Source organism: Lepidochelys olivacea (genome assembly GCF_965140295.1).
Source record: "Lepidochelys olivacea isolate rLepOli2 genome assembly, chromosome: 12".
Lineage (NCBI taxonomy): Eukaryota > Metazoa > Chordata > Testudines > Cheloniidae > Lepidochelys > Lepidochelys olivacea.
In genome coordinates this window covers 11,083,950-11,217,987 of record NC_140422.1, presented here as the reverse complement: position 1 = coordinate 11,217,987, position 134,038 = coordinate 11,083,950, and the positions used below count along the sequence as shown (strand labels likewise).

At 41.2% G+C, this 134,038-nt stretch overlaps 1 protein-coding gene across 1 annotated transcript; it reads left to right on the top strand.

The window, feature by feature from the left end:
• The first annotated feature begins 14,983 nt into the window (after positions 1-14,983).
• SLC6A2 (solute carrier family 6 member 2) lies at positions 14,984-122,606 on the top strand. The gene is made up of 14 exons (XM_084644267.1): positions 14,984-15,351; positions 42,163-42,294; positions 47,206-47,443; positions 62,621-62,759; positions 64,142-64,276; positions 68,593-68,696; positions 74,459-74,583; positions 76,681-76,793; positions 81,640-81,768; positions 91,295-91,394; positions 103,819-103,919; positions 113,160-113,327; positions 119,607-119,678; positions 121,287-122,606. Exons 1-14 carry the CDS (start codon positions 15,045-15,047, stop codon positions 121,308-121,310), a joined length of 1,887 nt encoding a protein of 628 aa, XP_084500393.1. The 5' UTR covers positions 14,984-15,044; the 3' UTR covers positions 121,311-122,606.
• Positions 122,607-134,038: the final 11,432 nt, after the last annotated feature.

Below are 134,038 nucleotides of genomic sequence, written 5' to 3'. Positions count from 1 at the left end.
ATTTAAGCAAAAGTGACTTCTGATTGCATGACACTTGGGAATTGTTGGATGTAAATGCCAAATATCCCAAACATCAATACTTCGATTAACGAAGTGATGAATCACTAGTACGGGGTTAATGGCAGTTTTCTGAGCATTCTGGGCAAATATGGTCCTTGCTCTGAAAACAAATAACCAATATTTGAAAAGATAGGGCCCCAAATTTAACAATATAACAAACATGGGGGTGAGCTCAGCTCTCCACTGGAAGCCAGGAGAGAATATCTTCCTGGGACTGCAAACTAAATTGATTAAGTAACCAGTTCCAGAGGAACTTTGAATGTATTCAGTGCAACAATGTTTTAAGAAGGAAGTTGATTTGTTTGAATCACATTGAGTTTTACTCCCTGATAGTTTTTCTCCAACAGGAGCTCTAGGATTAAACAAGAGAGAAGAAATCCTCCATCAGTTGCAGCAAGGTATCTTAAAGTTAATATCAGCACTGACATTATAAGCCTCTCCTTCTAGGCCTTTATTTGGCATTTTTAAAACAGTCCAGAGCTGCCAAGTTCAGATCTGGATCCAAAGTCCTCTAAAGATTTGGATTTTGGTTCAATCCCCATCACTTGTTATCTCTGGTTACTTAGATTGTAACCTCTTTGGGGCATAGCCTCTTTTCCTCTTACATGCCTATCACAATAGGACCTCAATCCCTGATTTGGACCTCTAGTCTCCACTGCAATACAAATAAATAAATAATCTACCATGGATAGAAATTTGACCCTTTAATTCCCAGCCTCTTGAAATTAAGTTATCAAGTATATTTGCTGAGAAATAAGAGAGAATGTGCTCTGGTTGGAAACAGATGATAATTACATTGTATGGAAATCAACTGAGGAAGCTTTAACATGAGGGAGAATGGTGCCTAATGGTTAGAAATCTGCATTCCTGTGATGTTAAGGTTGAGCTTTTATAACACCAGAGGAACACAGAATTGGGTTTCCATACCAACCACAACTCTACTGCTGTCTTCATATGCATTACAATAAATTCTTTCACTGTGAATACTGACCCTAGGTACCCTAGGCACTTGCCCCAAACTTCTTTGTGTGTGTGTCTGCAGCACTTATTAGAAGGAGCTGGAGCAACTAGACGTTGACTGAGACACATTGAAAAAGGAAAAGATTTGGAAGGAAAGGAAAAGAAGAGGGAAAGAAGCAAAAAAGGGGGAAGGAGGTGATATTTGTATGTATGTATTAATCAGTATTTGTGTGTATGTAATATGTATAAACAATTCACAAGATAGAGGAATAGTGCTTTGCTGTTACATTATGAAGTGCCTTTTATGTAAGTTTGGAAGCATGATATTTTTATTGTAAATGTCAGTAAACATCGATTTCACCGTACACACACCGATCAATGAAAAAATATTTCCATCGATGATCATCAAAATTTACAGACAGAAAGAAAGAAGAATGCTTCGTGAGAACTTATTAGAGTTTGATTTAAGGCTTATTACTTTGTATACTTTAATGTGATGTTGACAATTAGTGTTTTATGGTTATAAAACTCTAACTTTTTGAATCTCAGTGTCAATGGTCATTAAATAATTGTTAGACCCCTCCTGTATAATTTCTCACAATTGTGAAATTTTAAGTTGACAAAAATTGGGGAAAAAAGCCTAAAACTCATAATTTTGCACCGGTGAAAATGTAAATAGATACAAATGCTTAACAAACACACACTGATATCATCAGCTGATATTACAAAAAATAAAAATCAAATTCTTATATCATTTTTATCAGTGCCTATGAAGGCATTGACTAGCAGCAGTGGATGCTGCAAGGCCTGCTATCTACATGTTCAGAGGCTGAATGAGAATACAGCAATTTTACAGCTAGAAGTTACAGGTCAAGCATTAATTTTGCCTAGACTTGAGATTTTCACAGCAAAATGTAGAGAGTTTTCATGTAATAGCTCCCTCTCCATTATAAGTTGTAAACAGCACTGATCTGGTTCTCCTCATATTTTACTCTTCTAGACTTGTTGAATGAAAATCACGTATGTTGATGTGGGTCAGGATGCAACATTCCTTTTGGGTGATTTGCCATTCAGAAATAGTTTTGGCATGAATGTGTCAGAGCCAGGGAACGAGGAGCTGCAGAAAGTCGGCTCGCAGGAGGTCCAGGTTAAGCAAACATATCTGCTTCCTCTACAAAAAAGCTTCACTATAATTTCAAGTTTAATTATAGGGCTCTTGTTAAAGCAAAAGGACAGAAACCAGCAAAGTCTCTACCCACATTGGCTCAAGCAACTTACCAGTGTAAACTCCAAACAAATAGCATCAGCCCCAAACAGAAAAAACATGCCAGTTCTTTGGAAGCCAGGACTAGGAGTGCTGGCAACCTATCAGAAAATCCCTCTCTCCCTCACCCTCTCATGAAAGGGCAGTCCAGCCCCTCTTAAGGGGTGGAGCCTAACTCACCACACCCTGGCACCTCACTAGGAGAGAAACTTGCTCCCAGGAACTGCAGTAGGTGTGGTCATTGTTGAAGAGCTCGGAATCTGAATTACTGCTGGGAGAGACTGCTGTGCGCTGGCAGGTTCTGTAGGAAGGCCCATATGAAAACATACAGCCAATTATTCCCAGCTTCTTGCAGTTGGAGATGAAACCCACCTACCTTCCCTATTTGCAGATGTCTACTTAAGGCTTAGCTATCCATATAAACACTTACAGTATGTCTAACTGAGGTGCAGGTTCTTGCCAATAGAGAAGTCACTCAGAGCAGCATTCGCTTACGTTTCCTGCACTAACACACTGTAATCTTCCATGATAGCATGTGGCACATAGTGCTTTGCCTTGGCCTGACACCCCCCACCTGTTTTTCTCCCCCCATTCTGCTTTTTTGGTAGGGGGCATCCATACAATCCTGTGTGAGACCATTTTTTGTTGTAAGTTTGTTTGGCTGCATGACCAAGGAGGGCTTTTTAGCTTCTGTAACAAGTGCTTGATCACACCCCTTACTCCACTTCCACCCCCCTCACAACGGTGAAACCGACAGGAAGAAAAGTGTCTCTAAAAGGGCCCCCTTATGGCATTTCTTTCTGAACATTTTGTGGTTGGTGAGGGTTTGCTCATCCTCAAAAATATTCAAAAACAATCCCATCAGTTCTAAGCAATTCTAAGGCAAGGAGTTTAGCTAATGACAGCTCAGGAAAAAAAGACAGACTGGTACGCTGGAGAGACAGCGTAGTCTGGTGGATAGGGTGCTGGCCTGGGACTCAGAGGACCGGGGTCCTAGTGCCGGCGCTGCCACTGAGCTGCTGCGTGAGTTTAAGCAAGTCACTGCACCTTTGTTTCCCCTCCTACTTTTGTCTGACCTATCTGCTTACATTGTCAAGTCTTCCAGGCTGGCCCTCCATGTGTGTACAGTGCCTAGCCCAGTGGAACCCTGCTCATAGTAGGAGCTCCTGTAATCCAAACAATGATATCCCCTCCCAAAAGATACTGAAATCCTTAGCGATGGTACATGTCGTCACTACAGTCTATTTCCTCATGGAACACTCTCAACAGCAGTTCATTTTTGACCCCTGCCTTGAAGAACAATACACCTAAGGATCACCAAACGAGTGAGATCAATGGATAATCCGAGGGGCCCATTGCGCAACTTGCAAACCTTCATGGAGCTAGAAAAAATTATGTTTAATGTTGGGGATGCTTGATTCTGCCTTGCTTTGTCATATACATTCATAGAGTATCCAAATTATGTATGGTTTCTGTTATTAAATGCCCTGGCTTCACTTCAGAGTTTAATCCTTCAAAAGGAATTTGTTGCCTCGACTAACCCTCTGCCATTATCATTATCCCATAAATAAATAAAACAGAATCAGTTTATGTTTTGATGATACAGTGTCATCAGTCTCCCTGTTCTATTAAGTAATTTGGTATTTAAAACCTATAGGCTACTACAGTTACTACGTTCTAAATGATGCAGCAACCAAAAAATCTCTCCCCTAGTTAAGCAACAAGAGGGTGATTTTTCATGGCTTACCGGCAGTGTTTACATGTTTATATTTTACTGGGATGCAATCACTACACCCTGAATAGAATTATCTATGAAAAGTTAACAGTCAGAGCAGGAAGGGAGTGGGGGCAATATTTCTCTACTGACTGAGTCTTAACTGATTCATTTGAAATGAACAAAGGCATAGTCAATTTTTTTAAAATCCAAATTGTGTTTAAAACCTACTGGGGTTTTTTTCACTCCCATTTCCTTGATATCACATGCTGTTTGTTTGCTCATGGCAGAGCGGGGTCAGACAGAGTTTGGTGCTAGTTTTAGAAAATCGTGTGTTTTATTTTCCCCAGCAGTCAATAAACCAATTATTCCATTTGAAGGCTGAGAGGTCAGTTCTGTCTCAAAATGGGTTCCTTAAGCGTACTTCTAGGAAATAGGCACTGAACAGGTGAACTTAAAGTACAAGCATTTCCAGGCTATGAAGCCTTATAGATCCGCAGTTTGGATCTACTTCACATTAGGAATGGCCCTAAAAGATGTCACCAATTAGGGTTGGACCAAGGAGGCCAGTTTTTGGTTCTGAATTTGCAAAGTCAACCTTGTCATTTTCCATTTTTTTTTTAAATGAAACTAGAAGTGATTTGGGTTGGGTTCCATTTTAGTAGTGTCACCACAATGGAAAGGGAGGTCAAATGGGTGAGGGATTGGGTTCCTCTCTCATACTACTAGGTCATACAAGTCTCCGAAGAAGTCCTGTGAGCTGGAGAACAGCAATGCAGGTTGGGTTCTGCATGGGCCATTGGCATCAGAGAACAGCTAGAGAACAGTGCACTCAGTCCACACTCCCTCCCTCTGACTTTGAGATGCCCCTATGGTAGGAGATAAAGGAGAAGTGGTGTAGAATCATTGCCATGAGCCAGGCAAGGAATGCCCATGTGTCGGGGGTATCAGGCATGCTCTATCAATGGCATAAAGGGATCAGAAAACCTCCGGAAGGTGACTCATTCTGAATGATCACATCATGGGAGATGGCCGGCAGTACTGAGCGTGCACAGAACTAGAGCTCTGAATGAGAGGAGTTCTAGCCTCAGCTCTTATACTGATGTGTGTCAATCAGTCGGTGCGTGCTTTTCAATTGGACAAGCCCTCATAGCCCTATCTTTAGCCACACCCCTGGTGCATTTTGATGCCTTTAATTCCATGATCACATTCTATTTGTTTCACAGGGCCACTGCCGCATTCAGTGGATGGGTCAGACTGTGAATGAGGCAGAGGGTTCCAACAAGAAAAAAGGACATTCTCTTATATTTAAGGCAGGGATCTAGGAGAGTCAGATTCTATTTCCAGGCTCTGACACAGAGTTCCGACATGATGCTGGGCAAGACGATTAGAACGCCCAATGGGGCAGAACGAAGGGTGCATGGGCAGCCTTAAATATGGTATTTTCTAACGTTTGAATGCTTGACTTTTCAACCTTAATATTCTTTTAAAACAATTTCTAAATTATTTAACTCTATGGTTTAAATAATTAACTTTTTTAGTATTGTTATGGCTGATTGTGCCTACAGGGCCTCCAAGCAGGTGGTTTCAAGTTCTATAGAAAATCACCAAGCCTCTTGGATGACTGCAGACCAGAAAATTTTATAAGAGAGCAGGACACAGGAACAGACACACAGGTAGCAGGTTCCCCTTCGGGACCATCAAGCAGGGCCCTTGGTCAGTTCTTCTTCATATTGTTATCTTCACACTACAACCTTCCCTCTTCATCCCTCAAACTGAACTGAACTGTAACCAGCAGGGGGAGCTTTAGGGCAACCCAAAAAGAGTTTTGCAAATCCTTGCACAGCATCAACCTGAAAGTTACATTTACTGTGTATCCGCTTCCAGGCATTCAAGACAATGCTTCTGCCAGAAAAAGCAGGCCAATTCAGAACACTGCAGCTGAAGAACTGCAATTATTACATCTCCAGACACTTAATTGATACACACGATCTAGATAAATGCCACACTTTCTGGCAGCCCATTTCATCTTCCCCATTAGATACATAGCTAGAGGACTATGTTTGTCAGGAGAATTCTGAACAAAGGGACACTGTGCCTCTAGGGGTTTGTTGTGTTGTTCCCCTTCTTCTCCCACGCCCTCCCAGACTTTGATACAGTCTGAAGTTAAGCACATATAACCCTCAACTTGATAGATCTACACCCATCACTGTCTCTATAACACCACCACCAACATGGGCTTGATGCATTTTTGGTTCCTAGCGAAATAAGGAAACAGCCCACAAAAATATTTGTGCCACCTTTGGAAAAGTGAATCTAGAATTACTGTTTAAAGTGAGAACTAATGGTCAGACACCACCCTCATCTACACCTGTTTAATTCTAGGGGGGTCAAATATGTCTGCATGCATTATCTGAAGTTGGTATTTCTGAGTAAAGTTTTGGTCCTGTTTATTTTTAAATGAACAGAAATCATTAAAAAAATATTTCTTGCCTTGACCCAGTTCTTTAGGTTCCCACTCTGACGCTGTTCTATATGTCAGTATTCATTATCTATTCTATTTGTGTGTGTCTGAAGGATGGAGTTTAATATATTCTAGTACTATTTGCCAGCAATTGTTTTAGACATTAATATTTTGGGTTCACTTGCCTTGAATAATAACAACAATAATTAACAAAGGAGTATATAGGAAATGGACTGTCAGAGTGGACAAGATGTTCCAGTGTGACTAATGATTCTAACTGCCCAACTTGACACACCTTCAGGGGGACTGACTTTCACAAAGTGCAGAGCCACCTACTCTCTGAAAATCTGGCCCCTCTGGAGGGGTATCAAGTTGGGCACCCAAAAAATAAGGCACCCAGCACCTCTTGTTGCTTTTTGGATGTGAAAGTGTACAGCACCCAATGCATTTAGGATCTAAAAGTAAACTCGTTTTACCCAGACTTTCCATTTTCTTTTTTCAATTCAGCTCCTTGTTTCCAACCTTTCAGCTTATCAGCATTACTTTATTTAATATAAAGTAGTGAGTTTACCTTGGATCAATTATACCTTTTCCTGTGTAATTTCCAAAGCTTAATATATCTGTTACTGCTCAGCCGCAGGGACAACTTGTCCAGCTGGATCCTAAATTATTTCAACCCTTAATTCAATTGTATTTTTGCCACAGACCAGCCAATGAGCATAATTCTTTTATGCCTAAGAAGCCTCTTTAGAAATAATCCAATAGCCCACATTAAAATATAGGTCACTGCGAGAGCTGCCAAGTGGCTGACTTGTCATAACTTTGAAGATAGGCTCTGAGTCTCCTTGGGTGCTGCTGATGCTTCCAGTGCTTGCAGGCTTAATTTTAAAACAATCAGCTCAACAAAAACAATTTACTTACAACTGTCCAAACTACTCAATGTTAGCTCGGAAGCTAATTCACTAATTCGCTACTTGGTGCTGTGGTTGGGTAAATGCTGCACTCAGAGCAACTGGAGATTTCCTAGTACCAAGTAATTTTATAAATCTAAGTACCTTTATAAACCAATTGCTGTAGGATCAGAGAGAATTTGGGCCCAAGGAACTGAGTCAATACACACATGAAGTAAACATGTATATTAAAAAAAAAAAAAAGCAAAGCAACCTTCATATGCTGAGAAGTGAAATATTTTCTGGTAGGATGCTTTACCCCAGCTCTCTGCTAATACTGCAAATTATAAATATTAATGTCCGTTAAAATAAATACAAAGATTACCTGCATTTTCACCTTAGTTTAAAAAGGCGTCTTACTCAGTGGGTTAACATCTTGGGAAAATCTTCAAATATTAACTGGCTTTTCTTCCTCTTTCCTCTTTAGGAAACAAAGCTTAATTCAAAGGTCAATGAGGTCAATCAGGCCCTTGTAGCATATATTGGCCTACAGATTTAAAAAAAAAATATATATATATATATCCACTGAAGACACCTTTTTCCCCACTACTGAATGGATCTGAATGTGCCATACAGAAACTGAAAGATCATCATCTGTAGATGTCCAAAATGAACCTAATTTTTACAACTGTTTGTATGGTGCCTGTGTATGTACAGCACCTAACACTTAAGTCCCTGACCTGGATAGCTGTTAAGTGCTACCACAATAGAAATATTAGGTAATAGCATGAACCATAGATTTTGTGCATTCTTCACTGGGGAGGTAGCTTGTTTATTTAATACAAATTACTTATTCCTGGGTTTCCTTTGCAAAGCCAAAGATGACAGGTAGGATTTAGACAAATGGAGTTTCTGTTCATTCCCTCTCTTCAAATATGGGCATGTAATTCCCACTGGCCATAAAGGGAGCTTTGTATTTGCATCAGAGGACATAATTTGACCCCAAAGATTAATAGTAGTACAAATAGCAATCTCCCCCTGTGAATAATTCAGATGTTTTCATTGTTTGCTTTGGATTTAGTGAAATTAATGAGTCAGTTGCTGTTTTCCAGTTGAGAAGAGAGTACGTTTGTGGTCCATTTGTGCCTTTGGATGTTAAGCATGAGTCTCGTTAAAGTCAATGGGAGTTGTGTCTCTACGGGTAAAGCTGACCTCGAGTATGTTTAATATTCAGTGTTGTACACAATACACTTAGGGCCTCATTATTTTCTCACTCTTTACACAAAAAATCAAAGGAACCACATTTTACACTTCCTCCACCTGCCATCTTATCATAAGTATCAAAGAGAGACTTGCTTTATGTTGTTGCTTAAAGTCTCTTCAACTGGAGCTGGAACAGCCACTAAATTCCTAATATTTTAGAGTCACATTTACCAGCCAACGCCCTCTAAAGGCAGTCTAATGATGAAAAGCTTCCTCTAAACCTCAAGCTCATCCAAATTTCAAAGTGTCTTCGTATTTATTAGACTGTAAGATCTGTGGGGCGCTCTCTGTGTGTTTAGGGTCCCATTTTGCTTGACACCGTACAATCTTGGTTGGGGCCTATAGACACTACTGTAAACTACTACTACTAATGAAGTATCTTGTGACTACCTTGATTTGGAGACGCACATAATTCCATGAGACCAACGTTTCCCCACAATTCTTACATGAAATAAGTTAAAACGCTCTTTGAGAATTCCTCCAACAGGCACATCACAAGAGAGCAGTGCCACTATAAGAAAAGGGGAGAGGGACGAAAAAGAAGGGGCATACAGCTACTCTATAACTCCTGGCTTAGGTATGTCCACAGCAATTCTGAGCACCTTCTGTCCCTTGGCCTTACCAACTACCTCAATGCAATGAAGGGTATGTTTACACAACAAAGAAAAACCTGTGGCCAGCTGACTCAGGCTCCGGGGGCTCAGGCTGTGGGGTTGTTCCATTGCTGTGTAGACATTTGGGCTCGTACAGGAACTTGACCTTTGGGAACCTCCTGTCTCGCAGGGTCCTAAAGCCTGCGCTCCAGCCCAAACCCGAGCCCAGAAGTCTACACAGCAAAGAAACAGCCCCGCAGCCTGAACCCCGTGAGCCCAAGTCACCTGGCATGGGCCAGCCCTGGGTGTCTAATTGCTGTGTAGACATCCCGAAATGAGAACTAAGACTAAATATTTTCAACCAGATTTCAATAGACCAAAATGAGGGTAGGCTTAGTTATCCTTCGAGAAGAGAAAAATCAGAGAACACTCAATTCCTGTAGGAATTGATGATAACGTAGGCATTAGTCTTCATACTGAATCCGAAGTGACACTGCAACCCAGTGACAGGGACACTGTAATACTAGGGACATCAGCTTTCTAGTGAAGCATGTAATGGACAACTTGATTCCTGCTGTTCATTAAAAGGTGGTATTTGCTACAAGTAATGTTAATCCCAGTGTCTTGGCCAGTTCAGGAGTGGGTTTGCTTAGTAGCTCATTTACAAAACCATAGGTAAAAGTAATCTCTTCATGGTTTGTAGTGTTGTATGGTTTCTAAACTGTTGTCATAGTATCCTTTCTTTAGAGAGTCAGTGCAAGATGTCTTTTTTTGGCTAGTGATTCAATGTATGTAGGGCCAACCCTAGTCCCCACCGTCACAGTTCTATAAAACAATTATTCTTGCTCATCATCTCCTTACTGAGAAATACTACAACAGCCCTCCAAGACAGACTGATGGTCAACCCATACAATGAGGCCTAGATCTAGCAGAAGACAAGGCTTCATCTTAGTCTGTATTACTCATCTCCCTTATTTCCCAGTTGCATGAGCTCTCCACAGCAGAAAACCATTGAGATTGTGCTCAACCTCCCAAGCAATGGATTTTTGTCTGGCTAGTGAGAAAGAGAGGGATTTTGCTCCTATAATGGGGTCCCCTACAACAGATGGGAAGGAGGGAGCAGTTGGGGCCCAGTCAGGAGATCACTGCACTGCCCTTCCTGGTGACCAGAAGAGAATGGGCGGTATTTATAACTCATGCAGCCCTGGAGAGGCCCCCTTTCATTGGGACCAGACAGCAGCCACCCATGAACTGGGTAAAAGGGCTGGACTGCCTTGACCCACTATGAGCATTATGCTAGTTGCCTTTTTCCTTGGGGGGAGGGGGCAGGAAGGAATTGTTCCCTCCCCACCACACTGGCAGAGGTGGGGTGGGGGGTTGTTGTTGTTTTTTTGCCTTTCCCACAGCAGTTCCAGGACCTGGTAGGATGGAGTAGATGGCTTAGATTATAATGTCACAAGACAAGATGCAAAAATTGTGGTGGATGTCCAGTGCAGGAACTTGGTATGGAAGGGATACGGTTATCGAATAAAATGGATTGGAAATGGAAGTAAAAAGAAAGCATCCCATAAGGGATCTGAGTAAGAAAGGGACTAAAATTCCTATGTCTCATGCAGCAGGGAGCCAATCCTCTGCCTGCTTTTTTAACTCCTTAAACCTCTTAAAAGGGGAGGGCGATGGGGTCTCACCAGCAGGATGACTGGCACCAGTTTGGAGATTCTGTGGAAAGGATTAGGAAAATGGTGGCCTGCATGGTACAATTTATTGCCAAGTATTACCAGATATTTTAAGTGCATAAAGTTGGCCTAATGAAACTACAGCTATTGCCCCTGACTTTCTTGCAGCATGGCCAGACAATGAATGATTCAGCGCTGGAATACATTGGACCCCAGCACCTAAATGTCTCTTTGGTCAGGGAATTGAGTGACACAAAACATCCCAAAGCCCCTGCTTCATTTTTGAGGTGAGGAAGGGCTGAACTACAGCTCCCACAGGCAATTAGTGCTAGCTAAGAAGGGCTTAGAGTGGTCAGGACATCTACTGATGCAGCAACTCTTGGGGACCCTCCATTAGGTCCTAAGTTAAAACTGTCTTCCCTGAGCAGAACCCTCAAGGAAAACACTGGTTTTGCCCTTCAAGACTTCAACCTCCTCACACCCACCCCTGTTCAATCTCAACCCAGCTTGCTATCTGTACTGATCTTTCCTCAGCCATTCGTTCTGTTCTGGAACACTAAACACTATTCTGTATTAGTAATTAAGTTTCAACTTTTGCAATATTCTTCTTCCTTCCTGTCCTAAATTTGGTGGCTAGGGTTGCTATGTGCAACTTAAACAGCTGCCGCCTTCCATCCCAGAGGTGTCTCCATTTATCGTCTGTATAAGATCAAACTTGTAAAGGAATTTAATATCTTTGGGGATGAAAGGCAATGTATACATAAGGTATTCTTATTTCTCTTGTTCCTTCACATTAACTGCTTTTTATCTATAAAAGTTTTGGTTCTAGAGTGCAGGAGACAAGCTTCATCACCATTACAATTTTAGTTGCAGTTAGCCTTGTGATATTACCCGTTGACTACTTGCAAAGTCATGATCATTTGGGAGGTATCCAGTTTAGTTACCTAAAATGTTAGGTGGCAAGTATGTTGCATTTACACAGTGTTTGTCATGTTCTTTTTGAGCAGCTGGGCCACATGAGGGATAACAGCCTAGTACTGCCTCTAGCTAATGTAGTTAGTTCTTTAACTCCAGTGGGAGACGTCTGTGCTATGTTGATAGGCCATGGATTCAGACCCTGCTGACAACCCACATTGTGGGGCTTCACACAAGCAGATAGCCCAGCTGCCTCAGTGGAAATTTGGAAGCATAATGCTAAATCTAGACTACTTTTATGCCAACACAAGAGGGTTTTCTCCAAACATTAGAGATCTCAGGGCATCTCTAACTTTGAACAATTAAGGCCAACTTGAAAGCAACCAATGGCATTCAACCATCTGATGCAAACAAAACCCATCCCAAGATATGCCCTAGCTCAGAGTAACATGCAACTAACTGCCTGCCATCTTGCTCTGCCCCACTGAGGTTTCTTACCACACTTAGTATTCCCTTTTCCTGCCTGTAACTCAAACAGCTGTCAGGCCCCATTAGGCATAACAGGATCCAGACAGATTCAAGATTAAGCAAGTTTTTAAAAATCCAATTGAGACTTTCTTACCTTGAGGGTGCAGCAGATATTACATTAGCCAGATTGCCCACACTTTCCATGTAAGAGCAATTATCACATATATTGAAAATAAGTGGGGGCTTCCTGGATTCCCCTCCCACCCCCCACAATCTCATTAGAACCAAGATCACCCCCCACCCTTCCAATTCCCCTTTGTGGGAAAAAAGGTGTTCCCATCTGCTCCTAGCAAGATTTTATCTTGTTTGTCCGGAAGGGACTAGCCAGAGGGACAGTAATTCAATCACGTGGAGAGAGGGGAGCCGGGGTTTAAAAGCTCCTTGGTGGATCACCTGCAGCTTCTGCTCCAGAAGACATTTCCAGTCCCAAAGAAAAGAAGGACTAGTGTGGTAGACCTCAGGGAGAGCGATCCCTCCTTCATTACTTCCCCCAGCCCCCTGACTGCCAGGACATAGGACAGAGACCTTCTCAGGGCCATCTGGTGAGTTTGCCCGCATGTTTGCTTCAGGGCACTGCAAGGTGGGGTTAGGAGTGCAGTTTCTTTATGTCTAGATTTGTGTTTATCCCAAGGTGCAGGATTTGTGTTTGTCCCAAGGTGCAGATGCTCCTAATTGAGGGGGAGGGGGCTGTGCACGTGCTGATGGTTTTTGGAGAATGTGTGTGTGTCTAGAGGAGGTGATTGTTTCTAAGGCAGCAGGTGTTGATAGGTTCTAGCTGTGGTGTGAAGTGTGTGTATGAAGGGCAGGGTGGTGGTTCCCAGGAATTTGTGTCTGGTGTGTGCACACGGGATGGAGCGTTCACGGGGTGCGGGCTATGGGGAGGTGCGTGGGGCTAGGCTGTACTGGCATGGAGTCAGTGTGCCCTATCTGTATAGCTAGTGTGTGTGCGTAGAGGGCAGTGTTAGCGTATGTAGGCTCTATAAAGGCTAGTTGTGTGTGTGCGCGAGCGAGCGCATATGATGGAGTCTTTACAGAGGAAGCCTGTGCAGTAAAGTACGACATGGGGCAGCGTGCAGATCGGAAGCATGAGCATATGTCTGGGGGGTTGTGTCAGGAGGGGGGAAGGAGTTGTGTGTGTGTGATTTATTCAGCCATGCTGAAGGCAGGAAATATGAATACCTGGGTGCCATGTGTCCACAGTGTGCTCTAACTCTAGAGAGTTTCCACAAGCATAGAGTTGTTTTACCTAGATCGGGGGTCGGAGCCAAGGCACAGCTAAGGCTCAGGAAGGCTGCCAGTTGTGTGATCTGGGATGAGGGATTTCCATTCCCGAACATTACCCCTCTCCTAACTGTGTTCCTTTCTCACCTTCTGAGCTCAAGGAGGCACCTGAAATGCCTTGTCAGGTCATGCTGGCGGATGGCACTGGTGGATTATAAATCAATTCCAAATGCAGGCGCAAGCCCCCCCTCACAAAGGCTAGAATAGTACTGGGGGCAGCATGCATGAAAGCAAGTGGGCCTGCGACCTGACCTGAAGTTAGGCTGGGGCGGTGGCTGCTTAGTAGGATCACTGGGGAAAAGGCAAAAAAGTTGGACCCTACCAGTGTTTGGCCGCTACCCCCAAATTCCACTGCCTAAAGGGAGACCAAGTCTAGCCACTGCTCTGGGGGGAAGGAATCATACACACCCCCAGATCCTGATGACAACAGATCAGCTCTGGAGACCCCCCTACCCCCTGGATTCAGACAATTCTAGGCCCCTAGTTCTGTCCCCTAATTCTACTCTTCTTACACCAAAGCAGCAGGGCTGGAAATACCCTGATCCGGGGGTGCTGCGAGCCACTGAACCAAACTGCAACCCTGGTGTACCCTGGGAACCGCTTGAAGCCAGCATCCCTGGCCCCAGCACCTGTGCCCCGACCCCAGCCAGCCAGTGCCGGGCCCGCACATTCTGCTGGCGAAACGGGGACCAAGTCTGCCGACCCCTGCTCCGGGGCGGGGGACCCGGCCGCCCAGGCACCCTGGCGCTACCGCCCCCCTCCAGCGCCGGCTCCCCCCGCGGCCCCCAATTGCCCTGCTCAACCCCGCGCCGCCAGAGCAGCGGAACCTGCCTCTGCGGCGGGCTCCGGCAGCCGAAAGTTGGCGGGCTCCAGCCGGGCAGCGGCCCGAGGCGGCGGTGGGGGGCGGCCGGGGCTGCGCCGGCGGAGGCGGAGACGCGGCGCTGCCTGCCTGCCCCTGGTGCGGGGCCGGGCTCTGCCCGGGCGGTAGGACCGGGCGCGGGGCGGCGCGGGCGTAGGGAGGTTTGACATTTTCAGGTGCAAGGGGAGTGGCTGGGGCTGTTCCCTATTTAGCCAGCGGGACGTGGGGAGCGGGGCAAGGAGCCGGCAGCGCCCCACGCCAGGGACCCCTCGGCGGAGGTGGGTGGCCTGGGCGCTGGTCCCGCGCCTCACCCAGGGGCTCGCCGCCAGCCTGGCCGCAGGTGCCGCTCCTGGGCCCCGAGTTTGTGACTTGGGCTCCCCCCAGCACCCCGGAGCCGAGGCTCCGTCCCGTGCAGCCGCTCGGGATCCCCCCCTCTCCCGGCCCATGTGCCTGCCTTATTACGGCTCCCCCAGCACCGCCGGGCGGGTGCGCCCAGAGTCGCCTCCCGTGGAAAGGGCACTTCCGTTCTCCCCTTCTCCCCCCCGCCCAGCTCTCCTTCGGGGTGCTCAAGGCGAGGATGAACAAACCGATCCAGCCCGAGCGCAGAGTGTCGGCGGTGGCCCCCGTGCAGGACGGCTCCGGCCAGCCGCCGCCGCCGCCCAAGAAGGACGTGGAGCTGCTGCTGGTGAAGGAGCAGAACGGGGTGCAATACACCAGCAGCAGCCTCCTGCCGGCCGCCTCCAGCCTTCAGTACAGCGCCGAGGGGCAGCCGGAGCGGGAGACCTGGGGCAAGAAGATCGATTTCCTTCTCTCGGTCATTGGATTCGCTGTGGACCTGGCCAATGTCTGGAGATTTCCCTACCTCTGCTACAAAAATGGAGGGGGTAAGAGCACAATTTTACTGGGTCTTTCCCATCCCCAGGGCTAGAGCTTTTGCAGACCGCAGTGCTGTATTCACTTCCCAGAGTTTCCAAAGCTTTGCTTTTTCTTTTTTTTTTCTTTTGTACTGCAGACTGACTGAAATCATAGCTGCGCTGTGGTTCTCTAGCCTCTCCTTAATGATCCGCAGTCACTGTCACTGGTTAATAGCGACAGGGCACGAGGGCAGGGAGCACACCCTCATCCCCCTAGAAAGTCTGTTCCCTTCCTCGTAGCCTGCAGAGCATCAGCCCACAAGGTTCAGCGCTCCCTTGCAGTGTATTCCGCTGAAATCGATCAGTTCGGAATTACAGCCCCCACCTCCCGCAGAGTAAAAGTTTTGAACTGATGCTACGACTTTCGGCTGCCACTTTAGTCCTTTAGAGCTGGTTTTACGTCAGGCTGCTTGTTTTTGCAAAAGATGTGAGTGGAGTGTAAGGGAGGGGGGGGGGGATACCTACGAACAGTAAAAGAGCATCTGGAAAAGTGGTAGCTTGGCCAGTGAGAAAGTTTCTGAGGGAGACACCGCTTTTGTTTTGGATTTGATTTCCACGATCCAGTATGCAGTTGGAGCCGGTTTTTGTTTTGTTTTTGTTTTGTCTCCAGCGGGCAGAAGACTTGTGCAGAAGGGGTTTTCTATTTTTTGACATCACTGGCAAAAACAAACCAAAAAACCCCACCTTAATTATATTCAATTCAAACAGTCTAGCACATCTATAGCAAGACCTTAAACACAATGAGGCCTCTTTCATCCCTGTGAAATTTAAGGTGCTGCTAGTGGTGATGCCCCCCCGCTTCCCCTCCCCACACACACTATGCAATGGAGTAACACTATCTGTGGGTGCCTACAAATCACACCTAGAACAGACCCCATCTACCAGATGGAAGACTGTTTGCCTGAGCGTTCAATGCTCTGGGTAGAAGGATGGCTGGATGGAAAGCATGTACTGTGACACACAGCTATTTATGTCTTGGTGATGTGGTTGCTTGGTGATAAAGACTAACGGTTTCACATTCGTAGCATAAAAAGTCTTTCTTTCCTATGAGAAAATACATGGTGCGGGAAAATCCCACTCAGTGTAGATAGCTGAAACTGAGTTGTATGGTGGGTTATTGCACCTTCACTGTCTCTTCCTTAAAACTTAAGCTGATACCAGTAAAGGCTGGTACTTAAAAACTTAGCCTGCTTTAATACTACCCAATATTTGGAGGGGGATCAGGTAAACCATACTCCTGCTACCCATACAGATGTGTGCCAGCTGTACAGGAACTGAAAAAAATTGCCCCCAAATATACTTTGATTCAATCCAAGATAGCTCAGACACTCCACGATACTGTTGTGCCAGGCACTGCCCCTTTGTAAGGAAACAGGCAGGTGACCCTTGAGGTCTATTGCAGGTGTATCAACTATCACTATCCATGCCATTCTACCTGTATGCACCATTCGGAGAGCTTTTGTTTACTTGACATTCAGTGAACAGATTGTAGTTTATTTTCAGGGAGAGAGAGGCATAGTCCCTCTATTTTGCTGTAGAGTAACAGAAAGAAGTAAATTCTACAATGGTCAAACTCACTGCATTTACCCCATGATTCTGAGTCACTTCCACTCAGATTCTTCCCCGTTCCCTGAGTAGCCTGCTACTAGTTCAGGCATTTGGCGGGGTGGGGTTGGGGGGGGGCAGGATTCTGCATCTTCCTGTGTGTTCATTCTAACTTCAGCCAGGGCAATTTAGACACCGCTAGCACGATTTTCTGGAAAAAAGTGGGAGATGGCAGCTGGTATGTGCCTAGCTTTTTAGTGGATTCTGTCTCTTGGACCAAAAACTCTCACATGACCCTCTGATTTAGTCTTTGGGTTATATAATGTTAAGAAGTCAACCTCACTGTTGAACTCTCTGGAAATATGCATGGATGACAGATAGAGCTAATGTAAGAGCACCCTGCAATCAGCCACTCGGAAGCTTTCACTCTTCCCACCAGCAGGAAAGTGAAATTAGGGTTATTGCTGAGAGGTCCCCCAGTGCTAACAGATTCTTTAGAAACTCAGAGCAGCGCTGCTCATTGGTCTGGAGACTGTAAATACTATTTTGCTGTCTCTGCTCCTCTACCTTCCTCCCTCACAGTCAGCCTTCCCTTTCCCCTTAACACATTCTAAGCAGGACAGCTCCTTCTGGCCCTGGAGCAGGTTTGTTTTTGTTGAGGAGGAAAGGATGGGTTGTCATTAATGCTCAGGAGTGTCAGCTTCTGAGAGGAGGGCAGTCACTTAGCCAGGGCTTTTCTTTAAGAGCTGTTCTCAGCATGGAAGATAACCAGGGAAGGGCTGCCTCAGAGCCTTGGTTAAACTGCAGGGCATAATCACAACTAGATATTGAACGTGGCTTGTCCGGATCTTAGCCCAGGGTCAGCAGTGTGTCAGCTAATTGTGTTCAGACATGGCACCTTTTCCTAGTATAGCTCAGGCCTGAGGAGTGGGAAACAGAACAACAGAGTGGTCTTGGCTACTACCTTCTATCAAGTCTCACTCGACCACAGTTATCTTTCTGGTATCTGAATGCTTTTCCATCCACCACCACCATGTTTGATATAGGCATTGGGCTTGCTTGGTTAGGAAGTAGAAGTCTCTGCCTCAGTGAGCTGGGCAGAGGAGACTAAGGGTGGGTGAACCTGCTTTAGGTAGTTTCAAGCCAGCTCAATACTTCGCCGGGGTGAAGTTTGGCTACACATTTGGACATAGAAGGGTTCTTGTTCTACAGGTGTTTTCCCTGCAGTAGCAGAGGTGCAACTCAATGCAGAGAAGAGGAATGCCTTCTGGGTTTCACTCCCTTCTCGCCATCCCAGAGAACCACAGGTGTTCTCAAAGGTTCGATTTGCAAATACAGCAGCGCCTGTGAAAGTTGCTATTGTAGGAGCAAAACGATGGCAACACTGCTTTTCTCTCACTGCTGCGGAGGAGAATGCCACCAGCATTTAGTGAGTTTTGCTGACTCAAATTTAGTGAAGAGTTTGAGCAAGGAGCATATAACTGCTGGCTTACACATCCATTCGGGAGATGTCACAGGCAGAGACACAAAAAATGTGATTTGAAAAGCAACAAAAATAGGAAGTGATACAGCGATCAAAGTAGCTTTTGGTTTGGCTGCTCAGTTAGCCAGAGGTGCAGTATCCACTTGGATTCCTGGTGTTGGCGAACACACCCATTGAATAAATGTCCAGAAACTTAAAAAAGGAATTAAAAAAAACCCCATTAATGGTTTCTGTTCTCCTTTTGGTGTTTATAAGGGTCTTCTTAAAGGATCTGACTGCACAAGAGAAAGAGGGAAACTTTCAATCTACAGCGTGCTGAGATCTATGAAGTAAACAAACGAAGAGTTAGAGGACATTCTAGCGCTTGTAGACAAATGTGACTAAGGCTGATGTTCCTATAGTCGATTGCTGCGAGGGAGTGGCCTGCAACAAGTTCTCTCAAATGCTAAGACCGAACTAACCGCTCTGTTTTCCTTCTTACGGCTATCTGTGATTTTTGAATTCAGAGTACCATGTGATAGATTGGTGAACAGAATTATATTCCCATTCCAAAATCTATAATCAATAAGGCAATATTAGGGGCTCACTGCAAACAGGAACATCCAAGCACACGAAAGATCCTTCCTGAAAGCGTTATGTGGAAGAAAATCCCCCTATTACAATAGGAAGGGGGGATGCTGTGTGAGTGCTGTCTGGGTTCCTGTGCTACTCTGAATAGGTTAGACATTGTCAATGAAAACACAGCGCACTAGAGTCTTTCCAGGCTTGTAAAGATTAAGTTGTTCATGATGTCAAAGTGAGAGCACTTGTAGGAAGCAACTTGCTTTTTACAGGAGGGAAGTCGGAATACACACTGGACTCACCTCATTCAAAGCTGAATGTTAACAAGGATGTGTACGTATATACATACCCAGCTCTTATTAGTCAAATCCTTGAGTTCCTTTGTCAGGCAAACTTCAGGGGCTTTCCTGTGTAAGAACTGGAGATATGGCCCTTTGGGGATGGAACCTAAAGTTCCACACAAAGGCAATTTCCATTAGCTTGAATGGGAGTAGCACACATGCAAGGAGTGCGGGGTCGTACCATTGGTTACTAGTTTGTCACAATGTGCAAGTTCATAAACTGCATCACCGCTGTTAAAAATAAATTAAAAAATCTTTCTGTTTTTACCAGCTCCCAATAAAATAACAACAAAGAGTAAGAAGGACCCAGTAGCATTAGACTGTTAAACAAACAGCTAGAAATATCTGTTTTTGGCATATCTTGTGGAATTACTCCAATGGGATTTCTGCACATAGAGGATAGAATGTAACCCTGCCTGAGCAACTGTAGCTCTCAAAAATATCCTTCAACAACTCATTAAAAAGCAAAGCAAAACAACAACAACAACAAAAACTTTAGCGAGATTTAAAAAGTTTGAGTGTTCATTTTTATTTTGCTTATCTTGCAGGTAAAGTCAGCATTCAATGTCTGCCAGAGTTTCAGTTTGAAACAGGTCAAAGATTTATTTAAGAGGAAACTTTTAGTTCAAATACACTGGTCCTGATCCAGTTCTCAGTCCTGCACTCAGTGAAATCAATAAGGCCACTGTATCTTCTAAACTAATTTACTCTGTGACAGCAAAAACTACATACAGATACTGCAGCTTCTGGCAGACAGACAAAATGATACTCTAGAGCTGGGAGGTCCTTGAATGTTTCCACAATAGTTTGGGCTATCAGCTGTTATTGTGAATTATTTGTACTTCAGTAGTCTTCACAACACAAAAGAAAACTACAGCTTCCAGTAGGTAAATTGTGAAATGCCTTGCTATCAAGTATGCCAGTTTTCACTGATTTTCATACTCTCATAAATTCTTAAGCCTTATTAGAACTAACTTCTCATATAAACCTCTGGCAAGAGGTTTTTTTAAAGCAGTTCCTGGCTTTATTTGTGTATCTATGGGTCTGATCACCCCTTCCTTGATCAGGCAATATCACCGTACTTACATCAAGTCTGATGCCTGACCTCTTCTTCTACATTTCTCGTGAGCTTGCATTCAATGAGCGGTTTTCCCTGAGTGAGGATTGCCAAATAGAGCCCTGAAGAGTTTTCCAGCACAGCTAGTAGCTTTAGAATTAGATTCTCAGAAACTTGGAATAGGATTTATATTGGTAGTTTAGAATGTATCTAATATCCCACACTGATGCCAAATGAAGTTGAGCAACTACATGCTGAGTAATGCCTGGTATGATTAATTGGTGTACTCCTTGTGGATGTAAGGTGATACTTTGCATTAAATTAACGGAGCAATAACATATTATTTTAATATTCATTCATTTTTAAAGTTTTCTTGCGGTTTGTAAACAAAATGAAATGTGACCCACCATCTAGAATATTTTGAATTCAGATTTATAGAAGAAAAGACTTGTTACACTATCCTGCACTTTTCTTTGTGATCCGAACTACTTGGTAAGACTGACCATGTTCAAACTTTTTATTAGGAAGCATGTAATTGTCAGATTAGTCACCAGATCCTTATTATACCATAAGACTCAAATTAAGCTTTTTATACATTCACAAAAAAGCCACAGGAACATATTTTAACAGTTCCTTGGGTATCATAATAGATATATTTTAATCTCCTCAGAGACACTTTTCCTCCTCAGTGTTTTAGACTAACAGATTTCCAGGACTGTACCTGTCTATGTTTGGTTCAAAGCACAATTCACCAACAATCAATACATTTTAGCAGAGAAATGCAGCATACCATAAAAAACCTGATTATCCTACTTTCTGTGTCACATGACAGTAACCTATGGAGTATTGTCTTTTTGTGTTCCCTTGAAATTATATAATCAACATCTCAAGTAATTTCAGTCAATTTCACTGAAAGCTCTACCCTGGAGTGGGCCTCATTGAGCAATAAAAAGTTTGGATTCAAATGTAGTGGTTAAGTTTGGTTTCCTAATACAGAGTATCCAAGTTTTATTAGCAAAGCTGTGTCAAGCCAGTGAACTCCCATGGATCCTTCAAAACGTTATGCCTGGCCCTCTCTGCAATGTGTTCATAAGCAAAAGCCTTTGGTCCCAATGTATCGTGGAAATGGCAGATTGGAAAAAGATCAGATTAAGGGATTGCAGTGTCCCCACCACATGACAACATCCCCTTCTTTTCAGGGCCACTTCTTCATTCCTCAGCCGCCGAGCTAACCAGCTGTGCACCTAATAGAATACTGGTCACATGCTTCTCACAAACTCCCTGCTGCTTCTCCTCCACTTGACCATCAGTATTGCTACCTCACCAGAATGGTGCCCCAGAATTGCTGTGTCCCAGGCCCAGGTCTCGTGGGGTTACAGGTCCGTGTGGCCCTGCTTACTTGATTTACATCAGATACTTAATAAATGTTACCAATATATGAGAAGGAATAACTAATTCTTCCTGTCTCAAGAGATCAAATCCCTACCTATTCTAAATTGAGTTTCTGACTTTTGAGTTCAGGGTACTATGAAATCTCATAAATGACAAGATACTAGTAATACAGTCTTACTGACCCCAAATGTTCAAAAATCTTGAGTCAGGCTCCCAAAAAAATCATGAGATTGGCTTTAAAATCATGAGATTATGTAAAAGTAATAGATTTGCCTTCTGCTTTTTTGAGTCTTTAGGGTGCACGGGGGGATGGGGTGTCACATTTTGAAGCTTTCTCCACAGTCACGAAGGCTAGAAGTTTACTTTTCCTTTAAGAATGAAATTATCACATATCCACTTGACTCCAGGAGCTGGGGCCTTAAGGAAAAACAATCATGAGACTCATGACAAATTCATGAGAGTTAGCAACACTGGTAATACAAACTTCCAGCTAAATCACCTCTGAATTGAAAATGTGCATCTTTCTGAACAGCTTCCAGCAGGCTGCAGTTTGATGTTCAACAGCAGGTTAATGGTAGTGAAATGTCTTAGGGCTATATATATCCTATTCAGGATTATCCTGAGGTCAGTGAGAGTGAGTAAGGCAGACCAGATTTGCCACTAATAAATCCTTTTTTGTGATCTGTTTGGATAGAAGCCCCAATCCACACTCCCACAGAAAAAGAAAATGGTTTTCTAGGAACTACAGAAGGTGCTTAACACCCTTCCTTAATGCAGTGCTTGCCATATAATAAACAAGGTTAGTGTTACTGTTGGCAGATTAATCAGTTGTGCTGACAGAATGCAGATGTCCCTTTTTAACAGTGCTGAATGGGACTGAAGGAACAGATAGTGCACAATTAAGGATTAGAAATCCATTGATACAATTTCAGTAGCATCTACGGCAAAGATGGGCAAAACAGTACCACATCACAATTAAAGGTGGGTGTCCTTTTGAAAGGTTTGATTCATGTTTTTATTTTCATCCTCTTGTGCTTCTGCTGAAACGGAAGTGCTGAAGTATCACCAGAAAGCCTGTTCTCACCATATTTCTAGTTTATCTGAAGAGGGAAGTTCTAAAAGTGACATTAGAAAGCCTTCTCTTGTAAGTATAGCAGCCTAATGAAGCAGACCCAGGAGTTCAGTGTAGTTTGGTTAAGAATCCTAATTTTTGGATACTTATCCAAGCTGAAATGCCAGACCCATTCTCTCACTGATCTCTGTTTAAACTCTTATTGAATTCAGTGGGAACTATAGAGGCAATGGAAAGCAGAAAAGACCCTTAAAGAGAATAATCAACAAACCCTTTTCACTGCACCTGCTGAAACATTTGTAAGAGACAGCTGAGGGAGGGAATTCATGCTGGTCTACACACAGTTTTTGACCAGTTTAATTATTTCAGTAAAAAATAAGTCACACCCCTAAGAGAAATAGTTATATCAATATAATGTGTAGTGTGGATGAAACTATATCCATATAAAGATGGTTATAGCATTATAGACTATTCTGCTCTCCATACAGTATATCCATATAAAGCACCATTGTACTTATATAATTGTTGGAACTCTGCACGAATACAAAATGTGTGTCCTCATCTGATCTGCAAAAATGATCCATGGATATCCACAGATTTGCAGGGTTTTAGGTATAAAATTTGGATCCGCATCCATCTACGATCTGCAAAAAATGGTCCACGGATGCGGATATCTGCGGATATAAAGTGAATATCTGGATCTGCAGGGCTCTAATAAATTGTTTACACACAAAGGGGTGGGGGAGTGAGGCTTGAGAGGGTTGTACTATTTTAACTTGTGTTTAGATAAACCCTGATAGAAACTATGATTAGAATCAGTCTGTCATACACTGGTCCACTTGCTGCAAATTTTAATGCAGGCAAATGTTTCAGAGCATCGCAAATAGTTTTAAGAAGCATGTCTTCATCCTTCCACTGCCTAGTGCTTCTGCACTGTTCCCTAAGTTAGAATAGATGTTCCATATTAAAGGCATCAGGCCAACATTTCCCAATCTTGGCTGCTTAAGAAAATCAGGCACCTGAATCCTTATTTTAGGCACAAAATCTTATTTGTAGAGGTTAGGGTGACCAGATGTCCCAATTTTATAGGGACAGTCCCGATTTTGGGGCCTTTTTCTTATATAGACTCCTATCAGCCCCCCCACCACCCACCGGTCTCAATGTTTCACACTTGCTGTCTAGTCACCCTAGTAGAGGTGTTGAACATTCACTGCTCCCACTTAAATCATTGGAGAGACTATGATGACTGAGCTTCAATTGCTCAGCACCTTCAGGCCACTTATGTGCCTGGATATAGGATCTGTCTGCCTAGCTTTAGCACTTTAAGCTTTAGCACTTAAGCACTAGGACCAGAAACACAGAAGGGAGCATTGCCTGCATTTGGATATGTTGTTCTTTTGTTATTTATTTATATCTTACGTTGGGAAGGTCATAGATGAGAACTTCTCAACTAATGTACCTTATCAGCACTATTCACTATTTGATTTTGTACTTATCTTTCCCCCCCTATTTTGTAATTAAATATGCCTTGCAGTGTCTCTCCTGAAGTATGACAGAGGGGACAGCACATTACTCTGAGATTTAGGGACTACAGTTCTAAGGCTGAACCTGTCTGCCAGAGGACTGATTAAATACTTCTGTCTTACTTATTTTCATCCAAAAAGACATTTCAAAGTTTCAAGTGGATGAAATTCCATGAAACAAAGTGACATAAAATTCAGAAGTCAGGTAGAAATGGACAGTTAATTATCTTTTGCCACTCCTTAAGCAGTTCTTTATGATCAAAGCTCTCTGATAGTTGGGGAAGCGGTGCAGAAAGCTGCCTCCATTGTCGACATGCCTTTCGCAAGAGGATGCTAATTTCCAGTGCTCCCAATCTTTGTCTAAATAGTCATGAACACAATCATTTGCTTGCAAAAATGTGGACAATTGCTGATGCTGTTCTCTTGACATGTATTAACTGGTTTGTTATTGTTTAGTTATTACTACTGTTTGAGTTCATATTCTACCCTTTAAGCATGTGTAAAATAGGAATCCATCACTATCAGACTATTATTAGAATTATATATGTATATAAGACTTGCAGCCCACTCTGTTATAAAGTCTTTCCTTAGAACAAGCTTGTCACATCAGCATAACAAAGAAACCTTGGAGCACAAGAGCTGCCTATCAGTTTGATTCTGCCCCACTGAAGTCAATGGGAATATAGATTTCAGTGCTAGAAGGATCGAGGTCTCACTCCCTTATAATTTTTTTTATCAGCACTTTTGGGTTGGTGTGGGGAGGTGGCAGGAATAGCCCTGGATTTCCACACATTGAAATTAGGAGCAGAGTGATTAAAGAACCACATCTTACGACAGCATCCTTAGGTTGACTAACAGTTTTGTGTGTCATTGATGTGCTGGGAGTACAGCTGGTAGAAAACTGCATAGGATTCTTCTTCATGTGAGCCTGCAGAATTGTTTGAACCCAACAGCTGGCCTTCTGGCCCATCAAGGGCATGGAAAAATGTCTGCTATTTAAGTGGTCAATGAACCAATGAAATAAGCTTTTATCCTGAGTTGATCACACCTAAAGAAAACAATAATCAGAGGTTTGCTTAGGACATTTTTTAGAATGGGTCCAGTGTGGTACTACTGAAGGGGAAAATGTCATTTTAAATGCAGGGGAAAAGGAAGGACTGGCATTTTTCTCTGATAGTCTCGTATTCTATAGAGCAATGTAACAGACCAAAACTTTTTTCAGACCACAAGGTGGAGCAATAAAACCTTACAAACGGATAATTAATGTAAAGTCAATGTACTGTATTTAAATAGCCAGATGATTAGGAGCTCAGACAACTGTATAATAATGAAAATGGTCTTTCACAACTGGCTCTTTTTCTTGGATCTTCTGACTCACTTAATATATTAGGATATTCTAGGAATGGCACCTTTCAATGCTGCCTAATTGCACCTATGAGCTGGCTTTTGCAGTAATGGTGATGGGAACACTTTGCAAAAATGAACAGTGTGTCGCTCAAATTAACCTGCCATTGGTCCATTTGAAACAAGGCTAACATAAAAGTGGAGGCATGTCCCTTTATTGGAAGGAAGGAAAAGGGCAGGGATTATTTCTCAGAAGGGTTTAAATCTTCGAGGGCCTACCTGTGCAAACTTACAGAACTGTTTTAAATATGGACAGTGAATAATCCACATTTCCATATTACATTCACTACTGCAATCCTAGAACACAGAACCATAGCCTGTATTTTTTACAACATTAAAACTTGCGTCCCCCTCTCACCAGGTCTCAAAGTCTGATCCTACTTGTGCATGACAATCTTTCAAACAGCTGGGGATACAAGTTAAATGTTTGCTTTGATGAGAGAGAACCGTTAAATAAGTTGGAGTAATTACAATATTAGAAATTTTCACACAAGTGTTATAGAAACACAAGGATCATGAGTCACTAGCTGAATCAGAACTACATTTGTTACCTGACTTTCATCAGAACACGGGACTGCAACTCTCCATGGATGTTCAAAGAGATTGATCCCTTAGGAGGCTGAAAAGCTTTTGTGCCTTGCTGTTAAGAGATTAGTAATGATACCATGGATGAAATTGCTTCATAGGCATATTTTATTTTAAGATTAATGACAAAATCAAGGAATTTCATGTGCTAAGGGATGCATTTGTCTCTTATCTAAAGAGAAGTGAAAGGGTCCAGTACATGAGATCACTGGGGAGGTTGCTGAGGAGAACGCGGCCCTTCAGGATTTTATTTTTGGGAATAATTTGATAGTTTGTAGCTTCTCTGTAATTTGTTACTTGTACATACATAGCTTCATATTATTAGTTTAAAATCCATAGATCCATGTTCTTGTTCTTATTTGTAAAACACAAAGGAGAAACCTTATCCCCAAGGAATTCACTGCAAGCTTTTCATCGGGGCCAGGATTTCACCCCAGGTAGCTGACTTGGATATCTGAAGGACTTTTGAGTAGGCAGACTTCCAGAGGAGAAACTGAGGAAGACAATAGAAAAAAGTCTCAGTACTAAGCTGATGTAGAAGATTTTCACTTTGTAAGAGCAAGTCTTCACTCAATACTACGCCCTGTAAATAATGTTAGATTTGTATAAATTGTGGTTCTCGTTAAAGGAACTAGATTTAAACGGACTCCATAAAGGTCACATTATGGTCTATGCACCCCTGCAGGAGCATAAGGCACTCCTTTCCTGCACTGCACAGGGCTTCCTTATCGCAGATCACAGCACCCCAGGGAGAGCAGCCTCCATGGGGCTACTATTCACCGACCCAGGCAGATGGGTGGGGAGTGGATGGAGTTTTGACTCTCCCCCTGGTCTCCACATGCCAGCCAGCACAGCGGAGCCAGTGCAGGGTGAAGTAACTTGTGCAAAGTATTCAGGGCTTTAAATGACCACCATTTTATCATGAGAATTATGTTGCATTAGGGATTTTACCTAGAGTCCCAGCTCACCGAGACAAGTGACTGGGGGAGACTCTCAGCTTTCATTCCAAACTACAAACTCATGATTGTAGAGGAAAGTCTGAAAATGTGAACCAAGTGCACCCGAAAGGCTCAGAAGTCAAATAAAAATAACCCAATTTTTTTTAAAAAAAATCTTGCGGTGTTAAGCAAAACTCTTGATTTTTCCAGGACCCGATTCATACCTTTTTGAATGTTGGTAACACTGGGTATGTGGCTGGTGCAGATTACTTCTCCCCTGAAGCAAGTAGGGGAAGTCCGGGATCAGACTCTCTGATTTGCAATTTGGTCCCTCCTGATTTAGTCGTGGAGTCACAATTATGCATTGCCCCTTACAAAAGGGCTGGTGACAAAGAATCTCTAACCCTAAATTAACAGATCTGGACATCTTAGAGTTCACTTAAATGTGTTGGGTTTTTTGTGTGTGTGTGTGTGTGTGTGTGTTTTTTGCCCTACAATAATGAGGTATAAAGAGACTAGCAGTAATAACGATCAATGAGAGGTTTCCTTTTTTTGCTGCACAACACAGTCCAAAAACTACCCAGGCAACATGGATTTACTGTAGAGTACTGTGCAGTCATAGCATAAAACTTGCCTTCTGTTTTCTATGTAAAACCTTAGTTTGGAAATACCTTGCTTTCAAATGTTATTGGATCTTCATTTCATCTTAGCAGTGAGTTATTATGGACCCTGAGGTCATTTTCACATTCTTAGATGGAATTTCTAGCTAAGAGGCCGTGGACACAGTGGCAATGACAGAGTGAGTACTGGCAAATTTGGACGGAGGGGGAACTAGGCTTCTTTGTTTGTTGCTCATGGACTAAAAAGAAAATCTATTAAATAAAACTGGAAAAAAAAAAACCTTTGCTTCGAGCCTAGATAAAAGCCGGTGTGCCTGCTTTCTCCCCTCAGAAAACAAGTGGGCAGAGAAAAGATGAAGTTTAGTACCTAGCTATTCTATTGCAACAGCCAGAATGGTTCAGCCAATGCAGGGATTATTGTAGCTTGCTGTGGTTTAGGCCAGAACCAAATTACTACCATTAATCCCTTTGGATGTGGGGATGGGACAGTGGCAAGAGAACTGGGCAATAGGGTTTCAGTGATCTAGTCTTCCTGTGGCAACTATTGGGGTGGTACGATTTACACAAGACTTTTTGCTGAGAACCTTGCCATAAGGTGTAATTTAAGAATCTTTGGGATAGCTCTTCAAGGCAGGGGCATCATTTTATACATGCTTTGCATCTAGCATGTTGCCAGTGCTACCCTATCATACATAATAAATGGGGCTCCTTGAAGCTTTCCAATTGTGAGTGCTTTCAATAAAAATTAGCCATATTCTTGTGGAATTTTCTAGTTTCCCAAACAGCTCTACTTGAAGGGTAGTCGGATAAAGAATCCACAGCTGGAAGCTACTCTGATTCAGTAATTTTAAAATCATATATAGTGATCTGAGCTGATAGTGCCTGAAATCTTTTAAAATAAATGAGAGAACGTTTTTGTATTTTCCAAGGCAGTTTGGGCAACAGCAGCTGTTACTGCAGTGGTAAATTGGGTGCCAGAATAATCCCTTATGTAAATCACTGCAGCCAGAGAGAGTTTACAAACAAATTAATTAAAATATTGTACCCTGTCCTAGTTAGCCTCACTTTAGTAAGGTATTGATTACAGTTAGCGAGCATACTTTTTACTTAAATCCAGTTGTACGAGGTACATAACTGTACCTTTTATGGGTTCTTAGCTCTATAACAAAAAATTATAATTAAACGGCAGATGTTTTTAATGGCAAAAAAATATGGACAATATTTGTTCAAGAGTGTGTTTCATCAGTTGCCCATACTGGCATCCGCAAAACCATTGGTACTGAAGACTCTACTTAAAATGACAGAGCAAAACAGCACTTTGATTTACTGGGATTCTTACAGGTAGGAAATTATAACTATCATTCACTACTGAGACAGAATATATTCTGTTATATATTGGCTGATAGCAGAAATTTGCAGGATTCTGCAGTGCAAGGAGTGCAAGATAATATTTTCTGTACTAAGATATTACAAATAGACCTCGAGTAAAACCTGGAAGGACAGGGGGTGTTTTGGTTTGGTCATTCAGTCCAAAAATTGAACTTAAGATAGGATTAATCACTGAACAGTAGGACAAGTTTTAAGTGTACCTCATGATGTTTATACTTGCTCTAAAACTCTGCTAGAGAAGAATCATTTACCTCCCATTGGTTTGTACATTAATCATCTTGAAAGCTGCCTGACACTTGTCTAGAGCTGATTTAAGATGTGTTGAGCACTTTGCTTCACTTTGGTACAGTTATGAATCTCATGCTGCCTAAAAATGGGTACTGCATGCTCCCCAGAGAGTGCTTGCATTTGGGGTAGTTTTTTGTTTTGTCAAATAACTAAAGAAAACCTGGCAGGGGGAGAAGTAGTCTTTAAATGTGGCTGCCTCCATGTGAAGTTGCCCTGAGAAAAAGAAACTACATTACTCCTTTAAGCTTGCAGAATGGCACAGTATTAAAAATACAGTCTCTCAGAATACAGACAGAATCTGAGTGCCTGGCACAGGAGCATCAAGCTCATGTGCAAACAGGGCCCAAGATTTTTATCAATCATGTGGAAATATATCAAAACTCACTGCTGATATATTTTGCGGCTGACACACCGATTGGCGGAGAAGTAAATAATGATTCAGAGAGAGCAGGAGTACAGAGCAATCTGGATCACTTGGGAAGCTAGGCCCATTCCAACAAAATGCCTTTTGAAATCCAGAGTTTCACACCTAGGAACAAGGAATGCAGACCATTTGGAACACAGTGACTCTGAAAAAGATTTAGGGATTGTAGTGACAAGCAACAACATGCGCTCCCAGTGTGATGCTGTGGCAAAACGGGCTAATATCCTTTGTTGTATAAACAGAGGAGTAGTGAGAAGAAGCAGGGAGGTGATTTTTCCTCTGTGTACAGTTTTGTGTTCAGTTCTGATCACATTTTTTAAAGGATGTTTTAAAACTGAAGAGTGTGCAGCAAAATAACCAGAAAAATGATTTATGGGCTTAAAAAAAAAAAGGGAAAAGTCTTATAGTGACAGACTTAAATAGCTCAATTTGTTTAGCTTATCAAAAGGAGGCAGAGGTGACTTGATTACAGTGTATCATGGGGAGAAAATACCAGGTACTGAAGGGCTCTTGATCTTGCAGAGAAAGGCATAAGAACCAGTGGCTGGAAGCTGAAGCCAGACAAATTCAAATTAGAAATAAGACACGTTTTTAACAGCAAGGGTGATTAACCATGGAATAAACTATCAAGGGAAGAAGCAGATTCTCCATCTCTTGATGTCTTCAAATCAAGACTGGATGCCTTACTGAATGGGAAGCTTTAGCCAAACACAAGTTAAGGGGGCTCAATACAGAGGTAACTGAAATTTAATGGTCTGTGGTACATAGGCTGTCAATCCCTGCTCCATCCTAGTGCCCTCATGGATGCTAACCGTGTTCTAAAGGGCTGAGCAGGGGTGGAAACCCCCAAAGCAGCTCCCAGAGCTGGCTAGATGCAAGCTGAACTACACAGGAGCCCCCTCAACACCAGCTCTCACTAACTCTGGCAGAATTCACCCCGCAGGCATCCAGCTGCATTGTGGCTCTTCCCCACTCTCACAGCACCCTCGGGTTTGCAGTATCTTGCCCTATGCATCCAGGAACCATGTTTAAGTTTGCATGTTCCAGCAGAAGCCATCCCAGAAATGCAACGTTGACACTCCATTCTGGCCAAACAAATGACATTTGAAGCATCAGTTTAATCTTTCCCCACAAGAGAGAGGCAATAGAGGGCAGAAGCTCATTCCATTTGTACTACTTGTAATTTACCTGTCACGTTGATTTTTCATAGGGAACCAAAAGATTTTCAAAAGTATCCAATGCTGGTCTAACTTGACTCCCATTGACGTCAAGGGTTAACCTCCTAGCTACCTCAACAAGAGCAGATAGTTTTTTCAAAAACGCTCATCCTTGACCTAATGGCAAATGTATTCTCTGTACAACATTGTTCTAAACACTAAAACCATCGTGCTCTCTCTGGTGTGTGTATAGCATGATGCTTTGGTTTTCCGGAAATATTTGTGTAATATTCTGACCAAAAGTCACACTTCTTAAAAAGCTAAAACACTACTTAGGGCAGTCAAGCAGCATTGACTACTGCACTTCGGGCACCTCCTACCAAATTTTCAGATGCTTGCAGAGTCTTCCCCATGGCAACTGTGCAGCTCCTAAAATGGCCCACGAGTCACAGCCACATCCTTCCTCATTATGCCCTCTGAAATTAGTACACAAAGCCCACTGAGTAAATAGAGCATTTCAGTAGAGAAGAGGAAAGCTGACAGTCTACAGTACAGTAGCTTAGTTTGCTCAATCTTCTATAGCTTATGAAAAAGAATATTGAGAGGTGACTAGATTAGTGTAAAAGTACATTCATAAGGAGAGAATAGCAGGTACTAAAAGGCTCTTACATTTAGCAGAAAAAGGCAGAAAAACAAGAACCAAATGCTGGAAGTTATAGCCAGACAAATTCAAAATAGAAATAAGGCACACACTTCTGACAGTGAGGGTGAGTAACCATTGGAACAAACTATCAAGGGACTTTGTGGATTTGCCATTGCTTGATGTCTTCTAGATGCCTTTCTGTAAGATATTCTTTAGCCAAACACAAGTTATTGGCCTCAGTACATGTGTAACTGGGTGAAATTCTATGGTCTATGATATATAGGAATATATATACTACATGATCTAATGGTCCCTTCGAGCCTATGAATCTGAATGGTGAAAACATTGTCTTGATTACTCTGGATTGAGACGAACAAATACAGTCCCTCTGAGAGCAAATGAGAGAACTGTGACTAATATTCTGCATATGAATGGAAACAAAATGGCCGTTTCCTTAGCTCCCCCTTGCAGCAAGCAGGGACTCCTCTGCATCTCCTGTCATGTACATAGCTTCCTAAGGAACACCACAGAAAATGACTGCTCAGTCCATCATCTTTCAATGGAAACCTAGTATACTAATATATAAGATTTTGATTTCTAATTTTTACACCCAGTTACATGGGTCCATGGACTGAAAAAACAGCTCTTTTCTGTTCTAATCACCCACAAATGTTTCTTATCCACTCGGGGCGGGGGGAAGCCTTGAATTTGTTGTCCTTGACGCAGATTTCCTAATGTACAGGTTGACAAGTGTTTGCCTGCTGACTTTCCAAGATGATCCTGCAGCTTGTGTCTGGGGCTTCATTGGCTTCATTCATTTACAGATGAACTTCTCTCTTAGATACTTTGCTGTACCTCAGGTGATTGCAAGGATACGCATCATGTTCCCTTTATAGGGGCACCTATGCTAATGCAGTAAGGTGATAGAATGGGGAAAACTGTACTAATAACTCTCTTAAGCATGTTCATTGGTAACTAGATGTTTTCAGAAGCCTAGCAGTCACACTCTGAGCTGAGTTTTTAGTGCTGTGAACTTCCTTCAGCCTCCCCACCTCGAGTGCTAATTGAACATGAGTGATGGAAGAGAGATTTCCCTAAGGGATAGAGCTAAATGTTCCGCAGGCAGCCTTTGCTACACTTGACCTTTTTGGTATTTGTGACCTGGCTAAACTGGCCAGGTCACTTGCAAAGAGTCACAGTGCCAATGGAAAAATGTGGGCACAAATGGTGGCAGCTCGACTTTCAAGTCAATAAAGACTATGGGCTAATTTCATTCTTGAATGTAATTGTTAGAATTGACATCAACCCACAATCTAGGTGACTATAACTAAGGGGGTTATGTTATTGTGACAGTGATGCAGCTATGAGCTGGTATAATATGATCTCTGCAGCCCTGACAAACAATATTTTGGCCTTGTACAATCAAGTATAGATCTGAGGAGGGGAAAGGCCTTAAACACCTGGCCATGCCCCTAAACAAGTAGCAGGGGCAGAGAGTCGAACAGGACTCTTTCTATACAGAAGTGCTACAACTGAGGTTTTCTTCTAGTGTGTGCCTTACAAATTAGAGAAATCACCATACTGAAACAGAGCAATGCTCCATTGGGGCAAGTGCCATGGAGCTGGTAGTGGCCTACACCTGATGTTCAAGAGGAAGGTGGGTAGGGCACTAGCAGGATGTGACAGATGTGTCATCGTATGACACAATGCACTACTGGAAGGTGCTAATATACTATATGGTAATGAGTATAGTATAAGAATCTGCACAGAATAGAATACCAGACAAGCTAGACAATTGGTCTGTTCAAGTATGGGAATTGCTGTATGTTGTGAGGAAGGTGGCTGTACCAGGCACTATTTTTCATGTTGGCATGCTATGGAAAACAGAATTTGTACAATGCTGTTAGTCAACAACTATGCTCAGTCATTTAAAGAGAATAGTTTTATGAGTTACTTTCACTTCCTAGCATTATGAAGTCTAAGCTGTCCTCCAAGATCTTCCATAAATATAAGTTAGATACCAGTGAAGCCTCTCCCCTCTTTCCCTCCTAGACTCATCTATATATTTTATCTGGAGCTAGTTCCTCATTTTAAGGCTCTTCCATCTTTCCACAAACCATCTCCATGGTGATCTAATTACTACATTGAGCCCTCCTCTACCTGAGAGAATTTCCCATTTCTGGACAGCTCTCCATTTTCCTCCAATGGAAAGACAGAGGAGGTAACCAAGATATTGCTGCCTGTCTTCTGACACTGATGTTATTTGTGCTTTTATGACACCCCTCCCTCCCCAACTGAGATCACTGGTGTATAACATACATGCAGTTATACTTGAAGATCCCTCTGAAGCTTCAGCTACCAGCACTGCTCCCATTACCACACTGTCATCTCCACTGGCTCTTGATCCTCTTCCTGGAATGCCTATGTTTTCTCAAACTCATGCTTTCTGCTTTGATTGCTCTTTAAAATTCTTGCTGAACCAAATGGGCCTTTGCTGCCCTTTTGGCTGTTCCTGTGATTATCTTTAAATTATACACCATTGTAAAAGGTGATCTTTTCATTAATTTATGTAAATAGGACCTTACTCAATGACTTAGCTATTACTTATGAATGAATCATGCTGCTCTGAGTGGCTGGATATATTTAACTCTCTTTAATATGTTCAAAATAGCTTCTAATGGGTCTCTTTAGCTCATTACTCTTACAACAGAAAGCAGAGGAGATAACTGAGTTTGTCTGGCGGAGATGTGGTAACCCTTTCTGTTACTACGCAGTGATCAGTGTTTAAAAATACACAGCCATAAGTAACATGGCAGTGGAAGATTAGCAACAGTGTATTTAGACTTTGAAGGAGGTCAGCCAGTGAATTGCACTAAAACACTTCAGCCTGTTTATTCCCCCCCCTTTCATTTGGGTGAAAGGAGCCCAACGATATCAGAAGTGTTGACCCAAAACTGAAAATGAGGGCATAAATTGACTCACTGATAAAATCAAGCAGGATTAGAGGGGGTTGTAGTAAGAGGGCTTCGTAAGAGATGCTATACATTACTCATTACCATATAATTTCATTCTTCGTAGAGTAAAAGAATAAGCTTCTGAGAAAAACCTACTAGCATTCTTGGAAGGTGTTATGGTATGAAATATTACAAAGGAGTTGCTGAAATTTGCAAGGTATAACACTGATTTTTTGTTAGATGTGGACAAACTATTTACAATACAGTGTTAGTCTTCAGTACTGTAACCTACTTTATCTGTGCTTCACATCATCACCACCATTCAAAAAGCTGTTAAAGCATCTTCTTGGCTTGTGACTTAGATTAAGCCTCCTCCTCTTTATATTTGTCTCCCTGTAATAGGGTCACTACCTCCAGAACACCCCTTCAGGGCATGGGGTGTCCTTGCAACACCCCTGCCTCAGTCTTCCTCTCTACAGGGCTCCTCACTGACATCACAAAGGCTTTCTCATAGCCAATAACACCCTTACTTGCTCTGGCTTACTATCAAACAGTTCCAAAATCAGGTCCTGAGGGTACAAATCAGAAGTTCATGTTCTTTAAGGCTTACATATCATCCTTCCCCACTCTTCCTTAAGACACTCCCAGGCCTTCCTGACTGGAGCCTTCTTTGGCTTAGCAGGTCACTCCCAAGCCTATGTAGGTACAATATTTACTTCCCCTGGTGCCTCAGGATCTGCCCCCAGGGCCTACTAACTTACTACAGTTTTCTCTCCCCAATTATCTCACAGGCTCCTAGAAAGGCCAATAAATCCTTGTACCTCTTTCTTCCCTAGTATCTCATAAGCTCCTGTAGGGCCCTTTCTAACTCTTTACAGAAATTTCCCCACACTATCTATCCAGGCCTCTCCCTTATCTATTCCAGACACCTGCTGAGGTCACATGACTCTTCATTTTCTGCACCTGGAGAGCTGACTGTTACAGGTGGGGCTGAGACCCACCTCCCTCTCAAGGACTAGCCAGATTGGAGCACTCCCTTTTCCAGGCACAAGCACCTTCACGATATAGCTCCACTTGCTCCACACATCAAATGCTGCCTTTGCTCTATCAATATTCCCAATCTTCCCCACCTACGAGTCAGCTACTCCTTCCAACACCTTTATGCTGTCTCCCATAATGTCCCGTGGTCACGAAAACTCTGACAAAATCCAGCTAGGCACAAGCTTATCCACTTTCAGATTCTCTCTCTAGGGCTATGCACACCAGCTGATCGTAGTTAGTCAGGTGGTGAGCCAGAACTTGTTTGCTGTGCTAGGACATTCTTGTATTACTGTTGACCCTGTTTTCTCTGTCTGTGGTTGTCTTTTTCTAACCTAGATATCAAGCTCCTTAGGATTGCCTTTGAAAATTGTGTTTGTACGGTGCCTGGTACAACAGGGCCCCAGGAGCTAAGTCAGGCTCTTGGACAACAGCTTAAGAAAGATAACACAATAAAAAGCTATTTGCTAATTGCATCTGACCCTCTTCAATTCACAACTGTCTGAACAGATTACATGGCCACACATTTTCTTAATTGTCCAAGCATATATATTTCATTCTCTTATTGCTTATGACCTATTGATACTACTTTCCGTATTCTTTAACAGTTTGAAAAAAACCAAGCAATTTTGATTGGGCACAGAGATGAGTTTGTTTTTCAGTTTCCTGCCTGAAACACCATCATTTTTAGAATCAAGTTTCTAGCTGAATACTTGAAACACTCTTCACTGCAAATGCCCGACAATGATTGTTCACAGTTTGCTGCCCGTAAACTTGTTCACTGGACTATTCATGGAAAGCAAATTCAAAAGAGTCACGAATGCACCAAGGCAAATTGTTTTAGGTAAGTTTGCCCAGCCTGTCTGTTATATCTATTAATACATTCATTCAAAATAGGTGGCACCTTGTTTTGATCCTCATCAACTTAGAATTTTCCTTCTCTGATCTCTAAAATGGAGATAAATCTTTCTTTTAGGCCTGATTGAAAGATATTTGTTGCAATTCTCTTCTCTACGCTCCAAAAAAGGCCATTTCAAAAATATTTTGAATATTGAAGCAAAATGGATATTGTTGAAAACTCTTTTGGTAGATTTCACTACTATAAACGTTGTTGTAACAAGATGTTTTTGTCACTGGGCTCAGGGATTCTAACTGTGATTGTAAACTCTGGGCCATATTCTGACCAGCCTACAGGAAACCTATGACTGGTTAGGAAACCATTTATGTGAGGTTTCAGCTTGTAGGTTCCTTCAGATGGTTCTGGTGTGGGTGGAAAGAGGTGCAAGGTTTGATCTCATGTAGAGCGAGTTGTGGCAGCATGGTTTTCTTTCATCCTCAGATACTCTGAGATCTAAAGGGAAATGTCATATGGAGATGAGATGAGGCATTTATGCAGTGGTCCAGGTCTTCTGCACTAGTCTCTGTGTCCCCAGGAACCATGCACTCATAAGGTTTTTGCAGTTAGCCACCCAACTCCCTTCCAATATGGTGATAAAATCTGAAGAGGGGGAATCTCAGCTCTACTCTCCCTTCCCAACCACAGCTCCTACCCATGTTACACTGCTCTGTGGTGGAGCTTTTCCTGGCCTGTGTCACGGAGCCACAACATACACACCTTTCACAAGCAATTTTGTCCACTGCCTTCTCCCATCAGTAGCTCCTAGTCAAGGGGGTAGAGGGCAAGGGCAATAAAATTTATGCTCAGTGAGACTGGCTTTTGCCACAGTCAGGCTGACGCAGCATGGATACAATCATATTCTCTTTTGAAGAGTCCATGAAATGAATATAGGGTCCAGTTTAAAACTAGGAAGCAGTCCTGTTGAATATATTAGGGACGACATACAAAACCTTCTCCATAAACTCAAACCATACCTGAAGCAAGCTTTTTGGAGATCAAACAGAGCTTGGTTAATTTCTTTTCCCCTTGCATAATGACAGGTTTCAAAGTAGCAGCCGTGTTAGTCTGTATCCGCAAAAAGAAATGGAGGACTTGTGGCACCTTAAAGACTAACCAAATTTATTTGAGCATAAGCTTCGTGAGCTACAGCTCTGAATGCATCCGATGAAGTGAGCTGTAGCTCACGAAAGCTTATGCTCAAATAAATTGGTTAGTCTCTAAGGTGCCACAAGTACTCCTGTTCTTTTTCCCCTGTTATTTTTCATTATTTGTGCACCTGCGTGCTTCTGGGCTTTGGCTAGGAGTGGAAGAAGAAATGTCAGAAAAATGCCAGAAAGGTCAAACTTTTGCTGTTTTCTGAAGCTGGCTGCACCAGAAGTCTCCTGAGATTTCCAGATCATTTTTGGAGACAGATACCTTTCAAATAAGGATCAGCATTTGGTTGTTGATCCAGACTTTGAAAATTTCACCTACCACCATTATAAATATATTTACATGAAAGGGAACTCTCTGGTGTGAGATACTTCTATATCACGTAACAGCCTCTTGTTGAAAATGACACAAATGGCCCACCTTGATTATCAAACACGTTGTAAGGAGAGTGATCACTTTACATAAGCTATTACCAGCAGGCGAGTGGGGTGGGGGGAAGAGAGAACCTTTTGTAGTGATAAACACCCATTTTTTCATGATTTGTGTGTATAAAAACAAACATCTTCTGTATTTTCCGCAGTATGCATCCGACGAACTGAGCTGTAGCTCACGAAAGCTCATGCTCAAATAAATTGGTTAGTCTCTAAGGTGCCACAAGTACTCCTTTTCTTTTTGCGAATACAGACTAACACGGCTGCTACTCTGAAACATAACAAATAGTGAATCTTTCCAGAAGAACCTCATTAAACCTGGGTTCACTTGCAGCCTAATGTGCTTGTTTGTTTAAGTATCATTTAAGTACGAAACACTTCAGAGTTCAATCAACATATTAGTCACACTTGGAAAACACATATTTTTAACTATGATTTAATATTTATGTGCATTACACAGCCTTTTTATTAATTGCTTCAAACAAAAACATCCCTGCTCAATATGTAGTGTTGTGTTTTCTACTGTCTCTTGACATTAAAGTTAATCAAGTAGCTCTTTGTGCAAACTCCTACAAGAAGTGCCTCTCTGCAACATGCTAGGTTTGTGAGTCAGTTTTACTCATTGTAATACTGCCCAAGACAGACAAGATCTCTGAAAGTATAACACCTAATGTAATTAGTTAGATATTGGCCATCATGAGAACAATGTATCCTATACTTGACTGTGTTTCAACACCTATTGCAGTTCGAGTTATTAGAAATCAGTGGGAGTTGGGCGCTTAAATATATTTAAGAATGCCTCCCCAAATTCTTATTAAAATGTAACAGCTCACAATAGCATCACTACTAAAAAAGTACATATGATCAGTACTGAATTATTATATTATCTTTCTTACGGTGACATGTAGGACCTCAGTCATTGAACAGGACCCCATTGTGCTAGGCACTGTACAAACACAGAACAAAAACATGATGAGAGATGTAATGTATATCTGCTCTTCCCTATTCATGATTTGTCTGCAAAGTATGTTTAAATTTATTTATTCTGTGAATATTTCTTGGTCTCTAGGTGTTTCATTGCAAGATTTCAGTTTTCAAACACTGTCCTCTTGATTGCATAGCAGATTTCCTTTCCTTGATTGGATGAGCTGCATAATCCTTTGAATTTGATGTCTGCTGTGACTAAACAATTTGTTTGCTTTTCCATTCATGTTCTTCAGTATTCACTTGAAATTCATTTTCTGAACACTCCTGCTAGTTATTTTGTTAAAATATTTGTGGAAAACAAACACCAAAGGTAGGGTTAGAACACAGCCGTGCAGGCTTTTTCTCTATGATGGAGTATTTGCAGGGTTTTTTTGTTTCGTTTTTGTTTTTTTTTAAGTATTCAATCAGTTCTACTTATTTTCATGTTTTGGACAGTTGCTCCAACACTTTAAGCTACATTATAGGGATAGATTAAACACATCTGAGTCTAGGTTTTTATTTTTAGAAACAAAGTGGAGATTTAACATTTTGCCTTCAAGGGAACAGAGTTTTCAAATGCACAAACCAGTACAGCAGAGCATGATGCACAGAACCAGGTTTACACCTTCCTTTTATTCCCAAATTTTTTTTCCCCCTGTATTGCCTAAACCGCCACAAATGTAATTTGGACAGTTTATTTATTCTTTGATTATATGGGTCATTTAAACAGGTATCTCCCTAATTACAATTGTAACCCTAATTAAACTTAGGTGTATAAATTAGCCTCATACTGATTGGAGAACATTTGTTTTCTTAGGGAGAGAAGTCATTCTGGATATGTATTTACTCTGTCTGCAACCTAGTTAGTACAACAATCCTGCTATATTTTATTTTCACAAATTATAAAAGAATTAAAGTTTTCTGGACCTAGTTATGCAATAAAAATGAAAACCACATTTTGATAACCTGGCAAGTCCATGGTCTGCGGAACACCAGGACGGAATGCATTATTAAACATGACACATGCTATAAGTGCTTTATGGCGTCACGTGAGGATGTCCATTCCTCTGGCAGTCTTTTTAGCTTCTGTGGTTTAGATATCATGGTGTGATCTAGCTAAGAAATGTTCAGATCAATTCTATATTAAATTATTTACGTTTTTCTTGGCAAAAACCCCCCATCTTTTAACATTCAAGTGGCTTAAGACCATTTTTATGAGAGAGCGCTGACGCAGCAGGATTTGCCATTTCTTAAGGATCTGTGTGTGCTGAAAAGTTGTGGACCACTGTCCAAAATCAAGTCCGGTTAGGCACCCCATGAAGATGCAACATGGGGCGTGCCCTACAGTTTGTCATGTTACAATGTAATGGAGTGATAGTCTGCTTACAAATTAAAGCGAGACAATTATGGCCTACAGACATCGTGCATAGTGACAAAGCATCAACAAGCAGTTAGGAGACTCTGACCACCACCGCAGAGGAGCCATTTCTTAAAAGGAGGATGTTTATTATGCCAGCAGCCACAATAATTCACACACTCCTTATACTGTTACTTTTTTCAAGCAAGACAGCTTCTCTAGTCCCCTACCTGTATGACCTCCCAAGGATATTCTTATAGGATCCTTTATATAGCACCTAGTAACCTATTGCTGACCTATAACACACCTACCAAGAGGTGCAAAAACCTACATTATAAAGGGAACCAAATTCTGCCCTTTGCCAGCATGCTCAGGTAAAGAGAGCCTGACAGAAAGGCTTCCCTTTTCTTTTATTGGTGAAAGTTGGCTTTGCACCATGCCTGAGTTTGTTATCCCATTAAGGATAAATTTCGCAGGGCCTGCTCACTGGCTTTTTAACCTCTGAAACCAGACTACTGGAGTTTTGTAATACTAGAGGAATATATATTCCATGCTAAATGCTTTTCTCAGGGGTCTGGTCTTTGGGACCCAAACAAACAAATGAAGTGAGCAAGCAAACTTGTTAGAAAGCATGATCTTGTCCTTCCTGATTCCCAGAGACAGTTTGCTCTGTCACTGCAAAGGTAAAAGAACTAGAAACACTTTAATGGTAGAGAGGAAAGCAAAATGCAGGGACCAAAGGACATTCAATCAAAACTGTCGAATGGTCTGTGCTGACGGGCTGTTTATGCCAACCCTCCCTCCTCATAATAAATCACTTCAGTTCAACTTCACTCTTCACCTGATCATCTTCTCCTCCCCCTCCACCCATTCCTTTCACTTCCCTTTTCATTCCATTTAGCGGACCCCCTCCTAACTAAATCTACCCCAAAGACAGACAGACAAACTATACCCTTAGTTCCACAATTAGCTACACGGCAAAAATACCTACAGCAGCGAGTCTGAGACTCTGCTGACTTGGGCTCATGCTACAGAGCTAAAATTACAGAGCAGCGTAGACATTCCCACTCAGGCTGGAGCCCAGGCTCTGTGTCTTTTTCCCCCTTGCCGAGTCTCTGAGTCCAAGCTCCCGTCTGAGCCTGAATGGCTATACTGCTATTTTCAGCTCTGCAGCATGAACCTCACAAGCCCAAGTCAGTTGACCTGGGCTCTGAAAGATGCAGTTGGGTGGCTTGTTTGGTTGTTTTTTTTTGCGCTGTACAGACATTCCTGAACATGACACTTGCTGCTATCACATTTTTCACTCTGCTTGTGTGGCCTACCCCTTCTCCCACCCTGTGTTTGTTTTGCTGATATAGACGCTTTTATATTTAGATTATAAACTCTTTGGGGCAGGGATTGTCTTTCTGTTCTGTGTTTGTACAGCCCCTAGCACAAGGGGTCCTGGGCCATGACTAGGGCTCCTAGGCTCTATGGAAATACCCAGAATAAAAGTAATATAGTAATAATACATCATCACAAAAGCCTAGATTTCAATGGCTGCTTGTAATTCTGTTTTTCCAGGTGCCTTTCTTATCCCCTACATCCTCTTCCTAATCATTGCTGGAATGCCCTTGTTCTACATGGAGTTAGCACTGGGACAGTACAACCGGGAAGGGGCTGCTACGGTGTGGAAAATCTGTCCAGTTTTCAAAGGTATGTGCCAGTTCTCCACTTGGTTTGAGGAGAATGTGAGGGTTTTAAACAAGTCTGATAACAAAAATAGAAAGGGTCTACTTTCTTTCTTAGATAGCAAGAAAGTTGATGGCCTATTTGATAAGCCTGTAATCTAAGGTCCTCTTGTGATCACAGAACAAGCCCAACACGGGAAAAAGCAGGGGAATCTTTTAAGGGGCGGGGGAGGAGAGTCTAGTTCAGACTCCTTGTTCATTGCAGTTTTTGGTCTCTTTGTCGAAACTCCATCAAGGGTGCCAATTAAAGCCATTTGTTGTGGTTGTTGTTTCTTGTGATGTAAACCTCACATGTTAAACTCTTTGGAATCACAGATTCAAATCCCAGAAGGGTCCAGTGAGCCTGTCACAATTCTTACATAGATAAATTAGGTTTTCCATTCAGTTTATTCTCTAGGGTTTTCTTTTTGAGGCATTGAAAGCCAAAATGTTACTTGTTTTGCTGGGGGATTAAAACTCCAAGGGCACTGACTATGGCCCAGATCCTCAAAGGTATCTAGGTCCCTAACTCCCATTGGTGTTAGGTGCCTAAATAGCTTTGAGGGTCTGGGCCTAAAGGTCTCTAATCCCCCTACTGTTGCATTGCACGCTGAGTACTAGGTGCTTACATTTTCTCCATCGAACAGGTGGCTGCGTTCCCAGTGGTATCTTGTGTGGGTGTGTAGATATTTGTGTGGGTATTGAGATATAGAGCTCAGTGCTTGTGATATCCTTCAGGATGTAAGATATGATATGCTTTGTGTAAAATATTAATACTTTATGAGGCCCCATCAAGAAAGTGCCAACTAGCAATGATTTTGGATTGCTACCATCCTGTACCCGATTGGGTCCATGTAGCCTTCGAGGTGAAAGATTCTGCAATTCAGAATTGTGTGAAATGACTGAAAACTAACCCAAACCCACAACATGTGTGCTCACCAGGCTTCTTGGTTTTCTTAGGAGCATGAAGTCCAGACAATGTAAAACTATCGGTGAACGGTAATGAGCTTCACAGTGGCAATCTCCTCTTGGCTGAACTGGAGCTTGACCATGGGCTATCTTCAGATAATTTTAGGCTTTTATTGTTGTGTTGAACTCTTGTAGCGTTTTCCTTTTTGTGGGGGTTAGAACTCAAAACCAAGAGAAAAGTGCAGTTTTACTGCATTCTGCTTTGAGATCATGCTCTCAATCGCACCCAAAACTCATAGTGAAGTTCGAGATGAATAGACAAGCATAGATGGACACCTAATTAAAAGTAGGCATGAAACCTTTCAAAATATAACTGCTTAGTTTTGCCCATTTCTGTTGTTATCCTGTTACTAAACCCATGAGCGATATTCCTCCCACCCCCAGAATCATGACATCCCTAGTCAAAAAATATTCTCACTAATAGGTTTCAGAGTAGCTGCCGTGTTAGTCTGTATCTGCAGAAAGAACAGGAGGACTTGTGGCACCTTAGAGACTAACAAATTTATTTGAGCATAAACTTTCATGGGCTACAGCCCACTTCATTGGATGCATAGAATGGAACATATAGTAAGATATATATATATATACACACACACACAGATAAGTTGGAAGTTACCATACAAACTGTGAGAAGCTAATTAGTTAAGATGAGCTGTTATCATGTACATTGGCCAAACTGAACAGTCTCTACGCAAAAGAATAAATGGACACAAATCTAACATCAGGAATCATAACATTCAAAAACCGGTAGGAGAACACTTCAACCTCTCTGGCCACTCAGTAACAGATTTAAGGGTGGCAATTTTGCAACAGAAAAGCTTCAAAAACAGACTCCAACGAGAAATTGCTGAGCTTGAATTAATATGCAAACTAGATACCATTAACTTGGGTTTGAATAGAGATTGGGAGTGGCTGGGTCATTACACATATTGAATCTATTTCCTTAAGTTAAGTATCCTCACACCTTCTTGTCAACTATCTAAATGGGCCATCTTGATTATCACTACAAAAGTTTTTTTTCTCCTGCGATAATAGCTCATCTTAACTAATTAGCCTCTCCCAGTTTGTATGTATATATATTTCTTCTTACTATATGTTCCGTTCTGTGCATCTGATGAAGTGGGCTGGTAGCCCACGAAAGCTTATGCTCTAATAAATTTGTTAGTCTCTAAGGTGCTACAAGTACTCCTGTTCTTTTATTCTGACTGATGTTAGCTAATTTTTTTTAATGGCAATGGGAATTTTACTTGTCAGGACTGTAACATTTGGCTTGGAGGATCTCACAAAGTCTGATCCATAAACCATTCAAGTCAATGAGAGTCTTTCCATTGACTTCAGGCATGACAAGAAGATGAGAAAGGAAACTCAAGGTTTATTTCATGTTTAGGATTTCATGTAGAGGCTTGTTAACAATCCAGCTGTTTTTTAAGCTGAGACTGTCAAATCTGCCTAAGTGTGCATTAGAGTCCATTGCTAAATGTTTGTATTTCTGAATAGTATAATACAAGGCACATAGAATATTGGATTCCAAAAGAATAAGAAATATGGTTATATTTTAAATCCCAGCAAAGGGATACTGTTAGTAAAGTTTCAATCACAGCTTCTAATAAGATGCATAAATATATTTCAGTACTTTGTTAAATACACCAGTTCTTTGGATATATCTCTGGGTTAACTCAAATCTGTTACTGAAATGAAATGTGCATGGTCTACCCTCAAATTTATAATAGTTTATCTAAATGAAAAAGCACTATAGTGCTAATTTTAGCTATGAAACCTAAGACTCTAATCTTAATGAAGCACTCCCATAAGGCAAGGGATCAAAAATGTATCTTGTAACCTTTACAGCACAGCCCATTTGCATCACAAGACTTTATAGGGTTTATATGAGCAGTCTGGGTGGGACAAAGTTAAATAAATAAAAGGCTAGATCCAGAAACAATGGAGCAAATTCATACCTGGAGTTATCCTATTGTTGTCAGTGGAGTGACCCCGGGGATAGGTTTGGTCTAGTTCCTTTGAATTTTCACATTAAATTGCAACCATTTTCTCTCTAGAATTGAGGAAACAGCATATATGTGTGAGGTGGTTTTAAAAACAAAATCCCCCCCCATTTCTATGCAGTATACAGTCTTTGAGGTGGGTATGTACATTCTAACATACATCATCTAGGGTGGTTTCCACTGCTTTCTTTACTATCATTTTTCAATACAGTTTCACTGCCAACATGCAGAAGCCATCCAAACCCCATGATTTTTAAGACAGTTTCAAGTTTGTTTTTACCACCTTTTGCTAGAAGTCAGAGATAAACAAACTCCTATGTAAACATGATTCCTATGTAAAACATTAGTTAACTTTCTCCTGACAAACACAGACCATGCTTGACACAATTTACTCTTTAGACTGTTGGCTCCTAGGGATTTGGCAGCTACTCCTTACATGAACTGAAAACCTCTTTCGATTACGTAATGGAACATTATTATTATAGCAGTTTCACAGACCATTTCCCCAAGTCTCTGGTACTCTATCTACAGCAATCTGTGTCTTCCTTGATTTGTCAAGGTGCATAAAAACCTGGTGGCATGTGATTATCAGCAAGACTCTCATGCCATTATTAGTATCCTGTTTCTGGACTGATTAAAACTATAAATGAAGGCTTACACTTAGGTATTGAGAGACCACAGTGATGCTGCCTGTAGAAGACTGGATAGTCTTTGTCTCTTTAGAGATAATCCAAATGGCTTAAATGTAGCATTCGGCAAACACTGCTGCCCATATAAGAAAGAAACTGATGGCACTGGCTGAAGCATAGCAAGCTTCTTGTCACAATTCTGAGAACGAACCTCCACTCTGACCTGTTGTTAGTACCAGAGTACCCCCTCAGAATATGTGACAGTGACTAATTGCTTACAAGGGTCTGTTTTCATGGTGAGAACAAATGCTCACTGAAGAAAGCCTACACTGAAACTCCAGACACACCTCACGATATTCCAAAGAAACTCAGATCTAGAAGGACCAATAGGGAATGTGCAGGGTTGAGTTCACCCCAGGCTGGAGGGTCCGTACAAGGCCCTGCATACTATTTAAGGATTTAGGGTTAAGTTCTGCCCTTAGTTACGCTCTGCAGATCCATTGAGGTAATACAGTATGGGGTTGAAAGTCAGGGTAAAATTTGGCCCAAAGGTTGAAATTCACCGTGGTTTGAAGGGTCAGCCAAATGCCCGGGACCCACTTAAATCCCTCATTGGGGGTTCCACAGTCTCCACACACCTTGCATAATCCGGAATGAGTTTTCATGTTAGATTCATGTAAACCAGCGCAGAGAATGGCAATGGGAATACGCCAGGAGAGGAAATCAGACTGTAGTCACAAGGCTGTTTGCAGGTTGGGATGGGCAGCAGCCACTATTGAAGCCCACAGATGGGAACAGCAGCTGTAGGGGTACTTCACTGCAGCCCCATGCTCTGGCCTTAACTTTACGGGGAGGGAGGTGGATTACCCTGAACCTGAACTTTACTCAGGTGAAGCGAATGGCCCTATTAACACAGGGCTTATGGCCCTCTGCACTGGGTGAGTTTTCCCCTATGAATACAGAACACGGACTCTAGCAGCGCTGGATCAGAGCAGAGTCGTGTCCTTTAATAGCAAAATTTCCAGTTTCCAGCAAACACAACAAGCTTTATTAAACACCAGGTCTGTTTCATGGAATTATTATTTTAAATGGTCAGTTTTTGTGACCAGCCACTATATTTATAACCCTTTGCTAAGTTCTTACAAAATACTAGGCAAAAACAAGCTTGTGTTTAGGAGCTGCCCTTATCTAATTTAAAAAAAAAAAAAAAGCATGGTTCTGCTTTCAGACAATACGGTTGGAGTATATTGTTGTATGTGAAATGCAATGTATAATCTAGTTTTCCTTTGTCTTTAGGTGTAGGCTATGCCGTGATACTCATAGCTCTTTACGTGGGTTTCTACTACAACGTTATCATAGCTTGGTCTCTGTATTATCTGTTTTCATCATTCACATTTGAGCTTCCCTGGACAAACTGCGGCAACAGCTGGAATAGCCTAAACTGTACAGATCCCAAACTCTTCAACGCCTCGGTGCTTGGCAATGGCACCAAGTACTCCAAGTACAAACTCACTCCTGCTGCTGAATTTTATGAGTAAGTGTCGAGTCGCCTTTGCTGTTGCTTCAAATTTCCAGTTTAGTTGAGGTGTTTGTTCACATGTCTCTAAAAGCCTCTCTCCGGTGAGGAGCATGGCCTAGGGGACAGGTCCTTAGACTAGGAGTCAGGAGACCTGAGTTATACACCTGGTAGTACCACTGACCTGCTGTGTGACTTTAAGCAAGTCACACATTCCTTCTGTGCCTCAGTTTCCCCAGTTCAGCTAAGTGATGCCACTAAGTGCTGTGGAGTCAGAGACAAAGCACAAAATCTCTGCCCTGCCCCCCCACCCACATGCAGCTTTTTTTCATTCTACACCAAGATGACACTTGTGTTAGGCAAAGGAATAATACATACAGAATAAAGCTGTCTGAATAGTTTGAAACTAATCATTTACCCAACAAATTTAGCTTCTCTGCTTGCCAAATATCTCTGAGGAGATCTCCTTTTCCTTTTCTGCTTCACCAGCTCGGTGAAATGGGATGAAGCACAGTGCAGGGAGGAGAGGGTAGCAGTTGCAAAACACAAGGCTTGATCCTATTCCCATTTAAGTGAGACTGAGTTCTGCTGTTGATGGTAACAGGGGCAGAATCAGTCACATAGGCTTTGAGACACTTCAAACTAAAAGTCCTCTTCGGGTGCGTAGTGGTAACAGGACCCATTGCAATTGGGAATACAATTGAATGATGAAGATACACTCTATTGTCTCAGACATTCTTGTTTTGTAAGTCTTACTATGACTGATTGGGTTCTGGACCCTTCTCCTCTTCCAGGGAAAGATGTGATTGGGTTAGTGAAAGGGGAGCACTGGCTGGACACCAGACTAATCTCATCCACTACTAAATTGATTCAGATTATTAATTAGTATTTCTGTTTTGTAATTGTAACCATGGCAATGTATATTTATCTAGTGAGCACTGACCATGTTCTCAACACTGGGAACAGTCATCATTCCCCCCACAAGCAGCCTAACCTGTTCAGCGTGGCATACATGGCTGGGCTACAGTTGGGATCTTGTGGGTCCATGGTTACTGCACTGACACATTAATGACTCGTTTTTCCTCTTTAATGTTTGTAAATTTGAAAAGTTGGGCGTGGCATACAGTACAACCATTGGGAGAAGATACAGGTTTGCTAAACTCTGTGCTTTGCAAGGGTCTACTGAGTGGCTGTGATGGTATAGGAACTTGATACAATGCTGAGTAATGTCAGCCAGGAAATTGGCCTCTTCCCGACAGAAAAAAACCACTTCTCTTAGTATCGGGGTTAATTACAGCAAAAAGATGCAGTAAATTCTACACTGGAGACTATGCTATTGGGGTGAAAGAAGAAGAGATCTGAACAATCTGGGAACACTTCCAAGTGGTAATTACACAACTTCAAATTTTAATGTTAATGTCATTTTAGAAAAGTTTTCTCTTAAAACTTGTGTGTATTCTTGGAGTCAGATTTTTAAAAGGTATTTAGGTGCCTAACTGATTTCCATGGGAGCTGGGCATTTAATTAGCTTTAAAAATCTGGCCCTCAGATTTGTTACAACAATCATCATAGTCATAGATTCATAGAATATCAGGGTTGGAAGGGACCCCAGAAGGTCATCTAGTCCAACCCCCTGCTCAAAGCAGGACCAATTCCCAGTTAAATCATCCCAGCCAGGGCTTTGTCAAGCCTGACCTTAAAAACCTCTAAGGAAGGAGATTCTACCACCTCCCTAGGTAACGCATTTCAGTGTTTCACCACCCTCTTAGTGAAAAAGTTTTTCCTAATATCCAATCTAAACCTCCCCCACTGCAACTTGAGACCATTACTCCTCGTTCTGTCATCTGCTACCATTGAGAACAGTCTAGAGCCATCCTCTTTGGAACCCCCTTTCAGGTAGTTGAAAGCAGCTATCAAATCCCCCCTCATTCTTCTCTTCTGCAGGCTAAACAATCCCAGCTCCCATGTCATCTTACTTGTTCTGTCTATTTCTATATTGCTCACCAATTGTCTAGTAACCTTTGGGTTATATCCATTTTGCCATCACATCTTACTTAGAGTTAGGAATTGTTGTGGTTCTCTCTGAATAAGACACTCACCATTCTTCTAGGTGGTGTGATATCTGACACCTTTAAGCCTGAGTAAACTTTTACTGCTCTGTGAAACACAACTCAACTTGTGACTCTGCTAAAACACAAGACTAAAAGTCAAGAGATCTGTATTCTCAGCTCTGCCAAGTAACATACATCTCTGGTGGGATTTTAAAAAAGCCTAAGTGAATTAGGAACATAAATGGCATTTGGCTTGCCCTGGGATTCATAGTCCTAAAACTTGGGCATTTTTGAAATCCCAACACCTGTATTTACTAAGAAATAGATTATATGGCAAAAATGGGAAGAGTAACAAGGCTAATAACTTAACCTGTCTATGACCTCTGATTGCCCATCTGTAAAATGTGGGAGAAGAATCACAAAGTGTATGATGTGCTCAGATCCAGGGTTTTGGTTAGCTTATAAAGCTCAGTTTGGGATCTGAGGTTACTCAAAGTTTAGAGGTGTTCAGATCCAAGCTCCAGAATTGGATTCAACCTTTTAATAAAGGTGTCTCTTTCAGTGGTTCTAACTCACACCCATGAAGTGTTTACAGAATGGAGAACCAAATCCATAGTGTGTCAGTTCCATGTTACATGTGACATGGTCAGCAAATGGGTGTAAGTGATAAAGTAATGTTAATTGACACTGCTATGGCTTTTGGTGGGTTTCCAAAAAATGTGTGTAACTGACATTGAGGGACCTGAAAGTAAGAGTGTAGCAGGAAATCACATTAAGAAGGAGGTTCTGGTTAAAATAAGACCTGTTTTCTTTTCCTGACATAAACCTCTTCTGCCCCTTAGTATGTCACTTACACTAATCTTGCACATGTATTGCATGGCTGATTAGTGAATTTATATTAATTTTTTAACCATCTTGCCCCACTGCTTGAATCACTACTGAATTTGAGATTTGTACAGGAATTTCACCCACTTATTCCTGGAGGATTGTCTTCATTACTCTTTCCTAAACAAATCTTTGCTGCAGGACAACTGCACTTCCTAATGAGATAGATTGTTGCTTTTCACACAGTTACTCTATTGCTTTGCGTTAGAAATATTATTTTCTTGGGTTGGCTAACTGGTTTCTGATGGGTGGAGTCAGGGTAGAGCATGTCTGTTTAATCTGTGGAATTGCAAAGGTTTCTAACCACTTTTATTGGTTTAAGGTTTGTTGTGTTGGCCACTGTATGATATGCATAATGGTAAGAACAGTTATTTAGGGCAATAGTTTTGCTGTGGGAGGTTTCAACTTCTCTTTTGTGTTTTGGCTTGTCATCTGGAGAAACATTGAGCTCTCACTGGGGAAAATAGAAAAGAAGGAAAAAATCCACTCTGTGATCAGAGCATAAGCGAACAAAGCTACAGCTCCTATCCAGCCTCCATATTTTTGAAGTGGGCTCTAATGAGGCTGCTGTGGTGGCACATACATAGGGACAAATCTGGATGTGAGCTCTACCCTCCTTTGTGCCACTGCTCCTTAGAATCATAGAAGTGTAGGACTGGAAGGGACCTCAGTAGGTCGTCCAGTCCAGTCCCCTACACTCATGGCAGGGCTACATAGTAACTAAACCATGCCTGACAGGTGTTTGGCTAATCTGCTCTTGAAAACCTCCAGTGATGGAGATTCCACAAACTCCCTAAGCAATTTGTTCCAGTGCTTATCTATCCTGACAGTTAGGAATTTTTTCCTAATGTCCAACCTAAACCTCCCTTGCTGCAATTTAAGCCCATTGCTTCTAGTCCTATCCTCGGAGGTTAAGAGCAACAATTTTTCACCCTCCTCCTTGTAAAAACCTTTTATGTACTTGAAAACTATCATTTGCCCCCCTCAGTCTTCTCCTCTCCAGACTAAACAAACTCAATTCTTTCAATCTTTCCTCATAGGTCCTATTTTCCAGACATTTAATAAAGTTTGTTGTTCTTCTCTGGACTTTCTGCAATTTTTCCACATCTTTCCTGAAAAGTGGCACCCAGAAGTGGACACAATATTTCAGTTGAGGCCTTATCAGCGCAGAGTAGAGTGGAAGAATTACTTCTTATGTGGTGCTTACAACACTCCTGCTAATACATCCCAGAATGATGTTCGCTTTTTTTTTTTTTCAGCAGTGTTACACTGTTGACTCATATTTAGCTTGTGATCCACTATGACCCCAAATCCCTTTCCGCAGTATGTCTTCCTAGGTAGTCATTTCCCATTTTGTATGTGTGCAGTAGATTGTTTCTTCCTAAGTAGAATGCTTCACATTTGTCCTTACTGAATTTCATTCTATTTACTTCAGGCCATTTCTCCAGATCATTTTGAATTTTAATCCTACCCTCCAAAGCACTTGCAACCCTTCTCAGCTTTATAAGTATACTCTCTATGCCATTATCTAAATGATTGATGATGATATTGAACAGAACCAGACCCAGGACTGATCTCTGCAGGACCCCACTAGATATGCCTTTCCAGCTTGACCCTGAACCATTGATAACTACTCTCTGGGAACGGTTTTCCAAGCAGATATGCATTCATCTTATGGTAGCTCCATCTAGGTTACATTTCCCTAGTTTGTTGATGAGGAGGTCATGCAAGACAGTATCAAAAGCCTTATTAAAGTCAAGATATACCACATCTACCCTTTTCCCCCATCCACAAGGCTTGTTACCTTGACAAAGAAAGCTATTAGGTTGGTTTAACATGATTTGTTCTTGACAAATCCATGTTGACCACTACTTATCATTTTCTAGGTGTTTGCAAATTGATTGCTTGATTATTAGCTCCATTATCTTTGTGGGTAACAAAGTTAAACTGAGTAGTATGTAATTCCCCAGGTTGTCCTTATCCCCCTTTTTATAGATTGGCACTATATTTGCCTTCTTCCTGTCCTCTGGAATCTCTCCTGTCTTCCAGGAGTGTTTTAAGATAATGACTAATGGCTCAAATATCTCCCCAGTCAGCTTGTTGAGTATTCTAGGATGCATTTTATCAGGCCCTAGTGACAAAGATATCTAACTTGTCAAATCTTTAATTTGTTCTTTCCCTATTTTAGCCTCAGATCCTACCTCATTTTCACTGTGTCGGACACGGATTGCTACTAAATTTTTTGGTATAACAAAAAAATGCATTTAGCAGTTCCACCATTTCAACATTTTCTGTTATTGTCTTTCCCCCTTCATTGAGTAATGGGCTGACCCTGGGCTTGGTCTTCCTCTTGCTTCTAATGTATTTGTAAAATGTTTTCTTGTTACCTTTTCTGCCTCTAGTTAGTTTAATCTTTCCTTGGCCTTTCTAATTTTGCCCCTACATGCTTGTGTTGCATGTATGCTTAGCAACAAAACTGGCTTAAACAACTAGCTGGAGATCTGGAGTAGGGGAATCCCTGCAGTCATACGACTGGCAGAGCTCTTCTGCTCTTGGCTCCTCCCAGCATAGGGGCGTTCCAGGAGCTGAGGTCAGAGAGCTGTACTCCAGCACCCCTGAGATTGTAGAATGGCTCAAGAGGAAGAGGGGCGGTCCTATTTTAACTGGGGCAAGTTTCAGAGCCGTGAGGCACCATTGACTTAACTGGAGCTGATCTGCATCTCCTGAGAATCTAGTTTAGTGGGGGGAAGCTCACACAGTTAATTGGTTTGCACAGAAACATAAGCTGTCATTTCCCAGCAATACAAGTTAGTAGATAATTTTGGTTGAACTCTCCATTTATGTCTGCTTAATACCATGTTTCATTAGATAAATTCTAGTTCCAATCCTCCAGCCTCCAAACGGGCAAAATTCCCATTGACGTCAATGGGAACTTTGCCTGAACACGGACCATGGGAATGGGTCTTCTGTAGTACCTCATTAGAGATGGTCGAAATAAATCATAAATTTATTTATACATTTAAAATCAGGCAAGATAAATGTTATGTAATCTGCTTCTTTTATTCTTCCTATGACATGCCAATAGTGGAGTGGTAGGGCTCACAGCTTATGCTCTTTTGCTGGGAATAATAAGTCAAGAAAAATCCAGCTAGAAATAAAACATCAGCTCCACATTACTTTGGAGACCATGTATTACTTTAATTATTTCCTTTTCCTCTGGTTTAGAATTCACCCTGGAGAATGCAAACTGCCTTCCATCTGCTTTAACTTTGTTAAAATAAGTCATAAGTAGCAACTTTAAGAAAATGCCTCACTTGAAAAAAAAAATTGTTCCCAAACCTATCTTACTTATTCAAACATTTTATCTGAATATAGACATACTGTATCTTTGTTCTCTCCCTTCTTGCTCCTTGGAAGGTTTTGTTACCAAACTGTCAGCAATGCAATGAGTTACAGCTATTTTCTCAGGACTGTAATCCTTTTCTCTTGTGTAATAATAACACATGTTTTACAAGCAAATTTTCATGCCCTATTCAGTGGAAGAAATTCACAGAAGTTTTGCTACTAAATGTATGCAAGGCTGGCCAGATATGAGTAATGAATTGTAAAAAGGCTATGCAAGCAACCACATGGAAGTTCAAACAAGCTTGAATCAACGGAGTCCACATTTATTATACTTACGAACGTAAATTTATGATGCGTGAAGTAACAGTTTTCTGCAGCACATTAACTCTGCATGTGAGAATGTAATCACAAAATCAAAATTGAAGTGACTTAACTTTATTTGGCCAACTGCGCGGTTACTGGTTTGGACAGTAGTTCCTAATAGGAAATACCATAAGAGATCAGACCAGTGGGCCACATAGTCCAGTATCCTGTCTCTTGCCAGAGGCCAGAGGAAGGTGCTTCAGAGAAAGCTGTAGCAAACCCCAGTGTAGACAGTTATGGAATAAACTCTCTATAGGAGAGAATTTTTTCCTACCCACCATAAATCAGTAATTTAGGTAATCCCCTTAAGTATGAGGGTTTATCCCTTAATTTTTGTATCCTCTTAAGTACCTGCAGGGATTGTGTGTGTGTGTGTATATACACACACACACACTTACTTTTATAATGTCTAACCCTTTTTTTAATCCTGCTGAATTCTTGCCCTCAATTTCTTGCCAGTGAGTTCCCCTTCTTGAGCATACACTGTTTTAAAGTGTGTTGGCTTACTTTGTTGAATGCTGACTAACACAATCCTGTTAATAGCCTTCCATTCAGTATAACAGAACAGACTTAAGTATCTGTTTAAAATTGTTTCAGGAGCAAGTGTCAGCAATTCTGGTCACAAATAACATGACATCAGAGGCCAAAATCCAGGGCTTAATTTGTGCCATAGCTGATGCCCGGCGCCTCTGGGCCAGGCAGGTCAGAGCCCCGGTGCCTCTGGGCTTGCCGCATCAATTATGAAATTAAAAAATGGCTTGAGTCCTAGCACCTCTTTAAGCATTGCCAAAAATGAATGGAAAGGGACAGTCTGATATTCTGTTGGTTATGTTCCATAAGAAGAAAAATCCTAGCTCATGCTAGGCTGAAAAGGGTCAGGAGTTGTCAGCAACTTTCAATTATATTCGAGTTTAGCAGGCAACAAGATCTAGTTCATAAGTGTGTACAGCATTGTTCAGCTTTGAGCCTCTCAGAGTTTTCTCCTGAGCTCACGCTGCAGCCAGATCCAAAATACAAATCTGAAGGTTTGATTAGGAAAGCAAGACGTCCATAATAATTTTTCTGGATCCCTAACTTAATCACCTCTTTGGAATGGTCATTGAAAAGGAGGGATTTCCAGATGTTTCTGACAAAGGTTAGGGCTGGGTAAAACTGGGGAGTTTCTCTTCAGAAGGACTCATGCAAATACTGAGCTTGGTTCTAGCTTTGTGTGTCTGTCCCATAGACCTGTTCCAAATCCACTGAAGGCAATGAAAAGACTCCCATTGACTTCAGTGGGTTTTGGATCAGGCCCCATATTGAATAATTTATCCAGTGAATCTTGCTGTCTTCTGCCACTGGAAGAGCCATAAGCAAATTACCTCAGGTTTATTAGCTATTCAGAAGCATTCAAGAAATATTTTAGCAAATTGTTTATAACCCCATGAACTGATGGTTAACAGTTCTCTGAGAATATTGTATATTTTCTATTTTAACATGTTAGACATTTTGAGACAGTCAAATAAGTCAAAGTCCCATGCTATTGATTCTTTTCTCTGATTGGATGAGTGTGAAAGCCTTTCTGGTACAAATACTTGTGTGCAAATTTAAAATCACGTTCCCACAAATACTCTCATGTACAGCTGGGATATTTGTTTCCCACAAGAATTCACATCAGTAAAATTTGTTTGAGGCCTACTCATAGAAAGGGGAACACAAATGAAATGTGAGTACAAAGCAAACGAGATCATTTAAATGTGCTTGCATATTCTTAGGAAATTGTCATACTTGACCAGCTCTATTTGAGGGGTTCATAAACCTTAGCAAACCTGATCTGAATTTAGATTTTATAGCAAAACCTGAAACTAGGGGACTTAGTAACATCTATGCTAGTTTAAGTTTCCAGAGGGACTCCAAGCAATGGTATATTGCAGAGTCAACATCAATAGATTACACCTGTCCTGCATGCAATACACTCATTTTCCATTAACTTCTAGGAGCAATTCAAAGTGTTACTTTTCATGAATAAAGCCGTGTGGTTTGGTGAGAGTATCCAGCTATCTGAGCAACTGCCTCTTGCCCTATAAAGGATTACAAGAGCTGAAGTCAGCTCCTGTTGAGTTTCCCTAGATTTGAAATCTTGACAACCTGAGGCAGAGCCTCTCTATGTGGACTTTCCACAGCTTAGTATTATAGTAAACTTTAGCCATGAAAAGAGGATGTGTGTGTTCATGTCCTTATCATGCAGCAGTCAAGGGCACTTGGACCCTGCTCCTGCAATGAGCTCCATACTGCCAAACCCTTGTACTTGCATGCTGCCCCATTGAAATCAGAGTGTCTCCATGCAAGCATAGGTGCAAGTATTTAGTGAGCTCATTGCAGAATTGGGACTTTGGTTAACAGACCTGCATGGTAAGAGTTTACAAAACTGTTAGTCAAGGAATACTCCATTGGCAACCACAAATGATACATACTTCAGAGGACATGAATTTTCTTGAAATGCCCTTGTTGCTTTGCTTCTTACTTAGGCTAATATGTCTCACTTTGTGTTTCTGCTATTCATTAGAGCATCCAAGGGGTTAAACCAAAGTGTTCTATTTTTATTTGCAAACCTCAAGAGAGTTGGTGCAAAAATCAGCTTTAACAAGCAGCTGCTTCAAAGTGCAGTGTAAACTTTAATGTGCCTAAGCCTTGTACACATAACAAGGGAGGCCAGTATTAATAATTAAATGGCAACATTAAGTAGAGCAAAGACTTCAGTGGGTTGGGATTAATATTCTCTCTCTGTGAAGAGTTAAATCCCAAAGCGGCCATTTATCAGCTCAGGATTAACATTCATCAAAATCTAATACCATTTCTTTTAGATCAACCAGCAGTTCATAATATACCAGCCAGAGCCACTGATAAATTGCCTGTCTCTTTGTACGTACTTTGTAGTATACACTGTACATTACACATTTAAGGAAACCAGCACCAATAATTATTTAAAATTATGACCACAACTTGATGGATACACGTATGTGATTCTTCCAATTGCAGGAATGAGCACAATGAACACATTTCAAATTGCATTATAAATGTAATTAGCAGAGAGCAGTAATTTTAGTTTCTGTAGTTTACACACAGCAGTCACTCTCATCCTGCAGCCTTGGGCCACCTCAGCTCAATCAGCACACATGTGCAGCCCATGTGACATCCTGAGGGCCATACAAGTAGTACATCTATTGCGTGGATGTGGCCCACATAACACACACAGAGCTTCATATGTGGCCCACAATGGTAAATAGGTTGAGAACCACTGACATACAGTATATAGTGTAAGTCCCTCTAGCATCTTCTGACCAGGATGGCTGTCTAAACTTAAAAATTAAAGTGATAATTAGTCTAGATCAGAGTAGGGACTAGATCTCAGAACTCTTGGTTTAGGTTCTGTCTCTCTATAGGCGTTTCTATTGCTCTGTGATCCTGGGAAAGTAAATTAAGCCCAAATTTTCAAAAGCGGCCTCTAATTTTAAGTGCCACAAATTTTGGGAGGCTAACTTGATAAATCTTTAATGTCTGAATTTTGGAGGAACTGGGCACTTGCAACTCCAATAGACATCTCTATAGGTGCCTATACCATAACCCACATACCCTAAAATTACTTGTCCTCAGAAGATTTAGATGTCAAAAGTTTTCTCCTGTAAGATTTAAGATAAAAAAAAAACAAAAAAACCAACATTGAGGCTTTTGACAACAAATGCATTTGTCAAAAACATCACTACATCAGTTAATATCCAGAAGTTTATATGTTCTAACATAAGGACAAGAAACATACTTCTGTTTTTAATACAAGCGTGTCAAAATGAATGACTGTCAGATTGTATGATGTATTTGCCAAAATATCAATTCATCAACAAATCCCTCTGAGGGCAGATATACTTTGCCATTGAAACCTGCCTTTCTGTATATTGTGTATGTGAAATTCCTTCTATTGGTCCAACACGAATGTAAACCAATACCTCTTTCAACTAAAAAATTGAGGATGGCTGTAGCTTGTTTTGCTCAGAGACTGGCAGGCCATGGCTCAACAGTCCTTCCACCCCCAAAGTCCTTAGATTAATTTGCCTGGTGGTCAGCGGGTCTAGTGGTCAAGCTGTGTGTGATCTTCATTGCCCAGTGCTCCAAGGTTCTCCTGGTTGGATGGAAGAGGGGGGTGTGAAGTTAGGGGGACCTGGGCCCTACCTCTCCCTCCTGTTACAGACCAGGGCCCAAAGGGGAGAGGTGTGGAATGTCTCAGTCACCTCTTCCTGGTGCACCTTATCAGCATCCCCTGGGCTGTTCCCTACTTCCCCCTCTCTATCTGCAGTTTGGTGTGTGGCTGCTGCCCTCTCCTGCTCCAGCAGGGAGTTCCCAATCAGTGTCAGCAGCTCAGCTGGTCAAATAAGCATTCCCCAGATCTCTTCCCCATGTTCATTTAGTCTCTCTCAGCAGGGAGTGGGGGAGGGAAAAGGCTCAGGCCTTTACCCTCCCAATTGAGATCTTACCCACAGTCCAGACCCTTCTCCTGTAGATTGTTCTGTTCCCAGGGCTGTAAACTGGCTTCCTCCCTTCAGCCATTCTCTCCCCCTGCTTCAGAGGCCCCTTCTGACCAGCTCATCTATTTGGAACATGTTCCACAGCTGTTGAAGGGTGGGGCCCTTTTGGCCCAGTACAGCTCCTTCACTCCCTTAGTCTCTGTGTGGGGTCTGTAAACTGCATCACAATGGCAAAACAAGCCTTTTAATTGAACTTGGAATTATCATTGGACATGGACTGGAACCACAGCCTCTATTTTAATATACTCAAGTCCACCTGCTTGTGCAATAATCTCTGATACTTGCAATGTACAGTGCTGTGAATCTCTCAGTAAGAATTAGTCACACAAATAAGCTACTGAGGAGTTTCTCCATAGGATTTGGTTGTACAAAGGGCAATACCATTCTGAAAGCTATTGTTTTTGTTTTTTTCCCAGGCTATGGCTTAAAAATATTTAAATGGACAATATAGTGTTCTTTCTATTGAGTTAGGTTTCCTTGTTATGCTTTAATACTTCAATGGTTCTAAAAGAACACTTTTCAAAATAGCTCACAAAGGGGATATGATGGGCTCAGGTCAGAGATGACCTAATAAAAATACCTAACTATTATATTGCACTTTTCATCCATTGATCTCAAAGCACTTCACAACAGCGATAATATCACTATCCCTTTACAGATGGGGAAAATGACACACAGGGAGCAGCAACTTGTTCAGGGTTACCCCATAGCAGAGCTAGGAATAGAATACACATCTCTTGAGTCCCAGTCCAGTGTTCTATCTCTAAGGCTACCCTGCCTCTTCAGTTTAATGAAAGCTCTGATTGTAAATGCAGGACCTTATCTTGGCTCCTTGGTATCCAGAATCAATCAGAGAGGACTTTGATGTATTATGGAGGCAGAACAGAAGGCAAGGGTGTAATAAATAGCTCACTACTGATGGCCAGTTGTCTTCTGGTTTCAGTTGAGATGAACTGCCTCACATGGGTGGAAATTCAAGGATACAGGTGAGGAAGGGGAAACAGTAGTCCATCCAGGAGGAAACAGGGGAGTGAAATCTGTCCAGGAAGAGCAGGCTGAAGGGAGCAGGGCAGGTAGGAGGAGTCTGCCCGTGGGGAGAACTGCTTTCCAGACACAAAGAGCCAAACACGTACTGCTTCCAAAATAACAATAAAAGGGCAAACATAAAATCTCCCTGAGAGAGACAGCAAAGTCCCTGACAGTAATATCCTCTAGTCTGAAACCCCACACAGCCCTGCCTCTCCCACCTCCACAGATAGGCAGGAAGACTCTTCGGGCCTGGTTATATGGTAGTTTACAGCCCTGACAATGCAAAGGGCCTCAAAGGTGGTGCAGTTGTAATTCATGGCCACTTTAAGTCCCCTTTACATTGCCAGAGTCATGTAAAGTAGCCTTCATGTAAATTACAAGAATTAGGCCTTTTGCATTTACACCCACCCTTGACAAGAAACTGGACGAGATGCACCACTACAGCAATTCTTGTTTTCCTATCTCTCTGGAGGTTCCTCAGCATTGTTTCAATGCTGTTCCAGCTGAATGCCACCGGCCCTGTGTTCTGGGGTCAGGCTGCAATATTACAAAGCCTAAAAGTCGTACTAAACGATTTATCAACACTTCTTGTGTCTTGCTCAGCCTAATGTAATGAGTCCCTTATCTACTTTCTAATTGTTCTTCTCTCCCCCCAACCCCACCCCACAGGTAAAAATAATATGGTAATGTTTTTCCGCACTTCCGTTTTTCATCTTTCATCACTTTTTCTTAATATTTTGTTTACTGATTTTCCTTACGATCACTGATTATTTTACTACATCTTCTGACTTTCGCCTTCCTTTGCTGTCTTTCTCTGTGGCTGTCACTAACCTGACAATTTCCTTGTTTTGTTAATGGAGTTAGAGAACCTTATTATAAAACGGAAGTAGTACCTCTGTCAGCAAGTTTCACTCTCCATCCTCCATTGGGTACTTTTAGATTTAGATCTGCTTAAAGAGGTTGGTGGCAAAAAAGCAAAAACAAATAAATAGGTTGATTCCATTAATACTGTGTTTTGACAGGTTTCTGGACTAGTTGTGAATCAACTAAGGATTTGAGAAGAGAGACAGGTGATGACAGGTCTGACTTGAAAATAAATATTCCAGTTTATGTCCACTCAAGCTGATGATATTTTAAATAGGTCCGTAGGGCTTATGTTACCTCAGAACACATTAAATGACAGGCTTAAAAGCACTTCTTCACAATGTTGGAGGAGATATGGAATTGTTCTTCAGTTGGTGGAGAAGGTGGTCCCAGTCTAGGAATGGACTCTGGTCATTTTGCATTACTCTGCCAATGCCAAGTGGCCCTCCACCCAGATGCTTCGACCCTGGAGAATCTCATGTGTTAGGGAATCCTCAAAGCTGTTGTGAAGCCACCGTCCTCATCCCTGCAGCTGGTACAGGGATAATGGTTAGGGGGACTCCCTCAGTCCAGCTGGTCCCCAGCTGCCTTAGCATTAAATTGCTGAGGTTTAAGAAACAAACAAACAAAAACTTCCCCCATGTTATGATTCTTTTTCCAGATGAAAGGAACAGATCTCTTGGAATCAAGCTTCCAGTGCAACTACTTACAAACCCACATTTGAAATTGATCTTTTGGCAAATGTTTCTAACAGTGAGATCATTTGTGAGATCTTTCATGGAAAACGATCACCACTGAAGCATACTCATTTAAAAATTCAAAAGAATATTTGGGGGAAATGAATGTTCAGTGAGTTCAACAAGGCATGCAGAATCAGGTTTAACTTTTCTGAATATTAAGATTTGAGGTGGGTTCCATTCACATTTTGAGAAAAGGTTTAAATGAGACTTTGTGGGTTTATTCTAAAGAAGCCCAACCTATTTATGTCCATAAATTTGGTTGAAGAATTTTTTTTTGTTAAGCATCATAAGGAGTCTATCTGTATATTTTTGTTAATGTTTCTGCAGGTCTTAGCACTCATTGTTCTTAAAATATAAACTAAAGCTCACCTTTTAATTTCTAAAAAAGAGAAGACTCTTCAATGGGCATCACATACACACTGATCCATGTACTTTCATTCCTTACCTGTTATTGGCCCTACGATGTAATAAAAACAGAGCAGCTACTTACTGTGGCATGATATTTTTAAATGCATTTTTCATCCAATTAAGACAGAAATTGAAGATCCAGCCAAAAGATTATGGCAACTCATCTTTATTAGATGTGATGAGCTAGCAAAGCAAAACAGTTATATTATTTAACCTCCCATTTCCTGATGCTGTGGTGACCCAGATTTCTAGTTGACATTGGCCTAAGTAAAATCTAGAACTGGTCAAAAATGAGGGAAGAGTATTGGTGCATATACCATATACACATACATATGAAAATTGATATTTTTTCATCATTTTCAAAATCTGAAATATTTCAAACAGCTGTACTGCTGGAGAATAAGGGGGTGTCCACACATTCATTTTATTTTCTGTGGTTTAATCAAAATAGAAAAAATATTAACTTTTTTGTCCATTGAAATATGCAAAATGTTGACCAGCTCTATTAAAAACTATATCAAGCATATGCCCATATGCTCAGGGTTTAGCTGACCGCCATATTTGGGGTCATGAAGGAATTTTCCTCCAGGGCACATTGGAAGTGGCCCTGGTGGATTTTCGCCTTCCTCTGTAGCATGGGGCATGGGTCACTTGCTGGAGGATTCTCTGCACCTTGAAGTCTGTAAACCACGATTTGAGGACTTCGATAGCTCAGACATAGGTGAGAGGTTTATCGCAGGAGTGGGTGGGTGAGATTCTGTGGCCTGCGTTGTGCAGGAGGTCAGACTAGATGATCATAATGGTCCCTTCTGACCTTAGTACCTATGAATCTAAGCAGAGAAGCCACTGATATATTGTCATTAAGCTTTCATGTCTACTTGCAGCCCACAGGATGAGAAGTGACCTGATGGTTTTTTTGTTTTGTTTTTGTCTCTCTTCCCCTCTTATGTCTAGACGAGGTGTACTGCATCTGCATGAAAGCAGTGGAATCCATGACCTTGGCTCGCCCCGATGGCAGCTCTCTCTATGCCTCTTGGTGGTAGTAATAATTCTTTTCTTTAGTCTGTGGAAAGGAGTGAAGACTTCAGGAAAGGTAGAGCTAATATTGCTCTTGTATCTCAATATTGTTCTTTGTCCTTTTTAGAAAGTGACTTTGGGGCGGGGGGAAGGGGAATAGGGCCTGTAAATCATTGTACCCAAGAGTGTCACTAGGACCAAAGCTTTAGATCTTTGTCTATCTGTTCTACAAAGTGGAGTGGACATTTCAAATACAGCTCCTGTTTTATCTGAGTCAACAATTACATCATCTTTGCTCCAGTGGTGTCCAGCATTGCAAAATTCTGTTAGCTTTTTAACTTTAAGTTCAGTATTAGAGGCTTGATATAAAGCCCATTAAAGTCAATGGGTGAGTCTTCCCTTTGACTTCTGTTGGAGTTGGATAAAGGTTAAAGATTGTCTCTTGTTCTCTGCAAAACTTGCTTAAAGCTTTCATTGTATTGTTTAAGGGCCCTTGCTTTTATTAAATAAACATGCGTTCTAACTTAAACACTTTATCACTTCCAAAGGTTTCGGCAACTATTCTTTGAAGTACCTCAAGAGCTGAAATAAAACCACCTGGATATTTACTGACACATCATTTGGATATTTTAGAATTAAGACATTAGACCTTGATGCAACTTTATTAACTTGCTGAAAAGGAGTTTTTAGCTTCCAAACCTCAGAATATTTTTGATTTTGATAAATTAGCTACCACCTCAACAGTTTTAATCAGTTAATGTTCACATACCGTGGTTTAATTTCAATCATGTGGTCGAATGCCCAGCCTTTCGTTAGTCTTTCAATGCACAGCCTTTCTTTATTTGGCTTTTCAATTACAACAGTATAATTGTACAAACAGTTCAATTATAACCCTCCATTTATGCCATATATTTTCCGTAAATGTCAGCATTTCCTCATTTTCATGTTGATATTTTACTTAGTTGATTAGAAAAAATGGAACATTTCTTGGCAATGTATGGTGAATGAATCAATCTCAATCAGAAGTCCTAGCCGTGGAAGACATCTGAGAATTCTTGCTGTCTGAGTTGCTTTGTATATTTCTATGGTTTTTACAGCAAATATCTGCTCATGTCTACTTATGCTTCTGGAAATAATTCATACTGAACTTGCTCAGAAGTTTAATACAACCATTAATAATATAGTCATTCCACTACTGACATATAATCTCACTTGCCAAACCCATCTCATACTTTAACATACTACCTATCTTTACTTGTGGCAATTTTCCTAGTCTGTGTGACTGGTAACTAACAGTTCTTTTTTGCTAGGACAGTGCCCCTTATGATAAACAATCAAGACATCCTCCAGAGAACAGATGCAACAAAGGGACAACTGGATTCTCCAACATGTTTATAAAACTTCCAGTTTGTGTAACAGTAGGTTATTTAACATTTGGTGTCTGTTTGTCCCCTGCAGGTTGTGTGGATAACAGCCACTTTGCCTTACGTTGTATTATTTGTATTGTTAATCCATGGAATCACATTGCCTGGTGCATACAATGGAATAAATGCTTACCTTCACATAGATTTCAGAAGGTTAAAAGAAGCTACGGTAAGTTCTCTCTTCCATCTTCGCTTCCTATAATGAAATAATAGCCCTCGCAGACCCTCCTATCTATTGTCCGAGTTAATAGAAATGGAAGCTGTTATTAAATTGTTAGTGTTAGTTTCTCAAATGATGTATTTATGTTTGTTGGCACATGAACGTTCCTCTAGTTTCTGTACTGTGCAGAGTTTCTGACTCTCTGATAGTGAGGAAAGCATCAGGGAGCCGTATCAGGATGAATCTGCACAATTCTGGGCACTGGTACTAGTAGAATAGCCTAGGGGCTGCTTCATCTTATTCCTCCTTCCTGTCCCTAAGAAACTGTACATGTTTTGACCACAAACCTTACCTATGATGACGCGCTTCCTGTGTGGCCACAGGGTACTGCAAAGGCAGGCTGCATCAGCTCTGTGCCAGCGGAGAGCTCCTGCATGCTGGGGAAATAGTTGGTAAGATCTGGTTATTTTCTGGCCCTTTATGTTCAGCAGTTGCTAGTAGAGAATAATGAGCAGAGCGGATTGACATTTTTCCATTGAAAACTAATGACTACAGAAAATAGCTTTTAATTGAAAATGAAGATTTTCTTGGAGAAAAAATCATTTTGGATTATGTTTCCCAGTTTGAATAGGCACTTGAAATTTTGGTTGAGTATCTGATTTTGGTAATGAATACCTGACTTGTCAGGGCCATTCCAGTGCAAGCCATTTTATTGTACTTTATAATGACTGAGACTTTCAGTAGTAAGGAATTAGAAACTTAAAGTACATATGTCGATAGCTTTGCCTGACATTGTAAGTCAGCCAAAGCAAATGTGGCCACATACTTTCAGTTTGTAGCCAATATAGCCCTATAGGCCTTAGCGCCCTGAGAACATTCAACCTACTGTATATTAGAATAACTTCTGCCCTCAGCCTATTGTATTAAAAAGATCTGCAAGTCAACTCACTCAAATTCGTTATGAAATTACCAGCCTTTCCAAAGCCCCAGAGGGAAGTAATTTAGTGATCACAAACAGATTTTATCCCAGGGCTGGGTTTTTTTTTATTTGTTTGTTTTTACTTAGGGAGAAAAAAGAACGAGTCCTTAAGCAATGGCATCCCCTTGGTACAGACCAGCTTGAAAATGTTAAGTGCTTTTCAAATAGATACAAAATAGAAAACTGGAAAAACGCAAGAAGAAACAAACTGGCATGAAAACACCTAAAGAGAGGCCCATCAGAGTTAGAAAAACTAGACAAAGTTAATACGAAGCTTGAGTACCAAAATCCAGGACTACTTCATGTGTTGTAATCAAAACAGTCCCTTCCCTCCCTTTTTATTTATTTTTTTTTTTGTAATGTTAATTTTATCCGCTGTATGCAACAGCCAATGTTCAGGTCTCTTCATTGACAGTAGGTTGCAGTATAGCACAGCACATCTTCAAATCTGAACCCACTCACTTTGGGGTGCTTCAAATCCAGATCAAATATTACAGCTTGAGTCATGTCTGTCACCAAAGCAATGTCACTCCCATCATACCAGAAATGTGTAATATGCAGTAACGGGGGTGTGTCTGTGTAGCTCAATACAGGGGAAGGGACATGAGTTATTTCATTTTCCTTAGTATTTTAAAGTGATGTTTGGAAAACAATAAATATTCAGAGCCAGATCCTCAGCTGGAAGTAAATGGGGCTATGCTGACTTCACACCAGCTCAGGATCTGGTCCTCAAATTGTGTTCTGCATTTGTAGAATATATTTGCGTATTGCTCTTTTGGGCTTTAAGTTTACACAGCTGCTACCTGGCTAGCCACAAAGATATTTGTTTGACACCAAGTTTTCCAGATTACTTATATAAGAGAGAGAGAGAGAGAGAGAGAGAGACCGACAGAGAATGCCTGCAGGATGATGAAAGATGGAAGACCACTTACAAGAAAGAGGAAAGCCAAGTTGCCTGTTGAGTTATTCTTTCTGCAACCCCCTGTCGAGGAAGCTGGGGCCCCTGCTGGCTCTATTGACGTGTTTTTGTGCTTAATCCTTGTTATTGGGCCTTTGGGAGATTTGACAGCTGCCTGAGTACCAGTTCAGTGTGTTTCGGCAAGAGCCTTTGATTTATGAATATTTTTTCCCCAGTGAAGAACAGCAGCAAATAAAAGTCACAGATAAATTGCATTGTTCTACAATCTGCTCTGCTCTAGGATCAAAAGTCCTAATGTAAAAGGCATAAGGTCCCCTCATGCCAAGAGTTTATAGGGCTCACTGCTGCAAGGTGTTCAGCAACTCATGAGAGGCTTCCATTGCCAGTAAAACAAGCACTGTGCCAGATCAGACCCATGAAGAATACAGATAGAAATGTTGTTTTGAAGAGATCTGAAGGGAACAGGGCCTACATACATTCCTTGCTGACAAGTCCAGCAGCACAAAGCTTGATACTGTTGGCTCCACGGCACAAAAATCAAGTGATTAATTTAAAAATCTTTGTAAATGGCAGCAGTACTTCTGTTCCACAAAAGGAACAGCAGTGAGTGATTAATAAAACCAGAGTCATCAGGAATTCTAGGCCAGGAAGGAGGTATTTGCTCCTTTGGACATCATAAGAAGTTTCCTGAAAATTACATCATGTCTGGGGATTCACTTAGTATTTCCCCTTCCTCTCTGTATTGTGCAGTAATATTGCAAGTCCATACATGGAAGAAGTAGTGTAGGAACAAAAGTTATAGTAATATAAACAGGAAGGAAGCTTGGAGTGAAAGACTGACTACAACCTCCCAGAATTTTTTGTAATGGTACATACAAATTCAAATACTATAGGATACAGTTAAACTGGATCACGGCGTGAGTCAGAAGTAACTCTATTGAAATTAGTAGAATAACATCAGCGTAAATTGTAGAAGAGCCCAGCCCCATTGTCTCTGTGTTGCATCCTGTTTGTTATTACAAGGAATATTTTGCATGGAACCTTGACTTTTTAATGACTTCTGTCTTCTGCTGCTTACTCCTTATCTCGATCTGCACAGCAGCTAATTGGGTTAACACAGAGGATTATTTCAATCCAAGGTTCAGATTTAGCAAGGCACAGAAGCACGTGCTTAACTCTAAGCCCATGCTTAAATCCATCCCTATACAGCATGTGCTAAAGTCATCTTAAAGCCAGTGAGACTTAAGTGCTTTTGAATTGGGCCAAAAATACAGAACTAGCATAAGCAGCTACAAATCCAGTGGCAGGACACAAAGTGGCAAAGAGCCAGTGACCTATCAAAAAGCAATACAAGTACCTTGTGGTGTCAGTATGGCATTCCCAAGTATAGTTTATTTTAAAAAATTCCTTGTGTTGAGACTTTGCGCAACTTTTCCAACAAGTGGGATGTGGAGTGTTAGCAGCACCAGCAGCTGATAGCAATACATCCTAGAGTTCTTTTGCTCAACACACACCCACAGGTGTTTTAGCCTCGGGCTATATTTGGCAGATTTGGCTAAATCCAAACATTCTGAGTCTGTGAGGTGCTGAGGACTCTCAGCTCCTCTTAGCTTCAGAACCTCTTGGGATCAAGCCGTGAGCTTTTGACTTCTCAATGTGATACTTGAGGGAAGAGACATTTGAAAACCTTCATAAAACAGTTCATCTGACCTCCTCTGCCTGTATTTTCAGGATCCTAGTTTAAAATCCAGGCATTGGCTCTGGAATGGGCTCTATACAGTCTGAGCAGATGAAGTGGTGGAACTTAATGACTATCATAGCAATAGTTCTTGGCCCTTTAAATGAGTGAGACTTGAGAAGGAATATCTCTTAGACGTCCTATTCAAAGCATGTCAATCAGACTTCGACCTCTGATGGAAGAAAGCATCACATAAACTGTAATAATGGTCCCATGCAATAAACTCTCCTGTGGGAAAGGAAAACATTCCATAACTCCTAACCTGTTGACTATTTTTATTTCTGACTGTGCAATCCAAATTAACCCAGCGCTAGTGGGAAGTGTATTGCCACAACGCAGCAAAAAAATCAATTAATCATTTCTGTACCCTGTGGAAGTTCAATAAGCTACCAGCACTCCTATAATACCACTCTGCACACACTTAGGTTTTGCTATTGCTTTAGAGTTTGCCTCTTTGTTGAAATAGTCCAGTCCTTGACTTAGTCCAGTCCAGTCCCAATAGTCCAGTCCCATGCCTTGGTTCTTGACAGGCTGGGAAATATTTATGGTTCTGTAGTCATGGAGTATGATGAGATATTATTTCAATAGATATCCAAAGCTAGTTCTAACCATACAGTTCTGTCATGTCACTCAACTTTTCTCTTTTAAACTAAGCTAACACATCTAATAATTTTCATCTCTTTATGCAGGTATGGATTGACGCAGCCACTCAGATATTTTACTCTTTAGGAGCTGGGTTTGGAGTTTTAATTGCATTTGCTAGTTATAATAAGTTTGACAACAACTGTTATAGGTAAGAGAGTCTATTTCTCATTACTACCTGATAATGACAATTGACTTTAAAAAGCTCTGATTTCAGACTCACTTTACTTGCACTCTGATACCAAGGTTCCAATAAAATATCTGAGAAATTTGGAATGTAATCTAATTTTTTATGTATTTATTTCTTGATACGTATTTCACAATTCAAGAACTCTATTTTCATGTTAGCTTTGGAGTTTTTTTACTTCTGATTATATATATAATGGTATCCTATATAATATACCTATAATATAATAAAATATATCTGTTTTATATAATAGTACGTTATACAGGTAACAGGTATGTTCTATTATTTATTGTTATTTATTTAGCCAGTGGAACTGATAATTACAACCTAATATGCACTAGTGTACTTCATTCATTTAATTGTGATTTTATTATTGACTGGCATTCTGATTTGGACATGAGAACCAACCCAAAACGTGACCCAAACACACCCAAAGTACTTCTTTGCTGAAAGTTCAGCAATAAGAACCTGCAAAGTTATTGGCTCTCCTGTCCAACAGTATAGGATTAATTTTAGAAAGCTGTGTAAACTGCAATTATATTTGTCTTTCACAAGTAGCACTAGAGACAAGAGAGAATATTCATTGAAATCTGATTGGTCCACAACCCCAGAGAAGCAGGAGGATGTTTCCTCGTTTGTTCAAGTTTAACAGAAACGAGGAGTTTAGAGTCAAATCCTAAAGGGATTTTATGTTTCCAGATTACCTATTTGTGATTTTTTTTTCAGTAGGCCTTGATTCAGCAAAACACATAGTTCAAGTTCAACATGTACATACGTGCTTTGCTGAATCAGGGCCATTGTGCATAGGGGTCCCAACCAGGGCTGGAGGTCCCATTGTGGGAGGCACTGTACAGAGAAATAGTAAGAGACAGACACTGTTACTTTACATTTTAATGTCAATCATTTGAATGTGTGTTTTAATTGTTCTGTGTGTGTCTACTATGCTGCTTTATCAAAAAGACCTAAAGAATGGAACTAGCTGAAAAACTTTGAATTTTGAAGGGTTTTTTTACCGATCAAAGGGATACTTTTTTTGTACAAATTTTAATTAAAGTGTTTCCCCAAGGTCTCCATTATTGTGGCTAGTTTGGCTTTAAAGGACTCACATTCTGGGGCATTTCATTTGCCTAGTGTTTGTGTGTGTGGGTCAGCATTTGTGGGCCAGACTGACTAGTCTCTTTGAAATGCCCAACCTAAGAGAAGTGCAAAAAGCACAAAGAATGACAAGTAAACCACAAAATGTCTTTCGGGTTTAATAATGCATTGCTTGTAAATCCAGTTTAGGATTTTATTCAAAAATATGGATTTTAATCCAGAATATTTGTAATGCAAAAAGACAACAAAAATGGAGTTCCTGTAAGATAGCCTCACCAGAGGAATAAACTGGAGTGCCTGAACATACCCATAATAGAAAGCATCAGAGAACATCGCTGCATGTTAGATAGTCCTGGGCTGGGTGCTAACAGTTACCTACAGTAGCTCCTTTTGAAAACATCTGTGAGTAAAAGCTAGGAAGCAAAGGGCTTGGTGGTGACTGTAGAAACAGCCCTGAGTGGTGCATAAGCTGCACCATCCCAGAAGTAGTTGCAGGAGTTTGAGACAGACCTCTCAATCACAGTGCCACGCCACTCCTCCCTGCTCTAGGCGTGTAGTAGCATGAAGCCCATGAAGGGGTATAAGGGCGCCCTTATTCCCTGCCTGGGCCAGTAGCCTAGTCACGGGTCTCACCAAAAGGACTTGCACAGACACACTGTGACACTTGAATGGTAAGCCTAGTTTAGCAATATATCGTTTTCCTAAAATTTGCTGGAATATAGTAGTACTGGATATATTACCATAAAGAGGAAAATGGGCACCTACCATGCCTTTAACAAACACGCCTATAGCAGTCCATAAAAAGCACAAAAGACTATAGAGATTTTAGTTTGCTGGAACGGTCTGTTAAATTTGTTCAATTCTCTGAACACAGGGCTTGATCCAAAGTCCTTTGAAGTCCACGGAGAGATTCCAATTGATTTCAGTGAGCTTTGGACCAAGCCCACTGTAACTTTAGATTCACAAGTGGGTTTTCATGTTAGGTGACATTAATGTGGGTAATGCTGTAGTAAAAATGACACCTCTAATAATAGCTATTCTCCAAAGTGGCAATCATTGCATTCTACAATTAGGTTAACATTAATCTTACAGATTTCTAGGAAGCCTGGCTTTAAGATGTTTCCTACATAATTGTTTTATTCTGTACCCTGAGTAAATTTGCCATGAAATACACTCTGGAACTTAAAATAAATGCCTTGAGGCAATACCTCAAATTACATTAAACTGTGCTGAGCTTATTACACTTGTCTTATGTAGTTTACCAGAATCACTCTGGCTGTATTGTAGAGCGATCTGCAGTGTTTCTAAAATATTATGTTTTATCTTTAATCCTATAAACCAGCTTCCATTCAAAGACAATTGACACTTAAATGAATCCATTCTTTGGTAAAATACTGTGGAGTATGTCAGTGACATCTTTATTACATTGGCAACGCTTTACTGAAGTGGAACAAAACACATTTAAATTAGCATTGTATTTCCAAATAAAGGGCATGATTCACCACTATATTACTCCAGTTGTTTTACGCCAGTGGAACTCCATTGAAATCAATAGTTACGCAGGTGTAAAACTGGGGCAACACAGTGGCAAATCAGAGCCAGAGAGTCTGAAGTGCTGAAGCATTGCAACACAACATTTTGTCAACTTCTATATTTTGCACGTAAATCTGTCAGCTTAAAAATGGGGTAAAGTATGTGGTTGATGATGCAAATGGAAAAAGCTACTTACATGTGAATGTTCTGGAATTGAGGGAAATGGTAATGATGACCTTGGCCATAATATTTCACAGATATTCAGAGGTGAAGGTAAGCCGGTCCGGTCCGGCATACTGGTAAGAGCCGATACACAGCCAACCATACTGGCAGGGGGCAGGTTCCCCAGGCCGAAAAATTAAAAGGGCCCGGGGCTTCCGGCTGCCACTACCACAGCCAGAGTCCCGGGCCCTTTAAATCACCACCAGAGCCCCGGGATAGTGGTAGTGGCCAGGAGCCCTCAGGCTCCGGCAGTGATTTAAAGGGCCCGGGGATTTAAAGGCCCCACCCCTTCCACCCAAGGCCCTGCCCCTTCCGCCCGAGTGACCCCCAACCCCCTGCACACATACACACACCTTGCTCAAGATCCCGGCCCTGTGTACCGGTAAGTCTCTTAAGTTACTTTCACCCCTGCAGATACTTGGCAAATTTTCTCCTGAAGGAGTCCAAAGAAAATTTTACAAGTATATAGGCCTGAGTTAGTCCTTCCTCTTATGTACACACTGCTCTACAGAAATACAGTCAAATCTGGGTGCAGTGAGGTAATTAAATGTGACAGATGTGGAAACTCTGGCTAAGGCAAACTCTATCATTAACAAAAGCACTATGGTGTATGACTGGTGTCCACACACTGGAGACAGGACCTCAATTTTAAAGGTCTTCTCCAACAGCAGACTGTATGGAACTCATTATATCTACTTGTAAAACAGATCTATTTTGACAATCCTGTTGTGGTTCATTTGATTTTAACTAGGGGCCTGTGAAGCCTGGGTATTGCATACTTAAGGCTGAAAGTATTGAACAATCCTCTGTGGAATGGAGTTCATGACATGACTAAAGCCAATTAATCATATTACTTACATTTTGCATAAGGCTTGTCTTTATGCCACTTGTCAGGATCATGAACAGGATGTGGGTGGTTGGGCCTAACAGTCGGAGTCATAGGGGTTGCCTGGTCTGGGGCTTAGCACAGAGTCAAGGATCAATGCCAAAGGACAACCATGGGTGTAGACGGGAGCAAAGCTGAGGGTCAGACACAGGGATCAGAAGACGGATGCCAGAGCCAATGGGCTAGCTGGAGACACGGTCGGGGAGCTGAGCTGGGGGTCAGAGCCAAAGGCGTCAAGGATGGGGAAGGCTAGGAACTGAAGTGGGCACAAGAGGAGGCTGGACATGGGCAGGCATAGGCTGGATGGGAGAAAGAAAAGGCACAGGAAGCAGGGTTCAGCACAGCTGCAGTGTGCAATGCGGTGAGCAGCCGGCAAGCTCTGGCCACTACTGGGTCAAGGTGTAGCTTAGCTCCGCCATCCCCACCTGTCAGGAAGTACAGTCAATGAGGCAAAGCAGCTCCTGCTAGGGTCAGCTATGCCCAGTGTGTTGCTAGGAGACTGATCCTGCTGCAGCTGGCTCCCCGATGCCACTAAACATCAAACATTCATAGTTCTGGGGAATTATCATGCTGAGGTGGAACTTTCTCCTGTGCTCTGGGGGAATGTATTACCATAAGTTTACATGGAAGAGCTGGCTAAACTTTAAAAAAAAATGTATGAAGGACAGATTTGCTAGAGAAAATTTGAACAGAGCAGTTTACAGCGAACAGCCCGTGAGGTATATTTGCAGGTGTCATTATGAAGATGACAGCCTTGCAAAAGACAATGAGGTTTATAAAATCTTGCTGTTACTGATCTTTAACAATGGGGAGGAAAGGGGGAAACATTCTCAGCCTCTGACTCATTAAATACCTAACAAATTATGATCACTTTCTTTGCATTAATGTACGCCCCACAAATAAATGCTAGAGCTAGTGCAAAATGGAGGGTGGGGAGGAGCAATGTCCTCTTTTTGTAAACATTTGGAATTTCAACAAAAAATGTTCAATTAAAAGTTGAAGTTCAGAACCAGGTGACCAGTTGTAATACGTGTATTAGGATGGGGCTGACATTCCAAATTAATGTTGACAACTGTGGCCAGATTTAATTTTGACATAAATGTACATAACACTGGAATGCGTTACCTAGGGAGGTGGTGAAATCTTCTTCCTTAGAAGTTTTTAAGGTTGGGCTTGACAAAGCCCTGGCTGGGATGATTTAGTTGGTGTTCGTTCTGCTTTGAGCAGGGGGTTGGACTAGATGACCTCCTGGGATCTCTTCCAACCCTGATAGTCTATGATTCTGTGATAACTCCCAGGGCTGAATCTGGATTTTCCTTTGTGGGTCCTGTCATTGATCTAAAACAATAGCAGATTAATAATAAAGTTATCAGCATTTTTGTCAGATTCATGACTAAACTGATGGTTACCTCTTTATATTATACAATGATGATGGTTGGGTCAGATTCCAATCTCATTGATGTTCATGGGAGTTTTGCTATTGATTTCAATGGGAGCCGGATGAGGTCTTTCCATGCACCTTATCTGAAATGCCTGCTTAACCGGAAGGATTGATGAACAGATTCTACGCAATACCTTGAAAATGGCATCAAAGTTCACTAAAATGCATACCTGATGTTGTCTGAAAACATTCACAATTGTTTATAGGTATCGATTGGTATTTGCTAGTATTCATTTCCCCGTGTAGCCTTTTGTTCACTTCTGGTTACTTCCCTGTTCCATTATTGTTGCCAGCTAAGACCATCTTACAATTTATTATAGTTTTTTTAAATTTTTGAACACAGATTAATTTCAAAACAATTTAGGAAATAACAGTGAGTCTTTCGCAGCACAATGTGCTCGTATGAGCCTTTGATCATCAGGATGATTACTTAATTGGCATGTTTCTCTTTTCCACCAGAATTTTATTGCCATAATAACACAATTCCTACCTACTTCCTAAAGTGCTTTTCACTAGATCGTTCTTCTCTCTCTCTCTCTCTCATATTAGGGATGCTTTGCTGACTAGCACAATCAACTGTGTCACAAGCTTCATCTCAGGATTTGCCATTTTCTCCATACTGGGCTACATGGCTCATGAGCACAAAGTAAAAATTGAAGATGTAGCCACTGAAGGTAGGAAGTTCATTTTACTCCAGATTTACTGAAAAATTAACCACCTGCTCCAGTGCTGCCCTGCAAATTTGTTTATGTTCATTTCAAATTAAACAAGACAAAGAAGCCCACCTACAAGGGACTCAGCTGTGGCCCTGATTCAGCAAGCCACTTAGGGTACGTCTACACTGCAATTGGGAGCATGCTTCCCACTGTGAATTGGCAGACACCCTAGCTTTGCTTGAGCTAACACTCCCAAAATAGCCGTGTAGCTGGATCGAGCACAGGTGGTGGTTTGGGCTAGCTGCCCAAGAACGTACTCTGGGGACTGGGCGGGTTTGTACTCAGGCCGGTAGCCTGAGCTCCTGCCTGTGCTATCCCCGGCTACACCACTGGTTTTGATGCAGTAGCTGGGACAGAGCTCTCATGTGTCTGCCTGCTCATGCCATGGCACATGCCAACTCTGGGTACGTGAGCTGTGACCTGAATGGGGCCACTCAAGCGCTCCAAGGCAGGCACAGGTGTAAGCATATTGTTGAATTGTAGTCGCTGCAAGGCGTTGAGTGGTCCAAGCTCCAGGGAGTTGAGGGTGCTTGGCCCCTGGCTGGAAGCACGCAACACATTAAAGGGGCAGGTCTGTACTGAACACATACATAATCTACTGAGACTACTGGCTAGTTCCAAAGGTTCCTGCCTCAACAACGTTCAAATATGGCCCTCTCCTACACAGAGCCAAGGAATGGAAATAAATAGGTAAGAATATCAGGTTCATGGTTATGATTTGAGGCCTAGATCCACAAAGAGACTAAGGCTTCTAAATTCCAGGTGTAGACACTCCTGTGATCCGTATAACCAACCCCTAAATTCGCTCCATGCCTGAACTTTGACTGTAAAAGTTCCCTTGGTGCCTAAGTTTCTGCCTCTGGGTATTAGCACTGCTGACCCAGTCAGGTGTCCAGGTACCTGCCTGATACCTAAGCCTCAGTGCAACCCTCAAACCAGATACAGATAGGCATTTCCCTGCCAGCTCACCTGCAGGGCCCGATCTAGAACATAAGAACGGCCCTACTGGGTCAGACGAAGGGTCCATCTAGCCCTGTATCCTGTCTTCTGACAATGGCCAGTGCCAGGTGCCTCAGAGGGAATGAACAGAGCAGGTAATCATCCAGTGATCCATCCCCCTGTCACTCATTCCCAGCTTCTAGCAAACAGAGGCTAGGGACCCCCAACTCCACATAAAATGTTGTGGAGTGAGTGGGAAGTGGTGGCCTTCCTTATAACATTTAGCCAAGGGTTAAGGTATTCACCTGGGATATGGGAGACCCTGATTCAATTCCTCCCTATTCTTCATCAGGGCAAGGGATTTGAAGGCGTTTGAGAGGTTCTTGACCTCTCAGGTGAGTGCTGTAGTCACTGCACTCTGGGATATTCCGATGAGTCTCTCTTGTTGAAAAAATTCCACTTTGCATTAAAAAAATTAATTGGGCCAGATAGATTGAGAGACTGACTCTGTAGTTGCAACACCTAAGTACCTTTGTGCATCTGGGCCTGAGAATGGCTTCAAAAATCTAACTGGCTTCAAGACTGAGCTTGATAAATTTATGGAGGAGATGGTATGATGAGCCTGCCTACAATGGCATGTAGTCTATCTGCGACTGCTAGCAGCAAAAATCTCCAACAGCTAGTGATAGGACAATAGATGGAGAGGGCTCTGAGTTATTAGAGAATTCTTTCCCAGGTGTCTGGCTGGTAGGTCCTGGACACATGCTCAAGATCTAACTGATCACCATATTTGAGATCGAGAAGAAATTTTCCCCTGGAACAGATTGGCAGAGACTCTGGGGGGTTTTCACCTTCCTCTGCAGGATGGGATATGGGTCACTTGCAGGTTTAAACTAGTATAAATTTTGGATTCTCTGTAACTTTAAATCTTTAAACCATGATGTGAGGACTTCATTGACTCAGCCAGAGTCTGAGTTGTTCAGATACTATGGTGAGGGACACCAATATAAGAATCTAGGTAGGTCAAATCTTATTTTCATGAACCTTTTTATAGCTTTAAAAATTTAACAAAAGCCTCCATGCAGAAATGAGTTTTTCTTTCCTCTTGCTTTTCAGGAGCTGGATTAGTTTTCATCCTTTATCCAGAAGCCATTTCAACCCTTTCAGGATCAACATTTTGGGCAGTGGTGTTCTTCATAATGCTTCTCACACTGGGCATTGACAGTTCTGTGCGTATCTTCCATGCCTATCATTTTTCTTTTAATAACATTCTCTGGTAATAAGTACGGAGGCACCAGTCTGATTCCACTAGGTTTCAGAAGCCACATGCTCTGCTCTCAATGTATCTGTTTTCATAGGTAAGGCCAATACACCAAGTAGCATTGCACTCAGCAGTTTATTTAATCATAGATTCACAGTGTGCAAAAGGCTTGTGAAGGGCCATCTAATTTATGAACCAGCAAACTGTGTTTCCATGATTCTGGGTTGGGCTCAAAGTTATTACACTTTAAGCACACTGCATCACTGACTCGAATGAGAATTTTACCATTCATTTCTACAGCAGCATACTCAGAGCCTAAAAATGAACTTGGAAAAAGCACGGGAACAAGATGCTAAATTGCCTGCCTATGGTTCTGTACTATTTTGTATTAGAGATTTGTATTTGTTATTTCCCACGACATCCTAAGTGATACTCATGACACAAAGGCTGAGGATAGAATCTAATTATATCTTTGATTTCCTATAATATGGAACTGTATGTAAGATAGTTTCCTTATAACAATAGTCTCATTGTGATCATTTTTTAAAAATCAATTTCATTTACACTATTATTTTGTGTTTGTTAGGTGTCTTGGCAAAAGGCAACAATGTCATCTGTATGTTGACAGATAATAGATATTTAGGAATGGTAAAAAATGAGCACTAAGATGGGCTGCCTCATTTTACAGTTAAATTCAGTTTTAGATTTAGGACTGAACTTCATTCAACATGAAGGGGGAGTATTTGTGCTTTCTACAAAGTGAAAGTATATTGTCCTGGGATAAAAAAAGATAAGAGAAACTTCAACCCGAGATGAAATATTCTAAGTACCCTAACAGCACTTCTACCACCGTATTCTTGCCAAAGAGGAATCAAGACTTCCTTTTCTACTTAACATAAAAGTTAATTTTCTTCTGGGAAAAGTAAATAGCATCTTTGAAGAACAGAACTGTGAACAGTCTAGTCATGTTCATGAGGAAATTTTTACTATTCCAAAATAAGAATTGCCAAGAAGAAAGTTCACTCATTTTCAGAAATAGAAAGGGAAGGAAAAACAGAGACAAGAGAGGGAACAAAGCTGGGGGTGCAGGGTCGGGGGGGGGAGAAGAGATCACACAAAGGAGCTTTGATAGTCATCTGCAAGTATTTGAAGGACATATTCTAGAAGGGGTCAGAGCTGTGAAGTTCAGCTCCAGCTGTGAACTCTTCCCAGCTCTTTGAATTCTGGATTTCACTTCAGGCTTGCTAGTGATTAGATCAAGTTGTAAAATTGAGACTCTGGAACCTTATTCTAAAAACTTGAAGCAAAGTCAGATCTGGGGTTCCAGTCTGGACCTATTTGTACCATAAACAAACATGAAGGAAGGAGAAGAGTAGATTAGGGTGGCAAGAATAACCAGTAGTTATGAGTCAAAATTAAGAAAAGTAAAATCTAGGTTGTATATTATAGGTTGAGCGCTACTAGGCCCAATCATGCAAACATTTAGGGATTTGTTTAACTCTACCATGGTAAAGCACATGTGTAAATGTTTGAAGGGTCGGCACCTTAAATTGTAGAATAATAATTTTTCAGTGGAAGGGGATCAAATTACTCAAAGTGGATAAACTGTGGAAAGTCTAGCATTTTCTGTTCTTGGTCAGGCTTTGATGTTTGCCTATTTATTTGCTGTTCAGAATTATTTTCTCGCAGGGGAAGAGAGGGGGAGTTGTCAACACGACTACATTGAACACTTCTATCTTAGTGACATCCCATCACCCAGTCAAAGGCCTTTGAAGACACTGACATGCCACGGGGGGAAGACCAATCCAGCGTGACTCCTCCGGTTATAGAACCGCCTGTGTCAATCAATCAACTAGCCAGACATAGAAAAGTATTTACCCCCATTCAATGTCATTGCCATCTACGTGCACCATCCGCAAGTCATTCATTTTATAGAGACATGCAGAGCTTTGCTTTCATTACCCTGCTTTATGGAGCACAAAACATGGCCATTAAAAACAGCTGAGGAGAGGAATCTAAACAGTTTTCAGAGTCAGAAGTTACAGTGGATTCTTAACATCCATTGGTTTGATTTTTGTCACAGACAAGGAGATACTTAGATGATCCTGGCCAGTTGCAGTCTCGCACAAGTTGAGAACAAGATGACACTGCAATTGTGGGGTCATGTACAGAAGAAGGTATGGTTTTACAGAAGTTTTGTAGAGTTGAGGCTGAAGGAAGCAGAACACAAGGCCAACTGTGAATGAAGGAGGTTGGAAGATGCAATTTTGAGGGATTTAAGAATCCTAAATCCTCCCTGTCATGAGGTGCTCTGCTCACTGCTGTGTAGTGTCCTTGTGGCCCATCTGGGGATGAGCTCACACCCATTCTGATGCCCCCTCCTTCAGTTTCTTGCCCCATGATCTCACACTCTTTTTCTGGAGTCACTTCCTCTTCATCACTCAGGGTGCTCCCCCTTCATGGCTGAGCCCTCCAGCCAGGTCACTATCATTTTGTCCTTCCAGGGTATCCAAGTCCCATTGGATGACTTTCCCAGGCAGTCTTCTGCTCCGTTGTCCAGCCTGTGCCACTTCCCAAGCTAAGGTCTTCAATATCCTAAACCTTGCTGCTGTTTCCCTGGGCTGCTTCCTGCTTCGCCTCTATCAGGCTCCTTCTCCACTCTTCTCTGTGCACGCCCTTCCTTCAGGGGCAGGGTCTCAGGGCTTCTATTCTCCCCCTGGTTTGCTCCTTTCCCTCTGTAAGCCCAAAAAGTGACTGCAGGCCTTCTATATTGCAGCCTCCATCTTGCTCTCTACTTCCTGGTTTTATAGCAGCTTAGCCTTCTCCTTGCTCAGCTGGGCTTCATCATCAGTTAAAAGCTTATCAGCCCTGACTCTCCTCCAGGCGCAGCCTGTCACAGGGCTAATTGTCCCTTTCTCTCTAGTCAGGCCTTGTGTGGGATAGGCACCCCACCCCCATGCCCATACTGACTCTTGCTGAAAGAGAAGTCTTCCAGGGGACCGTTCAAGATGAATTCCATTCTGTGCACCACCACAGCTACATCAATGCCATATCAAGCAGCTGCTGCTCATAATTATTTACTGGTTTTATGCAAGCAACTGTGGGGTTGTTTGCAGACTGTTTCCCTTGATTACCCACTCTACGTGCTGTGAGCTCGGTCACCTAGGACACGTGATACTGTTGCTTATCCCTGATTAGAAAACAAACTAGAAAAAAAATAGAGGAATAATGCATCAACACCCTTGTTCGTGCACAAAACCCCTTATTGACATATGGAGACAGTTTTCTGGAACGCCCCCAAATGTTTATGGAAAGAGAAACTTCCTTATGAATGTGTTAGTGGACAGCAAACTAATGGGATTAGGAATTAGAGTGAATGTCTGTCATGTTTTTTTCAGCATGCAACCATCTCTACATAGGATATTAACAATGGGGATGAACAAAGCACTAGATTAGGAAGCAGTCCTGAACTGATAAAATGGAGTAGAGAATCTGAAGGCTACTTTTCCACTTCTAACTTCTCTGAGTCTCTCAAAGTAGCAGTGTAGTAAATCTTTGTGACCACAAAAAATATGAACCCATATTTAAGCAGTGCACTGAGATTTAACTGTATGATTCATGTTGATGCTTACAGAAGTCACATGGATAAAACCCCACACTCTGCTTTGACATTTTACTCGAGTATCAGATTTGCTAAAAGAATGTTTGCCCTTCCCTCTGCAGTCCTCTGGTTTCAGAAGTGAATCATTCAGATACTACAGAGATTATTCTCAGCAATTGATTTGAAACAGAGATGTTGTTGTCTCCAATCTGCTGCCCCCTCTCCCCCAATCCCCAAGTATTTGCCACATGTTTCTTCCATTTGCAGGAAATATCCTATATTGAGTCTTCCCAACTACTTAACTGATTCTTAAACAAATTAAGATGGCTTGTTCATCCCTAGCAGGAGCAGGGTTGGCCTTAGGGAGTTGGCAATCAGGTGGTTGCCCTGGGCATGAGCTTCCAGGATCACCAAAGCAACAGCAGGACAGGCATGGGAGGGAGGGGGAAACCACTGCTTGGTTATTTATTTATTTATTTATTTATTGCTCAGCTGTGTGGAGTGCCAAAAATCCTTTCTGACCTGGGCAGCAAAACACTGACGGCTGGCTCTGAGGAGGAGACTTGGAGTCATTCTGATCTAACCCTACAAAAAAAAACCCCAAAATGCTTGCATTACAGCACAGGACATAAAGCTCATGATCAGGAACCTGTATTCTACAGGAGGATCAATGAAAGCTTGGAAAACATTTCAGCTACCATAGTCAATTTCTCCCAACAGCAAAAAATGGCTAGCATATAGTGGTTATGTCCAGAGGGCAAACTAATATTCTTCTATGGTATCATCAAGAATTTTTGTTACTATAAAATTCTCAGCATTAAGGGTTGTCTCTCTATCCCCAATATACAGAGGTAACAATGTTGTTTGATTTGCCACATTGTTTAGCTCCAATCTCCATTTTACTGTTCCTTATCAATAAAAATAGCAGCCACCAGGTGAGGGAAATTGAGACCTATTTATTCTGATTTCTAACACTTCAACTATATGCAAGTATGAACAAGAACGAGGAAGAATAGTCCAGAGTGAAATCATATGCACATTTTACAGAAGGCATAACACCTTTTAACTAAAGAGAAGAAACTCAATCAATGCTAGAAATCACAAAAGGAAATAGAGATGAATCTCAAACTTATTTATACCCTTCTGTTTGTTTGTGGGTAAAATGTCTCTGTCATTATTGCCTAACTTAGATTGCTGTAATCCTTTTCCTTAGATGGGTGGAATGGAAGCCGTCATCACTGGGTTAGCAGATGATTTCCAAATACTGAAGCGGCACAGAAAGCTTTTCACATTTGGCGTCTCCTTTGGCACTTTCCTGGTGGCTCTTTTTTGTATCACCAATGTAAGTACTGCAAGGGTTTCCATTAGCAAGTTAACTTAACAATGCAACTATTCCTATAAAAGAGACAGAATTACTGTAGGCTGGGATTTATCTCTTTGTGTACCTGGGAAGTTTAATTATAACCAACATTATTGTAAAAAGAAAAGGAGTACTTGTGGCACCTTAGAGACTAACCAATTTATTTGAGCATGAGCTTTCGTGAGCTACAGCTCACTTCATCAGATGCATGCCGTGGAAACTGCAGCAGACTTTATATATACACAGAGAATATGAAAAAATACCTCCTCCCACCCCATTGTCCAGCTGGTAATAGCTTATCTAAAGTGATCATCAGGTGGGCCATTTCCAGCACAAATCCAGGTTTTCTCACCCTCCACCCCCCCCCCCACAAATTCACTCTCCTGCTGGTGATAGCCCATCCAAAGTGACAACTTAATTATGCACATTGTAGGGAGAATGGTCACTTTGGATGAGCTATTACCAGCAGGATAGTGAGTTTGTGTGTGTGGTTTTTGGGAGGGGGGTGAGGGGGTGAGAGAACCTGGATTTGTGCAGGAAATGGCCCAACTTTATTATCATGCACATTGTGTAAAGAGTTGTCACTTTGGATGGGCTATCACCAGCAGGAGAGTGAATTTGTGTGGGGGGGTGGAGGGTGAGAAAACCTGGATTTGTGCTGGAAATGGCCCACCTGATGATCACTTTAGATAAGCTATTACCAGCTGGACAATGGGGTGGGAGGAGGTATTTTTTCATATTCTCTGTGTATATATAAAGTCTGCTGCAGTTTCCACGGCATGCATCTGATGAAGTGAGCTGTAGCTCACGAAAGCTCATGCTCAAATAAATTGGTTAGTCTCTAAGGTGCCACAAGTACTCCTTTTCTTTTTGCGAATACAGACTAACACGGCTGTTACTCTGAAACCAACATTATTGTCTGAATATTATATTAATTCTTCTATAAACAATGCCTTTCCCCTCCTGTTTTTTACAAGGCTATTATCTATCAATTGATCTCACAAACCTTTATTCTCATGCATCATGCTTACTTCTACCCCAGCTTGATCATCTGAAATGGGATTATGGTCACTGCTTACTCTTGTGTGTAGGGGAAAGCGTTTTGGGGATCACACCCGTAAGCATCTGAAAACTCTCTCTTCACAACAGAACAAGATAATTAATCAATAAGAAGCATTTACTTCTTGTAAAACTACACTTCAGTACAATAATCCTATCACCCTTCCCAGAACACGATAATAGCTTGGCAGCGTAGCAGATCATAGTTGGGTTGGATACATTTGGGTTGGATGCATTTCAGTGAAGGAACCTTCCTATTTTTGAATATCGGGGGTATAATGCAACCTGCTCCCTACATTACAAATAGAAAGCAGAAAAATAATGGCTGCATAGACGCGCTGGAGGTGGGGAAAGGGTGCAGGGAACCCTCTGCACAGGTGGCAGTCATACCGTGGCTGTTTTTGCTGTCTACAGGCAAAGGAGCGAGGCACTGCAAGTCCTGGCAGCACAATACACCAGAGAGGATATGTCTGTTCTGGGCTGGCCTTGCTCTTCTCTGTATGCCAACTAGTACCAGGAAGGTGAGGGCCACTGCTGATCATGCACCCCATAATGCTACCATATGCATTATACCTGAGGTAGCCATAATGAACGCACCAGTGCTGGGATACTATGACCACATCCCTGTCTATCAGCATTCCACTGACTCACAGATCAACAAGTTAGCAGAAAGTTATTAAAATGGTACCAATTAGTGAATAATACAGAAGTTTTAAAGTTTAACAAAATGCATTTTCCTGGTAGTTTTTTTCATTACAGTGTTTCATTAGCTAGAAAGGGTTTTCAAAGACTAAAAGTAAGTCTTACATTAATAATACAGATAATTTATACTAATAATACATATTGACTCTTTTTACATTTTTCAGCTTTCTCTGTCATCTAATGCAGCTGGACATACTACTTCCTTGTTCAAGGTTTCATCTGGGTTAACAATAGGCTTGGACAATGGGTTTGAAGAAACACAATGGGTCAGATCTTTAGCTGGTCTAAATTGGTGTAACTCCATTTACTTCAACAGCACGATGTCAGTTCAGACCACATGAGAATCTAATTCAGTGTCTTTCAAATTATGGCACCTCTGTGGGATTAAATTCTCAAACAAACTAGACTGCACTGAATTGCCTTGACAGGTACCAAGACATAAGTTCATGTAACAGAAAAAGTTGATGTCACATGTGTACAAAGTAGAAATTAAAACCCCTGTGAGACCAATTTAGCTTAATGGGACTAAATCGGGGGGCCCAGATAATCTTCATCCAAGAATATTAAAAGAATTGGCACAAGAAATTGCAAGCCCATTAGCAAGAATTTTTAATGAATCTGTAAACTCAGGGGTTGTACCATATGATTGGAGAATTGCTAACATAGTTCCTATTTTTAAGAAAGGGAAAAAAAGTAATCCAAGTAATTATAGGCCTGTTAGTTTGACATCTGTAGTATGCAAGGTCTTGGAAAAAATTTTGAAGGAGAAGGTAGTTAAGGACATTGAAGTCAATGGTAAATGGGACAAAATACAACATGGTTTTACAAAAGGTAGATCGTGCCAAACCAACCTGATCTCCTTCTTTGAGAGAGTAACAGATTTTTTAGATAAAGGAAACGCAGTGGATCTAATTTACTTAGATTTTAGTAAGGCGTTTGATACTGTGCCACATGGGGAATTATTAGTTAAATTGGATAAGATGGGCATCAATAGGAAAATTGAAAGGTGGATAGGGAATTGGTTAAAGGGGAGACTACAACGGGTCCTACTGAAAGGTGAACTGTCAAGTTGGAGGGAGGTTACCAGTGGAGTTCCTCAAGGATCAGTTTTGGGACCAATCTTATTTAATCTTTTTATTACTGACCTGGGCACAAAAAGTGGGAGTGTGCTAATAAAGTTTGCAGATGATACAAAGCTGGGAGGTATTGCTAATTTAGAGAAGGACAGGGATACCCTACAGGAGGATCTGGATGACCTTGTAAACTGGAGTAATAGGAATAGGATGAAATTTAATAGTGAGAAGTGTAAGGTCATGCATTTAGGGATTAATAACAAGAATTTTAGTTATAAGCTAGGGACGCATCAACTAGAAGTAACGGAGGAGGAAAAGGACCTTGGAGTATTGGTTGATCATAGGATGACTATGAGCTGCCAATGTGATATGGCTGTGAAAAAAGCTAATGTTGTCTTGGGATGCATCAGGAGAGGTATTTCCAGTAGGGATAAGGAGGTTTTAGTACCGTTATATAAGGCACTGGTGAGACCTCACCTGGAATACTGTGTGCAGTTCTGGTCTCCCATGTTTAAGAAGGATGAATTCAAACTGGAACAGGTACAGAGAAGGGCTACTAGGATGATCCGAGGAATGGAAAACTTGTCTTATGAAAGGAGACTCAGGGAGCTTGGCTTGTTTAGCCTAACTAAAAGAAGGTTGAGGGGAGATATGATTGCTCTCTATAAATATATCAGAGGGATAAATACCAGAGAGGGAGAGGAATTATTTAAACTCAGTACCAATGTGGACACAAGAACAAATGGATATAAACTGGCCACTAGGAAATTTAGATTAGAAATTAGACGAAGGTTTCTAACCATCAGAGGAGTGAAGTTTTGGAATAGCCTTCCGAGGGAAGTAGTGGGGGCAAAAGATCTATCTTGCTTTAAGATTAAACTCGATAAGTTTATGGAGGAGATGGTATGATGGGATAACATGGTTTTGGTAATTAAATATTCATGGTAAATAGGCCCAATGGCCTGTGATGGGTTTTTAGATGGGGTAAGATCCAAGTTACCCGGGAAAGAATTTTCTGTAGTATCTGGCTGATGAATCTTGCCCATATGCTCAGGGTTTAGCTGATCGCCATATTTGGGGTCGGGAAGGAATTTTCCTCCAGGGCAGATTGGAAGGCCCTGGAGGTTTTTCGCCTTCCTCTGTAGCATGGGGCACGGGTCACTTGCTGGAGGATTCTCTGCTCCTTGAGGTCTTCAAACTACAATTTGAGGACTTCAATAGCACAGATATAGGTGTGAGGTCTTTTTTAGGAGTGGTGGGTGAAATTCTGTGGCCTGCATTGTGCAGGAGGTCAGACTAGATGATCATAATGGTCCCTTCTGGCCTAAATATCTATGAATCTATGAATCTATGAACCATAGAGATAAAATAATCAGTTGAATTTCCCCTTGAAAATCTTTGGGATCTATTTTTGAAGCAGTCTGTTTTTCATACACACACCTTTCATCAGCCACCTTGCTGGATTTCTAAAATAAAGGCATTCAAATAATGAACAGGTGTGGAGCAGATTTTCTCACCTAAAACACCATTCAATAAACAGTCTTTTGCTTCTTGCTAAAATATTTGCCATTCAGTTTGTTAGGTGCCCCATGTTAATCCAAACTTTGGCCAGATCTCCAGAGTTTATAACTCAGAAAAGCCTCGACAGCTGTCTCCATTGGTTACTGTAAATAGTGACACCTCTGGTAGAAAGTCTCTGTAGGCTATAACAAGAGAAAAGCTAAACTATGTCTTTGTTGATTAAACAGAGTAAAATCATCATCAAATCTACAAAACGAATGGTATTTATCCCCTTTTTAAAATTGTTAAAGATACTATAAAACAAAATCTACACAAGAAGCAGGCATATTCATAGTGGGTTTGTTTATAAATAAGATTGTTAGAATCTACCATGGCTGGAAGTTCTCTCCGCTGTTTGCTAGGATGAAATGGTAACAATGTCTTAAAATATTCTGCTTTGCTTCATTTCAAAATGATAGGGAGCTCCATCTGCCAACAACCCCCCCCCATTCTCTTCACTCTACACTAAATAAAATTAGACATTTAATAAAATTAGACATTTAATAGTTTACTCAAACACCAATCAAATAAAACAAAGTCAAATCCAGCTCAGAGTGTCTGAAAAACAATTTTGCAAGAATCTCGTAAATGCAACTTACAGTTCCAAATCAATGCATTTTAGGGGATGTATATTTCAGAGGAGAGGGGATATTTATGTAGGGTGAAATCCTGTCACCACACTTCAGCCACAGAAAAAGACTCAAACCACAGCATAGCCAGGGCTCTCCTACTGTACAGGGGAGCAGGCAATGGAGACTTCACAGCCATTTGTATGCAGTGGGCCACTCTACAGGAGCACAGGAATAGAACATTGGATCCAAGACTGCAGATCCACTGGACCTCAAACCTGGCTATGGGAAGAAGTGGAGTGGTAGCAGCCATGACTGTAACACACCAATGCCTTTGAGAAGTAACTCTATGCTAGCTGTAGTTTAGGCTCAATCCTGCAGGTTGCTGAGAAGTTCTGCAATGCACTGAGAGACCTCAACTCCCACTCCAGAGGAGCTAAGAATTCCATCCATTTTTAGGTCCCATTTTGTGGGTGAAGGCTAAGCCCATTTACAAGGGTTGTTCATTCAAACCCACCATTTCCCATGCAGACCAAGGGATGCCCAAGCTTTCCACTCCTTGGTTAAACATACTGAGACTATTATATTTCTACGTATCAGACCTCTGGTACCTGGAGGATAAACTTTGAAAGTAAAAGAATTGTAACTGTTTCTTTAAGAGCTCTGATGAGCCCTGCTATTTGAAGTCTCTGAGGAGTTAATAGAAAAGGAGTACTTGTGGCACCTTAGCGACTAACCAATTTATTTGAGCATAAGCTTTCGTGAGCTACAGCTCACTTCATCAGATGCATAAGGTGCCACAAGTACTCCTTTTCTTTTTGCAAATACAGACTAACACGGCTGTTACTCTGAAACCTGAGGAGTTAATCACGCCCTGGTGGTGGGGGTGAAGCTGAACTGAGCTAAACAGGGAGATCTGGTATAAAAAATCACTTGCTTGGCAAATTCAAAGGCCACGAACAGAGGCAGCTAACAGGAGCGTTTTGGACAGAGTTGAGAGAGGGCATGTGAGAGGCTTTCCTTCCAGGTTCAGCTCTACGTCTGATTTTAAGATGACCAGTGATGGAACAGTGGTGGTGACCCACAGCAGATTTGCCATGTTTTCTTTCCTGCCGAAACAAGAAGCGCATTCCCTGTGCATGAAGTGCAAGTTGGTGGCTGTGCTGGAGGAAAACATTCTTGAACTGGAAGGGTAAATAGAGATGCTACTGAGAAGCAGAGGAGTTCCTAGACAGGTCTGGGAAGCATCCGTACCCCCAGGTTCAAGGACTAAAGGAGCTGACCACCAAAAAGTCAGGGAAACAGGAAATCAGAGAGGAGGCCTGGCAGTTCATAACCACCAGAGGCAAGAGATCATATCAGCATTCTCACAGCTGGAGACAGATGAGGATGAATAGGCTGAGGCCACCAGAGAGATGACGACCAGGAGGAATTCCACACAGTTAGAAGTTTCCAATCAATACCAGGTCCTCCAGTATGGAAACTATAGAAGATTCCTCTCAAGATCCAGCTGGTCCTAGGGAATGGAAAGATGTACAGGACAACCAGTATGAAAATCAAGCATATCCACAAAGAGTTCTCCAACTGTCCAAGAAAGACTGATGATCCTTGTTGGACATTTTGTACTCAAAAGAACCAAAAGATCATTCTGCAAGGGACAGATGGATAACAGGACAGTGTGCTGTCTTCCTGGAGCCAAGACAGAAGACCTCACTCAAGATTGGATAGGCTTCTGAAGTCAATGGGCAAGGATCCATTCATGACGATTCACTTCGGCACTAATGACATGGCATCATTGGACATCTCCCAGATAATAGATGACTTCAGGGAACTCGCAAGTGTCCTGAAGAAGAATAAACTCGAAACAATCTTCTCTGAGATCCTTCCTGTCCCACAAACAAGGAAGACAGAAGGCAGAAGATTCTGGAAGTGAACCACTAGTGAGCTAAGTGGTGGAGGGTGGGAGATTTTGGTTTTGTGGTACATTGGTTGACCTTCTACAGGGAGAGGGGGCAGTATAGTTTCGTTCCCCTTCTACTGGTGGAGGCTGTCCAATCTCCTCAGGGGTAGTCTGGCTAGAGTAGACAGGAGGTCATTAAACTAATAACGAAAGGGGAGAGTAAAAACAGGGAAAATATGAGCGCTCATTTAGCACAGAATCAAGATGTTGAAAACAAAGTTAATGAAGGAAGCAGAGGATATGAAGAGAAAAAATTCTTTAATTGCCTATACACCAGTGCTCAGAACCAGGATAACAAACAAGATTGAATTTAAATTGAATTTATGCTCATAAATAAGCAATCTAGTTGGTATAACTGAAACCTGGTGGGATGATGTGTAAGACTGGAATATTAAAAGCAGTGGTTATAACCTATTTAGGAAGGATTGAGTGGGCAAAAGGGAAGTGGCGCTCTACGTCAAAAATGGCATTATCAGTTTCTGAGTCACTCATAACTCCAAGGAAAATGATCTTGAATGCTTATGAATCAGTGTCCTAATGTATAAAGCACAAGATGGAGTATTAGTTGGCATTTGCTACACACCAGCAAATCACACTAGGGAACGGGATGACCAGCTCCTTACGCTCTAACCATAATGTGTAGGGGGGAAAAACTGCGTGACCGTGGGGTATTTCAATTTGAGTGACACATTCTCGAGGTCTCATGCTGCCAGTATTAAAATATCCTTGGAATTTCTAAATATTATAGACGACCATTTGCTAAATGAAAAGCTGTTGCATCCAACATGGCGGAATTCTATATTAGATCGAATCTTGACAGATAAAGAGGAACTGATCAAAGAATTAAAACTTAATTGTAGCTTAGGAACAAGTGATCATGACTTGATCATATTTACAATATGAAGCAGACCAGTAATATATATATTTGGTGCTTTAAGAGGGCCAGTTTCACAAAGCGGAAAACAATTATGAGCCAGATCAACTGGGAGGAAGAATTTAATCAGAAAAATCTGAATCATAATTGGGGATTGTTTAAGAACACTTAACTAGATGCCCAAAAAGTCACAATCTCATAATCAAGGAAGGCTGTATTGCTTTAAAAAATTGACCTGGTTTAGAGGGGAAGTGATGGTAAATATAAAAAATAAAAATATATAATAATGGAAGAAAGGGGAAGCTGATAATTATGAATATAAATCAGAAGCTAGGAACTATAGAAACTGATAAAGGAAGAAAAGGAACACAAAGAGAAATATATGACCATCAGAGTTAACGACAAGGATACTAGGAAGAACAATCCTGACAATTGTATTGGCCCATTACTATATGGAAATGGTAGAATTATCAGTAATAATGCAGAAAGGCAGAAGTGTTCAATATCTATATCTATTCTGTATTTTGGGGGGGGAAGCGGATGATGATAACACTCTTTCCATTCCAGTAGTATCTCAGGAGGATGTTAAACAGCAACTATTACAGTTAAACATTTTTAAATCAGCAAGTCCAGATGACATTCATCCAAGAGTTTTAAAAGAGCTGGCTGAGGAACTCACTAGACAGTTAATGTTGATTTTCAGTGTCTTGGATCACGGGGAAAGTTCCAGAAGACTGGAAGAAAGAAAATGTGCCAATATTTAAAAGGCTAATAGGGATGTCCCAGATAATAATAGGCCTTATAAATGAGGACTCATCGTCGAGTGTGTTTCAAATGGGGGTCCCACAGGGATGTGTTCTTGGCCCTACACTAGTTAACATTTTTTCAATTACCTGGAAGAAAATACAAAATCATCCTTGATAAAGTTTGCAGATGACATAAAAATTGGGGGCGTGGTGAATAATGAAAAGGGCAGGTCACTTATACAGTTTTAATACAGCTACATCTAAATGTGTACAGCTAGAAACAAAGAATGTAGGCCATACTTACAGGATGGAGAAACTCCATCTTCGGAAGCAGTGACTCTGAAAAAGAATTGAGGGTCGTGGTGGATATTTGGGGGAACATGAACTGCCAGTGTGATGCTGTGGCCAAAAGGGCTAATGGAGCCCTACAATGCATCAACAGGGGAATTCATGAAGGATGTTGATAAATTGGGAGAGTTCAGAGAAGAGCCACAAGAATGATTAAAGGATTAGAAAACCTGCCTTCTAGTGATAGACTCAATGACCTTAATCTATTCAGTTTAACAAAGAGAAGCTTAAGGGCTGACTTGATTAGTCTATACATCTCTACATGGGGAACAAATATTTAATAATGGGTTCTTCAATCTAGCAGAGAAAGGTATACCATAATCCAATGGCTGGAAATTCAAGATAAACAAATTCAGACCGGAAATAAGGCATATGTTTTTAATGTTGAGAATAATTAACCATTGGAACAGTTTACCAAGGCTCATGGTGCATTCTCCCTCACTGACCATTTTTAAATCAGGATTGGATGTTTTTGTAAAAGATCTGCTCCAGGAATAATTTTGGGGACATTCTCTGGCCCATGTTATGTAGGAACTCAGACTACATGAGCACAGTGGTCCCTTCTGGCCTTGGAATCTATGAATCTATGATACTTGTTGGATTTTTTTATGCCACAGGGAGGAATTTACATCCTCACACTACTGGATACATTTGCAGCTGGAACTTCAATCCTGTTTGCTGTTTTAATGGAGGCAATTGGAGTTTCCTGGTTTTATGGTAAGTGCTTTTCTTTTCTTTTCTTTTCTTTTTTTTGTGATGACAAAAAGTCTTGTAAAATGTTTGCTGTCCCCATGATACAGTGGCCCACAGCTGTAAGTAATAATGGAAGTATATTGTATAGGAGAAATCAGAAGAGCAGTAGTTTCAATGCAGTGATCTTCATCTGATTTACAAATAGTGACACGAATATATATGTTCTATGGGCCAAATTTTGGAGCCTTGCACAAAGCCAAAATAAACTGTCTTGGGCAGAGGATCACTGGAGAGGGAGAATCCTCCCACTCTTCCCAAGGTGTTACAGCTGTTAATACACCCTTTGGATTGCAATCATGCCTCTAAACCATGCAAAATTTCAGGCTAGTGGATTAGCTTAGTTGCGGAGCCATGGACACTGTCCCTACCTCCCACAGAACCTGTCTGCTACCCACAGGGACCGTGGAATCTTTGTGGTCTCTCCATGACCTACACAATGGACACATGGTGGCTTGACCCTATAGGCTTGTATTCATTTCTTACTGCACAGTTCTTGTCTGCTTTAGTAATGTAGTGGATGATGAAATACTCCTGTAGCACTGAATTTTGTTTTGTTATATCTGTCAACGTATGATGCCTAGTGTATGAGCATATCCATCAATGAACTGGTGAACACTAGAAATAGGACATATATATTAACATGAGGTATTGTGTAGCAGTTTAGTTTCTAATGGCAGTTAGGCACCTAACTGTCCTTTGCGCCTTTAAAAATCTCCCTCTGTATGCATCAGCCCAAAGGATGGTGTCACCATAATTATGTATATTAACAAGGATATGATGAGCCAGGCTTGGGAGCTCTCCATAGACACTAAGGTCTGTGTGAGACTGTTCCATAAATCCAAACAGCAATCTTTCCCAATTGACACACTTTGGTAATTCTGAGGAGATTTTTCAAAGGTGCAAAAGGAAGTTAGGTGCCCAACTCCTATTAAAAGTCAATGATAACGGGGCACCTAACACCTGATTGCATGTCCCCCAAAAGGGATGCATACTGGGGGGTTTGGAGGGGTATAAGGAGACTTCCATAAGGGCAAGGCACAGTGAGAGTTTAGGGACAACTCTGTTCCTATTATCCCGGGGGTGCACAGCAAACTCCCTTGCAGGCCAGGCTTCAGGAGATATTCTGACGGCCACTGGAACTCCCTTCATGCCGGAGTGGCTTTGCACCAACCCCAATGCAATGGTATGCCAGTGAACCCTAAAGGAGAATAATGCTTACACAAAGTATGGGTCCAATTCTGCTCTCAAATGCATGCACATGGCTTCCATTTATCTCCTTGGCAGTTGCACAAACAATATCTGAAAAGCAGAATTTGGACATTTGTATTTTCTGTTCCCTCAAGTACTATAAACACAGAATGGAGCATTAAAAATACAGGACAGTTACATAAGGAAGAAGAAACAGTGAAATTTATTTTTGCTTTCCCAGTGCAAAAATAACCCAACGTTGGCAGCCAGCCACTGCTCATTTTCCTCCAAACCAATATAAATGCATTTAGGTGACCTTAGCGAGAGGAACAGCAAGTGTATTTAGTTTATTAATATAATGGGACACTAAATCGGGATAGACTCAGTACTTAAATGACAGGAATTTTAAAACTGGTGTAATCTTGTAGAAAATGTCCTGTGTCGTGTATGTCTGCCAAGAAACAGGAGTGTTAGCGATGAAACTGTTGGAAAGCCACTTGAAATCTAAGATAACCCTGACTGCTAATTGAATTGTAGCATCTACTATTTCTAAATGTACAACCCTTCCACCTCGTTCACTGCTTTGCTGTATACCTGTGATCAGTTGTATCAAATCATGCTTATGTAGAGAATTTACATTACGTAAACTGATTTTTTTTTCTTATATATTTTGCTTTGGAAAATGTATTCCTGCCTATAGCGGACTGGGTTTCAGATGGATAAAAGCTTCTTCCAGCTTAAACTCCTCAGGTGGTGCTTGCCACCTTTTGGTTTCAGGTGCAGAGTGTCAGTATTTTTGCCTTAGACCTTTAGACTGTGTTTCGTTCTGATTTGAGAAGACACAAGGAATTATCTGTCTTAAAAAGGGTCTGAACTCCTTTTTATATTGTTGGCAGGCTTTTCTATTGCTAAAATTAAGAGTTTTGATTGCCTCTTGTTTGTGAGGCAGCTAGATAGCTCCACTGTGTATCAACAATAAATGGCACTTATTACTGTATATTAACATGATTGTGTTTATATATGCAACATAATGATCCTGTACAATTCAGCAATGACAGAGGAGACTTTTTTTATTCCTGAAGAATGGAAGTGAAACTGTTTGTTACTTGGATTAATAGGATACTATGTACCCAGGGCTCAGTTCTGCCAATTATTGGATAGCAATGGGATAGTAAGATAATAAATGTGAGTGAAGCTGGAAGAATCAGGCCTATATTTCTTCTGTTCAGCATGTGATGCTCAATGGGTTTTTTAACTCTCACTAGCCATTGTCCCTGAAGCTTCTCATGTCCTTTCAACCCAAAGGACTAAATGTTGGGGGCTGTTAACTTCTTACAGAACAGGTGGAATTTTAAGGCTCCAGATATTTGTTTCTTTTTTAAAAAAAAAACAAAACTGAAACTCAATGTTTGTCCAATGCAAGGAAGAACACCAGCTGAGAAATGGAGGGCACTTTAAAGCTCCATTGGTCACTGAATCATGCTGAACACTTTGGGCAGAATTTGGTCTGTATTAGCCATATTGTACTCTACATATGTAATGGAAATGATACTCTACTTCTCTTGGGAGGGACTATAGCATTTCTTGAACTTGTCCCTGTCAAAGCTGATGAAATTATAATAACCTCCTTCTCTGAATAGCCAAATGTTCAAAGAAATTCTGGATTCTCCCTGGGGATTCCATAATGTAACTTGAAATGAGTGTGGGAAACTATATTATATTATAAACCTCTGGCATATTTTTTTCCTTAAATGATCTGCTAATGTACATTTTCACAAATATACATCAGGCAGTGTAAATCATAATACAGTGTAATGGCCTATTTTTATTCCCAATCACCTATTCCCAAATCACCTGGTGTGGTGGTGGTGGTGTGGGTTTTTCAAAATTCTCCTGCAAATAACTAATGCCCCAACTCTGAATACAACTAAATTTGCCATGTTTTTTGTAACCCCATCTGTCATGTTTCTGGCTGACTTTTCAGACAGCATAAATGTTGAAAACATGCTTCCAAATTACTATTCTGTAAGCAAAAGCAGCTCTGTATTGAGTTCAGATACAAGGTACATGCAACAATTCCACTTTTCCTCTTTCAAAATACAATGCACCATCCAGGCTCCTCCTTTGGTGACTTTGGGGTTACTTTGCTTATTTTTAATTTCTGTTCTGCTTTCAAGCCAGTTGTGTCCCAGTTATTGAGGACACCATCCAGGAAGACTTCCCCCCCACCCAGTTCTGTCAAAGGCATTCTAAATATTTTGGCAATTCAGTAGACCACTCAAACGATAATCATCTGAGCAATGCAATATTAATAGTAAGCCTATCTCTTTGCTCCACCACACACTTTAGGAATATATTGAATGTCCTAAGGGTCCCGTAATATAAAGTTGTACTTGGGTAAATAGTTCTTACTCATGGCAAATAGTCCTGTTTTGACAGCATCAATTCATCTAGCGTACCTTAAGATAGTTGCCATTAAAAAGTCAAAAACATTAATCAACCTCTCACTCTTTCTTTTCTATCCAGCCACCTCTTCTCTCCTCACCATAATCAGAGTTCAAGGACATAGCCGGCCAGCATTCAAGCATATATTTTCCCCTAGAGACTTTGTGACTCATCCAAGTATATACTGAGCTAGCTGTCCTGATTACTGGTGAAATTATTCTTCTTTTCCTGACAGTCATCTTATTTTCTTTTTAGAGATAGTGCTTTATAACTGTCATTGTGTGCTTTATAAAGTTCTCAGGTACCCTTGCTCTACTCCCATTTGCCTCCCTCGGCCGTCATCTCATCCCACCTGCACACATCACTTTATTTTTCTAGTTAAACTCCCAAATGGAAATTTTTGGCAAGCAAGTGATCTGAAGGGGTGACGTCCACAATTGCTGCATCTAAGGAAAGCAAAGAACGTCAAACACACAATCTTTGCAATGGTAATTCTGTCCATCAGAGGTAGTGTAAATCTCACAGGTTTTAATGCTGCTTTCTTATAAAACAATTAAAGGCACTAGATTTTAGAGGAAACTGCTTTTTAAGAGAGGTAAATGTGTCAAAGAGAGGGATGCTCCTACTCTAGTTTGGCAGCTGAGGCATAAAAATAGCATTGTTTCTTTAGTGATGAAGAGTTATCTTCCATTATTAAAATGGGATTTATTGTGCTTCACAATAGCTAGGCTTGGATGAAGTCCACAAAGTAAATCATCTCCTGAGGTCCCTTCCAACCCGGATACTCTATGATTCTATGATCTGAGCTCAGTCAGAATTCACTTACTTGGTAGAACTTCTCTCTTTGCTCATCATCTCTTTCCCTGCCCCCCCCCCCCTATAATTGGGAAAATAGCTATTAGTTTGTCTCAAGCAGCTGATAAATGTTTTTACTGACACAATAAAAGCTGCTGCTCTATAAAGAACAATTTATTGCAGCCCCAGGTGCTATTTAAATCGTTGACTGATTTAATCTGGCATGGTCTTGACCACCTTTTGTTTTCTGATAGACCCCAGTTCCCTTAGCGACCCAGCAGGAACATTAGCTTAGCCCGAAGGCAAACTTGACATTTTGGCACAGACCAAAAATGTGGAAATATTTAGTTCACGTAATACCTATGTCCATTAACTGTGAAGCTTTTGTTCCAAAGATTTTTTTACGGGGGAGTGGGAATTGGTTTGTTTAAGCAAGTAACAATACTTTAGTTGGCATTCAGTTTTCCTTGTGTTTACATAAGGTATGCTTTGCTTGATACACATTCTCAGAAAAACCCCTCCCACCCCAAATTAAAATCTGTTAATTAGCACCACTGCCAGGAAAAGTTCCACATAGGCTTTACAAGTCACAATCCCTGTCATGGCATGTTTCTATGAAGGAATAAGCTTAACATTTGTGAAAAATGAATTCCTATTTCCATTCCTGCCTCGCATTTTCAGTTGCTCAGAATCTTCTTAAAAAAAAAAATCCATTTGGACTGAAACTTTCCATACTTGGGCTCAACCCATGGGTGGGTTTGTTCGGAATGTTTGAGTTAAATGGGTGGATCCATTTGGATGATGGGGAGACAAATATTAGCCAGGAACTGACTTTCGACATTATGCTTTTGTTCATGCACACATCCATTCACACGTCGATACAGGAGTGCCGCTGAACAGATTGCAAAAGAGGGAGGAGAAGCAATCAAAACGGGCCAAACTTGAGTGGCGTTGTAATTCTGTGTGCCAGGTCACACTATCACTCACTCAAATTTGGCCCAGCCACCCCTCCATCATGCCAGCAGTGAATGGAATCTGCCATTACACCACCCAGCTCCAGTCAGAGACTAGGAGGGTGGGAACCTCAGCTGGGCCCCTGCTGAGTTCAGATTCTCAGAAGTGGGGGGAGGGCATGCCCCCCTTGTTTAAAAAGTAGTGGGGGACAGTGACTCTCCTTCCCCATCTCTGGCACCCATGCATAGATACCAGTACAAGCATGAATGTAATACCTCTACAAACATTCATGCGAACAAAAACAGTCACAGAAATAGTCATGAAAAAGCAAACACAAATGGTGCAAATGTGGTTGGAATGAACAGAAATTTGGAATTCATGAATACATTGGGGAGATGTTACTTCTTTATATATATATAAAACTTTAGGATTCCAGATACTGAGAACTGATCATCATGTTACTTTTTGGACACCTACTTCTTTCAGATAAGAGAAAACAGTTTCTCTCCAGGGCCAGTGGGCTCCACTGTGGTTTATGTAGGATTTGAGTGGTCTCTGGGCCTCATGCTAGCCCTCAGCACAGGGATGATTTACTCCTTAAATCCATAATGACGCCATAAGCAAATCACACAGCAGACAATTGTGCAGGGGCATCTGCAGTGTATGAAATTTCATCCTGACTAAATACAGTAGTCTTTATGCAGTTGAGATGAAAGAATATTGCTGTGTTAAAGGATAATTTTCAGTTACAACTGGGATCTATTTGCCATATTTTTATTAAGCTGTTCTTTTACACCTATAAATTTGATGGCTATGTCCAGAACAATTATTTATGCAAGAACCATGCCAACTGTCATAAGTGAAGTAACAAAACATTAGTAAAAAGAAAAGGAGGACTTGTGGCACCTTAGAGATGAACAAATTTATTTGAAGTGAGCTGTAGCTCACGAAAGCTTATGCTCAAATAAATTTGTTAGTCTCTAAGGTGCCACAAGTCCTCCTTTTCTTTTTGCGCATACAGACTAACACAGCTGCTACTCTGAAACAAAACATTAGTGTGGACACATTGATAAAACAGCTTTGCTGTTTATGTATTTCAGAGATTGCAGTGAAATTCTCTTTAGCACAAATGTATTTATTTAGGGTATTTGGTCATAAAACTTAAGCGCATCATAACTACTTTCCCAATGAGAAACAGAGATCACCCTGGCAGTCATGTATTAAAAGTGATATAGATTCTCTCAACTGGTGATTCAATCAAATGTTGGGTTTATGATATCAAATCCTTCTCATGATTGCAAGAGCCACCAATATGTAGGGGTTTTTTTTCCCCCATGTGCCACGTTATAGAAGCACAAATGAAACTGGGAAAGTGGCTTTCAAGAAATGTGAAGAAAGTGAGCAATATATATAGATATATATACACGTCTGCTATGGAGGCCCCTTTTCAGAGCTGTTATTTGAAAACAAAAATGAAGCATGTCATTTGAAAGCTACTTTTAGAGGACTCAAATGATGAGAGAGCAGGGTTTGATCTTAAAGGACAAGGCAACTAACTGAAGCATGTATCATCACCTCTTACATTTAAAGTATATGACTCTTTTTACTTTAAAAGATTTCAGAAGCACTTAATAAAGGTTACTAATTTATATTTATAGAACCTACATTCTCTGTTTTTAGGGTTGCAAAAGGTTGTTGAGCGTGTATAAATCACCCATAGTAACAGACAGCTGCTTTGGTGGCATGCAGCCACTGATCAACCGTACAAATCAAGATTCAAAGAATTTAGGATAGGAAGTTGGGAAGAATACTTTATCTAACTGAACTGGGCAGAATTAGGAAAGTCAAATGTTAAAGTCACATGATTAAAATGGGGGAGAAGATTTTATATATGACCATTTAAAATGTTAAAAATAAAAGTAAACTTTACAGAGATGATAGTCAGCACAGGTTTGCAGAGTTAGTTTGAGATTGTCAGAGTGTGAATAGAAATAAAAGAATAAAGAAGTATGCATTGTAACTACAGTAAAGTGGCTAGAGTGTTTTGCTGAAAAGGAATGGATTACTCCTGAGCTAAAAGTTAAGCAGATGCTCAAGTATGTTGCTGAATTGAGGCCTTTAAATTGCACATTTCTAAAGCACTAAACAGCAGTATTGTCTGATGGACTATAAGCCTGATTCTCAGTTGCTGTTCTGACCATGTAAAGAGACACTGATGTAAATGAGAATCAGCTCCTACAAAATTTTAAAGCCAGCATATCAGAGTTAAACAAGTTTAATAAAATATGAGAAACAGTGCAAGCAGGTGGGCTGAATCCTGTAGCTACACAGAAACAGATCATAGGAAAAAAATCCTTCTATAGGTGAAGAATTGTAGGTTAAGAATATCAAGGATTTGGTATGTTCTTCATATTGACAGTGATGGAGCAGAGCTGTACTGCTATATTGAAACTGCAAAGAGGGGGATGTGGGAACAAAGTGCCTTTATTTGCAGAGTTGCAAGTCATATATCCCATGATCGAAAAGACTTTAGTTACAAAATGCTATGCTGGGGGGAAAGAATTAGTTAAATGTGGTTACTGAAGCGAAGTTATGCAAGTCAACTGGTTCCATTTGAATTGTTCCCTAAGAATAGGCATTAGTACTGTGGTGACACCTTTCAACTCTCGTAAACAAGTTCCTATGAGAAAAAGCCTTCAAACTTGTGGCTCTTTGCCCATTAGTTTTGGGATGAAAAACAAACCTGCAAGCTGCAACATCCTTCTCCAGTGTATTAATACTTGGAAGTTCAGTACATCTACATGAGCGTGTGACACCGGTCAAAGAGAAGTATTGAGCACTGAAGCCAAGAGCCATTTTTTCTCTTGAAGATTTCTCTAATTACTTTATTTGTGTTGTCTCTAGGCTTACAAGCAAGGAATCTTTTTTTATTTATGTGTTTATTTTATGGTGGTTCTGACCAGGAAATTTTTTCCAAGCTATCACAGCAGTAGTGGTCATGTAATTATAAACTGATGTGGGAAAATAGTCTTGGCACAGATTAAACTTTTGCAAAGTGATATGTCCTATTGGGAAAGGCTACCAGGAGAAATTCAATTCAAGGATTTCAGCAACAGATACAAAGCTGGAGGTTGGGGGGGCGGGGGGAGAAATTTGCATTCTAACCTTATGGAAGGTGGACATTTTACAATTATTTTGCATAACAAATTAAAACTGCCAGTTAATACATAAATTTCTGTTCTAATAAAATACTATGGGTGGAATGTAAGTATTTCCAGTCAGGAATGAAGTTCAAGAAAGATCCAATGAATATGAGTTAGCATGATTTTTATAATTTTTTCTTCCGTATACTGAGCTTTCTACAATTAGACATGTCTTTATCAGTTTGAGACTAGTTGCAATACATTTTACATGGGACTACCCCTGTAGACTCTCAGAACCTTCAGCTACTGCAGACTACGGTAGCCTACTGGAGACCTTCACAGGAAGGACCTCATGCCTACCCATTGGCTCCCAACTTGTTCAGGGGTGAAATATGGTTTAGAAGCCCTATGGAGCTCTATAGGGTTTAAGGCCTGCCTATCTGAAAAAAACCCATATCCTTTTCCTCATGCATTGCCACAGAATATGATATGTGCGGAGGTACTCACGCTAACAGACCTCGAGTTAAATGAGCTGTGGCTGGAGATAGGATGTTTCCTACGAGAGGTTCTCATCTCTGGAACAAATGTCCATCTTTGGTCCCATGGAGCCTGACACCCTGAATTTAAAGAAAATGCTACAAAAATGTTTATTTTCTCAGGCTTCTGAGAAAGGGACAAGTAGAGGATGGTGTCAGTGAGGTAAAGGATGGGTGCTTGCCCAGGTAGGTTGGGTGGCTCCAGAAGTTTTTATTTTTATGTCTTCCACTGCTGCTTATGTCTATATATTAAATATATATACATGAGAATTTAGGTGTATCATCTAAAAGGAAATACATGAAAATAATCATATTTCATCCTTGGCTTTATGTTCCTGATGAGATATGGGCCTGATTCTCCTTTAAGGGCCTGATTCTCCTCTCACACCAGTTTCATGCTGGCACTAATTGGCAACCATGATGCTATTTCAACAGAGATTCCAAAGACTGAGTCACAATGGAAGCTGAACTATATTCTGATCTTGAAGTCCTAGCCCAAATAACACTTTTTGATGGGTGCCTTAGAAAGACCTTAAGTGGACAGGCCCAGGAGCTTCCTCCAGTTCACTGATAGGACAGTAGGAAGAAACTTGTACTGCCACTGTGTATACTGTGTCTGGTCACCCAGAGGGTTCTAGCTTTTAGTGCTGTATACATGACACCTCTCACACGTACCACACACACACACAAAGAAGAAGAAGAAACAAATAAGGTATTGAGAACCTTAGCTATCTAGATGGTTTAGAGGAACACCTAAGTGCTTAAATGATAGTTTGGTTAATTTGAGAGAGACTGTCTGCTACTCTTCTCTAGCCAATGTCAATTGCATAGAAGTCTGTTCTGCTTCTCATTTTCATGGATGCCTCTTTCCACAGAGCACAGTAACAACCATTGGATGTAGCTAACTTTCAGCTACAGTTTTTAAGTAGTGTTTGGTTATATAAGGTTTGGCTCATGACGAAAGTAATAGGCTCATGTATTTGCAACTGCTAATACGAATTTATAAATGCTGATCAAGTGATCCAGGTGAGTCTGCCGTGTTTATAAACACATGTTCTATGTCATTCATTTAACACAGCAAGTTTGATTACAATTATTTAGAGTCTGATGTTGCAGTCTCATCAAGCAAACCCTCTGTCCCTGGCTGCCCAATGATTTCAACAATCAAAACTCCCAAACTTTTCCTATAATTGCTGCTTTTTACTTTTTTACACATGTGAACATGTCATTTATTTTCTAAGGTATCTTCTCTGTCAGCAGTGTTAAATTAGGAGATATTGACAACGTGTACCGAGATAATAGTTTTGGTATTATTGAGTAGTTTCCTGCAATGCTTTGGGAAATCTAAACCAGGGCATTGTAGCCTTTTTGTTATGTCATTATACTCATTAATAACCTGGAAAAGGGGGTGAACAGTGAAGTTTGCAGATGCTACAAAATTATTCAAGCTATTTAAGTTCAAAGCAGACAGCGAAGCGTTACACAAGGATCTCACAAAACTGGGTGACTGGGCAACAAAAGGGAAGATGAAATTCAACATTGATATGTGCAAAATAATGCACAGTGGAGAAAATAATCCCAACTATACATATGCAAGGATGGGCTCTAAATTAGCTGTTATCACCCAGGAAAGAGATCTTGGGATCACCGTGGATAATTATAGGAAAATGTCAGCTTAATGCGCAGCAGCAGTCAAAAAGGCTAACGGCATATTAGGGCTAGTAGGAAATAGATAGAAAATAAGTCAGAAAATATCATAATGCCACTATATAACTCTATGATATGTCCCCACTTTGAATATTATGGACAGTTCTGGTTGCCCCATCTCAAAAAATGTACAGTGGAACTGGAGAAGGTTCAGAGAAGGGCAACAAAGATTATCAAGGGTATGGAAAGGCTTCGGTTTTTCACCTTCCTCTGTAGCATGGGACACGGGTCACTTGCTGGAGGATTCTCTGCACCTTGAAGTCTTTAAACCATGATTTGAGGACTTCAATAGCTCAGGCATAGGTGAAAGGTTTATTGCAGGAGTGGGTGGGTGAGATTCTGTGGCCTGAGTTGTGCAGGAGGTCAGACTAGATGATCATAATGGTCCCTTCTGACCTTAGTATCTATGAGTCTATCTATGAGTTTAGGGCTGGGTAGCTTAGAAAAGAGATGACCAAGGAGGGATATGATAGAGGTCTAAAATCATGAATGGTGTGAACAGAGAAGTGTTATTTACCCTTTCTCACACTACAACAACCAGGGGTCACCTGATAAAATTAATAGGCAGCAGGTTTCATACAAACAAGAGGAAGTATTTTTTCATATAATGCACAACTAAGCTGTGGAACTCATTGCCATGGAATGTTGTGATGGCCAAAAGTATAACTGGTTTAAAAAAAGAACTGGATAAATTCATAGGTGATAGGTCCAGCAATGGCTATTAGCCGAGTTATGAAGGAACCACCACCAGGCTTGGGGAAACCCTAAACTAGAGCCCTGCATGGGGCTATTCCTTAATCCTGCTCCCACTCACACTTGCTATTATGGCAGTGGGTCCTGTGGAACTGCAGGTCTCTACACTTGTCCCGTGTAGGTCTCTACCCTAAACCTCTATCAGAAGCTGGAAGTGGAAGACAGGAGTGGATCACTCCATAATTGCCATGGTCTGTACAATCCCCCTGAAGCTCTAGCATGGAGACAGGATATTGGGCAAGATGGACCACGGTGTGACCCAGTATGGTGGCTCATATTCTTATTCTAAACTGAAAGATAAGCAACTAGGCAGATTCTAGAGAAGGTTACCGAAAGATGAAATGGCATGCATTACAAAGGGAATGTGTATTTCTTCACACTGCGCTGAAAAACTGGTAGCTCCTCTGAAGACTTACAAATATGTGGATTTACTTTACAATCAGTGCCTTCTTTGTGGGTTTTTTTACATGACTATGAGTGAGTTGTGTAATTTGACTACAAGTACAATAGCCTATAGGCATAATAAAAAAAGCATCTGTATTCATTTTGCCACTTTAATGTTTGAAATGCATTGTGGCTTAACTGAAAATGAAGCTCAACATGTCTTTCTCAGCAGTCATGTGATTTACAGTTAGAATATCATGTGAATGGGCAATTAGGGAGAAACCCTGGTCCCTTTGAACTCCATTGCAAAATTCCTGTTAGCTAAAATGGGGTCCTTCATCCTTACGCAATTTCTGGTTTGGAAGTAACTCATGTATATTTTTCTGAGACTACAAATAACAAATTTGTTTGGTTTTTTGCCACCGTCTAATCATTTTTGCCAACTTGAAGTCTGTGTATCTTCTGTTTGTGCTTAACTTGCAGGTGTGGACAGATTCAGTGAAGACATCCAACAAATGATGGGCTTCAAACCGGGCCTCTACTGGCGACTGTGTTGGAAATTTGTTAGCCCTGCTTTTTTATTGGTAAGGGGTGATTTATTTATTTATTTTGTCCTGGAAAGAACACTATGAGGATGCTTCCTACCAGCTTATTCATACTAAAAGCAAGATATTAAGCAAATTCATAACATTACTCATCAGGGCCTACGCTACATGTTTTGTTGCCCAGGGCAGTTTTGATTTCCAGTGCTCTCCAAACAGCTGAGGAGAACAAAACAAATACTCTGCCCACCCAATTTGGATGCAGACACACATCCTGCATCTGAGGAAGTGAGCTGTAGCTCACGAAAGCTTATGCTCTAATAAATTGGTTAGTCTCTAAGGTGCCACAAGTCCTCCTTTTCTTTTTGCGAATACAGACTAACACGGCTGCTACTCTGAAACATCCTGGATGTTAATTTGGCACCCTCAGAACCAGGTGTCCAGAGCAACTGCCCTGATTACTGGACCCTAAGGCTGGCTCTGTTACTCGCTGTTATCCCCAATGTTGTCAGCCAGGATAGCAGAAGCCATTTTGACTCGTTTTCACATTTGGAGAGGCTACATTTTGGGTGAAATTTGTCAGACAGGGGAAACAATGGGTAGTGGTCAAGACCACCTAATGCAGTTCCCCAAACTGGAGATAGTGGCTGTGCTTGGTAACCCACCAAACCCTCTGATGGTGGGAATGCTCTCCCTATCCGAAGACAGTGTGCGTGTGTGTGTGTGTGTTGAAGGAAGGAGCAGTACAGTCCTCAAATTCTTTTTTGCAGAAAGTGAACACCAGGTAGGAGGTAGAGGTTAACTGTATGGGATTTAAAGGCCATTTGGCCTGGAAGGGTCCTCAAGAGGTTCAACTAAACATTTTAATCTTTTGAGGTATCTCCATCATCAGATCTGTGTGTAGATCTATTGGCTCTATTGAAGTTGGCTTGGAGAACTGTGTGTGTGTGTGGTGGTAAGTGTTTATATTAATGCTGAGGTTTACATATTTCTCATTTTATTCTCCTCTGATCACTGTACAGACTATAAGGCTGATGAATCCTTGGTGTCTTGTTGGGTTATAGGTCAAGTTTATGTTCTGTCTTACCAAAAACAGTCATTATGCCCCCAGCTTCAAATTCACTTCCCTCATTTCAGTTGCCATGAATTCCATTTTAAAAGCACACCCCTTTTGGACTGACTTCCTTCTTGGGAACATGAATGGAAGGGGGAGGGAAGGAAGAGAAATCTAAAGTGTCAGGACCTGTCCTTCTGAAGAGAACTCCACTGGAGATGAAGTAAAGGCATAGACTACCCAGCTACCTGCATTATCTGACACAGAATATCAGCCCATGGCTGTATTGCAGGCAGATCATCCTCTTGTACAGTACAACTAAAGTTCCTGGTTGTTCAAGTCCTCAACTCCTTGGTCCTCTAGAGTCAGAAATTCTACTGCAACAGGATATGGCTCCTACCTGTTCCCACTTATTTACAGGTTAATGCAAGCAAGCATGTATACATAAATGAGTTTCAGTTTGTGATTCAAAAAGTGACCAAGCTGTAGTAACCTGCCAAATCACTTTTGACCAGTGTCTTTCAAGGCTACCCCACACCAAGCATGGGGATCTCAATACTTATATTTAAGAATCCTTGTCCCTCAGAATCCAGACAGCATAAAAGAGATTCAGGCTGTGTGTAAACTACAAATTACTGTGGTATACTTTGTCACTCAGGGGTGTGAATAATCCACACCCCTGAGCGACATAAGTTATACCAACCTAAGCGCCGGCATAGACAGCACTATGTCAGCAGGAGAGCTACCACCTCTCATGGAGGCAGGAGTTACTAAGCCGTGGGAAAGCTCTTCACCGATCGGCCTAGAGCGTCTTCACCGGAAGTGCTAGACCTGCGCAGCTACATTGATGCAGCTGTGCTGCTGCCAATGATGTGGTGTAGACATAGCCTCAGTTTCCCCTTGTCCGGGGGTTTTTATCCCCTCTACTCCAGAGTCCAAAACTGGTGGGTTGAGTTCATGCGTAGGTCTCTCCTTCCTGGAGGGAGTTAGGAATGCAGTCAACACAGCCTCTGTCCTTTGATGCTACACAATGCCTCATTTGCCTTCAGTGGGCCATCTGATTGTATTCAGGATGAGCACTTTCCCTTAATTAAAGCTTCTTTTCCTGTTCGGTGAGTTACACAATTACAGAGGTTTACAATGCAAACACTCAATATAACTTTATACCACGGGCTATAGAGGTTATAAGTGAGATCAGTAATGCAGCGTCCTACAAGCATTATATAAAGTCTAAACACTAAACACATTCTTATCAACTTAACATCTAATATCTATTCTGATGATGCTAACACACAGGTAAGCAAGGCTGGTTTCCAACTATGCATTTGTTAGTGTTCAGTAAGGTCTGGGGCCTTGGCATGTGTTGCACTTGGTCTGCTTTCATCACACCATGGTACATTTCCTCCTCCTTTTGACCAGTTGTGCCTCTGGAAGCATGTTTGATATGAGGGTAAGAGTATCCATGGGGGCTTTTTCCCCTTCCTGTCTCCTCTCTGTAAGCCCAAGATGGTAGTTGTCCTAGTACTTTTGTACAAAATTTTGAATATGTAAAATGACAGCTTCAAATTTGTAAGTGTTAAATGCAAACCGATCTGTATTATGTTTTGGGCATTTGCAGTTTCAGGGAAGTTCAATTCTGAGGACCTAAAAACTACACAAAATGACTAGTGAAAACCAGAGAGAGAAACTTCATAGAAGAAATGTCACCAGTTTTGTCCAATTTTGATAAAACCATTAGCTGAGATAATACTTTGTACATATTATGCATCACTTTCCATTCAAAGATCTCAATGTTCTTTACACATAACTATATAAGGCTCCCACAATACCCTTGACACAAGTACATATTATCTTTGTTATCCGGATAGAGACAAGGAGGCAGAGAGTGTTTATATCACATCCCCTGGATCTCAGAGAATGTCTGTGATAAAACCGGAAAGAGAACCAAAATCTCCTGACTCCCATTCCCTGTTTTTTAACCACAATATCTTTCATTTAAAGGTGAAATTGCTACTCTTAATCAGTCTGATTGAAACTAATGTTACCAAAGAGGTCAGAGATGTTACCAAAACAAAACAAAAAAAAGCTAACGCTAACTATACTCAGTTACTGGATATTAAAGAAAATCCTGCATGTACTGTCTGGAAGGAATTATATGATTATAGATGGAAACTGAATCCAATCTACTTTGTGTATTCTGGATCCTCTGCCCATCACTGGCTGTGGTTCTGTGCTTCCACTTCAAGGATAAATATGTCTCATTATGACTTCACTGATGCCCAGCAGATGTCAAACATATTGGTTTAAAAAATAACCAAAAGAACAACTTTTTCCTCCCCACAAAGAAATCTATAGGGTAATCAGGTACATGATTCCAGATGTTGCCAGTTATACAGAATTGCAGATTGCCCTCCATAAGGAACCAAACATAGGAATTGCCATACCGGATCAAACCAGGGTCCATCTAGCATCTAGTCCAATATTCTCTTTCTAACCACAGTCAATATCAGATGCTTCAATGGAAGATGTAAAATCCCTGAAATACAATTTCGCAATAACTTGTCCAAGGGGAGAAATGTTTTTCTCATAGCTATTGGGGCTTCGGTGTTTATCTTTTGATGAGTAACACCCCTGACTATAACTGAGTTTAGCTTTTGATAGGCAAATGCTTGGTGCAAAATGTGAAACATAACTGGTAAAAGCAGTATCCAATATGTTTCCTATTGATACTTCATTGATGAAGTTCAAAAGTATAATACACACAGTGCAAAGGGAAACTATTTAATGATTATACCACTGAAACTATCATGTTTGTAACATTCAGAGCAAAATGTACAAATGCTATCTTCCAATCGACTTAATCTCAACACAAATAACATGCTGCCAATTCAGGGCCAGCCCCAAAATGTAAAATAAATAACTCAATATGGAGTGGTGATGTTTATACCTAATGTTTTAGGCAAATCAAAATATTTGGGGGAAGGAAGGGGTTATTCAGTTCTAAATTTCACTCAGCCATCATTAAACAAATGTGTGTCAACTAAGCACATAACTTCTTGAGGCGTTACCATTTATGTATGTGCTTTGTTTTTGAATAGTAAAATCACAACAATATGCACAAGACTGTGACTACATATAAAATTTTTACAACTATTTGTTATATATGTACTATAGAACATAATTCAGTTATTAGTGTATTTTTTATTTGGAGGGTATGAAGATCACAAATGTGGACTAATGTACTAGAATATGGAGGGTGCAATTACTCCAAATGGTTAGCTGTGTGACATAGAGAGGAAAGAGACACATTAAATATAGCTTGTAAGCCTTCTGACGTGTATTAAGGAAAATAAACAGATGTTTCATTACATTTGAGGATTTTTTCTCCCTGAAATGTGAAGGTAGCATTTGGTAGTTTTATGTAAAGGTTAGAGTCGAAACTAAAGACTGCAGTTTTATATTGGGTATTTATACATTCACTCCAGTTTATTTGTAGATCAAAAGGTCATGGTGAATATATGGAGATTTTGACATCACTGTGACCTAGGATATTTTCCGTTGCATTAAAGTTTATGCCTTCAATTTCAAATTTAAAGCAGTAGTGATCTGCCATATAGCTACATCAAATCTGGATCCGATATTGTCTCAAAGATCAAAATTAGCTATCAAACTGTTAATGACACAAGACATTCTTATCAAGACATATTTATGATGGGATACACAGATACATTTTTAAAAAGGAAAACATTTTAATAGCATACCTAGCATCTGGTAGCATCCAATCAGTAATGAGCCAATGAAGCATACACTGAAGTCAGTCAGTCGTACTTTATATTAATGTTCCATTTGTAGGTGTTCTATAGAAGGTTAATAAATTATCAAAAGATGTTATAAATATGTTACAGACATGAAGACTGTATGTTGAAGATAATTATAGCCACATCAGTAGAAGGTATATAGAGATGGTTATAAATCATTATTATATAAACAACCTGTTGACCTGTTAAATTCTAATGATTGATTAACCATTTAATAAACCCTTTAGCAGCCCTCTAAATGCTAGTTATAAATATAAACTTAGTATCAGTTGTGACCCTCAGGGATAGATCCTGCAACCAAATCCACACAAATGTTTGGATTCAGATCCCAATCTACAATAGTTTGAATGAAAATGCTGGATCTAGCTTTCTTGTGTACCACACTCCCTCCAACCCAACTTTTGAGAATGGAAAGCCAAGTTCTGGATTCAATTTTACAGCATGAACCTAGCTCTAGGGAAGTAAATGAAAGATGTTCTTATGGTGTTTTCCTGGCTACCAGGCTTCATGTCAATTTGGGTATTTGGGATATAACCTTGGCTCTATTTTCAATCACACAATTGCTCACAGATGTCTGTGTGTAGGATGTGGGCTGCATCATAATGGACACTGTCTTTCCAAATAAGCTCATTCTGATATAAATATGTTACCAATTGTTCTCTCAATTACTTGGTGATGAACTGCATGGTCAGGGTTAGATAACTACCCACTTCAGTGGAGGCAGGAGATAATTGGAAAGCGAATTAAAAAAGAATTGCTAATCTCTCTGAAGTATATGCTTTAATATCTACTGTAAAAATGAAAATAGGCACCTTTCTGGATCAGTGGATGCTGCATCCTCTAGCCATGCATACAGTCCTAGAAGACTTCCAGAATTAAGGTCCAATATTGTCAATCATTGACTGAGTGTAACTACTATAGATAGATACTTTCTAATACCTGTGGGGAGAGTACACCATTTTAGAGAACATTGAGTAGCTTGATTCTAATAGTCTGGTTTTTTTCACGTGTCTTAAAAGGTTATATGGACACTGTAAACATGATTTATTAGGGGAAAAACATAGTCCATACAATTTTTAAATCTATATTTTGTATCCATTATAAATTCTGAAAATAAAGCAATGGAAATGCTTTTTTCTTTCTTTCTTTTTTTTTTGTTTTTTGTTTTAAACCAGAGGGAAAATCTGAATTGAAAAGATGTAGCAGAATTAGAGGGGGCTCAGAGACAATGAGAAAAGAGTGGGATTGTTTAATTTACAGGATATTAATAAGAGGAGGCATAAATTATACAGTATAATGAATGGCACAGAGAAGGTTGATCAAGGACTTCTGTTAGCCTTATAATGAAAGAATAAGATGACAAATACAAAGCTGATAGTTTTTAACACAACTTACCCTGTGGAACTCATTGCCACATGAGATCAACAAGGCTAAGAACTTTGCAGGATTCAAAAAACAATTGGTCAAAAAAGGATACCAAAAATAATGAGTTATAATAGTTACATGTTTAATTTGAAAATAATTTTGGAAGGGATTAAACCTGCATGCTTCACAACATAAACCGGCCTCTAACAAATGGTTTTTAAGAGAAAATTTTACCTGGGGGAAGGTTATCCCATAATTGCCTAGTGTAGAGGTTATTCACTTTCCTCAAAAGCATCTGGTACTGACCACTGTCCAGGATAATGGATTAGAAAGCTCCCTCTTCTAATTTAGTATAGCAATTCCTATGTTCCTAAATATAAACGGGTATTTCCATAGAATACTAGATCAAACATTTATCTTAGGAGTTTTAGATATCCACATATCTATCTTCGCATTAGGAAGTGTCTTGTTGAAGCATTATGCCCACATTTCTCACAGCTATTGAATGCCAGCCAAAAAAAAAAAAATCACGAGATGAACCAACATTTGTGAGTAGATAGCATTGCTGGCATTCTTGCTGATTTGAAAAAGCTATCTCAGTAGCCTTTGACTTTCGAGACCTGGTCTACACTAGAAAATTACTTTGGCTTAACTACGTTGTGTAGGAGTGTGAAAAATCCACACCCCTGGATGGCATAGTTAAACCGACCTAAGTCCCCGTGTAGACAGCATTAAGGTGACGGAAGAATTCTTCTGTTGACCTAGCTACCAACTCTTGGGGAGTTGGATTTCCTATGGTGATGGGAGAACCCCTCCCGTCAGCATAGGTAGTGTCTACACTGAAGTGCTTCTGTAGCCCTTCACGTGTAGAGAAACCCCCAGTCTCTGGACATTTTAATCGGAAGTGGTTGCACGGCCCAAGGTGGAATAGCCCAGGGGACAAAAAGAAATTACCAATGTACTTTGCACATTGAGATGATATACACATACTGATAGTCATCCAATCTATCTTCTGACAAATACAACATTTAAAGATATTTCTGGTGACTGATTCTATTAGTATTGTACTACAATATCTCTAACAAAACTTAAACATATTATACTGAATCAATAAGTGATTCAAAATGTTTCTAGCCTGCATTGTACTACAAATCTAACTTCTTTCAATAGGACACACAATCCAAGGAAGATACATTTTGATGGGCATAAGAGTGGCTGAGTTTTCCAGTTTTCAGTAGCTCATGTTCAACATAGAGCAGCACCTACAAAAAAAAAAATACCCTCAAGCATCTTATTTGTTTAAGTGGGATAGAAAGTGCTGCTGTACATTGAGAGAGTGGGACATCTGGCTAAGCTGTCCCAAAAATCTTTAGTCAGAAGAGCTTTTTTACCCACCAAGGCTTTTTTCCTTGAGCATGCAAGCAATGGTTTTCCTGACCCACAAATATTTTCAAAAACTGTCCCACTCCATATCCGCATCAGGATGAAACTAGAAACCTTTCCATTTTTGTCACAAAATAAAACCAACACACACAGAGTCCAATCTGAGTCTAGTCAATAATACCAAATGGCCTGGTGGTGAGAGCACTCACACACGTGATGTGAGAGGCTCAAATTCCTGCTCTGCCTGGTTTGGAGCAGAGACTTGAATCTGGGTTCCCACATCCATGCTGTAACCACTGGGCTAATGGCTATTCTGGGGACAGGTGGACACACACACACTTGAGAAACCTTTCTAATGATATGAACTGAACATGGCACACAGTAAATGGATTAAAAACTGGCTAACTGATAGGTCTCACAATGTAATTGTAAATGGGGAACTACTGAGTGGTTGTGTTTCCAGTGGGTTCCCACAGGGATTAGCTCTTGGCCCAGCGTTGTTTAACATTTTTCTCAATGTCCGGTCAGAAAACATAAAATAATCACAGATAAAGTTTGCAGATGACACAAAAAATGGGGGAAGTGGTAAATAATGAAGAGGACAGGTCACTGAGTCAGAGGGATCTGGATTACTTGGTAAACTGCTTGAAAACAAACAATATGCATTTCAATATGAGTAAAGGTATACATCTAGAAATAAAGAATGTAGGTCATACTTATAGCATAGAGGATTCTATCCGAAAAAGATTTGTGGCTCATGGTGTACGAGAGCTCCCAATGCGACACTGTGGCCAAAAGAGCTAATGCAATCCTTGGATGAACAAACAGAGGAATCTCAAGTAGGAGCAGAAAGGTTATTTACCTCTATATTTGACAGTGGTGCAACGACTGCTGGAATAGCATGCCCAGTTCTGATGCCCACAATTTTAAGAAAGATGTTGATAAATTAGAGAGGGTTCGGAGAAGAGCCACAGGAATGATGAGGAAACTTGCCTTATACTGATAGACTAAAAGAGCTTAATCTATTTATCTTAACAAAGAGAAGCTTAAGGGGTGACTTGATTACAGTCTGTAAGTATCTATGAGGGGAACAAATATTTAATAACAGGCTCTTCAGTCTAGCAGAGAAAGGTATATTGGGACAGTTCCATCCTTATGAAGCATTACTAGTACCCTGGGGAAAAGGACAAAGAGGGATCTTGAGGAGTCCTCAGGGACCCTTTTAAAATCTCGGCCTGTAGTCCTGTCCTGGACCCAGGACTTCAGCCTTGAGAACTTCCCCATCTCTAACTCTAGTGTAAACTACAGAATAACAAGTCAGATTCCCCATCTGCTTCAGAAGTAGGGGAGGAAATACCCCTTCCACAGCAGTGTGTCATCTGCCGGTGATATTCACTAGTACACAGGGCAGATACAAATAGCCTGGCTGGAATTTTGGGATTTTTCTGACCATTAATATCATTCGTGAGTGCCCTAAAAGGTTCCACACTGTCATCTAAAAGGGACACATTGTAAATAGGTTGAAGGTAGGGCCTATTGCACGGGTCTAAGTATCCCCTTTGCACTGGGCATCCTGCCTGATCTAACAGATGAGGCTTGTTTTCCACTTGGAGTTTTTCCAAAGGACTAAAATTGTGGTGCTTTCTATTTTTCCTTCCTTAGTTTGTGGTGATAGTCAGTATTATAAACTTCAAACCTCTGACCTATGATGACTATACCTTCCCTTTCTGGGCAAATCGCATTGGCTGGGGAATAGCATTGTCTTCAATGATCCTTGTGCCTGCCTACATTATCTATAAATTTCTGAACGTGCGTGGGACCTTTAAAGAAGTAAGTGGAGTGCTAATAAAATGTCATGAAATGTTATGATGAAATGAATGTACTGGATTTGAGCTAACAGTTTGCTTCTCTAGCTCCCTAGACACATTCCTCGTTATGTGACCTTTCAGATCCAGCTTTCTAACTGGTTGGAATTACAAGCTGGATTTAATACACCCTATTCCAGTTTCTAGACAGAAATTAGTCTGCCAGAATGCCCCATTATAGTTCATAAAAGCATATTTTTTTGATTTATGCACATTTTGAAGTTGAATTAATAGATTTTTCTCAACTGTAGCAACATATATAAATGGATGCCTTCAAATACAGCATCCAGAATAAAGAGTGGACCCATTCCAGTTGCTTTCCCTAGCCATCAATTTGGCCCATGATTCACAACAGGAGTGCTGTGCATCTCTGAAAATCTGGGCACTTCATGAGGTGATTAAAAGAGATTAGGCCTTTCATCTGAAAATATGGTTCCAAATGTTTATTGTTGATATAGTTGATATTACAAAAAAGTTGGAGGGTGGGTAATTATAGATGGAGCTGGTGACATCATCTGGTTTGAAGGTTGCTTGACACTTCCCATTAATAGACCCTGTTTTCAGTTGCTTATAATGTTTTCATGCTGGGTGCCTACCTCAGGCTGAATAATCTTGGAAAATGTCAGCCAAAATAGAGGAGTCATTACCAAAAATGAAGTTGTGAAAAATACGTTCTTATTAAAAAATTCTGGGGGAAATTTGAATCGCCCGAGAGCCCCCATGCTTTAGAGCAGGGACTTGGAATTTGGTAGGGGGTAGACTTTGTGTCAGGAATGTGCCTTTGGCTATCCCTATGAAAATCAGCTGAAATGTGGGCAAGTGATAAGCTTTGAAAAATTGTCGTTCACATGTGCTTAGTAAAGACTTCTGAAGGCTTGTCTACACAGAGTTATTGAGGGGCAGCTATTCAGGAATAGCAATTAAGCTTTAATATCTTTATCCAAATTAACTTTCAAGTAGACAAGTTGTTAGATTTTTGCAGCTAGATTCCCCAAAGATTCAGTCCACATTGGGATGCTCCAACCTGGGATTGAGCATATTGTTCCCTGCAATTGCAGCTCTGGGCTCCTGCAGGCTCCGCCAGGCACCTGAACTGAAAGCAGGGAGACCGTCTCTCCTGGACTCTCAATGACTTCCCCATGCTGGGCCCAGGCAGCTGCCTGATTTGAATGCAGAGGGGCGAGAGTAAGACCTGTGAAAGAGGAAAGGGGAGTAGATTGGGAAAAGGACAAGAGGGTAGTGCAAGATTGAGGGGGGGGAGTAGAGAAGGGAAACTGGGAATGGGAGTTAGGTTGGGATGGAGATTGGGAGTGGCTAGGGAGGGAAATGGGGAGATACCAGAGCCAGTAGGTGGGTAAAGAGTGGACAATGAGTGGGGGCTGGGGGACACTGAGATTGGATGAGGAGCCTGGGAGGCAGATTGGAATAGATTATATGGGGATTGAAAACATAGAATCATAGACTATCAGAATTGGAAGGGACCTCAGGAGGTCATCTAGTCCAACCCCCTGCTCAAAGCAGAACCAATCCCCAACTAAATCATCCCAGCGAGGGCTCTGTCAAGCCTGACCTTAAAAACCTCTCAGGAAGGAGATTCCACCACCTACCTAGGTAACCCATTCCAGTGCTTCACCACCCTCCTAGTGAAAAAGTTTTTCCTAATATCCGACCTAAAACCTCCCCCAATAGAAAGGCTCACGCCCCCCTTTGCAGCGGGTTTGTCCGGGATTTGAACCCCGGGCCCTTTCACACCCAAAGCAAGAATCATACCCTAGACCAAGGAGCCATTGTCTAATGTTGGCAAGTGTGTGTTTGGGGTAGCACTGGGAATTGCTGGGCAAGGGGATTGGTATGGGGAGTCCAGAGGGGTGAGACTAGGATTTGCTGGGCAATGAGATGAGGAGACAGGGACAGGTTGGAGGGGATGGGACAAAAGGAATTCAAGCTTTGGGGGAAATGCGCAGAAGAGGCTGTGCCCACTAGACAAACTCCCCTCTGCAGCCTTGAACGGAACCCAAGATTCCCATGTCTCACCATTCCTTTGCTGTCAGTAAATGTCTGCGAAACCCACTGGCAAATTGTCTCATCCCCCTCCAGTGTTGTTCAACAAAGAGGATGACAAGCTACTACTGCTATCAGTTACTCCATTAGTTCAAGTAGCAGAGGTCTGTGTGTTGGGTCTAAATGTTCCAACCCTGTTGATGTACCTTGTAGGTGTAAATATATCAGATCATATGATGGATGTTGGTTTTTGTTTTATAGGTATTTTTAGGACCTATATCATTTTATATGTTATAGGAAATTACAGGCAAACTACATTAAAAGAATATCAGAGTTGCAAAGTCAAGCATTCAGAAGTTAGAAATGCCAGAATTAAGATTGCCTTTGAAATCCTAATTTGGCCCTCTTTCAGGGCTGGATTAACTCTCCTGTGGGCCCGGGGCTATTAGATTTTGTGGGGCCCCTGTGGGTTTGGAGTGGGCTCAGGGCTGGGGCAGAGGATTGGGGTGCAGGAGGGGGTGTGGGTTGCAGGCTCCAGCTGGGAGGTGCTTACCTCGGGCAGCTCCTGGTTGGCAGCGCAACAGGGCTAAGGCAGGATCCCTGCCGGCCCTGGTGCTACTCTGCTCTGCCCCGCTAGGTGGCCAACATATCCAGCCCCTACGCAGAGGGGCCAGGCTGCTCTGCACAGGGCACTCTGCCCCTGCCCACAGGCACCACCCTCGCAGCTCCCATTGGCTGCAGTACCCGGCCAATTGGAGCTGTGGAACTGGCACTGGGGAGGGGGGCAGCATGCAGAGATTCACTGAATGCCCTTTGCCTAGGGGTTGCAGGCGGCTCGAGGACCTGTGTCCAGCCCACAGTACAGAGATTTGCCATGGGCTGGATGAAAAGAAGCAGTGGGCCACATCCTTAGCCCGAGGCCCTGGGCTGCAGCTCCTAAAGCCACTGCATTAATCCGGCCCTGTCCTCTTTTGCACATGCATTACAGTCTTAAATCACATGATCACATATTTTTTCCACGTGACCCCTGCCTCATTAACTTCCCAGGATGGACCTGTTCTGGAGAGGATATCTGTAGGGCCCTTGTTACATTTGTTACAGAAGTTGAAAGGTGTGTAGGGGACAGTGCTGAATGGGAATTTTTTGATGAAAGCTGGGATGTGGGACATGCATGTTGTTGGTCTGCCTGATTTGGAGTAGGGACTTGACCTCGGTCTTCCACATCACAGGTGAGTATCCTAGTAAGTATTCCTCTTAAGCAGAACAATAACACATTAGATTAACTAAATCCTATAGCTAATGGCTAAAATCTTGGCTATTCTGGGGTGGGGAGGATCTTTCCCTCTCTCGCTCTTTCTCACACACACACAAACACACACACACGTTTTTGTGAAAGTTCCCTGTGTTATTTGGATGTAGAATAAAAACAAATATTGAACTCTTGAAAGTTTTTATGAAGTGGAATTCCACTTTCCCATTTAGCCCTAGTAGTAAAATGAGGCAGGGGACTGCAAGAAGAGAAAAGAAGGTCTCGTGGTTAAGGCAGTTGAATGTTGTCCTGGGGAATTGGATTCTACCCCTGCCTCTGCCACTAAGTTCCTGTGTCATGCTGGCTCAGTCACTTAAAACAAACTGTTCCAGGAGGTCACTAATTGCGTGTTCCTTATTTTCCTGGTGCCTGGGGTCTGATATGCAGAAGTGTTGAGCACTCAGAGAAGCAACTGAAGCCAAGGGGAGCACTGCTTTGAAGATATACCGCAAAGTGCTACACAATGCTAAGTGCTCTGAAAAATTCGATCCCAGGCATCTCAAACTGGGCACTCAATATTAGTGGATACTTTTAACTCTGTGCCTCAGTTCCCCATCTGTCAAATGAGGCTAACACCTCCTCATTTAACAGAGATGCTGAAAAATAAATTAAAGTTTGTCTTCCGCTCCAATATGGTAATGATGAGCACCACAGAAAAGCCCACATGGAAATTAATAGTTCTATCTTCAGAGCAGGGTTTGACTAGCATGCAGTAAATAAGGCATGAGGCAACACACTGAATAATGAGGAGAAAACAGGATATTGAATAGCTGCTCATGAATTGAGCATCATCCGTCCTGTACACTGACTGAGGCAGGCATCCTGTGGCAAAACTAGTATGTGGTCATGTAAGGAAAGACTATCAAATGCATACACAGAAAGGGGCTGAAGAAAAGTTCCATAGGTAACCCTAATTCTGACCTAATTTCCTAACTTCTGAGTGCTTGACTATGCTACCTTAAAAATGTTCTTTTAACATACTGTTATTGTGTGTAATGTTAATCTAATGTGTTATTGTTCTGCTTAAGAGGAACCTGGTTTCTATGGTGAAAAAAATACATCTAATTATTTTTCGTTACAATTTCACTGCTCTGTACTTGCCTCAAATTACCATTTCAAAATGACACAAGTTTAAGATTCACTGATCATATTAATTTTCTCATCACTGTCACTGGAAATTCTTATCCATGCTCCAAAGGAATCCACAAATAGGGCTTAGAAAGTGAAGCCACCTTTAGATCTGTTTTCAGCCCTTTAAAAATACCAAACGTACTCCGAAGACATTGAAATGTAATGTCGATTGTTTTATCTTCCTTATAGTCCAGTATTTTAAAACTCAGGCAAGCACAGTTTGAATACCATCTGGTTTATTGCAAACAGTCGGATTCCAATCATAGTATCTGTCCATAATCTGAAAAGATGCCTCTTGGTTTGTCAAAATTCAGACTGCCATGAAGAAGCATTTTATGGTTTCTTAGAAACAATTGATGATAGCCAACGACTGCAACAGTTTTTCCTTTTTTCTCCCCAGCACATGACCTGAACACTTCATATTTTTCATGTGTTTTGCACGCAGATGTTCTATTGACCTCAGCAGAAGATCTGTGTGTGGAACAAGTGCAGAAAATGCACTGTGGGTCTGATGCAAAGTCTGCTGATGCCAATGGAAAGGTGACAATTGACTTCAAAAGGTTTTGGATCTGGCCCTTTAGTTCAGGTAGAATTTAATTCTCTTTTAAATTGTTGTACAAATAGAGTTATCAGGTAGCCAGGCATATTATTATATAGTTCAATCTTTTATTTCTGAGCTTCAAATTCAAATAGTCTCCTATATGTTAGGACAAGAGAAAGGTAAGAGATACAATGTCCTGGGCTCAACTGTGAGCCTTCTTGCATGCATGGGGGAGTAAGAAGGAGTAGGATCCTTCTTATACCACTGTGCAGGCTACCTACAGTACAAGCATGGAGAAGACAGCAACCACTGCTGGTGGGCTATTCCTTCTCCTGCTCAGATGGATGAGAGTGGGCAGGGAGCAGATGAAGATTTGACTCCACCCCCCAACACACCAGGTCAATTAGCAGAACCACTGCAAACAAGGAGCCAGGAACCTGACTGAGGCCCTCTGAGTTACAATCTGATTCCTGCACTGCCTTTTACTCCTGTTGGTTTGTAGGGTTACAATCCAGCCCTGTGCAATAAGTGTTCTGCAAAACCTTTGGCTTTCATTTCACTGGGGTTTGTGCAAACCCTTTATTTTGTTCAGTTCTCTTGGGTTTGCAAATCCCTTTCAAGCGACACACAAAACCTCACTCTAACCCACTGAGTTTCATGTGCTTGCACAATCTGATGACACAAAACTATAGGGCAAGCTCAGGTTTGCTCACAAAGCTTGAACCTTAGCAATACCCAAAACTAAAAGGGCTGCAATAGAGGGAACCTACAATAGTGCATGCTCCTGGAGACATGCACAATGCCCATAGAAGTGCATACCAGAGCAACGTTTGTGTATGCTCCCAAATGACACTACAACCTAGGCTTTGTGGATAATATGGAGGGGTACCCTTCCATGCACCTTTCTTCACCTGTTTGCATTGTTACTAGCCTCCAGCAATCCTTGCATTCAGGGAGTTCAAGGGCTGTGATGCCGAGTAGCTCCTGGGACCCTTTTCCCATGCTGGCAGGGACCAGCTAAAATTTAGCATAAACATTCTGCTGTTGCTGTAGGATTAGGACTACCATCAAGAAGCTTATAAATTATAATACACATTGGTCTCTCAATGATTAGGTCCTCTCTGGGCTCAATGATATGAAAAATTAAGTCACTGATTTGTATAAAACTCACACTATTTCCCTGTAAACCCAGGGGTAGCATCCCCTATCTGCAGATCTAACATGGCTATCTTTCTTTCCTGTGTGCCTCCACTCTTGTTTAGAGACTAGCTTACTGCATCACACCTGAGAACGAACACCATCTTGTGGCACAAGGGAACGTGAGGCAGTTTAAGGTGTGTATTCCTTTTCCCTACCTCCCTGCCCGCTCCCTTATCCTTTGCACCCTTAGCAAGCTTGATTGGCAAATGAAAGTGGGTTTATTTCCTTTCTGCTTTTTTGCCAGTATGTTGCTTTATGGGTGGGAAAATGCCATGGGCATTGGCCTTGTAGGACTTTTGGTACCTATCTTTTACCATTTTAACAATATGACCCTACAGAGTCCATGAGGTTATCCCACAGCAGATCTAGTTCCAAGCATTTTTGTTCATATGTGATCATGGTGAGATCTCATCAAAGGACATCTTGGCAAGGATTGATCCCAGACTATCGTGCAGTTTTTAAAAAAATAAAGCATTATGAGATGCTTCTTCCCTCACAGAAGTTATTTCATAGGGATCTGGATTGATGGTTTCTACCTCTAACTCCAAATATGTGCCACCAGTCATGACAAAGAGACAAGCAAATATCCTGTGACAAGAACACATTTACAAAATGGTCATGCTGAGATGACCCGATACTGAGATGTAATAGGTTTCCCCCATATGCTTACAGGTTGAACATGTTCCTTGTTTTGCATGGATGGTCTTCAAGCAACCATGTCAAATATGCCTTCGACTTAGCAAATAAAATGAGACTGTTGAAAAATGCTTTCCTACAAGTGAGAAAGGATACAAATAGCCCATTCTGCACTATCAACATTCATACTGTATCATTTTTTGCCTTCATGGTTAAAAGTAACTCAGAATTATGCACAATAGCTCAAAACTTGCATTGCTGATTCAGACGTTGGTCATGAAAAATAATGTGAAAATTTGGCTCTTTGTATTTAGTTGGAAACAAAAGCAAGAAATTGAATAGGCAAAACCCTCGCTATATATGAAGGAGAATTCTTTCTATATATTTTAGAGGGATATAGTATAGATAGCTTCCCCTCTATTTTAATGCCTCAGATGTAAGTGATTATGGCTCAAGTTTTCAAATGTGTGTTTCCATCTTTTCGCTGTAATTACTGCACATGAACATGCAGACATGGGTTATACGCACACATTTCTGCACCACTCTGAACACGTGAACCCAAATACATAATGGTAGAACATCTCTTTTCAGCAGTTTTGGATTTAAATTATGGAGGTTGGGAAAATATACAAAAAGTAGAAAGGCATAATTTGAAAAAAGCAGGAGCGAGGCTCTGCCAATGGAGTTCTTGGATGCTGTGTCAATCACTGAAGCCTGTGTATTGACTTCAGTTACTGTTTCCAAATAGCCAGCATCAGTAGCAGAAAACCATCATGATTTTTGGACGTTAATCTCATTTAAGCATCTTAACAAAACATTAAGCAGTGTGCCTATCTTATGATGCAACTAGTATCTTAGTTAGGTTTCCCTAATGTCCAATTGTTGTGCATTTTAAAACGGTCAGATTATTAAATGATCGCTGTATCAGATAAACTGGTTGTTAATAGAAACTGGGATTCCTTTTGAAAATAATACTGGTAGTAAATTTTTCCTGCTTTTCTGTAATTCAAGATTTGTCATCTCCCTTATTTCATACTTACTCTCATCACTATAATTTAAATCAATAATATATTATCAAATAAATAATGGCTTCTGTTTCCTTTCAGCTTCAACACTGGCTATCAATATGACAACTGACAGGTTGAGGAAAAAGCCAATACATTAAACTAAACTGGGAATAAACGAAAAGTCAAGTTCAAAGCTCTCTTGATTATGCTTGGACCAGGCTGGCTCAGAGCTCATCTACTGATCTTTTGAGGGAAGACAGCTTCTGCTCTCTGTTTTCAATGCCTCCTTTCTATTACTTGGTTTGAAATGAACTTACAGACTGGTTTTCCATTTCCTTATATCTTTCAGTGCCATAAAATCCATAAGTGACCAAATTTGTGAGCTTTGATAGAGATAGAAGTGGAGGAGGGAGCAGAAAATCAGTATTAATTAAAGAAACTCTTGTCTTGGAGAAATAAATAAAAAACGTAATTCCTTTAAAAATTTCTGCCACCTCATTGTTTAGAGACCAACTATATACACAGAGATGGATGCATCTCAATTATGAGACAAGAGTGACTTTAAGTGCACATTCATGTCATTTGCTTTCTTTCAATACTATCCTTTGGGATATAATTTTGCATCCTTCTGAAGTGAAGACTCAGTGCTTCACTTTCAGTGGTTTGTTATTAGTCTCTTCTCTTGGTGAAGAAGGTTGTCTTTGCTGTATATGTCTGTGCCATTTCTGTGCAGTTGAACTATACACACCGAAAAGTAACAGGGATGGAATTAAATTCCTATTGTTGTGGCTATTGAGTACAGAAAGTAGTTTAACAATACGCTGTACTTAACAATGCAAACATATTCCTTTTTGTCAGCTATTAAAATGGCTTTATCTATCACATGATCCATATTCTACAGATGTTGAGTTAAGCACCAAAAATATTTACAAGTAGTCAGATTTTCCTTCTACATTCTGTTATATTGTGTGACAAAGAATGTACAGTATATATAAATATATAGGAACAGAGACAATGATTTTTAGAATAAGCCACTCTATCCAGTGGCACCAAAATATCAAATGTTGGCTTTGTGCAAGTGCACTATTATTATAAATGTCCTCTAGGTTCAACTGCCGGAGCGTTTTAAGAGTTGTGTACAACATCTTGGATGGAGGGGTCTTCTAGGCATAATTCAATTATCTAGGCCTACTCCCTCCCTTGTGTATTTCAAGCAGCTTTATGCCAGCTAGAAAATACAGAGCAATCTTAGTGTGATTGGGTGCTGTTCTGTATGGTCACTGTTTTAAAGTCATATCTTCCCAGTGATCACTAGGTTGCAGTAACTGTGAATTACTTACTACAAGAACTATTCTAAATTTTAGAGACAGCAGGTTCTCAGTTGAATCTAGTCTGGAGTTAGAGCCTTAATGCTGAATTTCTTTGCCTTTATATGTTCAATTCAGTTTCTTAATGATTTTTTAAATATATGTAGTGTTTCCTATTTTAATGGTTATTTATATTTTTTTTAATTCTTAATTTTTTATACCACCATCTGAAGTCTGAAAATAAAAGTTTTCCCTATTGATTTTGTCCTTTTCCATTTAACAACCATTGACTTCCTTCCAACCCCCAATGTTTCTAATAGAATTGAAATATATCTACTTCTCTTTTTTACTTTATCCTTTATGCCCAAGGCGTGATTGAAAAGCCAGAAATATTTAACAGTTCTTAAAAATAGCTTCTCTTCTATTTTCAGTGTCTAAGTGACAGAATATTGTCATTGTCTTCTTTTTTTCTTCTTCAAAACACAGTGTTTTAATCCCAAAGGGCATTGTCAGCTTTTTACCCAGGCTAATGGACAGTAACCTGGTAGGACAGCTATTGTAATTTATTTACAAAAATCAAGGAGTTTAAAATGTTAAAATTAAAGTACTGTAATTACCTAAGAGTCCAAACAACATCTTCTATAAAGAGGAAAATAAGTTTAGGATTCTTTTTTAAATGGTCATTATATAGTCACTCTAATCAACGTTGCTGCTTAAAATTATGCTGGGGTCCTTATTTTGTAGATATAAATCTTATTTTGAGAATGGTATAGCTTGCACAATCACTGTTCTGAGGTCACCCAAAAGCTTCTCAGAACGGTTATGGCTATCAAATTGAGAAATACTAGGGGACTGCTAAATGTGCCAGTCATCATGTGTCATCACGTCATATTCCTTTAGATCTGCCCATAAATGGTAAACATGCAGGCTAACAACCTACAGCAAAGTTTATTTGTGAAAATCTGTCAATGTACAGTGAAATGGCTGCAGATAGAATGCTCTCACACCAGCATGCCATTCTGAAGCCTGTGTGGTTTCCCTTCTTCTATCTAAGGGCTTGTCTGCACTGGCAATTTACAGCGCTGCAACTTAGAATCATAGAATATCAGGGTTGGAAGGGACCTCAGGAGGTCATCTAGTCCAACCCCCTGCTCAAAGCAGGACCAATCCCCAATTAAATCATCCCAGCCAGGGCTTTGTCAAGCCTGACCTTAAAAACTTCTAAGGAAGGAGATTCTACCACCTCCCTAGGTAATGCATTCCAGTGTTTCACCACCCTCCTAGTGAAGAAGTTTTTCCTAATATCCAACCTAAACCTCCCCCACTGCAACTTGAGACCATTACTCCTTGTCCTGTCCTCTTCTACCACTGAGAATAGTCTAGAACCATCCTCTTTGGAACCACCTCTCAGGTAGTTGAAAGCAGCTATCAAATCCCCTCTCATTCTTCTCTTCTGCAGACTAAACAATCCCAGTTCCCTCAGCCTCTCCTCATAAGTCATGTGTTCCAGACCCCTAATCATTTTTGTTGCCCTTCGCTGGACTCTCTCCAATTTATCCACATCCTTCTTGTAGTGTGGGGCCCAAAACTGGACACAGTACTCCAGATGAGGCCTCACCAATGTCGAATAGAGGGGAACGATCACGTCCCTCGATCTGCTCACTATGCCCCTACTTATACATCCCAAAATGCCATTGGCCTTCTTGGCAACAAGGGCACACTGCTGACTCATATCCAGCTTCTCGTCCACTGTCACCCCTAGGTCCTTTTCCGCAGAACTGCTGCCTAGCCTTTGGGTCCCTAGTCTGTAGCTGTGCATTGGGTTCTTCCGTCCTAAGTGCAGGACCCTGCACTTATCCTTATTGAACCTCATCACATTTCTTTTGGCCCAATCCTCCAATTTGTCTAGTCCCTCTGTATCCTATCCCTGCCCTCCAGCGTATCAACCATTCCTCCCAGTTTAGTATCATCCGCAAATTTGCTGAGAGTGCAATCCACACCATCCTCCAGATCATTTATGAAGATATTGAACAAAACTGGCCCCAGGACCGACCCCTGGGGCACTCCACTTGACACCGGCTGCCAACTAGACATGGAGCCATTGATCACTACCCCGTTGAGCCTGACAATCTAGCCAACTTTCTACCCACCTTATAGTGCATTCATCCAGCCCATACTTCTTTAACTTGCTGACAAGAATACTGTGGGAGATCGTGTCAAAAGCTTTGCTAAAGTCAAGAAACAATACATCCACTGCTTTCCCTTCATCCACAGAACCAGTAATCTCATCATAGAAGGCGATTAGATTAGTCAGGCATGACCTTCCCTTGGTGAATCCATGCTGACTGTTCCTGATCACTTTCCTCTCATGTAAGTGCTTCAGGATTGATTCTTTGAGGACCTGCTCCATGATTTTTCCGGGGACTGAGGTGAGGCTGACTGGCCTGTAGTTCCCAGGATCCTCCTCCTTCCCTCGCTCGGGGTGTGTGAAAAAACACCCCCCTGAGCGCAGTGAGTTTCAGCGCTGTAAAGTGCCAGCGTAAACAGTTCCCCAGCGCTGGGTGGTTTTTTTAGGGCGCTGGGAGAGCTCACTCTCAGCGCTCTGCTGTGACTACACAAGCCACGTGAAAATGCTGCCAGTGTAGACTAGCCCTAAGGGACGTTGGCGCTTCCTCCAACCAGCATGTAAGGGGCCTGATCCTGCAAATACTCACGGGGTTCTTACTACTGTGAGTAGTTTCCACTGGTGGCTATGCCCAAGGCTAGGGTGATTACTCGTTACATTATTATTGATTTGTATTGAGGTAGCACTGCTCGGCACTGTACAAACACAGAACAAGAAAATGGTCCCTGTCCAAAGAGCTTACAATCTATGGGCTCGTCTACACTTGAAATGTTACCGTGGCACAACTGCATCAGTGTAGACATTCCCTATGCTGACATGAGGGTTCTCCCCTCGGCATAGGTACTCTACCTCCTGGAGGCAGTCGCTAGGTCCTAGCACTGTCTACACCGGGGGTTGGGTCAGTTTAACTGTGTTGCACAGGGGGGGTGGATTTTTCACACCTCTGAGTGACATAACTGGGTTGACCTAACTTTTTAGTATTGACCAGGCCTAAGTATAAGACAAGAAATAATAGGTGGAGCTGAGAGACAGAGGAATTCTGTTGTTAATGGGACAACTCAGGATAGTAAAGCTTGCATGATTGGTCCTTATTTCAGAGTGTCAGCCAGAAGAAGTCTCTCACAATTATTACGAGGCATTTCCTCTGCCCCAGAGATGTAAAATGTTGTCCCTGATTCTCCATTAAATGAGGGCGCAAGATGAGTCACTTTATCACATCCCCTGGATGACAGAAAAGTATGTTGCTATTAGATGCGACCTCAGGGCCTGCTGAGTAATTAAAATACTTTCAAGGAAGCCATGCCTGATTGTGTGAACAATGTGCTAAAGACTCACTCTGTACTTTGTAAGGCAATATGGACAATATGTCCATCAAAGAAGCATCAGTCAGGAATTAGAGAGATTTGGTGCCATATCCTGCTCCTTTCAGGTACCATCTCCTCAGTGTGTTCCTGTGTCTCACTGGGGAAAGTAGCAAATGCCTCACACAGAGTCAGCTTCTTTAGGCTTCAACCACAGCCTTTATGAAAGATTGCTCAGGCAAAGCAGGCTCACAACCTCTGTGAGATGGCTCAGCTAAATGGCTCCCATCATAGCAGAACCTGTGTGTCTGACACCTCCAGCCAAGCAGTAACTCACTATTTCCGTCCCCACACACAGATGCCTGCTTGAGAGAGCAGACCCTCCCCATGCCTTAGAGCGGTCCCTAAGACCCATTTCTGGTAAGGAGACACTGGAGAGAAAGAGTCCATCCAACTCCACTACATGCTTACTTAGGGAGAGGCAGAGTCTCATAAATCTCAGGATTAGCAAAGCGAACGCCCCTCTTACGCTATCCCTTGTCACAGCTCAGTAATTCCAGGGACCTCTTTGCAACCCCTGCAGAAGAATAAAAATTCCTCCCCCTCCTACCTCCTAGAAACAGACTCCCTCAGAAGAGGCATATGGCTCCAAGCTCAAATCTCTGTCACTTCACTTTCTTTAGAAGCCCCCCGACCCCCCCATATCTTCCCCCACAGATCCCAAACTCTGAAGATACCCCCCCAACACACACACAAAGTCCCTAATAGAGTAAGAGATGGCCTGGTAACCCATTTTCTGATAGAGGAAAGTGTTGGACAAGGCCCTGCTCGTTTGCACTCCCAGACACAGCGTTCTCTCTCCCTAAAAACGTGCTTGTGATGTGCTTGCTAGTTCTGTAGATTGGTGAGCCAGTGCGGACACTCACCTTGGTCTGAGGGACAGGGTGAAGTGACTATTGTAGGGAGCATAGTGTAGGGCTAAGCAGGTTTATTTGACAGCTTTGGAAGTCACTGTATGTCTACTCTGCAAAAAAGGTGAGTTCTTAAGTCAGGTTAGCTTAACTGCATCAGCTAACAAAGGTTAAAATAGCAGCGAAGGTACTGCAGCTCAACTTTTCAACCCCATCCTCCCATATCATCTTTAACTCAAGCGGCTAAAATGAGTTACAAGCCAATTTGCTGTGTCTTTGTTGCTATTTTAACGCAAGTTACCTAACATGTGTTAGCTAATCCAAGTTAAAATCACACCTATTTTTTTGTGTGCTCTATGGCTTGTTTCAGGAAGTCTTGTTTCGGGGCCAGCAAGGAAAGGGGCTCAGTGTCATGTCTCCTGCGCCTAGGTAGTCCTTCCCAGCCTGACTGTCACTAAAATTAGAGCTGGGCAACATTTTTCATACAAAACTTTTTTTCTGAGAAAGTCAGAAATTTGATGAACCCCCAAACATTTTTCAAATTCATCACTGTTTCCCTGAAATATTCTGAAATTCAGTCTGACTTGTTTGATACAAAATATTTCAATTTTTTGGTTCCAAACTACATTTCATTTCAAAATTTTTTAATTTTATTTAAAAACAATAAAAAATGGTTGAAAATGATCAAAATCAATAGGAAACATTTCTCTTTGTTGAAATTAAACATTTCATTTGACTCTAAACTCTTTTTTTCCAATTTTTTGGAATTGCCAGCAACCAAAAAAATTCATTATTTGCCCAGCTCTAACTGAAATTTACGACCTAGCCATGATCCACACTGTCTCACCAAGCTACAGAAAACCAACTAGCAGGTAAGAAGAGAACTTGCTTTTCCTTCATGTTCTTTTACTGTAGCTCAGCAGTAGTGCTGTGAGGTTTCCAAATATCTGCAGTTTTCCACCACTCCATGGTTGAAACCTAGATTTCTAATGGAAATATAGTGAGCCGTTAAAGTCAGTAATCCAAAAAGTACCAGTGTGATTTAATGCTTGGCCTCTGTTTGAACCACTGCAGCGCTCTAGCTTGCCTTCTGTCATGTCCTGGGGCATACACATTGGCAACACTTGAAAGGTATTTTACCATAGTGAGCAATTATGCAGGAAATCTAGGATAAATATAAAGTAAAGGGGGAGAAACACTTGGCCGTTTATTGTACGTGCGCGGCAATTGCCCGTGTGATGCATGTTGTATGTAATTTTCCCAGAGGAAGCTTCCTGTTGTTGACCTTTTTCCGCAGTAAGATGAAACATCAATAAAACAGCCACATTCAAACATCTAGTATATACATTTCCCTTCTTACATTATTGTTTAGAGGTGAGTTTAGTTTATTTTTTCCACAACCTAATAAGAAAAATGGCACGTAGAAAAAAATTCCATTTTTCAAACAGTTTTCATAATCCAAAAAAGTTGTTCATTTAACATTAATTTGGGTTCAGATGGAATGCATTTAAGACAGGCACAAAAACTACATTTGTTTTTGCTGGGTGTTTTGAATGTTGGCTTATTGTATATCTTGAAGTCTTATCAAACATTTCCTTAAACACAGGGAATAGATTTAGTGAATCAACTCAGAAACATAGACCAAGAATTTCTGACATGACTAGTGATTTTTTGCCGTCTCATTTGGGTTGAGACATTTTAAAATTAAGTTAGGACCTGATAAAGTGTCTCAAACTGGGCCCCCAAAATCATTGATTTTGTTTTAGACTCTTGGCCACAACACAGGAAGAGGCAGATTTTATAATAAAAATCCTTGAAGATTTTCATCCAAAGGAAAAAGTCTTTGCACGCTGTATTGATTAGCATTACTCATACTATAACCTATGACAGCTATTCAGTTAGAAGTCAAGCTACTGGGGACTGTAGAATGAAGTTATTGCTGTTTGAACACACACTGTTCAGAAGACGGGGGGTAAAAATGACCTACATCTCCTGGAGCTGCCTCTGCAGGGCTCGCCCCTCTGCATTAAGGGCTTCATCAACAGCACAAGGGCTGTTCTAAATAACAGTGGCTAACAGCCCCAAGGAGCTGAATCTGAAGCAGAGGATCAGTGCAGTGCTTGGGCATCCAGGCCATTGCCCTCTTTTCTCTGCCACACTGGCAATAAAAAGGGTGCCTAGGAATGGTATAAAAGCTCGTACTTTCCTGAGCTCTGTGTCAAAGGATCACCCTTAGACTGAGATCATAGAATCCTAGATTAGGGTTGGAAGAGACCTCAGGAGGTCATCTAGTCCAACCCCCTGCTCAAAGCATTGATGAGTATCCAAGCATTGGCTGCACCAGATTATAACAGCAGAGCAGTGCAAAGTGGTTGCAGAATCTGGTTCTCTGGCATTTAATTTATGGCAAATAAAAAAACCCCTAGAGTTAAACTCAAAGCAGGTCTACACTACAGTGGAGATCGACGCTCTGAGATCGATCCACCAGTGGTCGATTTAGCAGGTCTAATAAAGACCTGCCAAATCAACTGCAGATCGTTCTCCAGTTGACCCGTGTACTCTACCCCCGATAAGGTAAATCGAAGGGAGATTTTCTCCCGGTGACCCCCCGTGGTGTAGACCCAGTGGTAACTCAACCTAAGGTATGTAGCTGGAGTTGCGTAGCGTAGATCGACTTACCGTGATAGTGTAGACATAGCCTCAGTTAGTCCTTTGACCCTTCCCCCCCCACACACTTTATTCCTCTTCGTTTGGCAAATGAGCATATTCTAATGAAAAGCTTCTACCTGGAAGGAATCTAAAAAAGTCCATGTGAGGGGGCGGGGATTTCTGTGTTATAGAATTGAGTCCTCGATATATTTTTGCAGTCACATTTTTTAATTCCAATCTAGGTGTTGGAACCCAGCGCTTTGCACTGCACTACAATGAGTTGTTGTTCTGGTTTGTTTTTTCCTAACCAATATTCTTGGGAGGCAAGGTTTTGCTGCGGTAGGGATAATGTTAGTCAATAAGACCAACCATGTGTGCACATGTTCTTTAGCTTTAATGAAAAATGCAATTAGCATGTTTCTGCAGTGCCCTGAAAGGCCTATTCTGAGAGGGACCTAATCCCATGTATAGCTGTTTTTTTTAAATTATTATTATTTAGACAAAAAATGTTTCTGAACCTGGTTCTCCCACTCACAATGCAAGAAGGTCACACGACTGGGGTAGACCACCTAGGACTTTTGATCTTTGTATCACAATTGGTTCAGTATATTGATCTGAAAGTGAACGGGGAAAAAGGTAAAATATCCGGATAAAAGGAGAAGCAAGAACAGGCACTTCCTTCATCTAAACCTCCAAACTTTTGTGAACAGAAGCTGTCAACTTGCTTTTTACGTTGGCACTAAAACCAAGTTGATGTGATTCAGGAAACTTGTGGATGTCAACATTAATAAAGGTAGATTATTACTGAGCAACTTTTCAATGTATTAGACATAAGAATATTATCTATAATTTCAGTGTCAGTATTTTCTAGCAAAACTCATTTTCTTGAACAGAAAAAATTACTATGGCAAATACAAGGGAAAAAATTGAATAAGAATTGAAAGAAATTATTCATTTTCACTTCCAAGGACATCACTGGTGAGGAGGAATATTCTAATATCTATTTTCTGACAAAATATTCCAGAAGAGAGACATTCTGTGTCACACTAGCAAAGAGAGGGCACTTTATCAATTCTGCTGATGTGAAAAGTTTGTCTGAACTATATGAAAGAAGTGGTGTAGCTCTACTTTAAAACTGGGCAGTGCCATTTGGCAGCAGTATTGGAGACATCAGTAGAATTTTGGGTGAGACAAAGAAGCTAACAGGATACTTGTATCTGCAAGTATCCTGTCCACTCTGGTGTTTTTCAGTGCCACTAAGATGGGACCTCTCTTCTACACCAGGAATCCAACTTTTGGATATTGACATGGATTTTTCTCATCTTAGCATCTGATGGACTAGAATGTGCCCTTTAGTCCCCTCATCACACAGTATCACATAGTGACACCAACAAGAGGTGGAGTAGCAGTAACTAACTGTGTTGATAAGCAGCAACACAGAGAATCTGTAGCAGTTTTTTAGTAACTTCTTATGTTACCATGATCTGAAATGAACCAGTTCTTGCGTGCTACACTCTCGTGCATGCTACTTACTGCTTGTTGCAGATCATGTACATGTCAAGATGATGTGGTTCCTTTTGCAGGACCAAAAATGTGAATGCCCTCTGCTTATCTTTAAGCCTCTGCCCCAGATTTCATTCACTCCAGAAAACATTTCAAAGGTGGATAACTATACAGCCCAGAGTACATCTTTTGATGCCTAGGAGTTTCTGCAGGAAAAGGCATCTTCAGTACAAACATGTGGAGTATGATCATTAGGGACCGAAGCTGTAGGTTTTATGCACTCAGGTCATTTTCAAATTATTCACCAAAGCACACTGAAACTTCTAAGAGTGGCAAGTTCATGTAAACATAGGGCCATGTCCTCGGTTCGATGATACTCTGCATAGTTGCATTGTTCATCCCCTGAGGATGTGGGCATGCTATCAGAATCAGAAGACCACCTCTGGATGCTCTCCATTGGAATTCTTTAACTATGTCCATCAGACATTTATCATTTGGGCTACTGGAGAGAACTAAGCTACAGGTAAATAAAATGTCAGCCTGCATAAGAATTTTCCATGTGTTTTAGTTAAGTGACAACTTACAATAGGGGGATTTTTTTTGTTTGTTTGTTCCCCACTCCCCCACCCCCAGTACCAAAAGCAAACTTATTTAGTCACATAGCAATCATTATTTGAAGAAATTGATGTAGAGGGGAGAAGCAGACAGAGAAATTCAGGAGAACTCAATGACCAAATGTAGTGTAAAACAATGAATGTTTTCAATTATACTGACCTCCTTTGTAAAGTGCTTTGAGATCTACTGAAGAAAAATGCTGTGTCTGATCTAGGTAATTTTAATAGGACTGATTCAAAGCCCAATGAATTCATTGGAGGCATTCCTGTGTACTTCAGTAGGTTTTGGATCGGCCCCTATGTGAAACATTTTTAAAGTCTTTCAGTCCTACCCTACAGTCTTCACATAGGTAAAATTTCTATTAGCATCAGCTTTGACATTGAGATCAGCTGACCTCTTGCTTAAGTACTGATTGCAAGACTGTGCCACTTGTATATTTGTTTTCTTTTGTAAAAAGGTGCTTACTTTTCCTCTTTTACTGCAACTTTAAATGGTTCTTTGATTGCTAGATTTCTTTAACAGGGTAACATGCAAAAATGCAGTGAACTCAGAAAATCACTAAGCATTAAGTTGTCTCTGTTTAAATGTGTCATGTTGTTTCTTGATCACTGCCAAGACAGTGTTAAATTTGCAGATGACCTCCATTTATCATTTATTATGTTGCACCCTCTCTATGAGCCTATTTGTGAGAGCTTAACATTTGTGCACTTAGGGGAAATATTATTTACTAAGGGGAGTTTTTCCAAATACTGCATTTTAAAAGTAACTTATCAAGGTTTGCCTTACAAATGAAAGCTTTATAGTGAGCATGTACTTGGTTTACACAAATGTTTTACTTAATTTGTAATGCCTTTTTATAGCAGTGACTAGAATTTATCTAAAATAAGGGTACCTCTGTATATGAATATTTTAATATTTTTACCTGTTTTTTTTAATTTTTAACAAAATGTAAATGTGTATTGTAAGGCGAGAAATTGAGCTTTTGTGTTTTCATGTAGGACCTGTTTCTCCATTATAAGTCTATGTCAGGGGTGGCCAACCTGTGGCTCCGGAGCCAGATGCGGCTCTTCAGAAGTTAACATGCGGCTCCTTGAAAAGGCACCGACTCCGGGGCTGGAGCTACAGACGCCAACTTTCCAATGTGCCGGGGGGGGGGGATGCTCACTGCTCAATCCCTGGCTCTGCCGCAGGCCCTGCCCCCACTCCATCCCTTCCCACCCCCCTCTCCTGAGCTGACAGTGCCCTCGCTCCACCCCCTTCCCCCCAGAGCCTCCTGCACACCACGAAACAACTGATCGGGAGGTGTGAGGAGGGAGGGGGAGGCGCTGATCGGCAGGGCTGCCAGTGGGGGAGAAGCTGATGGGGGGCTGCTGACGTATTACTGTGGCTCTTTGGCAATGTACATTGGTAAATTCTGGCTCCTTCCCCGGTTCAGGCTGGCCACCCCTGGTCTATGTAATCAGCCAGTCTAGTTCTACAGTATGTTGGCCTTTTAATTATAAATGTAAATGTGATAAAGGAGAATAAAGCATCGTTTGCTACAGCTAACGTGCACTGTAGAACAATATTCTCCAAAACTGCCTTAATTTCATAAAAGGAAGTCATGCATTTGTAGTCTATATTCTGAAGAACCAGTGAGAGCATATTTTTGCCTGTAATTTTGTTTTGTTACGGAGAACTGTACTTTAAATAAAATAAACTAGTGTCTAATATAGATCCATATTCAAATCAAGAAATACTATTTAATTGCCAAAAAAAATGTCATAGGAGTTGACAATTTACCAGTAATTGAACCTTCTCCAAAGTATCCCAGCGGCCTCAAATGTTTGAATAATGCCACTAAACTTTCACATCTACTTCCATGAGTTTGTACGATCTGCAGATACCTTTTCCAACCATTTCATTTCTGTAAATCATACATTAACACCTTTCGATGTCTGGAAAGAAATAACATTTCAATTTCATTTTTCAAAAAAACAAGGACATAGCTACATACGTGTGTAACCAGAAACAACTACATTTCTTATAAATATGGATGTACGTGTGATAGGTGCGCTGGTTAACTATGTTAAAAATGTTGATAAAGTTGGTGAATGTAAAGTATTTGTCCTCATTCTTCTGTCCTTCTGTGATCAATGTAAATAAGAACTGTTTTAAGATGTGCACCATAAATGTAATAGATTATTTCAATATTGTGTACAAAGTATTATTTAAATGAATAAACATCTGACAAATATGCACATACAAAAACAGACAATAAACAATAAAGAGTATCTTCTGTATCAACAATTTAGTCATGGTAATATTGCATGCAGTGTGAACGGAGTTAAGATGTCCAAATTGTTCAGAATGGATAATCCTGAAATGATCTCCACACAGGTGGAAACTATGCCTTGATGTGAGTGGGGTACGGAAACACTAAAAATATGCAAACTAGCCA

Coding starts and splice junctions, on each gene's coding strand:
- SLC6A2 (XM_084644267.1), top strand. CDS start 15,045: ATGAACAAACCGATCCAGCCCGAGCGCAGAGTGTCGGCGGTGGCCCCC. Junction 15,352..42,162: donor CTGCTACAAAAATGGAGGGG/GTAAGAGCACAA, acceptor CTGTTTTTCCAG/GTGCCTTTCTTATCCCCTAC. Junction 74,584..76,680: donor TGAAGATGTAGCCACTGAAG/GTAGGAAGTTCA, acceptor CTTGCTTTTCAG/GAGCTGGATTAGTTTTCATC.